This window comes from Daphnia magna, linkage group LG10 (genome assembly GCF_020631705.1).
Source record: "Daphnia magna isolate NIES linkage group LG10, ASM2063170v1.1, whole genome shotgun sequence".
NCBI classification, from domain to species: domain Eukaryota; kingdom Metazoa; phylum Arthropoda; class Branchiopoda; order Diplostraca; family Daphniidae; genus Daphnia; species Daphnia magna.
The window spans coordinates 5,826,353-5,960,326 of NC_059191.1; the positions used below are offsets into that span (position 1 = coordinate 5,826,353).

The 133,974-nt window shown below is 41.3% G+C and overlaps 11 protein-coding genes, 5 long non-coding RNA genes and 1 pseudogene across 16 annotated transcripts; 12 read left to right on the plus strand and 5 right to left on the minus strand.

Moving 5' to 3' along the window:
- The first annotated feature begins 3,051 nt into the window (after positions 1 to 3,051).
- LOC123476905 lies at positions 3,052 to 4,244 on the plus strand. Its single transcript, XM_045179897.1, has 2 exons — positions 3,052 to 3,393; positions 3,460 to 4,244. Exons 1-2 carry the CDS (start codon positions 3,114 to 3,116, stop codon positions 3,825 to 3,827), a joined length of 648 nt encoding a protein of 215 aa, XP_045035832.1. The 5' UTR covers positions 3,052 to 3,113; the 3' UTR covers positions 3,828 to 4,244.
- Positions 4,245 to 19,286: 15,042 nt separating this feature from the next.
- Positions 19,287 to 19,856, plus strand: LOC123477125 (annotated as a pseudogene).
- A 5,627-nt stretch (positions 19,857 to 25,483) lies between these two features.
- Positions 25,484 to 27,162, plus strand: LOC116935873. The gene is made up of 6 exons (XM_045179877.1): positions 25,484 to 25,922; positions 26,016 to 26,050; positions 26,109 to 26,195; positions 26,255 to 26,379; positions 26,453 to 26,615; positions 26,686 to 27,162. Exons 1-6 carry the CDS (start codon positions 25,876 to 25,878, stop codon positions 26,934 to 26,936), a joined length of 708 nt encoding a protein of 235 aa, XP_045035812.1. The 5' UTR covers positions 25,484 to 25,875; the 3' UTR covers positions 26,937 to 27,162.
- A 1,374-nt stretch (positions 27,163 to 28,536) lies between these two features.
- On the plus strand, positions 28,537 to 29,352 carry LOC116932733. The gene is made up of 3 exons (XR_006651615.1): positions 28,537 to 28,923; positions 29,046 to 29,138; positions 29,206 to 29,352. It is a non-coding gene; the product is annotated as an uncharacterized LOC116932733 (long non-coding RNA).
- A 1,934-nt stretch (positions 29,353 to 31,286) lies between these two features.
- LOC116932766 (elongation factor Ts, mitochondrial) lies at positions 31,287 to 33,132 on the plus strand. The gene is given in 7 exon segments (XM_032940595.2): positions 31,287 to 31,645; positions 31,718 to 31,840; positions 31,895 to 31,922; positions 31,925 to 32,019; positions 32,075 to 32,247; positions 32,316 to 32,482; positions 32,558 to 33,132. Coding segments are annotated over 7 exon segments (924 nt in total). The 5' UTR covers positions 31,287 to 31,483; the 3' UTR covers positions 32,734 to 33,132.
- Positions 33,133 to 34,391: 1,259 nt separating this feature from the next.
- On the plus strand, positions 34,392 to 35,675 carry LOC116932768. The gene is made up of 2 exons (XM_045179429.1): positions 34,392 to 34,622; positions 34,705 to 35,675. Exons 1-2 carry the CDS (start codon positions 34,488 to 34,490, stop codon positions 35,122 to 35,124), a joined length of 555 nt encoding a protein of 184 aa, XP_045035364.1. The 5' UTR covers positions 34,392 to 34,487; the 3' UTR covers positions 35,125 to 35,675.
- A 393-nt stretch (positions 35,676 to 36,068) lies between these two features.
- LOC123476776 (alpha-(1,3)-fucosyltransferase C-like) lies at positions 36,069 to 41,451 on the minus strand. Its single transcript, XM_045179428.1, has 8 exons — positions 41,416 to 41,451; positions 38,610 to 38,815; positions 38,286 to 38,542; positions 38,117 to 38,211; positions 37,481 to 37,713; positions 36,563 to 36,931; positions 36,331 to 36,481; positions 36,069 to 36,253 (listed from the first exon to the last, which is right to left on the minus strand). The coding sequence occupies exons 1-8, from the start codon at positions 41,434 to 41,436 to the stop codon at positions 36,182 to 36,184; spliced, it is 1,404 nt and encodes a 467-aa protein (XP_045035363.1). The 5' UTR covers positions 41,437 to 41,451; the 3' UTR covers positions 36,069 to 36,181.
- Positions 41,452 to 42,245: 794 nt separating this feature from the next.
- On the minus strand, positions 42,246 to 44,793 carry LOC123476797 (alpha-(1,3)-fucosyltransferase C-like). The gene is made up of 7 exons (XM_045179510.1): positions 44,166 to 44,793; positions 43,624 to 43,944; positions 43,345 to 43,447; positions 43,040 to 43,251; positions 42,784 to 42,931; positions 42,591 to 42,679; positions 42,246 to 42,507 (listed from the first exon to the last, which is right to left on the minus strand). Exons 1-7 carry the CDS (start codon positions 44,420 to 44,422, stop codon positions 42,381 to 42,383), a joined length of 1,257 nt encoding a protein of 418 aa, XP_045035445.1. The 5' UTR covers positions 44,423 to 44,793; the 3' UTR covers positions 42,246 to 42,380.
- A 13,450-nt stretch (positions 44,794 to 58,243) lies between these two features.
- Positions 58,244 to 58,774, plus strand: LOC123477126. Its single transcript, XM_045180544.1, has one exon. The coding sequence runs from the start codon at positions 58,244 to 58,246 to the stop codon at positions 58,772 to 58,774; it is 531 nt and encodes a 176-aa protein (XP_045036479.1).
- Positions 58,775 to 61,635: 2,861 nt separating this feature from the next.
- LOC116931830 lies at positions 61,636 to 62,100 on the minus strand. The gene is made up of 2 exons (XR_006651661.1): positions 61,918 to 62,100; positions 61,636 to 61,863 (listed from the first exon to the last, which is right to left on the minus strand). It is a non-coding gene; the product is annotated as an uncharacterized LOC116931830 (long non-coding RNA).
- Positions 62,101 to 68,827: 6,727 nt separating this feature from the next.
- LOC123476799 lies at positions 68,828 to 69,881 on the plus strand. Its single transcript, XR_006651660.1, has 2 exons — positions 68,828 to 69,405; positions 69,532 to 69,881. It is a non-coding gene; the product is annotated as an uncharacterized LOC123476799 (long non-coding RNA).
- A 595-nt stretch (positions 69,882 to 70,476) lies between these two features.
- On the plus strand, positions 70,477 to 71,418 carry LOC123476798 (anaphase-promoting complex subunit 10-like). The gene is given in 5 exon segments (XM_045179511.1): positions 70,477 to 70,638; positions 70,641 to 70,715; positions 70,795 to 70,957; positions 71,026 to 71,136; positions 71,209 to 71,418. Coding segments are annotated over 5 exon segments (576 nt in total). The 5' UTR covers positions 70,477 to 70,592; the 3' UTR covers positions 71,390 to 71,418.
- Positions 71,419 to 72,783: 1,365 nt separating this feature from the next.
- LOC116922389 lies at positions 72,784 to 73,291 on the plus strand. The gene is made up of 2 exons (XR_004393995.2): positions 72,784 to 72,842; positions 72,908 to 73,291. It is a non-coding gene; the product is annotated as an uncharacterized LOC116922389 (long non-coding RNA).
- A 1,598-nt stretch (positions 73,292 to 74,889) lies between these two features.
- On the plus strand, positions 74,890 to 77,731 carry LOC123476796 (branched-chain-amino-acid aminotransferase, cytosolic-like). Its single transcript, XM_045179509.1, is given in 9 exon segments — positions 74,890 to 75,003; positions 75,496 to 75,555; positions 75,698 to 75,904; positions 75,965 to 76,052; positions 76,055 to 76,194; positions 76,269 to 76,457; positions 76,580 to 76,694; positions 76,760 to 76,914; positions 76,989 to 77,731. Coding segments are annotated over 9 exon segments (1,182 nt in total). The 5' UTR covers positions 74,890 to 74,955; the 3' UTR covers positions 77,169 to 77,731.
- Positions 77,732 to 78,486: 755 nt separating this feature from the next.
- LOC123476859 lies at positions 78,487 to 80,207 on the plus strand. Its single transcript, XR_006651833.1, has 4 exons — positions 78,487 to 78,639; positions 78,697 to 79,480; positions 79,538 to 79,735; positions 79,823 to 80,207. It is a non-coding gene; the product is annotated as an uncharacterized LOC123476859 (long non-coding RNA).
- On the minus strand, positions 79,234 to 81,004 carry LOC116923585 (syndetin). The gene is made up of 4 exons (XM_045179801.1): positions 80,747 to 81,004; positions 79,759 to 79,880; positions 79,509 to 79,698; positions 79,234 to 79,413 (listed from the first exon to the last, which is right to left on the minus strand). Exons 1-4 carry the CDS (start codon positions 80,747 to 80,749, stop codon positions 79,300 to 79,302), a joined length of 429 nt encoding a protein of 142 aa, XP_045035736.1. The 5' UTR covers positions 80,750 to 81,004; the 3' UTR covers positions 79,234 to 79,299.
- A 735-nt stretch (positions 81,005 to 81,739) lies between these two features.
- Positions 81,740 to 86,563, minus strand: LOC123476858. Its single transcript, XM_045179800.1, has 4 exons — positions 84,883 to 86,563; positions 84,577 to 84,822; positions 84,302 to 84,507; positions 81,740 to 84,241 (listed from the first exon to the last, which is right to left on the minus strand). Exons 1-4 carry the CDS (start codon positions 86,291 to 86,293, stop codon positions 81,986 to 81,988), a joined length of 4,119 nt encoding a protein of 1,372 aa, XP_045035735.1. The 5' UTR covers positions 86,294 to 86,563; the 3' UTR covers positions 81,740 to 81,985.
- Positions 86,564 to 133,974: the final 47,411 nt, after the last annotated feature.

Consider the following 133,974-nt stretch of genomic DNA (forward strand, 5'->3'; position numbering starts at 1 on the left):
CACGATCACACTGCACACTCTACGGGATCATGGTGAGTAATCCTCCAGGTTTAAGAGGAAAAAAAAAAGAGATGGCAAGCGAATCGATGGGGATACAGAATAGTGACGGAAAAAGAGAAAAACAAAAAAGAAAACTAAAGTTGTGAGATATGACGGAGGGGAAATGCTAGGGATGTGATCCCGACAATAAAACCAGAAAAACCCACGCCTCAAGAAGCGGCTCACCCGGAAGAAAGAAAGCGACACTCACGTCGTTCTTCTACCATTTCGAAACAGTTACCGAGTCGCTGGCTGAATCGAAAACACAACACAGACAACAGGTTTACTTTTCGCTATCGGTAGCTACTCACTATTTACTATACCGATAGCGCCCACCACCACTCTACACAAGAACACAACACTTTTACAACACCACTAAACACACACACTTCCTAACTACAAATACCTCCAAAAAGAGACACTCTCCCAACACCGTCATTTTTGTCCCGACGTCTCCCTAACGTCCCCCTTCTCTCTCTTCTCATTCCATGAAGGAACGGAAGATAAACGTAGGACAAACTTAGTTCTCTCTTCACCACAGTCATTTTTACTCCTTACACTTGAAAATATTTAATGTGTGTCGCGCCAGTACCTTCCGCTAGTAAGCTGGTGAAGGTCAACCCATATTTGCATCGGGGCGGAGCACTTTTTTATGCATGGAAAAGGGGTAAAAGAGGAAATATGGCAACATCGATCTAGGGAGAAATCTAGCGATTTTTAGATTTTGATAACGGCAGAGTCATGGAACCCTGGTTGGTTTACGCTGAGAGGAATCCCTATACCGCGTTTCGTTGGTCTGTATGTCTAAAATTTCGATGGTTTTGGGGCGGGGCACAGTGGTGAAAATTAGAATCAGAGTCATCCATCCAGAGAAACTGAGTTATTCAACGGCCATTGTCAGTGTTTCTTTTCGAGCTTCAATTTTTCTGGTGTCGTCTGCTCCGTTCGTTTCCTTTGTAATATTGTGATTGGCTGTTGAAGTTTTCAAACACGATTCCTGATTGGTGCCTTCATCACACACCCGGTGGAGGCTCGGACTACTATTTCCGAAATTAGACACGACGACAGACGATTTTCATATTAAAGGCGCGTTATGGTGTCTACCTGGTTGAGTTGAACTCAACCATAAGGTTGACCCCAAAATGAATTTTAGATCAACTCGGTTGGTCGAAGTCGGACTAACCAAGTTTACATTTCAGTTGACACCAAAATGAAAGTTGAGCCGAAGTCACGCCCACCACTTCATTGTTCGGCGAAAACCACAATTTTCATAAAATGTGGCAGTGGTGTCCCCTCTCCCCTTCTCTCTATCTTAGGTTGTCTGCTATGTGCTGTCAATATTTATTAATTTTATAATTTATACGCTGTCGATTCTCGATTCAGTGTGCCCAACTGATTACTGCATCAGGTTCGAAAGTTATGTAAATTCTTTTATTTTCTTGTTCCTAATTTTCTATTTTTTTCCACCACTCTTCAAGAAAAAATGTGGACAAAGGAATATGAAGAAAAAAATAATAATAATAACATCTGCTAGTTTTTTGAAATTATTCGTGAATGCTTTGTTGCCATATAAAATTTTATTCGGCAAAGAAAAAGGGGTTGGGTCGTCTGCTTCGGTTCTGGTTCTACCATGCTCTAGGACCATGGTAGAACTCGGCCATATAGACTTGCGGTCGAAGTTGAACCTCAACCAAGGGGGGAAATATCAGTTGTCGCCAAAATATTGGTTCAGTTCAACCAGGTTGACACAAAAATGCGGATGATCGCAACTCAACCTCATTCCCGATCAACCAGGTAGACGCCAAAACGCGTCTTAAGAGAATATATGCCACCAAATAGATGAATATGTCTGAGGGGGGGGGGGGGTTTTGGGAACAATTGGGCAACAATCTAATCCGTTTTTTCACATTGTATTAGGGATGGAGTAGGGACACTCACAATTTATCAATCTTAACTTATCTAAACAGCGAGTTTTCGCATCACTTTGCAGTCCACTTGCATAGTTGGTTACCGACATATTTTTATAATAATAAAAAACAAAAAAAAATAACGACACTAAACACTAATTGTTCGACTGTAACATTCAAATTTATTCACATTTCGCACAATACAAAAATACAGTCATAGGGCTCATAGCAGATGAAATCTACCAACGACTGCTGCGTTGCCGCGATGGCAACAAATGTCAAAAAAGATGTCGAACAGCCCTATAGAGTAGTAAAACATCCTAGGTTGCACGTTCTCCACAAATGCGAAAATCTCATTTGTGTCGAAGTTGGTCTGCTGCTGCTGCAGAGTCTTATGGAGAAACCCACTTCTTCACGTTAAAAAATAAGTTTTTATAACTACAGTTAAGATTTTCCCCCTTTTCTTCCTAGCAGTGGGTACCCTATTCCTTTTTTCATTTCCCAATTTTTTTTTCTAGCCCCAGTTCTATCTGGTTTATTTTTATTTAACTATTGTTTGTGAATGGTTTGTTGCTCATCCCCTTGTAGCAGACGAATTTTTGGCAGCAAACGAAATTCTTCGGCTAACAGAGACGAGCCACTTGCAAACAATAATAAAAAAAATAAACTAGATAGAACTGGGGCTAGAAAAAAAAAGGGAAATGAAATAATGAATAGGGCGAGGGGTTGTCGACTCTTAAGAACCATCGTACACCCTCGGAAAAGTAGGCAAGAATCCCCAAGAATCCCAAGAATTCCTCAAAAATCCTTAATAATCCCAAGAATATCTAAAAACTCCCAAGAATCCCAAGAATTTCTCAAAATTCCCCAAAAATCATAAGAATTTCTCGAAATTCCAAAGAATCCTAAGAAATTCTACAACAATTTCCGAATTTTCTCGAAGTTTGACTAAACTTCCGTCAAGCAGACGCAAGCAGACGACTATTTTGCATTCTTCTTATTGCAGTTGGCCGCGTGGTTCATGTAAAAATCAGCAGCGAAGAGAGTAGTGACACTTGGAAAGTGCTTGAAGAAAAACATGTAGCTATTCCAACCCATATAAAAAATATACTTTCTAGTCTTGGTTACGTCGGAATTCGTGTCCTTGCAAAAATTTACGAATTAACCATGAAAGAAATAGAGGAATTTGTGGGAAAAGTGTTAGGTTCGGATAAGATGACAAAAAATATGTCGTTGACAGAAAGACAAGAACAATTCGGCAAAACATTTGCTTCCAACCCAAAAAGTTTTATGTTCTTACCTGGAGACAAAGTTGTTCTTCGCGTCATCAGTGAAGTCTGTAAACAAGTCCTAGAAAGCTACCAAAGTGTGTTATCCCCTCATGAAAAGAAGAACAAGTCTAAATCAACAACGTTCTCTTCTGGAAAGCAGTTTACAGCAATGACTGGTATATCTAATAAGTTTTATGTGTTTTTTTATTTTCGTGATGTAGATAACCGATTTTTTACAACAGGGAAATCTGGAAGTGACCAGCTGACTTCTAAAGTTGATTCTGATATTCTAGTGGATGAAGAGGCAACCACAACTGTGAATAAGTTGACATTAGAAGAATATCTTCTACGTTGGGAAAACCGACTTAAACTTCAGAACATGTCTTCTTTGTTTTCAATTAAAGAAAATATTATCACCTGTTTGATGAAGCAGTGGAACTCTGCCATATGTAAATGTCAGATTAAAGCTCAGAGAGATAGTAATGGACACTGGAAGATTTCTAATTATACAAAGCTTATCCAGCAGATACATCTCAGTAAACCAAATAATATTTCTGCGAAAAGTGCCAGTGATGGAGACCTGAGAAATTTCTTCTCCTCAAGAAATTAGAGCCATTAGAACGAGTGTACCGTCTGTGGTACTGTGTATTTTGTCTCAGATACTGGCGTTGTTGGTTGTCCTGCTATGACGTATATCCTTTAGCGAAGCATTTCATCACGCTGAACGCTTACTTGTGCATCGAAATCAATGCCCATTCATTGGTAATGTTAATTTTAAGATTACAAGAAAGCAGGACCCCTGAACTATTTATGCCATGGCTGTTTTCAAGCCAGCCTTGTGAATCCTATTTCAAAGCAGCACGATCGTTCACTCCTGTTGGCAGTAGTCAATTAACTTTTACTTTACAAGATTTTCTGTACAATCGATGTCGCAAAATTGATTTTCAATTGCGCTTGATTTCATCGTCTAAATCAGATGGAATTAGATTGCCCAGAATTGAAAAAAACCCTTGAACGCTTTGGGGGGAGCGGCGAGAATTATTTTTGTAAATCTCGTCCGTCCATTGAAGAAATAGAGGCGACCATCTTAAGAGCCAAAGAAGATTCTAAATCGACCATGGTTAGCATGGGAGTCATTGTTTCAGATGCTGAGTGTTTCAATTTCGACAATCGGTTAGCTTGGAAAAGGAATCAGGCAGTACGTCAAAACGAACTCAGCAATGAGCTTGATGTTGACGAGGAATGTGAAAGTATTGAAAATCAGGGAAATGACTTTTTGGACGAAGTAGATAGTTTTGATGCAAGTAATCTTACTTTTATCAGTAATGCCGATTTTAAAGACTATAGGGAGATTCTTGAGCGTCACATTGTCTCTAATTGCAACGAACTCGGTAATAAAAATTTTGGTCGTCCTCGATTTGGGCCTTTGTGCAACCCGACCCATTTAATCGAATCTAGTGCATTTGTTGTACTCACCAGCGATGATGGAAGCCAAAAAGTGATTAAAAAATCATCTGTTGTATAGTTCTGTGACAATGGTGTGCGCAAACAAAGTAATGATCGTCTTACAAGGGTAACTCAAAGCTCTAATTTTCTTTTAAGTCGACAGTTACTTGTTCGCTCGGTTTCTAAGCAGAAAGTCAGAATTGGTGATTGGTGCATTTTTAATTGTGAAAAAAAAGTAAATAAAAAAAGTAAAGCAATGTTAGGGCATGTACTGTCATTTCGATTGATGTGCAAGTCTAGTAAAAAAACAGGCAGTGATAGATAAATGGGAGGAAGGGGGAAAAAATGTTGGAGTTCTGTGCGATTGGTATACTATGGATCACTGCAATAAATCGATCACTGGTTTCCTAACTGAACATCCCATGTTTGCACATGGATATCATTCTTGTGATTATTATATTTGTAGCATTCCACCTCCTAAATATAGTGTTACTGATAAAAAAAGATGTGTTCGTTTATGTGAAGAAACATGTCGTACGCTCTTGGAAGAATACAACAATGCATTTTCCGTTTAAATTACTGAACTACTTCTCTTTTTTACCCTGTTGGTGAGGGGAGACCCATTTTTATATTTATATCCATCAAATATTCAAACTTTGAATTTCCAAAATTCAGCAAGAATCCCAAGAATTCCTATGAATTCCCAAAAATTCTTAAGAATCCCAAATAATTCCTAGGAATTCCCAAGAATCCCAAGAATCCCTAAACATTTCCAAGAATGGCGAAATATTCTAAAAATTCCCAAGAATACAAGGAATTCTCAAATATTCTTGGAATTTGGCATACTTCGTACACCCTAAAGTAGAGTCGACAACCCCTCGGAATAGGGTACCCACTGCTAGGAAGAAAAGAGGAAAATCTATATTTTAGTTATGAAAACTTAATTTTTAACGCGAAGAAGATGGTTTCTCCATAAGACAACATGGTCTCGGTTCGAAATAAAACGTTCTCCGTACCACCCTATGTTAAGACCCTAGTGCACAACGAGGCTTGACAAACCTCGCACGATGATTGCAATGATATTAACGGCTGAATCCTCATAAATAGTGTTTTTAAAAACAATATTTCGTTCCATCTAAATGAATAATCGTTTTATCTAAATGAAAGTGCGACGTATTTACTATCGATTCCTAAATATCGAGATCTAAATTGGGTCTCGGTGCAGACGAAATGTTTGTACGTAATAATGTGAGCCTTGACTTCAACCAGGCAAAACCCATAAGCTTTGTTGGGAATATACCTCGTTCCCAACATCCGACAACACGAGCTGGAAGACGGACACGACTTCCATCACGTTTTATTTTATATGATTTGGGTGGCCCTCGCTAGGAGGCCACCATGTTACAATTTATTTTGTGTACCCCGCCCCTCGGCCTACCGGCCGGAAAATGTACAGGGCAAGGGGCAGTTAGTTACTGAATATACCTCACACCGTCAAGACAACAGCCAGTGCTCCCGTGTTTTCTTTCTTTCATCTTTACATTTTCATCTTTATTAAGGTAAGTTCAGTCACGGGCTGAACTAAATCTTACATGGTCCTTCGAACCGGAGACCAAATCTTACATGGTCCTTCGAACTAGTTAAGTAATTTAAATTTCACTTAAAAATTTCGCTGTCGGTGGACTGTGGGGAGACGTAAATCACCCCTAAATTTATTCTTTTTCTTCTTCGGTGAACACCACGTGTTATCCGCAGGGCAAATTTTTCCCTTTTTCATTTTTGCTACTTACGTCGTAGTAACTAAGACGTTCTTGTAGAAAGGGTAAACAATTGTCTTGTAAAAAAAATAATTTTTTTTTTTTGCTTTTTGCATTGCTTTCTTTTTCAAAAAATTTTTTTCTTTTCTTTTTTTTTTCCACCGCGTGGTCAGTGGTGGCCATTACGGTGGGCTCAACCTAGCTCAAGCTAGGGTTTTTTTTGAGAAACCTCCACGAAGGTTACCTCCCTGTAAAATTTTTTTTTGGTTTTTTTTTGTTTTTTGTTTGTTGAAACATTTTTATTTTTCTTTCCCTTTCTCGTTTGCTACTTCCTTTGTCTTCTCTATTTCGATCCAAAGAGTTTGAGTTTACTTTTTTTGCCTCTCCCTCACGTGGTCGGTGGCGGCCATATTGGCTTGAATTTCCTTACTCTTTTCTTTCAAAAAAATTTTTTTTTGGTTTTGTTGGAGGTTCCTCCATTAATTTCCCTTCTTCTCGTTTATCCTCCGCCATAGCGGAGCACCTCGGGTCTCCAAACAAGCCTAAAAAATTAGGGACTCAATAAAAAATAAAAAGGGAAAAAATAAAAAGGGCGCAGAGGCGTAAGGCGGGTCTGGAAAGGCCGTGGACAGGGCCCACACTTCCGAGACGATTCCACAACACCCCGGAAGGTCGGCGCCAAGTTGCAGCCTACAACCACCACGTGGAAGCAACCGCTGCAGCCAATCTGGATGCCCAAACGACAACCACCTCGCCCCTGGAGTCTCTTCTCCCAATTATTGTGCGGCAAATGCCACTCGCGGAGTTGAAGGAGGCCATCACTCTAAAGTATTCTGGAGACATCCGGTACAAACCGAAAATAGAGGAAGGGGCGACAGCATCGTCAACAACAATCGGGCAACCCGAACGAGATCCCGGGCCTTCAACCACGGAAGCCCCGGATAACAACCTGATTGAACTGTCCCCAGAGGAAGAACCGGAGCCCCTCCCACCACCAAATTATATTGAATATAATATATTCAAGTATGGCTCTAAAATCAACGGTGGACGCGGACACCCACTAAACCTTCCACACCTCGACCCAACGCCTTACATTCCACCGTATACCCGAAACAAATTCCACCCCAAAAGCATACTGGACAAACCGCACCGCGACCCGACCCCCGTGATCAAACCCATCACCATCAACGAGATAGAAGGAAAGAAACAAGAGAAAAAGAAAGAAGGAGAAGAAATAGAACAAGAAGAAGAAGACATCATAATCCTTGAAGTTGACCCTGACGATCTGATCGATCTCTACCACGAATTGTGATTGTTCTTCTGTAATAAACAAAACTCAAAATCCATTGTTGCCATTTCCTTCTCTTTTTCTCAACTGGAGAGTAATTTAATAGTTACACTCCACAAAACGAAAAAACTTTCTCACATATTTAGAAATAGGCAACGCCAATCTCTATTTATTTAAATTTCGAACAGCGAACGCCATCTAGCGCTCGAAATTCCAATCATTTTTCTCAACTTTCAAAAACTTTCAAAAATCGCATTCACTGAACGCAAACGCCATCTGGTGTTCAAATTTACAAACCTATCGCTCAATTTTTTCTTTCCCTCTCAAATTCAAAATTTTTTTTTCTTTTCCTCATCTACTGAACGCCTACGTCATCTGGCGCTCAGAATAGCAATCTTTTTTCCTTTTCAAAATATTTAAACATTTTTCTTCATCTACTGAACGCCTTCGCCATCTGGCGCTCAGAATAGCAAACCCTTTCTTTTTTCTAAATTTTCAAACATTTTCTTCAGAGCTGAACGTCTTACGCCATCTAGCGCTCAGATTCGAAACTCTTTCCTCTTTTTGTTGATAATCTCAAAATCAAATTTTTTTTCTTTCTAAGAAACGAACGTCTACGCCACATAGCGTTCAAAATTACAACTTCTTTTGTACACTTCGGGAATTGTGATTTTTTCTTTTATATTGAAGTTGTACGCCACTTGGCGGTCATAAGACCCACTAATTATTATATTCTTTCCAAGAATTCAAAAAATTTCATTTATTTCATAAAAAATTTCAAATTAATGCCACCTAGCCTTTAGAAATAACGCTATGGTGGATCCCTTTTAAAATTTATGATTTCTTCGCTACTCCTGAAACCCGGCTTGGAATTCTTGATGCCATTGGAGGAGCCATATTTTTTGCACTCCGCTTAATGTCCAATAATCTTAGATCGTGCTAAACCATTGTCCAAACCTCGTGACACCTGTATAACTGACAACAAAGTCGGTACAGTGCTCTAAGTTACCGAAAGCTAACTAAGAGCCAAATTTATTCGCCACATCTCACAGTCGCCTGATAAAGGAAGGAAGAACATCCCAGGCCAGTGGAGTTTAAAAAACACGCCCACTGTTTGGAGCACAGCGAAACGCTACTTCCTTCCATTACTCGTAACTGGTGGCAACACGAAAACTAAAAGCTTTCAACTCAATTTTTCGCCCACTTCTTTAAGGGAAATCCAGAAGTAGGACCCAGCTGTTACTAATAAGAATCAAGCAACGAAAAAAGTCAGAAAAACCCGACATCAACTAAAAAAATTTCGGTGATAGGAGCAGGAAAATCCAAGCCCCCCTTTTCTCTTTTTGCCTTAGTTCGTTCCAGCAACCAAAATAAAAATGTCACGAGGGGCATCGGCAACACGTACAGGCCTGAAAGGCCACCTTACTATGACGATGGACAAAATCAAGCAGTACAAAAACCTCTCCATGACAGCAGAACTGGATAACGACCTTGCAACGGAAACCGAACTCCTCAAGCAACGTTACCAGAAATTCATCAAGGCAAGCGACCAAGTTAGATGGACCTTACAATCCACTAACGCCACCGAGGAGCAAATCGAACAAGATTACTCCGCAGTGGCAGAGGTCGAAGAAGACATGAGTGCTGTACTCGCTCTAGCCAAAAACAAACCCGAGGAGTACAAACGTCAACTGGACGCTGAGTTCCAAGACCAGCAAAGAAAAGACGAGCGAAAACGGGAAGAAGATAGAAGCAAGCTGCTACATGATTTGCTCACACAACAACAGCAAGCCTTTGCAGCACAAGTCCTTCAGCAACAACAGGTCTACACGCAACGAATTCAGCAGCTGATAGCTCAAAACCAAGCTACGGCACAAATTGCAGCCGTAGCCGCTTCTGCTCCAGTAGCAGCCATACCTGCACCACAATAAACACGCCTTCCTCAAAGGCAAATCAAACATTTTAAAGGAGATATCCTTGAGTGGACGTCATTCTGGGGAGAGCTTTAACGCCTCCATCCACTCGTCCACAATGTCGGACGTCCAAAAATTCGACTATCTCAAAGAATATCTCAAGGGGGAAGCATACTTGTGCGTGGAAAACTTGGAACTGACTGCAGCAAACTACAACATCGCTATTGCTGAATTGAAAAGGGTCTATTCCAAACCAAAGGCCCTCATTCAAACCCATCTATTCAAATTTGATAACCTGGCTCCTGTTAAGTCTATGACAGACGTATCGGCTCTTCGAAGACTTCAGCTCACCTTCCAGTTGCACATAAACGCCTTGGAGACACTCGGAGTACAAAAAGACACCTTTGGAGGACTCCTTGGCACAAAATTAATGAAATTGCTTCCTGCGTAATTGCAGAAAGAATGGTCGAGTTCCGATGCAAACGACATCACCGACATCACAGCCCTGCTGAATTTCATCAGGGATCAAGTCGACGCTGCTGAAAGGTACAGCCGATGGAAATCGGAAACGGTAAAAACACCACATCAGACGACAACAACCACACCGGCGAAATAGCCACCAGCTGCTACAGCCTCTCAACTGGCGATTGGAGCTAGATCCCAACTAGCTCCACAAACCAGAAGATATTCAAAACAAAGCCCACAGCCATCAAATACACCACCAGGACGACAAGACAACTTCATCGTCCGACAATGCACAAGACCGTGCATTTTATGTGGGGAAATACACTACCCCACGGTTTGTCCAGTAAACCTCAAGGACAAAAAGGCCATCATCACCAGGCAGAAAAGGTGCGTCAGATGTTTCAGCCCTAATCACGAAACTTCGGACTGCCCCACCAACTACTTATGCAAACACTGCCAGGCGACACACCACACCACCCTCTGTGACAAAAAGGTGACAAGATTTCCACACACCGGAAACAATGCCCCAACGAACGTCATGGCATCTGTCTCCAGTGCAAACACTTACGGCGATCTCGTGGTGAAAACGGCAACGGTGATGGTGGTAGGCCCCAATGGTAAAGAAACCAGGGCAATATTATTCATTGATGATTGCAGCCATAGATCCTGGGTCACCAGATCTATTTCGAAATCGCTGAATTTTAAGATAGTGGCCGTGGAAAATATCGGGACGAGAGTCTTCAAACAAAGAAAACCCAATCCAGTAGAGCAAATAAACGCAGTGGAATTGGCAGTTCGGGGCACCTGGAAAGGAGCCCCACTAGTCAAAATAACAGCCCTGGAAACGGACTACATCGGAGACACTGGACCCTACTCCCACACGGCATTCGCAAGACACTTGTGGTTGGAAGACGAAAAAATGGCTGACGACAGGTTTGAAACCGACAGCCAAGAAAAAGAAGTCGGCATTTTAATCGGAGTTGACCAAATGTTTGAGATCACTCCTAACGAACCGGCTATCCAAAGTCCGTTCGGCCTTAGAACATACAACACAAAACTAGGTCGCATGATAGCTGAACCTTCGAAGGAAAAAAGATCGAAAAAAGAAAAGGCGATAATCCAGCAAATGCTACAATGCAGTAGCTTTTCCAATCATCAGACAGTATCATCGTACGCAGCCAGATGTCTCGATTCAGAATTTTGTTTTACGAATCCTTCCGAAGATACGAACGTAATGGAAGCCGGCAAAGAGGCCAAAGAATTTTCGCCCGCCCCACCGAGGCCTATGGAAGAAATTTCCAGCCAGGGGCTCAACCATACCTCCAAAAACAAAAAGGAACTCGGAAAATCGTAAAAGAAGAATTGAAGTGGCAAACGGACTTTGACTTATCTCTGTTCTGGAAGCTGGAACACTTTGCCGTTTTAGACAATTGTGATGCAGTGGAGCCAGACGATGCTCTCAGCTCCCTTGGCGACAAAATCACCCGTCAAAAAGATGGGCGATACTGCACCCCAATCCCGTGGAAGACGGACAAATGGAGGCTAGAAAAGAATTTCCTGATGGCAAAAGGAAGACTGGAGAGTTTATTGAAAAGACTCAAAAGAACCCCAGAGCTTCTATCAACCTACCATAAGAAAAAAGAACAGCTTCACGTCCAAAACTTCGTAGAGGAGGCAGACCAGAACTACGAAGAACTCCACACTTATCTGCCACACCATCCTGTCATCCGACAGGACAAAATCAAATCAAGAAGATTCGACCGGTATTCTATGGGGCGGCAAAAACGAAGTATGGCCCAAGCCTCAACAATGTCTTGGAAACCGGCCCGAACCTAAACCCCGATCTGCTAGCCGTCTTAATGCGATTCCGTTTGAACAAAATCGCATGGATAGCAGACATCGAAAAAGCTTTTTTAAACATCGCCCTGCATCCTGAAGACGCCGAAGCTGTCAGATTCCTGTGGATCACGGAGCCAGAAACGCCAAATTTCCCTCTAGTGGCATACAAGTGGAAACGAGTCTCATTTGGGCTCAGCTCTAGCCCATTTTCGCTGCGAGCTACCCTAAACAAGCACCTAAACGGCATGGAATCAATCTACTCCACCACAGTAAGACAGCTAAAGGAACAAATTTATGTTGACGACTACCTTGGAGGCGCCGACAACATCTCTACAGCTAAAACCAGGATGCAGGAGACAAAATCCATCTTCCAGGAGGCAAAACTCAACATGCGAAGTTGGGTCACCAATGACAAAACAGTTCGCAAATTTCTCAGTGAAAATGGGCTCATCAACCCCATAGTGAAAATTTTCACTCAGAAACCGGAAGAAGGTCAGCCTAAGGTCCTAGGGATTCGATGGGATACCGAATCCGACACCTTCCAATTCTATCCCGCACCTATCATCGAAGCTGCGACGGAATTGGGAGAACTAGTGACCAAAAGAAATATTTTAAGAATATCGGCAAGAGTATTCGATCCCATTGGGTTTTTAGCACCCACAACGCTCCTGCTGAAAATAATCTACCAGAAACTTTGGGAAGCCGAAATTCACTGGGATGTGGAAGCGCCTCCTGAAATACGGAAGACATGGATAGCAGCCATGACTGGGTTGAACGAGTTTGCCAACTTAAAAATCCAACGTTGGATAGGCTACTCGAAAAGGGTCATATAAAATACAGAAATTCATGTCTTCGGAGACGCATCCGAGGCCGCTTATGGAGCCGTTGCCTACGCAAGGCTAAAAACCAAAAACGGCGACACAGTCATCCATTTTCTTGCTAGCAAGACAAAAGTGGCGCCTCTCCCAAAGAAAAAGGTCACCTTACCAAGATTGGAGCTATTAAGCTCACTTCTGGCGGCACGATTGGGAGAAAAACTCAAGAACTTTCTCCACATCGAATCGTGGCGAACAATATTCTGGGCTGACTCTCTAGTGGCACTTGGCTGGATCCGAGGAGTCACCAACAGGTGGAAACCATTCGACAGGAACCAAGTCGAAGCTATTAAGAAACTTTCTGGCCCAAATTGGTGGCGGCACTGTCCAGGCGTCCAAAATCCTGCGGATCTCGCCTCGCGGGGAGCGCCAGCCGTAACGCTGGTACACTCCGAGCTATGGTGGAACGGACCATCATGGCTGAAAGAAGACGAAACCAAATGGCCGGATTCAACGCCCGAGGTAGAAGACCCAGTGTTCATGAAAGAATCGAAGCGGAAGCAAAATCGAAAACCGTCACCATGTCGGTAGCTTCCGTGGAGACAGCCACTTCAGTGGAATGGCATCTGGATCGAATTCCGTCTTGGAATCGACTACTCAGAAGAACTGCTTGGATACTGACATTCGCCTCCAAAAACCGCCCCACAAACGCCACACAAGTGAAGACTCCAATCAAGACAGGAGACGGAAAACAGATAATGGTAGAACATCTAAAAGTAGAGGAACTGACGAAGGTGGAGCTACTTATTTATAGGCAGCTCCAAAAAAAGCTTTTCCCAAGACGTTTCAGGATCTGCAAGAAGGGCGGCAACCGCACCATAAGGAGAAAATTGCCGCACTCCGACCCGTGTGGGACGCAAGAGACAAGTTGATTAGAATAACAGGAAGAGTAGAGCTAGCGCTAAGAGACAGGGAGATTGAACCCGCCATCTTGCTTCCCGCTCAACATCCAGTCGTCAAACTAATCATCCAAGATCGACACGTCTCGCTAAAACACGCTGGAGTTAAAACCACCCTATTTGAACCACCCTAGGATCTAAGAGAACGTTTTTGGATCATCAAAGGACGCCAACAGACCAAATCAGTCTGGCACGCCTGCGTCAAGTGCCAACGGCTATCTTCACCGCCATTCAGAGAAATAGCTGCACCTCTAACGATTAATCGACTGAAACAAGCGAAAGCCTTCGAAATCACGGGTGTTGATTTCGTAGGCCCGCTGTATTACAAACACCCAACATTGCGTAAGAAACGCAAGCAAACGGATCCTACATCCTCCACGGATCCCTCGTCAACGGATGGTTCGGCTTTGGAGCCTACGGTAGAGCCTCCAGCGATGGAGCCCATTGAAGAACCTCCAACCACAGAACCAACGGAGGAAAACGAAGAAAACCTCCAATTGGACGAATCCTCAACCAAAAAGAAAGGCACAATTAAACAGCCAAAGAGCTATGTCTGCCTATTTACTTGTGCTGTAACGAGGGCCGTCCATCTGGAGCTAAGAAAAACGATGTCCGCGCGCGACTTCCTCCTCGCATTTCGAAGATTTTCCGCCAGGAGGAGTAGCGTCTCCATCATGTATTCGGACAATGCCCAAACATTTAGATGCGTCTCGAAACATTTGAAAGTCTTAAGATCCGACCCAGCGATCCACGACCTTCTGGCAATGCGGAAAACCGAATGGATTTTCTCGGCCAGCCTAGCCCCATGGTGGGGAGGGTTCTGGGAGCGCATGGTGCGGACGATGAAGGATTTTTTAGGCGCTCCAATGGTCGTTCATGTTTGGAATACGACGAGCTAGAGGTTAGTCTCATTGAAACCGAGAGCGTGGTGAATGCACGGCCACTCACCTACGTGGCAGAAGGGAGCGACGACCCGCTCCCCATCACCCCGAACCAGTTTCTCAACAATAGGCATTCGAACTGCACTCCGCCGGAGCCAGCCGAAAACCTCATGGCTCCCGACGCAACCAATTTGAAACTGCTGGAAATGGATCGTCAACGTAGGGAGTATGTCAGCGATATCTGTGAACGATTTGTGACGGACTACTTTCTCCAAATCGACAAGTTCCACTGTAAAGGAGGACCCGGCCGCAAGATCCGGGTAGGAGAAGTTTTCATCATTCACGATGACAACACCAAGCGCCTTATGTGGACGATAGGAGTAGTGAAGGAGCTAATCACTAGCAGAGACGGGTTGATCCGTTCGGTAATGGTCAAGACGCTGAACGGGAACCTTATCAACCGCGCCATTCAATCGTTACACCCCTTAGAGCTACGTGAGGATCAGCCGGACGACGTCGAAATTCCACCTACGCCAGAACTGGAATTGGAACCAGAAGAAGTAACTCCACCCGTGGCCGCCGCAGATCCAGTCGAGCAGGAAGAGCCGTGGACCACGGGCTCTAGTGGGGAGTGTGTTGGGATTATACCTCATTCCCAACATACGACAACACGAGCTGGAAGACGGACACGACTTCCATCACGTTTTATTTTATATGATTTGGGTGTAGCCCCGCCCCTCGGCCTACCGGCCGGAAAATGTACAGGGCAAGGGGCAGTTAGTTACTGAATATACCTCACACCGTCAAGACAACAGCCAGTGCTCCCGTGTTTTCTCTCTTTCATCTTTACATTTTCATCTTTACTAAGGTAAGTTCAGTCACGGGCTGAACTAAATCTTACAAGCTTTTTTCAACGATCAGAACGTTTGTTTACGTTTTTAAACGATAACGTCTTTAGACGAAAGAGGTGCAGATACTCTGCAGGCATTAGTTACGCCTGCAACATTCGAAGGGATTGCTACGCAACGAACCTAATTATGCGTAAATAAAATGTGGCGATTCGATAAAAACATCTATTAATATGAGACCTACATCTCGCCTGAAATTCAATAAATTCCCGTCAGGAAAATCAGCCGAACATGAGGCTCAAATGTGATTTTCTTTGAATTTTAGCGAATTTAAGCCGCCAAGAAGCTGGCTTTTATTTAATTGAGTGGTTACTAGCTAATAAAAAATAGTTTTAATTAGGAAAAAAGATAGACAATATAAAGGAAAATAACATACTTAAAATTGAGCAACTTTCTTTGGCTTACAAAATACGAATAGGGGTAAAAACTACGAATTTTCAAGTACCGGAATGTTTAAAACCTTTGAAAATTATTTAAAATTCCAAGTTAAAACAAAAATAAACACATTTCATCCCAAAATGATCACCTTGTCAAGGGCTTTCAAAAAATATTAAATTCAAGATAAAATGTTATTAATTAGGACCATGGGAAAACTTTATAATTTTTTCTTTCGCCGTTGATTACACATGCGTGTGTACATATTATGATGATTCGTACTGCATATTTCGATTCAGCGTGAAAAGTTAAGTCGAGGGTGCAATTTCCATTCATTTTGGCGGTATTCTATCACTCTGACTCTGCCATGAGTAGGGCTGTGGCCCGGGTCATGAAAATGTGTGTCATGTCCCCACCAGAGCCCGTGGTCCACGGCTCTTCCTGCTCGACTGGATCTGCGGCGGCCACGGGTGGAGTTGCTTCTTCTGGTTCCAATTCCAGTTCTGGCGTAGGTGGAATTTCGACGTCGTCCGGCTGATCCTCACGTAGCTCTAAGGGGTGTAACCATTGAATGGCGCGGTTGATGAAAATGAATCCCGGGTCAAGGAAAAAAAACCCCGATAAAAGGCAAACCTTTAAGGAATTTTTTTTTTCGGGACGGGGGTTTCGGTACGGTTCAAGGGGTTCTCGGGCTAACCCGAGATGTGGCGCCATCTAGTAATAAGACAAAGAAGCTTTTAACTCTTACGCTAAATTACGAGTCAACAAAGCAGAATAGCTTAAAAACATAGCAATCTACAGTAACGGCCAGGAATCGGGGTATCTCTCTGCGTACTTAGGAACTTAGGTCCTCCCACCAAGTCACCAACCCACAGGCGCCTCGGGACGTTTGTCTCAATATAATGCTGCGACTGGTGACCAATTTTCAAAACAATTTTTCCACTTTCCACAATTTCTACACAAGTTTTACACAATTCTATGCCAAACAAAACCAAATATAGTTTTGAACTGCTGGAGACTATGCTAAAATGCTATGCTTTCCTACTTCAAGTTCTAGCTCATTGTAAAAAATTTAAAGATATTGTGGATAGTGGAAAAAATCGTTTTGAAAATTGGCCACCATTCGCAGAAAACGTCCAAATGTACCTAAATCCTGTCAATCAGGCGATGCTACTGGCAAAAAAAAGAAGTTTTCCAAATATAAACGTTGTAATGGTTGAGTCTGATGACGAGACTGAAAAGAAGAGAAGAAAAGTGTATTTGACCCGATAATTACGCGGGACATGACCCGACCCGGGTTGTTTTTTTCTGACCCACGGGTCAAGAGGGACGGGACATTTTTTTTTGCATCGTCGACCCGGTTCAAAACCCTTTAAGGAAAAAAACCCGTGAATTTTAACCCCTTAAGAAAAAACCCGTCCCATTTGGTCCGGGCCACAGCCCTAGCAGAGTAATAGAATACTGGTGTAGCCACGGCCATGTTAACTCCCTCTCTCGGATTTTTTCCAAAAAGTTGTTGCCAATTTCGCGTATCGATTGTGAGAAAATGAGGCAGGATATCGATTTAAGTGTCCCATAACCGTAACGCCACCTATGAATTGAGTTTTAAGGGTTATTATTGTTATAACAACCAATATGTTTATACATACATTTTTTCACACTAATTAATTAAGCCACTTTTTGTTTACTTTCTGAAGTACAGACGACGAAAATGAGCGAAAACATAGCGAAAACGTAATACATCACAAGTTCACAACACAGCCGCTGTGGCGCTTTCGTTATGGGACAGAAAGACTTTCAGGCCAAAAAGGCAATGGGAGGGCCCGCCATAAGCGTGGCTACACCAGTATTCTATTACTCCCATGAGTCCATGACCAGAGTAATAGAATACTGGTGTAGTCAGGGCCATGTTAACTCCCCCTCTCGGATTTTTTCCCTAAAGTTGTTGCCAATTTCGCGTATCGATTGTGAGAAAATGAGGCAAGATATCGATTTAAGTGTCCCATAACCGTAACGCCACCTATGAATTGAGTTTTAAGGGTTATTATTGTTATAACAACCAATATGTTTATACATACATTTTTTCACACTAATCAATTAAGCCACTTTTTGTTTACTTTCTGAAATACAGACGACGAAAATGAGCGAAAACATAGCGAAAACGTAATACATCACAAGTTCACAACACAGCCGCTGTGGCGCTTTCGTTGGGGGGGGCCGCCATAAGGGCCCGCCATAAGCGTGGCTACACCAGTATTCTATTACTCTGCCCAAGGCCTACTTAATGGTTAAGGCCTGTAAACATGTATCTACTGCCATGAAGGCGACAGGTGTAGCCAGAATTCCTATCCCTGCCCCTGTGAGAGCCAATAAGACTAAAAAGGGAGGCGAAGACTTCGCCATCTGGCGTTCAGAATCGAACTCGTTGAAAAATAAATATTGAGGCATGAAATGAAAAAATAAACAAAAAATTAAGGGAAATTAGTTATGAAACGGATATATTTTTTACATGCATAACAATCAAATAAATATCATTCGTTCTATTTTCGAACCTGTCGAATGTACAGAAATCTTGTTTCAGCGTGTGTTCACGACTTAAACGGAAATAAAAAAGGCAGGGAACTGTTGTTAGGGGTTGAGAATGGAATCAGGGAACGGTGTTAGAAGCTATTAGATGCACGGTAATTCCTCGATGCGCCTTAAATGTGATGCGGTACCCGACAAGTGGAAAAACAAACTAACGCGTAATTTTGTTATATGTTTAAAGCAGAAAATGTATTGTTCTCATTAAAAATTTTTACATTTAAAAATAAAAAATCAAATGTTAATAAACGTAACAGACATTCTGAACACTGTAAAGCTATATACGATCACCGGGACGTTCTACGATTGATGAGATGTTTTTTATCTCCTTCGGAACAGATCTCTGTACGGGAAAGTAGATCGAATAAAATCCGTGACTTCTTCATCTATCAATCACAATTGACATGGGTAAAAATTGAACGAATTCTAATGTCTGTGTCCAGCAAAGTTTCTGTAAGGCTACAATCTAGGAGAGCGAACATTGCTGAAATTAACGCATGCAACGTACAATTCGATAAAAGATTTGGATTTAATACCTGGCGACAAACGACTTTCCTAGGTCTTTTAATTCTGTACGAGAATCGCATTCCCTTGGCCAGTAAATTGAAATTTTCTCTGTCTTCGTTTACTCTTCCTGATTTTTCCTTGCAATATTCCCGTTCATAACAACCATTTTGGTCCCATTTCTGAAAATAAATTATATTTATAACTCACTATGAATATTTATATTACCGCATCATCTTTTCTTTCTTGCAGATGAAGATCCCGAGCTAAATAACTCAAACAAACGCCGTCTTCTTCCACATATTCAGCAAGCAGCAACGTTCACTCCAAATATGAATGCGGCCAAAGACAGAATCCTCCTGTTACCAATCCGTCGGCTTCTACCATCGGCACCGCATGAAGCAGCTCTTTCGCCAAGAGCACGTCCAGTAGTATGCCGAAGAATAAACTTTTCGGAAGATGAATTAAAGAATGTCGATTGCTTAGACAATTCAGGCATGGACAATCAGGATCAGCCAATTTACAATTCGATGCTTTTGTTATCAACCATTTCGCCGAGTGAAATGGAAACTACAACCATACCGCCGAGTGAAATGGAAGCTAAAACCATACCGCCAAGTGAAATGGAAGCTACAATCATTCCGCCGAGTGAAGTAACTGCAAAGCAAGGTCGTCCAAGGGAAAGGCAAATCCGTCCCTCAATCACAAGACGATATAACTCTCGCAATGACTGGGAAGATTTATCAAGTTGGCAATCAGATGAAGTAGGTGGCCGTGCGGAAGAAAAAACTCTGTCATTTATGAATTCCGAAAAACAAAAATAAATTAAGACATGCAAATTTACTTCAATTGCTGAGAAGAGAGAGGGCACTACTCAATATTATTTCAAAACTTAAAATCTCATAAACAACATTACCTCTATTGTTTTTTACAGACTGTGTTGGCCTTTTCTATCCCACAGTTGAGTTTGTGTCAAGGCTGTGGACGGTGTATCTATTTGTAAAGGAGTGCCTTTGACAGATGTCAAGCTCAACTTTCATGTTGAAGGGCCTTGTTGAATTCCTTCTGCCCCATCTGGAGACATGTAACACTTTTCTCTGTGAAATCGCTCGTCCTGGTGAAAATAACAAAGCATTAATTGAAGTTATTTTGAGAAAATTTTTGAAACCAATTTTGTCTAACAAGAGAAAGTTGCGTTTAAGTTTAAATAAGAAGACCAGTACCTTTGGTCCAGCCAATAAGGAACGTAGGGCCAGAACACTGAAACAATAAATGGAATTTTTTTCCATTTCAATATTTTTTCATGAAATTCACCAAATAGATAGCCCTTTTAAATACCTATCGATTGCTGTAAAATTTATGTAAATCCACTGAAAACTTAGAACGTAATTTATTATTTTATTTTACGACATTTTAGCGGGGGGGGGGGGAAGGGCCAAAAACAGAATTTTTTTTGGTACGTTGTTTGGTTACTAATATATACCAAAATAAACATAAAATTTATTTTTGATATTCTTTATTATCTCTAGCACGTTTTGATATGATATTTTACTTCGATTTTTATAGTTTAAGAACCGCAAATTACAATAAAATGTACCCCCCTTGGCCCCTTCCCGGCATCCACTGCGGCGGCCATTTTGATAACGCGCGTAATTCAAATTTGAATTCTAACTTTTACTTATTATTATTCCAACGTTTTAGATTACCAAGAATGTATGTAAACCCAAGTACATAAAAAAACTCAATGTATTTTAAAGAGTAAGCAGTAAGTGTTTTATTCATAAACAACATAAAGCAAATACAATGAGTGAAGAGTGACATGAACAAATTGTTTTGATTGTTTCATTATTTAATTACATTTGTATATTGAAAAATACATAATTAGCTTTAATGGTATAGTCTTAGTTATTGATGGTAGGCTAAGAAGGTTGCTTTCTAATTTACTATTCAATTGTTGGTTGTTGTCCCGGTCAACCTAGTGGGATTCCGATACCTGGAAAAAGGAAAATAAAAGAGTGATGTCAGGGCTATAACATTAAAATTTTGTGAAATAAGTTACCTGTTTGATAAGTGTGTTAATTTTTTTACAATGCCACAATAGATTACCTTCTTAATCAAAAAGTGTACTTCCCAACGTGGATGGAAAACGCAGCCAACACACTGAATGCAAATTTAAAGCTTTGGCTGAGTAACACTGTAAAAATTTTATACATTTCACTAATCCTAAATAAAATTCGTTAATTGGTAAGAAATTCATTAATATTACCTATCAAATAATAATATATTCTTACTTCTGTTCTAATGTCAAATTTGTTTCGTAGTTCTAAAAGAAATAAAATACAGCAAATTTTTTTTTCACTAAAAAGTTTATTCTTTTTAAACATATACAGTCATGCTTGCAAGTTTCTTTAGCAGGCAAATGGGTCTATATCCTTTCATTTTGTTTGGACGGAAGGGATACTATGGTGCCTACCATACCCTCGTTTTCTTTCCATTCTTCTCTTCCTCTACGTTTCAGTCAATTTTTCTACTTTTAATTTTGCACTTTTTTCGCGGGTTGCAAAGAAAGAGAAATAGGAATAGCATAAAGGGGTACGGTAGGCACCAAAGTATCCCCTCCATCAAAAAGAAATAGAAGGATATAGACCCATTTGCCTGCTAAAGAAACTTCCAAGCATGACTGTATATCGTTTACCCTGGAGTCCTTTTGGTAACTCGCCCAAAAGAGTGCATGCCCCAGTATACAGAATACTGGTGTAGCCACGGCCATGTTAACTCCCCCTCTCGGATTTTTTCCCAAAAGTTGTTGCCAATTTCACGTATCGATTGTGAGAAAATGAGGCAAGATATCGATTTAAGTGTCCCATAACCATAACTGCCAACTATGAATTGAGTTTTAAGGGTTGTAATTGTTATAACAACCCATATGTTTATACATACATTTTTTCACACTAATGAATTAAGCCACTTTTTGTTTACTTTATGAAGTACAGACGACGAAAATGAGCGAAAACATAGCGAAAACGTAATACATCACAAGTTCATAACACAGCCGCTGTGGCGCTTTCGTTATGGGATAGAAAGACTTTCAGGCCAAAAAGGCAATGGGAGGGCCCGCCATAAGCGTGGCTACACCAGTATTCTATTACTCTGCTCTGGCTAGGGCTCGGCCTCGCGACGATCGGGTACAATTTTGGCCGAACCGCGCGGTTCCTTTTTTTAAAAAGGCCAAACCGGTGCGGTTCGGTTTATCAATTTTTGGGAACCGATCGCACCGCGGTTTGTTGGGTCACACCGTGTTACGGTGTGACCCGTAAGAACCGCGGCAGTTTACACAAGTTTACACAACAAGTTTTACACAGTTTATACAACAGTATAAGTCGTAAATTATGTGAAAAACCAGTTGTATTTTTGTCCACATCATTACAACAATTTTCTGAATCATCATTCGTCAATGTTTTCAATATCGAATTCAGTCAGATTGTGGGAACGTGAATCAATTTCGTTGATCAAACCGGCTTTAAACCAGGAGCGCAAGCAGATGAGGGCTTCAACAGTCTCGGGATTAAGGCTCATCCTAGCAATTCCAAAACAATGTTTTCCAGTGCTGAACGCCCTCTCACTGCCTGCACTAGTGGCTGGAATACTTAACATATATCTAGCCATGTTTGATAATTTAGGCCATTACAGCAATGCCTGACAGCCTGACCTGACTCAATTAAGTCAATTAGTCAAAGTTCGAAGTTCAATTCAGGTCCCACCGGGCAACCATTGGTGCCACTTTACGCTCAACGCGATTTGATTGGTTGATTTGAAATTTCCGTCAAATTTTTTTTTTTTTATTTCAAAATGGCGGCGGTTCGCACCGGTTTGACCGAATTCCAAACCGAGAACCGCACCGAAGTAAAAAACGGCTAAACCGAACCGACGGTTTGGTGATTTTTGGCCGGCAAACCGCGGTTCGCCCCGATCGAAAACAATCGGGGCCGAGCCCTAGCTCTGGCTAGGGCTCGGCCCCGTGTCCAATGGGTAGGTATTTGGGCGAATGGGTAGGTCTTCTCGGCAAAAAAATTGGATCCGATGGGTAACGGTTCCTAAGACTTTGTGCCCACTACCTACCCGGGTACCATGTGGGTAACACAATTTCGAAAACCATTTCCATTACCCGGGTTCAAAACCCGGTTATCCCCGATTTCCTACCCGATTACCCGAGTTTTTCCCTGAAATCAAGTGACGCCCTTTGAATTTCCCGCCACAAAAAAATTTTTTTTGCTACCCTCCCTTTTCATTTAACTTGGGGCTTTGCAAGCCACCATTTTCCAAGATGGCGGTGCGTATACCCGGTTTGCCCATCAAATCCGCCCAGCCTACCCACTTTGGCAAATAGACTGCCCGGATTGCTCATGGGTGACTTTTTTTGGCGACGAACCGCGGGTAAACCGGGTTTTCGAGAACCGGGGCCGAGCCCTAGCTCTGGCCATAGGCTTCGTCTAGGCAGAGTAATAGAATACTGGTGTAGCCACGCTTATGGCGGGCCCTCCCATTGCCTTTTTGGCCTGAAAGTCTTTCTGTCCCATAACGAAAGCGCCCCAGCGGCTGTGTTGTGAACTTGTGATGTATTACGTTTTCGCTATGTTTTCGCTCATTTTCGTCGTCTGTACTTCAGAAAGTAAACAAAAAGTGGCTTAATTAATTAGTGTGAAAAAATGTATATATAAACATATGGGTTGTTATAACAATAACAACCCTTAAAACTCAATTTATAGGTGGCAGTTACGGATATGGGACACGTAAATCGATATCTTGCCTCATTTTCTCACAATCGATACGCGAAATTGGCAACAACTTTTGGGGAAAAATCCGAGAGGGGGAGTTAACATGGCCGTGGCTACACCAGTATTCTATTACTGTGGTCAGAGTCATAGAACCCTGGTTGGTTCAGGCGGGATAGGGACTTTTGGGCTAGTTGCCCAAAGGACTCCAGGTTTTCCGACACTTGGACTTCTGGCACTCGACACTTGGACGACCGGTTCGCGACAGGAGGACATCTGTCTAGCGACGTTAGGACTACTGGTTCCCGACGTTTGGGCGCGACAATCAATGTTGCTGAACCCAGCAAGTCCTTTACGAGATTACGACAAGTGAACTCCCGGGCCAGCGACGTTTGGACTCTTTTTCTTTCGGTAAGTATTTTAAATTCGATTGGTCTTCATATTTCATTGTAATTATTGTCTAGCTTATATTTATCTTATATTTATAGCTTGGATTTATCGGCTAGATTATAGATTCTCTTATTACTGTAATGTAAAAAAATTGAATACAATTACGTGAGTTTAGAGCCACTTGCAATAATTGTGTCATTGTTTTATTTACTTTTTGGACATGTCCTTTAACGAAAACCAAAGTGTTGTTTACGAATTAGTCGAGAATTTTGTGAAATCGCAAGAATGTCTGGCCAGCGAAAGCCTGGAGTTCGTGGACGGCAAGCAGTTGTTTAAGGGCTTCTTCCTTGCCTGTGTTATTTTTTAAGCCTTGTGTTATTTTTTTGTTATTATTTTTTTTCCCTTATGTCCTGCCGAAGTGTAACCAAGCACTGTTTAAATTTATGTTTGATCGTGATTGCCATATGTGAATCTACCCAGAAAAATTGTACAACCGTGAACGAAAAATTTTGTATTTATGTTGTTTAATACATTAACATTTGAACTACAATCTGTTTGTGTTCTGAAGTCTGACTGGAACAAACATGGTTACCCATGTTCGTTCCATTTCAGAATACAAGAAGGGTCAGAAGTCTGACTGGAACAAACATGGTTACCCATGTTCGTTCCATTTCAGAATACAAGAAGGGTCAAAAGTCTGACTGGAACAAACATGGTTACCCATGTTCGTTCCATTTCAGAATGCAAGAAGGGAAAGAAGTCTGACTGGAACAAACATGGTTACCCATGTTCGTTCCATTTCAGAGCACAATATTTACATAATTGTAATTAAACTTTTCTTCTATAATAAAAATAAATAAGTTATCCAGCCGATAAATGTAAGCACAAATATCTATACAATAATCATAGTCAATTAAAAATACCTATGTTCTTAACGATCCTTCAGCAGCAACAAATAAGCAAATCCGTGCGTCACTGGATTGGGAGTCCTTTTGTCGCTGGATGAGGAGTTCCTATGTCGTAAAGAACACTCGAAAAAAAGAAAACAAAAACAAAAAGATTCCAAACGTCTATTACCCGGGAGTTCGAACGTCGATTGCCTGGGAGTCCACTCGTCGTTTAACTGGAAGTCTTTTCGTCGCTGAGTACTGGTCGAGTATTCTGCTAATTGGGTTCAGCAACATTTTGTTGTGTGTCCAAATGTCGGGAACCACTAGTCCTAAAGTCGATGGGCAGATGTCCTGGCGTCGTGTGCCAGATGTCCAAGTGTCGGAAACCTGCAACCAAAAGTCGTTTACCCTGGAGTCCTTTTGATAACTCGCCCAAAAGAGTGCATGCCGTTCAGGCTGAGAGGAATCCCTATACCGCGTTTCGTTGGTCTGAATGTCTGAAATTTCGACGATTTTGGGGCGGGGCACAGTGGTGGAAACTAGAATCAGAGTCATCTATCGAGAGAAAACTGAGTTTTCGACGGCCATTTTGGACGCTTTTCCTATTGATGTAAGAAGCTGTAAGATGTAAAGAAGCTCTAGAAATTCGGGATTGGCGCCAAAATGGTTGGCAATTTTGCTGTTCCACATTGTAATTCAACATACTATAAAAGTGCGCAAATAAAAAGTGGAATTGCTTTGTTCTCCGTCCCAAAAACAGCCGTAGGATTATGGCAACAGCAAATACCGTCAATCGTTTTGACGAACAATTCTCGTATTTGGACGCGTCATTTTGATGAGAATGACATAAAAAGTGTTTCATGCGTTTAAACGATGGGTTTTGAAGGAAGGAGCCATTCCGAGATATTTCCTGACACCCAGTAAGTATACAATTCTTTTACAGTATGGAGTGGAATTGCCCAGTTACCAAGTAATTTATATTGAGATGAAACTTACCGACAACCATTACAAAGCATTTGCAATGTGAATAGGAGAAACAATTCAATAGGTAAAAATCAGTTCTGTAGTTGTATTTACACATGCTAAGCAACATTTCAATTATTTAGCAAACCCTACTGTCGATGAAAAGTGCAGGAAGCATCCAAATAAAGAAAGATATGCCTTTGCGAAGAAGAGCAGCCTAAACAAAAAGAGTAATTTTTGAATTTCAAAAATGATGTTATGTTATATTAAGACATTGTTATATAAATAGTTTCTTATGATTTGGCCACCCCCATGGAAGTCGTTCCAGATGAGAACCTTTCAGTTGAAAAGCAGTTACCAGCTATGGCTAAACAACCTGCATCAGTAGTCGTAGAAACAATACCGACACTACCAGTAAGCATCGTTATAAATGTTAAATTAGCTTCTTTTCATATTTATTTATCAAAACCAATACTTGTTTTCATAGACAATGGTGAAATTGACGCCGATGGATGATGTTCAGGATCCGAATACCTCAAATGAGTCAGAATTGAACATTACAACTGAAGAAACCGTTAATGAAAATGCAGAAATAAAACTTTCACAACTAGCACACACCTCAAGTACTTCTCAATCATCTTCAACTACAGGTACGTGCATCCTATAATCGTGATATGTCGTTACTGACATAAATCATCATCTCTTTTCGTTCTTTTTCAGATGAGAGTATATGGATCTTCAAACCAAACTTGATCACGTATTTCACATTGGTGTCCCAAATGGAATTACCTGACGGTTGGATATGGTCATTCAACCAAGCCAAAAACGCCATACTTTGCATTTACACGGACCCATTATCTAACGGGAGGAATTTGTTTGATTCAGACAAATGTTCATCTTTCACGTCCATTTCACGATATTCCATCAATACACAAGTATACCGTACGTTGTCATACAAAAACTTACCGTGAGGTCCATCGCTTGCGTTCGTCACATCTCCCAAAAGGAAATAAATAGAAACCACTTTTTATTCCAGAGCCAACCAGCTTCTGTTCAGTGTCAAAGTTCTCCTACGCACTAAGAGAATCTCACTGAGCAATTGTTTCACCAACAAACCATAATATTAATTATTCACTATACACCAATTATCTGTGTATAAATGTCTGTGAAAACTTAATAACATGTTTGTTTAGTTTGCACAGGTTTAATTTAACTTTCCGAATTTAAAAATCGACATAATGTGTAAACAAACAATTTAAGAATTCGTACTCTTTAAGGAATTCTATATCATGCAAGTTGTTGACAAAAAAAACGATAATATATATGATAAAAAATTAGAGGAAATAAATTGTATGTTATTATTCAATACCCACCGAATTGTTTATTTTTTTTTATTTTTTTATTATTTTTTTTATATATTAGGTGCACTGGTCTGGTGTTGGTTGTTTTCGAACCAGAGATGTGCACAAGCAAATTTTGTTCAAGCAATTTTCGATTAATCAAGTAAATTTTTGCTCGAGTAAATAAATAATTTTTTTTTCTTGCTTGGGTTTGTTTGAACAAAAGTCAAACAATTTCAAACAATTTTTCCATTGTTTGTTTGGTTTTGTTCAAAAATAAAAAAAAACTCAAAAGTTTCCAAGTTTCCAAGGAAATGATGACTAGCGCAACATGTTTCTCAGTGACAGTAACCAGTCAATCAGATGACTGAATCCTGAAGTTCGACACCAACAGAAAACTCAATGCGGACAGCAAATACGACAGCGCCATCATTCATCTAGCAAAAAATCAAAATATCGGCTTTGTACGGCATCGTCTTGGATGCGGAACCTGCTACAAATAGAACCCGAGAAGAGCTTCTGAAGGCTGAAATGCAAAACTTCCTCGCCATTCCAACATTATCTGCCGATGAAATGGACGAGCTAGATATCTTGTCTTGGTGGAAGAGGCGTCAATACGATTTTCCGCTTTTGCAATATACGCCAGACAAATATTAGGGATAGTTGCTACCTCGGCACCGTCTGAAAGAGTCTTTAGTACCGGAAGAAATGTTGTCACTCAACAACGCCAGCGTTTGGATCCACAAAATGTGGACAAATTAATCTTTCTCAGTGCAAATTCTGCCGCAAAAAAAAAGTAAACACCTGTGAATTCTAATCAAAAATCAATGTTAACTGTGATTACTGTTACTATTATTCTAAGTCTTTGACATCCAGTCAATAAGGAAATCAAATGTTTTCGAACCTGTAACGTTTAAAAAAGAAAGTCAAACCTTTTGTTTAATTGTTTCTTGGATCTCTGTTGTTATCCAAGAAAATGTAACCGTTTTTTTTTTATTGGAGCGTTGTCTGCGTTGCCGAAATTTTTTTAAAGGGTTTTTGTTCAAACAATAAATTTTGCTCAAACAAACTGTATTGTTCAAACAATTTTATTTGTTTATGAACAATTTTGGACGAGAAAATTGTTTGGCAAATTGTTCAAATAATTCTCAATTAATCGAGCAAACAAACAAAAATTGGCAATTGCTTTTGTTTGCTTGAGCAAGAAAATCATTGCTCGCGCACATCTCTGTTTCGAACCAGAGGTGTGCACGAACAACGTTATTCGCGAATATTTGCAAATAATTCAAACAATTATTTGTTTGCGGCTATTTTTTACGGAGTAATTATTCGGTAATTATTCGTGAACAATTTCGAACAATTTACAAACAAAATCAAACAATTTTTCGAATTTTGACAGTTGAATTCGGTTGAAATATCGATTGAATTACCGAAATTGGTACAACTTCTTTGTCGTCAGAAATAGTCAAACTTGTTTAATTTTATAGTTTCAGTTCAGAGTTTCAGACTTTCAGTACGTAATGCTCATTGAGACGGCGTGGTCGTGACTACCACACATATTATTCGTGAGACAGCACGAGAAACTAAGTGCTAGAACGCTAGAAGTGTGCTGCTAAAGGTAATTTTATGGAACTTTTTGTGTGTTGATTGATCCATTATTAATTGCTCAAAAATTGCTAAGTTTGCCTTGTTTAATATTGTCAAGTAACTTTAGTTTTCTTTCATGTTCATTTGCTTTAGGTGGCACAATTCATTAGTTGCCTTGACTGAGGCCTATTGTTTGCTAGCAGGTGTTAGTCAAGTGCCATTTACCACCTAATAACCACACTGCAGGTAAAGTTTTGCTTTGTTTTACAAATGTGAAGTAACATAGTACATGACACATGTTCATTTGCTTTAGGTGGCACGATTCACTAGTTGCCTTGACTGAGACCTATTGTTTGCTAGCAGGTGTTAGGCAGGTGCCATTTACCACCTAATAACCACACTGCAGATAAAGTTTTGCTTTGTTTTACAAATGTGAAGTAACATAGTACATGTTCATTTGCTTTAGGTGGCACGATTCACTAGTTGCCTTGACTGAGACCTATTGTTTGCTAGCAGGTGTTAGGCAAGTGCCATTTACCACCTAATAACCACACTGCAGGTAAAGTTTTGCTTTGTTTTACAAATGTGAAGTAACATAGTACATGTTCATTTGCTTTAGGTGGCACGATTCATTAGTTGCCTTCGCTATGGCATCTTGTTGCTCTCCAAACGACGATTTGTGGGAAAATCACCTATCTGATGATACGGAAGAGCGGTTGGAGTGTCCTGATGACACTATATCGGAACAGTTAGTTGACTTGGCTCAATCAAAGGAAGCTTCTTCTACATCTACGGATGCTACTTCTGGAAAGGTGCAACCTAAGGCGAAGTCTTGGGTCTTTAAACACTGCCAAAAAGTGGGAGGGAAAAACGTATGCAACATTTGCAAAAAATCATTCTCTGGAGGATCCACCTCTCCTATAGCCTACCACTTGGAGCACCTTCACAAGATATTTTCGACATCGGTGTCAAACAGTTCAGGTCAGAGCAAACTTGATCAATTTGTTAAGTGCGGCAAAGCAAGAGAATCGAAGATTTCAAAGCTATTGCCAGCTTTTTGACCGTCGATTTGTACCCTCCGCATCTCGTGTCAGGAATGGGGTTCAAAAACTTAATGGCTCTTCTTGCTCCAGGGTATCAAATCCCCAATCGTACAACTTTCGCTAGAAACTTCATTCCCACTGCCTACAGACAGCTTCGTGCTTCTCTTGAGAAGGAACTTGAACAAACCGAGTTTGTCTGTCTTACGTCAGACATGTGGACTGATGACTATCTCCATTGTTCTTATATGACTGTGACTGCCCACTTTCTAACTGACTCTTGGTCAACGCGGAGTGTTGTGCTATCCACCAAACGTTTTTTGCTTCAGCATACCGGTGCTAATATAGCCACTGCCTTAAATGCAATCGTTGTTGAATGGGGTCTTCATGGGGGTCCAAAGTTCGTAATTGTAACTGATGGAGGGGCGAATATTAAGTTAGCCGTTGAGTTACTTGGGTGGTACCATGTTGAATGTTTTGCGCATAAGCTAAATTTGTGCCTTACTACTAATGGGTACAAAACCGTCCCGGAGATTAACGCATTGATAAAAAAATGTAAATAATGTGGGGTTTACTATACAAAAAACCCGGGATGTGGGTCGGGGCGATAGAGGGAACCCGGGTTTTTTGTATAGTAAACCCCGCAAGAGGGTACCCCTTTTCTGATACCCATAGTGAAGGAACCAGGGGTCTATGACCAGGGTTGTGTTTTGCCATGGTTTTGTTGTTTGTGCACCAGTCATTTTTTGCATTTTAATCCAGTTCTGGTCTCAGTTATTATTAATTAACAAACGTTTCTTACAAAGAAAATATATTCAAGAATTTCGAATGAATTCAAAGTTGTTCAACAGTTATTGTCTGTTTATTGACTAATTCACAAATAGTTAATCCAATAATTAAATATCTTTAATAGGAATTTGCTTGGTTGCCAATTGGGGCTTGTGGACAAAAATGTAAAAAAAAGTTGTTGAAAATAATTATTTCAAACAATTATTCGAACAATTTCAAGTTAGGGATTATTTGCCAATTATTCGAACAATTGTTCAAACGAATAAAATAATCATCCCCCATTATTCGGTTTGTTCACAAATAAAAAAAATTGTTCGTGCACACCTCTGTTTCGAACTGCAACAAATTCTCCAATTTTTCAAGTGTCGTCTGCTTCATTCGTTTCCTTATCACTGTTGCAATTGGCTGTTTAAGTTTTCAAAGACATTTCCTTATTGGTGCATTCGATGTAGTGCATTACACACCCGCTGGAGGCTCTGACTGCTATTTCCGAAATTAGGCACAAAGTCAGACGATTCCCTCCCTGTCGTGAATGAACCAGGGTTCTATCTTCTATGACTCTGCTCTGGTCTAGGCGTGCGCGACCATGTTGGTAAAAAGGGAGATCTGGCAACTCGTCCAGGGTTTTTTATTTTTCAGCCGTGGAAGCACTGTCGCTAATCGAGAACCGAAAATCCAGTGCAATTGAAGAAGTCTCGTGCCTAAACAATTGTCACCGGGCTACACTTTTCTTCTAAATAGTCAAATAATAAATCAGTGAATATGTTACGACGACTATTTCACCGTAGTTCCAATATTTCGTTTCGCACCAGTGAAATGATGCCAGCCAGTCAGTCTTTACTTTCAACACTAAGGAAAAAAACTGGGTATGCTATCACAAATTGTAAGAAAGCATTAGAAATGAACGACAATGATATTGAAAAGGTATTACAGCTCGCCAAGTAGACTAAAATTTCATTAGAAATCTCACCATGATAAATCTGTGATCTTTTTAAGGCAGAAAACTGGCTACATGCACAAGCACAATCCCAAGGGTGGGCTAAAGCAGCAAAGCTTCAGAATCGTTCAACTCCAAATGGACTTGTAGGAATTATGTTGAATAAAAAATGTGCTGCAATGGTAATAGAAAATATTACACCTCATGCCTACAGATTAGCAATTAAATTGGTTTAGGTGGAGGTGAACTGTGAAACAGATTTTGTATCAAAAATGAAAAATTCCAGTCGGTAGTAACACAAACTACTGGAGTATGTTTTAAGAAATCACTAGAAACAGTTTTATCCTCAGATGTTCTTCAAGTAAACATTCTTCTAAGTTAACAGATTTCAAAATAACTAATTACTGGTTGTACAGGAAACACCTATAATTAGACTTGGATTTAGTTCTGAACAGTTAGGTGCATTGCAGCTGAATAACAAATCTGATTCCAAACTTTCAGATTTTCTTGCACTTAACATAGGACTAATTGGGGAAAATATGGCTGTTCGGCGAGGAGCGGCACTTTGTTCAACCAACTCAAACATTAAGTAATATATTATATTGTTCTATTGAAAGCCCCAAACAATCCAAACAATTTACTTATGCTTCACTGTAGGTTTGCTTCATCTACCCATCCAGAGCAGGTGCTTGATGGGTCCTCCTTAGGCAAATATGCAGCAGTGATTGCTTATGAAGAAGGCCAGGTTTTATCCGAACAGGCTGAGTTAATAGAAATTATTGAAATTGAAAAACTGCCTAAGCAGTTATGCCAACACATTATTGGTATGTTTTCTTTGACCTAAAGTTGTGACTCAGAATTTTGAAATTGTATTCTAATTGATCATACTAACTTCTAAGGAATGAACCCGCAAAGCCTGGAAAAAGAAGACAATTCCTCAGACGAAGAAGAAACAGCGCTTTACCACCAAGAATTTCTTGCTCATCCTGATTATACTGTGCGAGAAGTTTTGGACCACGTCGGGTGGAAAATCAAAGCTTTCCTGCGTTTTGAATGCGGTGAAACCGTTTGCTGACGTCGGGAAACCAAATCAGAGGAGACAGACCTCTAATTTAGTTTGCTAGATATTAATTCTTAGTTGATAAATTGTATGAAAGCCGCTGAATTTCATTTTGTTTCTCAAATGATACAAAAATTTAGTCAGACATAATAAAATTAATAAATTTTTGTATATTGCCATCATCGAATTGCGGATTCCGATTTTGTTTTGTTTTTTTATTATTATATTGTTTTCTTGTGTTACACAGAAAAAACTTCTAAAGAGTAGTAGCTTATTAGTAGAATCCCGTGCTTTCTCAATCTTTACATTTTGCGTCGTTCAGAGGCCTTTTCAATAATGACTTTCGTTTATGTTCTATGTTAGTGCGTCAAATGTGGTCATCAATAATAAGTTCTAGTGCCGTTATCTAACTTATAATGTTTTTAGTTTCCTTTTTTTCATTCCTATCTTCTTTTATGGAAAGTTGTACTACAATTACTACTGAGAAATGTTCTCCTTACTAAAATTTCCATGAGAATAGGTTGATTCAAAATAATCGAAATTCAGTATTGATTTTCTAATAGGGTACTACGAATCGAGGTTAGACTCGCAGTGAGTAAATTTAAACGTAATCTTGATCATAGCTTGACAACCACCAAAATGTTCCATTCTGTACTAATCTTCGTAAAAAAACTGTAGTAAAAACAAAAATACTGGCTGAAGGAATGGGGAAAATATGTATTTCATTGCCAAATGTTTTTGTTAAGGTAAAATAAAACAACAAAAATGTAAGAATAAACGAAGTGATGTGCAGGGTCGGAAGAAAGAGATGCGTGCTATGCCGGTAACCAAACGCGTTAAGTCATGCTATATAAGTCCATCTCATAATTCAAATTCTTATCCAAGAACAACATATGTATCAAACTGATCAAGAACACAGAATAAAATGTATTTCATATTCTCACTACATTCCGAAATCGATGAATATAAAATTGACGAATCTTTTCCTGACATCAAAATTTATTTGGCGTGACCAATAATATCGAAGCTGGCGAAGAAGCTTCTGCTCTAGATGGTTGGGGTCTTTTGCCAATTGCGACGGTGACTTACTTTTGGCCTGACTATCTTTCTAAATACAAATGTTGTTTGCCTCACCACGAGCTGCAGGCGTGAGCAATTGCGTTAGAATATAACCGTTGCTTTATTAATAACTGTTGGGAAAATGTTATACCAAGACCCAACTTGTATTTTAATGTCGCCATTCTTGTGTATTTACGTAACCCACATGCACCGTCCTCACCAGTTCCGACAACTAACGAGAAGACCTAAAAAAAGAGCTACAGTGTCAGCACATTTTTGAACTATTTTTTGTGCTGCATGTTTCACTGTTGACTAACCACTCGAAAAATCGGAAAAAAAACCTTGCTAAACCATAGTTTCTAGTTTCATGGCAAATCGAAAGAAAAAAATAATTTTTAAATAACGAATTTCTAAAACACTGCAAGATCGCCGAACTATTACGTGTGTAACAAGAAGAAACTCAAGCAAAAGCATGCCAGGTGTTCATATATATAGTCGTGAGAAAATAGCTGCCATCGACGGAGGACAATCAACTGCCCGAAGGCGCATTTTCCGGTGTTCAAAGTCACTGTCCCCCTGGAAAGAGAATTCCAAAAATGCGTTTGTATCAACAAGTAAAATGCCCAGATTCCCGTCGCTAGAACGTGAACGGCAACAGTTCCAAGAAGCCATTTGAACAGAAAGGCTGCAACAAGTTTGACTTCCTTGGAATGTCTCGTCGTTTCAGTAACTTACAGTATGTATCTATAGGAATATTGTTCGGCACATGTGTCTTTTTATGGACTAGAAAATTAAATTTAACAAAGACATTCGACGGAGGATATGCAACTAGTAATCTACGCCAGGTAAGGCGATTGTTGATTCCTCTTTTTGTAAAATTTGCGGTTGGTTGATTTAATAGAAATTCTGTAAATTATTGAAATTTAGACTGCCCGAAGTGAAAATGAAGAACGTTTAATCAATTCTTGGGCTAATAAAATAGAATTCGAAGAATCGCCATCAAATTTCGAAGATAGCGAGGAAATAATTAATGGCCAAGAAGACAATGCCAACGATCATGTGCGTTCAAAAGAAGTCGCTGTTTCTGTTAAAGAGGCCTTTTCGGTAAATAGTCCCAAAGCATCTGAAGAAGAAGAACAGGTTGTGGATATTGATTCCTCCAATGCAACTCCGGATGAGCCAACTGTTAAGCAAAGCACTTCACCAGAACCAGTCGACACCGCGTCGGATGCGCCAACTCCGACTATTGAAAACAGCGAGGAAAGTTCATCAATATCAGTTGGAACGTCAGAAGCTCTAAGCTTACCTGTTTCCACAACAACGATAACAACAATAGTTTCTCCATGATTTTGGGACTGTTGAAGATTAAAATGTGTGAACTTTGTTTTTTCTGTTTCTTGTAAAATGTTTGGCGAGACTTATTTATTTTCACCTACATACTCTCACCTTTACCAGAGTAACCACAATAAATCGGATGTTGCTTGCTTGTTTGTGTTCCCAGCTGATCCATCATGCTAATTTATAAGCAACAGCTGAACGTTTAAAAACATTCGAAATACCGAGTGACTCTTGTGTAATTTTCACTTTGGAAGTTGTAACAACGGCCGCTAAAACCTGTTTCAAAATGTTTTAAATTTATGCCAATAAATCATGCTGCGCTTTTTCTTCAATGAGCAACCGGAGTCTATTGTCTGCATAAGCAGGTAATACAATTTTTCCAAGACAATGGCACTAGGTTGTACGTACTTTATCTCTACTACAAACGTGTCATTTTACATAATTTTGTTTCAGAATGTTACCTATCCCTTGGTTTATGAAAAAAATTTGAAATCTACTGCAAGTTATTTCGCTTCTGCATTTCAAACTATCAGGCTTTCATAAAAACGGTATTTAAATCACCTGCAAACTCTTTTGGATATAGATCTGTTCAGAATGGGAATTTCAACGTGCAGTTTCCATTTCTATCTACGGCTGCAGGCCGCATGACTAACTGCTGTATGAGAAATCACACAAAAATAAAACGAATTCAGATCAATCCGTTTAGTATACCAGATGATCTGGATGTAATGTTTCACGAACGACAATATACTCTTTGTACCCTTGGTAAATCACTTGATGATAAGTTTAGATGTATCACTTTATATAATTGTGATAATCTAACATAGAAGGAGGTATTGACATGAACACAGGTGAAGCTGGAATAAATTCATTTATATACTGTAGGAAATGTAGGAAACGAAGTATTTTCATCTTGTGATCTGTTTTCTTATCTTTTTTTTACACTTTCGTCATGGCTTTTGCTTCTTTTTGTCAGTCTGAAGCGGTTCTTTTATTCAGAGTAATAATTTTGATAAATTTCATGACATAGTATACGGTACAACAATCTGCGCATGCTTTAGGGATGTTACAACGGGATTTTTACAACCGCGTTAGCGGGTATGGTGTAATTATCGAAATCAAACTGCTTGATAGGAACCTTCATAAGAGAACAAATCAAGATTAAATTCGTCAGTAAAACTATAGTTCGTAATGAAACAGTTTGAAATACTATACCTTGAAGCGATTTGGCTTGTGACAGTGGTTTCCACCGTCATACCACGCGTCTATGTCGTGATACCATTGCAAATGTGTCCGCGGCTGATTGAGCTGCTGACAGAGCTGACAAAAGGCAATGTTTGCCATTTCTTTGTAGTCGTAATGTGATCTATTTGAAGAGCAAGAAAAATGGTAGGCAAGGTTTTAGGAGGTACCGGAAACGTTTTGGCTTGTGCAAAGTTCTACTCACTTGTAAAAAGGCTTCCACCAAAAATATTCGTTGTAGAGAGTGTCGTTTTTGTCGAGAATGTCAAGGTATTTTGCTAATTGGACTGGCGTATACTTGAGAGCGTCGATGTAAGAATGTGGTGGAGCAATGGCTTCGTAGTTGCCAGCACCGTACACGATGGGCACAATATTTCGGTCAAGAAGATTGAAGAACTTTTCAGTTATGTAATCGCGACAAAGGGAATTTTCGAAGGAGAGGTAGAACTTGTAGTCCAATTCGATGCGCTGGTAACAGTCGTTTAGTTGATCGAAAGAACAAAATGGTTTTCCGCACTTGCCAAAGATGTCGATGCGGCTGTGTTGCTTCAGCACGTGCACGTAAAATTCTCTCCTTAATTCACAATTTGCATGAAAAATATTTTAGTCAATAATTATAAATAGGATTGTAGCCTATCACTTATAGAACATTCCCATAAAAGAAAATAGGTTAGTCGCCAAATCATTCTGAAACAATTGTACTACACGATCAATCTATTTTAACCCCTAGGGCTCGGCCTAGGCCTACCCATAGGTTACCCGTGACGAGCTTGATACCGGACCGGAAGATACTGGCACGAAGGTAAAAAAAAATATATATATATATACTGTATATATATTTGCGTGTGTCGTACCAGTAACCTTCCGGTATTAAACTGCTCACGGATAACCCATGGGTAAGCCGGGGCCGAGCCCTACTAACCACATATCGATTTGATCTTACGAAATTCCTACGCGCTACAAGGATCTAGGACAACAACAGCAATGCATTAGTATGCATGCCAAAATATACCGATGTGAGATGTACTTCGGTTCTGTGTAATGGATTTCCATAAACCTTTAACTGTTTTATATATGCATTAAACATTCTTCAAATATGATGAAAAACAAGAATTTCTCTTACCGTGAATCAGTTTTGCAGTGAGAAACGAACCAGACGGCTAGTTTGCTCTTTCCTGCGGCGTAGTTACGCGTGACGTTGAGACGAGCAGCACGCACCTCGTCTTCGCCAACAGGAGCGGAAGGCAAAACCTCCACCTGTCCATACGGCCATTCAATGTCAGAATCTCTTCGGTAGGTCATAGTGAGGTTGAAGAAATCTTTGTAAAAGGGCAACTTGTATCCAGAGAAACGCCACTAGTAAAGCGACACATAAAGGGTAATGTTACTATAAATGAAGAAACAAAAATGAATTTTGGTGCTGGGTTCTGGGTTCTGGGTTCTGGTAGCATTCCAAAATGATTGGGGTGTAATGCAAAAGAAATGTAACGTGAGAACGACGCTGTTTTCCGAATTTTATTTCTACTGGACCGTGACTTGATGGTAGATTTGAGGCGATTAGTGGGTCTAAAACGCAACTTTGTTTGTCAAATTAGTCCCTTGCCCGAGAAAAAAACGCTACTATAAATTTCTAGCACAAAACGCTATTTTCAGTGAACTTTCTCACGCCAACCGTTATCAATGAAATAAAGAAAAACTTCTAATAATAATCACAATAATATAAAAAACGCAGAATATACGTATGTATATCAATAGATACCTGCGGCGACTCGTCAGAGACCATAACGAAAAGCTGATGCTCGGAGCGAGAGGCGACATACGGATAATCACAGAGTGAGGGCCAGTGAAACATGACTTCAAAAACCAAAAGAAATATTAAGGACAAGACGAAAAACAAGGGCAGAGGCATATGGGCTGGCAAGACTAACCGGCATCGTACTGGTCCACCGAGTCCAGTAAATAAGGATCGTCTGTTGCGAGGCATGTTGTGACGGGGCACTTGGCATCGATGAAAGGTTGCCGCCCTCGTCCAAAGGCATAGTCCGGATAATAGAACAGGCCGTTCCAAAAGAGGATAGTCTTCAGAGCAGGCTTACCATTTTTCTCATCGCCACGAATCAAGGCAAGATCTACTTCGCGATCAGGCCGTTCCCAATATGCATATTGCGATTGGTTGCCAACTCCCCTGTTGAAGCCAATATAGTTATATAGAAATTTTGTTTATTACAACAAAAATGTAATAACTAACGAACGCGATGATGACGTGATCGTCGACGTAGATTTCGGCCACCTGTCGCGCTGAGAGATCGGTAGATTTTGGTAGATGATTGTCACCGGTCAGGACTATTAGTAAGACTAGCGGTAGGGCATAGAGTAGCACTGTGGTCGACGACTTTCTACTCCAACGACTTAGGGCAGCTGAGGTTGTCATTTGAAGATTACTCTTTGATGGTAAAATCTTTCGAATTTAAGGTTAAACAAACACAAATTAATAAAATACATTTTTGTTGGTATTGCAAAGAAATATACTTTTTTTTACCCAGTTCATTTATGATTTAAAATTATTCTTACAAGAAAGAGAATTAAAGGAAGGGTTTGAACTGTTCACCAGGTGTGCCTACTTGTATCTGCGAAAGCTCGGTCGCCATAACCCAAAAATGGTACATGTACAACTGTACACACTATTTGTTGTATTGTGTGGATTACGATTTACGAGGAAGTTAGGATTTTTGTTAGTTTTTTTTTTTTGTTAGTTTTTTTTTGTTTGTTTGTTTATTTGTTTGTTTGTTTAATTATTTTCGTTTGAATTTCCATTGCAAAGGAGAAAATTGAGGAAACGAATAATTTAAAAGGGCAAGAAAACGAGAAAAGGTATAATTTTCAAAAAGACAGTGGTATTTTTTTTATGTATACATAAACTGGTATATATCTTATCCAATAATAGCCTAATTTGACGAGAGGAAATTCAGAACCAAAAAGAAAATATTTTGTGCGGTTTAGCCAAACATCCGGGGAAGAACTATACTACCCGTGTAGATGTTCAGTCATGCAGTAACCAGTAACACTAAAAGTCACTGTATTAAAAGAAATCCTTATGTTAGCCAACTGATGGCAAAGTTTTTATAGCTTGAGCAAACAATGCAGTCTTTCTAGCAAAGATTCTATCATCCACCTCAATATTTAGCACTTCTAACGTGCATTATTATCTATCTAACGTGCTATTGTTATCTATGGCTAATTTTTTGTTCCACTGCAAAGAATTACTCATCTGCAAAGATGCTAATATGAGCAACAGCAAATTTGTTTCTTAAGCAAACATTGAATTCCGTATTTTCCTTAAACAAACATTAGATTTCTATTTTCGGTTGTAGGAACACTGCAGCACATTCGCGCTGGAAAGCCGGTTGAGTATATCCCAATGAGCCCGCTAGATGGTAGCCTAGGGTTTAAAAAGTAATTTACCTAGATGCCAGAACAACGATTTTCACCATTCCCCCACTAGATTGGGGTTGAGCAGAAAACAGTGTGCTGGTTTTAATTCATATCACCTTTCACGCATGCATAAGTTACCTAGACTTTGGGCTCACAAATCTCGAAGTTCATTTCTACATCGCTAAAAAGGTTTTCAACAGAAGTTTTCAACAACGGAAATTCGCTATCACCAGTTATAAAGTTGCCGTGCACGGCTAATCCCTTTTGTTTTGTTTTTTCTGGTGATGCGGTGATGGGAAGTTGGGAACAAACAAAGAGTAACGACAACTATTTCAATTTCAGTGAAAATCGCGCCACCTATGTTCTTCTTCATGTAAAAGGGTTTATAGCCACTTGTAACAGGAAGGCAATAGTGATTTTTAAATAGTAAACATTGGTGGCACTGGCCTCCAATAACTATCAGCTGATACAATAAGAAAACGCGGTCATCTATGAAATCTGGAGTGTAGCTCCGCCCTTTTCCCCAGAAAACACGAAATGAGAAGTTGTTCTTGTTCCCGCAAATAATAATTAAAATTTTCCATTCATAATTAGTAGTGCTATTAAAATTATAATAATACTATAATTACTAACTATACAGCATCAAAATCTATAATGCCGTTTATAAGATATAGATACAATATGGTAGCAACTCAGAAAAAGGGAGTGGAATAAAGGTCCTGTAGTCCCACCTAGTAAACCCAGAGGGAATTAAGCGGAATTCTTGACGTCACCAACTTCTTTGTAGTAGACGAATACGAGACGAATGCTTGCTACAACTACAACTCACCGCCATTCATGGCAATCCAGGAACTCATGTGGCAGAAAACACCAGCCGAAATATTGCAGAACGTTTAAAATGCATTTAACATCTTTATTTGAAACAACAATATTGCCAAAAACCGGCACTAACGATATTTAATGTCTGCCCTACACACAAGATTAGATAATCCAACACTAATTCGCAGGCCCTAATGGTATCGTTCTTACCCGATAAGTAAATTAATGCAAGGTAACGGTGGAGCTAAATTGAAAACCACGCTAAAACGCATTTTTGTCTCAACTGAAAATTAACAGGATGGCTTATCAAACAGTTTTGTTTTCCTGTCATCCAAGTTCTTAGTTCTGTTGATGGTGGGAAATGGTCGATTGCAAACGAAACGGCTTTATTAGGGAGGCAGATAACTGACTCCAATTCCCATAATACATTTTTCTGCATTTCTCACATTTACTTTTTAATGGAATAAAAATTCGATTCTCGTACATTTCATCTTGAAAGTGCCACCCACGGATTTAGTTGGTATGGACGTGATTGTCACGGCACGAATGTATGACGTTCAGGCACAGAACGCTGCGATGGTTATATCCCTGTCGTTTCCTACAACTTGCTGGCGCATGTGGGAAAACACTTTAGAAATAGCAGTATATTGACTAGTGATTTAGCGCAGATCAACCTGCACCGTCAATTTCACAGAATTTTAATGAGCTTCTGATCAATGGGTCGCTACAGTTAGTTCGAAAATTATCACTTACATTGTTATGCTTTCTCCTAGAGGCTATTCTTCACTAATTCCAGCAAGTGCTCACCTGACGAGCAGAAGTATGCATACTGCGCAGACAACGGTCGTCGTGGAAGTCAAGCTAAACAAAAAAAAATAAGTAAACGAAAAAAGGAAAAAAAGTAAGATGGGGGCGTCGTCAGATGCGTGCATATTTTAAAGTCTGTTTTTGCCTTAGGGCATCCAATGTTTTCCGTAGCTAAAAAAAAAAAAATAATAAAATAAAATACAAGACTAGATGTAAGGATATCCACCAAGCCCTGGAGGAATACCCAATACAGGTGGTCGAGGCCCTCTAGAAAAAAAAGGGAAGACGGATAAAAGTTGCCGAACCCGAAGTCATGTTTCAAACAAAATTTACAAGGATATATGCAAGAACAGTTGTCGCAGCGCTTCTCGCGCCACCAAAAATGTTTAACCTTGAAAGTACATTTAAGCTGGACTCGAAGAGAGAAAGCAACCCGCCACGTATACGAGAAAGTCATCGACCCACCATCCTTCGGGACTAGCCGATCGGGTTGCCAAGAAATGAAAATTCTAAAAAGGGGTTTAAAAAAATGAATACCCTACGAATGGCAAATAGCTTTCGTTGCCTCAAGCCGCGTTTTCAAGGGCGTTTTAATTTTTTTTTGACAGCTTAACTGCCAGATCTAGTATATACCACCGACCAAAAATGAATTGATTTCCACTGTCAACAAAACATCTGAAGTTTAAATTGAGAGAAGGTTGGCTTCACGCAATAGATCTGTAGCTATATCACTTCGCGCGTAATAAGAAAAGCCAAAGAAGCTTAGGTGATACGTTTTTTACAAGCAGAGAATATAACTGGTTAATGACGGAGAAGACAGCAAGAAGATATGAAATAGTATTTTGTGTATTGCTGAACAGAAAATCACGGCGTCATTACATCTAAAACGTAGAAATACAAGCTCATTGTAGATTGAACTATGCGCTTTTGACTTGAGCTGCTACAATTTGCACACTTTGAACAGTTTAGTCATCCAAAGACCATGGGATTTGGATGCTGTGTAAGTCCTCGTTTCCCTTGTTGCGTATCACGATTCCATGGTCTTCCGGGCCGGAGCACTTTGTGCTGTTGTACCACCACGCGTCGATATCACTATTTTTTTCAGATTTTTTTATGTAAATGCATGGAAGTCAGTTATGTATACAATAGCAGTATCAATTACTAGGTATTCTTACCGATAAACTTTGCGAGGTAGATTACTATTGAGCTTTTCGCATAAGTCGCAAAATGGGCGGGTAGATAGTTCCTGGTAGCCTGAATGCACCTTTTTGTTACCGAAAGTGTGTTTGTGTTACAAAGGAGCACGATAAACAAAACACATAAAAAATTTGTACATACAGGGTTAGTTTTAACAATGAGGTAGCATACCTGATAAAAATCTTTCCACCAAAAGTGACGATAGTATTGACGATCACTCTTATCAAGTTCCAATAAGCGATCGGCTAATTGCCTAGGGTTGAATGAAAGCGCATCGATAAACGAATGCGGTGGTGCTATTCGCGCGTAATCAGCGCCTCTGCAAGTTCATCAAATTCACGAGTTAGTATTTCTTATTCTAGTTCTTAAACGGCTTTATTATACTAAAATACATATAGTCTATATATATATATATATATTACTATACCCAAAGACAATAGGCACTGTTTCACGGCTGAGAATATCAAAAAACCTTTTGGTGACAAAATCGTCACAAATAAAACGCTCGAATGCCAGAACGAATTTGTAGTTATCGGCTAACATATCGAGACAGGGTTGAAGGGCTTCACCTGGCGATCCATTGGTTTCAGGACAGCTCATATTGCCACACGGGCCGAAGCTGTCCACTTGTATATATTCCTGGAAGGCAACATGAAAACCAAAAATCAAATTTCAGCCTTTGATTAGCTTATTTTCACGTAAAAACAGAAAAGGTAAAGGATGATACCATACTTTCAACTCATTAATGTATCCTTCGCGCTTGCTCATGGATCCACATCGAGCTACGTACCAACCGACTAGTTTCTTTTTCTTATCATAAGTTCGCAACCGGATTCTGGATGAAAAATAATAATTATAACAAATATTAAAAAACATTTCCATTTTAATCCAACGTCATCGTTTCCGCTGATCTCGAAATCTCCTTAACGAAATAATTTTTTTCTATGTTTAGATAACGAGCAATACGCTATCCACGTCAATACTGAATTACTTTAGCAAACGAATTTTTACTGTGTGAGAGAATTCTTCTTTGTTGGCTTTTCCAGCTTCTCGATCCAGCCCCTCTTCCATGTTACATCGGCATTTTCGCGGTAAGAAATTGTCCAATTGAAGAAACTTCCAAACAGGTTCGTCCTTTCGAAATAATTTCGTGGGTAGCACATTGGGGGGTCATCCGTTAACAAAACGAATCGCTGAAATTCCTGGCGGCCGTGAACTTTTGGTAACTCACACAAGTTCGTGTAGAGGAAGACTATTGCATCTGCCTGTTCCGGCGTAACTATATTTTTGTTTTTTGACAAGATACAGTTGGTAAACTTGCATCCCACACGACTGTAAGCAAAAGAGAAAAAATGTGCTATTAGGCATCAAAGAAAGAAATGCATTATTCAATAATTTTATGTATATTTATGATGAAATCCTTTTGCTATCTAAATACAAAGCTTCACAAATAAACAAACAGTGCAAATGTCGACTGCTTTCTGCTTTATTCTATTCCCCGTGAACCCATTTTTACTAGAATCACTCTGAATAAAATAAGTGTCATCAATTACCTGAAAGCAAAATCGTCGTCTAGCGCGAAGCCAAAGTCACCATACCATGGATTCCACATGAGAATTTTTTTCATGTCAAGTTGCCGAAGGATGGATCGGTCAATGCGCTTGACCATAACCATCTCTTTACTGTCATTGTCATCCTCACTGAGCGTCAGCTGCTTGAAGGTGAAGATGTTAAGCAAGAAGAGAAGCCATAGCACGTAAAACACACGATGGCGATCTAGTCGCGAAAACAGCGTTTGGAACACATGCATGACCGAACTGTGGTCTTGAGTGTGAACACGTAAGCTGGACGGAATATTTTGAACAAACACTTGCGCTGACTTCTGCTCACTGACTGAGGTGTTCAGAAAAGAAGAACACTACGCGATTAAAAGAACTGTGGCTTTCTTCGCTCAGTATTACAGTTCTACGCAACAATGTCTGCATGAAACTCTGATCACTAGTATACTACGGCTATCCCCTGGCGACCAAAAGCAACAAACAAGTTGAGGCAACAGAGGCAGACACAGGTAAATAACCAACGGACGCAGAGCCAACAACGAGCGCCGCAACCGATACCACCGCTTGTTGAACAAAACACTCGGAATTTCAACATAGGAAGATTTTATACTGAGTGGTGTAGGTGTAGTCACTAGTAGGGATCGGCCCGAAAAGTTGGCCATCTGGTGTTATCTGTTTTGGTCCTTTTGAAAAAGATCAGTTTGATTTTTCCAGTGCGAACTGGTGATATCTTCAACAATTTTTAAAAGTGGGGGCTTAAAAAATTACTAGTGAAATTAACTAACTATACGTATGCCTTTAGCCCTTTTATGATTAGAGTTTAGAGTAGTCATTAGTTTTAAAATGCGTGTGGTTACTCTTGGTCTCTAAAAACCAAAAAACAAACAATTTATCAGTCTTATCACAAGAAAAGCTGAAATTTTTGCTTTCTTTCTTAAATTCTGGTCTTCCAAAATGAGAAATTAAAATGGGTTAGGTATTACACGAAATTGGAACAGTAATCTACTTTACGGGTAGAAATTATGATAGAAGCAACCAATTCTCAGCTAGCGACACCAACTGGTACTGCCCCGTCAACACGTAGCCTACTAACTCGGCAGTACGTGTATCAAAGTATTTCGCTAATAGAGCAGTAAAACATCCTGCGTTGCGCGTTTTCCACAAATGCGAAAATCTCATTTGTGTCCAAGTTGGTCTGCTGCGGCTGCAGCGTCTTATGGAGAAACCATCTTCTTCACGTTAAAAATTAAGTTTTCATAACTATAATTTAGATTTCCCCTTTTTCTTCCTAGCAGTGGGTACCCTATTCATCTTTTCATTTCCCAATTTTTTTTTCTAGCCCCAGTTCTATCTACTTTATTTTTATTTTATTTTTGTTTGTAAGTTGCTCGTCTCTTTTAGCCGAAGAATTTCGTTTGCTGCCAGAAATTTGTCTGCTACAAGGGGATGAACAACAAACCATTCACAAACAATCGCTCAATAAAAATAAACCAGATAGAACTAGGGCTAGAAAAAAATTCCACCATTTTCCAAAATGGCGGTGGGTTGACCCATTTACCCGTTTGAACCATCCATTACCTACCCATTTGAGAAATAGTCGAACGGTTCGGGTTGGGTAATTTTTTGCGACGAACCGTGGCTAACCCGGTTTGAGGCAAACTGGGGCCGAGCCCTACCTACCCCTACCGTCTTTCATGGGTACACAGAAAGGCGATAGGGTTCCCTACGACCACACTAGTGAAATTATTTACATCGTGAAGCTGCGCATCTTCCCTCCCCTACACAAAACTCCCGAGACGTATTTTTTTTGTTTTGTGTTTGTTATTATTTATGTTTATTGTTTCCTTTCCGTAATACAATGCTTTTTAACTTTAGAATTTTGTTTTCATTTATTTGAATATTACTTAATTAAGCAATGGTATAATTTTATTAAAATTACTGTAATAATTGTAAATTTTCACTCATGGGCATTCCGGTAGTGGAACCGGTTTCAAAACCCGATATCATTACTGTGAACCCTATTTGACTTGTTTTGTGCAATACATTATAGTTTTATTTATTTTCCTTCACTTGCCCACCCTTTTTTAAGTTAAGGCTGGGTCATATTTTATAAAGTGGGTATTTTGAACGAAAGAAAACCACTTGAAAAGCCCCTACCCGAGTAATGACCGATCAGCTATTTTTCAGGTAGGTAGGTCGGTGCGGTTTAACGTGTCTCGGGTAATCCCTCTATCCCAGAACACAAAATTAAAATAACTTCATAGGTAACAATATAGGAGACGCTTTGTGGTGATTCTGAGCGATGGTGCGCGATGCACTTTTTTGCATAGCGCGATGCACTTTTCTATATGGCGCGATGCGTTTTTCGGTCCACACTCTCCACAGTGGAGTTTTTTGCAGGGATCCCGTTTTTATTAATTTTTTTCTTTTCTGTATTACCCTTATTTAGTTTATTGTTTGCAATTTATTTATTTATGCAAATACAACGTTTCTAATTATTATTTTTTGTTCATTTTATAAAATAGAATTTAATTACGCATTGGTGTGTTTTCATTATTTTACTTTATATTGTCACCCAAGTGCCAATGGGTCACCCGCTTTCATTATATTCAGTACATGAAATTTAAAAAATATATTTAATTATTTATGATATAAACAAATTTTACAGAAATGGATACCTCTTGATGAGACTATCCATTTCTGCTAAATTATTGCTTAAAAAGTGCCTAATCGAGTAGCAAACCTATTGGCTATTTTTTGTCATTTTGGTTTAACGGGTCTCAGAGAATTTCTTGTCCCAACAATACGGGAAATTAATTAGAAACGGGAAAACTAAAAGTCCGAATTTTAAATAATTATAGAAATTGTTATGTTTCGTTAAAATCTTCCCATTTCTTAAAAAAATGGCTTTAAAAATACTTACTGGAGTTGTAAACCGATTCGCCATTTATCGAATAGATAGGTGCGGTTCAGAGGGACTCCCCATCTTCCAGTAAATCATGAAATGTAAATAATTTTTGTGTGGAAACTATATCTCTAAAAAAAAATTTTTACATATACAGTACCCACCAAACGATTAGGTACACCCCCGTTTTTTTAGTGCATTCTTATGGCGCTACGGGTCTCAGGAAAACTTAAATTTCTTTTTACCGGTAAGGACTAATTTTTTTTTCTTTTTTCCTCTATCAGAAGATAAATTGCTCTAAAAGTTATCTTTACATGAAAAAATTGAAGGAGTTACACCCAGGACGCTAAAGTATCGTTTACATGATTAGGTACACCACTTTTCCCCCCATAAATGCCATGTTAATACCGGCGTTTCCAGAAATATAAAAAAGATACTTCAAAACATCCTTAAATAAATTTTTTATGCCGAACGACGCATTTTTCTTTACTCTATTAGAATATAGTGCATGTTTTTGAATTATTTGAACTAAAAAAATGCTTCCCTATACCCCAAAGTTGTTACACTCAAATGTTTTACAGAGAAAATTATGATTTGTGCTTGCGCCACCAGGGGTACTGGGATCAATTTCAAGTGCTCAGATTTTTTTCTTTAAACACAGCTAGATTTTTTGTTTAAAAAAATTATAAATAATTGTTTATTTTTATCATAAGAAGAAGGAATTTTTAACCAATTTTTTTCCCGATTATGACTTTTGTTAATGGTTGCACAAGGGAAGACGGTCAGTTTGGTATTCTTTGTATTAGATCAGATCTTAAGTCACCATCTCTTCTCTATAAGAGGGTTTGGCTCTTAGCCTAAATCCATCTCTTGTGTTCTTAAGAGGGTTTATACCAGTACATACAGTAGGTGCCAAAAGTATCCGAACACTTCGCGTTTTCGGACCATTTTAGCATGGGTTCAAATGACGAAGCGCGCTTAGCGCGATTGAGAAAAAAGGGTTAAAAAATTCATTTAAGTCAATGAAAATAATTTTGTGACCTAATAATAGATAAAGGTATCTAAATAATTTTTTTTTTATTTTATGACTTGTAGCCGCTAGCCGGCATATCAGTGCACAAGTATCCGAACGCGAGTTTTTCCACCGTGCTTCCTTATGGCACTACGTGTCTTCTTTATTATTTTTTACTATTTACCAAATTTAATACTATCAAAGACTAACTAGGCTTTTTATGTGTAAAAATACGTAATCTACTCATTCCGGCCTCTTGTTATGCTTAAACTTAAATCTCTTTTTGGTAATTAATTTTTCCGTGGCAGGCTATGTGTCATTTTCTGATTTTTTCCTGTCAGAAAAATAGTTATACATGCGGCAACTAGGGGCGCGGGTATGCGCCATTCTTTGTGAGATTTGGCGCATTTAGAGACAAAGGCTACCTAAATTGGAATGATTTTCAAGTAGAAAAACCACGCGCCACTAGTTGTCACATGTATAACAATTTTTCTGACGGAAAAAAATCAGAAAATGATACATAGCCTGCCACGGAAAAATTAATTACCAAAAAGGGATTTAAGATTAAGCATAACAAGTGGCCGGAATGAGTAGATTCCCACATAACACAATGCAGTCCATCGGATGTCAAACAGATGTCGGTGTCGGATGTTGAGTACATCTTTTTTATATCCTCCGGACAGCCCGATATCCGATTTGAATGTCCTATGAATGTATTTTTTTTTTGTTTTGACCGCCCTCAACAGCGCCGTCGGACATTCTAAGGATGTCCGAACGTGCTTTCATTTAGATATAAATATGACATGTATTGGACCTCTAATCTTGAAAAATCATTAGGCTATATCAGGATTCGAACTCGGGTCTCTCGCATCACAGTGGAATATTATTCCACTGTGCCAATCTATACATATATTATACGTCATTTTCGAACAATCCAATCGAATGGTTGTAAAATACTTGAGCTTTTTTCGATAACAAATCACATACAGGATTTTTAAGAAGTCAAGATGATGTCGAACTTAGGTTAAACCAGAAGTGTATAAATTGAAATTAAACAATTAATGCTAAATTTTTTTGAATTTTAAACTTCAGCATGATTTATTAAGTTTAAAGTAGTTTTTTATTATTTGAAATTAAAATCCTATCATAAGTATGCTTGCTTTGAATATTATGAAATGCCGAATAATATTTATTTTCTGCAAGTTAATTTCCAATGGCTTGGTTCCCGTAAGCTAAACGGAAAGCCTGTGCAAACAAACTCACGACTTACATACATTTTATTCATTTTTGGTAATAAATTTAAAAATAAACCATCCGGCAAATAGATTTATTTAGATAGAAAAATTTGAACACGGTTAAGTTCTCCCCTTTTGGAAACAAAGAAATTTTGACAATTAATAATGAAACTTAGTGATCGGCCCCAATTAGTTCTAATCGAGTTAACCGCCCCGCCCCGATAAAGTGCATTTGGGGTTGAATTGAGTTGCCACTTTTTCAACCGGAGCGGTGCGGGGAAAAATTTGAGGTTACCTCGAAGCAATAAAAAAAAAATGCCGTTCTTTCGGTTTCAGAGTAAAAAATCGGGGCAAGCGGGTAGAACGAGTTAATATCGGGGTTGTTATCGGATAGATCGGGTGAAACAGTCAATCGATAATGTTTTTTGCATTGATGAATCGATTGATTGCAATCCAATTGATTGCAAACCCCAATTGAATTCGGGGAGAAGAATTTTCCACCCTGAGCCACGCCTCGATGGCCCGAAATGAGAAACCCGATTTTCAAAAAAGCGCCCCGATTGGCTCGAGGCCGATCCTTAAATGAAACAATTGAAAATCTTCTTGGCTGTTGGAAGGAGGTCCGTAGAATATAATTTTCGCACATCCATTGCACTTCCAAGGTGACTAGCCGACGGACATCCCTGGAACTACCCATTGAGTACATAGATATCTAACGGATGTTCGGCCATGATTCGGACATCCGACGGCAGAAATGTGCTATATGGGTTACGTACTTTTACACATAAAAAGTCTAGTTAGTCTTTGATAGAATTAAATTTGGTATATTTTAAAAAATAATAAAGAAGACACGTAGTGCCATAGACCAGTTTCGGATGCTGCGTTGCAAAATTTAAAAAAATCCAGGTGGGTTTCGATTGCAGGGGGAGATAGGAAAAAAGGTGGTTTTTGATTTATTTACCCTAGTAATACTTTTCCAATTCAGGAAATGTTCTAGAATACTACACTTCAAGACATTCAGCGTCTTCTCCAGTCTTTATAAATAATTAATCATCCCTAGTTTATCCATGAAAATTAATTCAAGTAAAAGGCTAGGTAGTAATACTTTTCCAATTCAGGATATGTTCTAGAATACTACACTTTAAGACATTCTGCGTCTTCTCCAGTCTTTATAAATAATGAATCATCCCTAGTTTATCCATGAAAATTAATTCAAGTAAAAGGTTAGGGATGCTGTTTAGTATTTTTTGCGTTTCTAGTGTCAAGAAAATATGTAAACATGGGTGATTCAAATGTGGATATGGGGATAATGGATAAACTGAGATAAAAGAGGCAATTAAATAATTCAACGAAATAGTTATATTTCGTCCCTGCACTTGGGATTCGCACAGTTACGCAAAAAAAAAGGGAACACGCAAATAAGGAATGGAAAATAATCCGCGAGGGGAAGCCAGCGTTAAGCAAAGCGCCCTCCTATGGTCCTGTCGCCCAGACGGTTTACCCTCAATGCCTCTTACAACAGGTAGACAAAGGCGTCTGGCTAATTGACCCGCCATCTGGCAGAGACCAACACATAATTAGGGATGGGGATATTGGCGGGAGATACAATTGTAACATTCGGCCCTTCCTGACTCGAAGTTCGCCATAAAAAAAAACAAAAAAACGAGAACAAACAAAACAAAACACAAAAGGGAACAAGACGAGCACAACTGATTTAAACAAAAGAAAAGCAAAACAAAGAACTTCGAATTTCCACTTTTACCAACCCTCCAGAATACTATACCCTCCCTCCGCTCACGGCTCTAAAATTACCAGTTCCTCCTCCCCCCCCAAAAAAGGGAAAAAAAAAAAAAAAAAAAAAAAAAAAGGACACATACCACTCGTAAATGTATATAAACATAGCGAAAGAAGTGCGTGTACGGTCATGTGTGATATTGCCTCATCCACGCCGGCCGTCTTGTCTGTCGCCCAATCCTCGTAACAGGTAATGGCGTAATTATTGGTGGGGCTTCCGGTGGCTCATTCTCCGATTCTGATGAGCTTACGTCACTTGATGAGGACGATGATGACGAAGATTCTTCTACCGTTATATCTTCCGACTCATCCCACTCAAGATCCGACCGACCATGAAACCGACGAATCTGGCAGACATGAGCGTTAAACCTCCGATGTGAATTTTTCTTCCGGCGCGCGGGCAGATCTTCTACCAAATATGTTGTTGGACACACCTTTTTCACCACTTGGAACGGTCCGATGAATTTAGGCAACAATTTCTTTGTAAGATTCTTCTTATGGAGCTTCCGGCGAACGAGGACAAGATCGCCCAGTAAGAGCTCGGTGTTCACTTTTCTTCGTCTATCGACGCGTTCTTTTGTTTTTCGTTGCTTCCTAAGAATCCGCACCCGCGCTGCCATCCTCAAATCCGCAATACGCGACAAAAATTGCGAGTGCGACTCCTTCTCTTTATACGGCCAGGGAAACATGTTTTCAATAGACAGGACTGGGAGACGACCATGCACTAGTTCAAAAGGAGTTATTTCCGTAGTGGCCTGTCTAGCAGTATTAATGGCAAATGCTGCCGCGGACAGATGCAAATCCCAATCATCATGGGTCGTATTAACGAAAGCACAGAAAGCAAGTGTCAACGTCCTGTTTACCCGTTCAACCAGCCCATTGGTCTCCGGATGCTCTGCGGTCGCAAAAACGTGGTCGATATTCCACCTGCTTGTCCAGTCAGAAAACAACTTCGAGGTGAAAGCCGTGCCCTGATCCGAAATTAGGCGCCGAGGTGTTCCATGCCGGAAGAGGATATTTTGCTCCAAAAAAACAGTGGCAAATTTGGACGACGTATCTGGAACAGGCTGTACCTCGATCCACTTAGTCAAATAGTCGATCGCGACGATGATGTGGCGATATCCTGCAGATGTACTCTTAAATGGACCTAAATGGTCGACACCGATGAGATGGAATGGGGATGACGGTGGCTCGATGGGGAGGAGCTTACCAATCACGTGACCAATAGCATGTTTGTGTTTTTGACAGAAAAGACAAGATTGGACGAACACTTTTACACTCCTACCCAGCCGTGGCCACCAAAATCTACTTTTAATTCTAAATAAAGTTTTCTCTACTCCCTGGTGCCCGGATGAGGGAAAATCATGACAAGATTCAAGGACTTTGCGACGTAGGATGGAGGGAACAACTAAAAGAAATTTTCTACCCGAATGACTATTTTTTTTATACAAGACTTTACCCCGAATAACAAACCGTTTAGACATATTGTTTTGAATTGGGGAACTCAAGGAAACGAAAATTGGTTGGAGTTGGCCGTCTTGTTGTTGCAAGAGGGCGATCTCATGGGATGCTAAGCCAGTTTCAGGCATATTTACGGCAATACAGCATGTTTCCTCTGTCTGAGAATCGTTGGTTTCGACAATCGTCTCCGCCGGATTCCGAGACAGGGCATCTGCTACTTGGTTGTCTACGCCTTTGACATGCTCAATGGTAAAATCAAATTCTTGGAGATCAAGCACCCACCTGGAAAATTTGCCCTTCAACTCCTTTTTTCCCATCATCCATTTTACAGAAGAACTATCCGTTTTCACAATGAAATGTCGACCATAAATGTAAGTGCGGAATTTCTTTAATGCCCAGACAACTGCCAAACACTCCAGCTCGTTTGCGTGATAGCGCGTTTCTGCATCACTCAGCTTCCGGCTAATAAAAGAGACGGGCCGATGTCCCTCACCAGCATCTTGTGACAATACTGCCCCGAGCCCGATTTGACTTGCGTCTGTCTGGATGGTGACTTCCCGAACGTCATCGAAATGAGCCAGAACAGGAGCTGAGGTCAAGCATTCGACGATCCTGTTCTTTGCGCCTTCTTGACGCTCGGTCCATCTCCATCCAGCATTCTTCTTCAAAAGTAAGTGTAAGGGGTGCGCAAGGGCTGCAAAGTCTGGTATGAAACGCCGATAATATGAAGCGAGACCTAAAAACCCGCGTAAGGACTTCAGATTAGTTACCGGCATTGTCGTTAGGGCTCGAACTTTTTCACTCTCTGGGCGAATACCTTCCGCATCAACTACGTGTCCTAAATGAGACACCATGGTTGAGCCAAAAACACATTTATTGACGTTCAGAGTCAAATTTGCTTGTTCTAGGGCTGTTAGAACCAGCTCTAGACGTGCCAAGTGCTCCTCAAACGTCTTCCCAAAAACAAGAACGTCGTCCAGATAGACAAGACACATATGCCATTTCAGGCCAGCCAAAACCTTGTCCATTAAACGCTGGAATGTTGCTGGGGCACAGTTCAAACCGAACGGTAAATGAGAAAATTGATAAAGGCCGTCCGGGGTGACGAAGGCGGTTTTCTCTCGATCTTCTACCGCTACTGGCACCTGCCAATACCCGCTGGCCAAATCAAGACATGAAAAAAACTGGGCGCCTGCTAATCGATCGAAAACGTCGTCGATCCGAGGCAATGGATATACGTCACGTTTTGTCACTGCATTCAAGCGACGGAAATCGACACAAAATCGATATTCTCCCGATTTCGCCTTCCTCACCAACACCACGGGCGAACTCCACGGACTATAAGACTCTTCAATAATCCCGTCTTCCAACATTTCTTCGACCTTGTCGGCAATAATTTGGCGTTCAAAAGCAGACACCCGGTATGGCACAGATTTGATGGGGCGAGCATCCCCCGTGTCGATGTGGTGCACGACGTCTGTCGTGTGTCCGATGGCTCTTTTTGACGCCGGAAAACACTTTTGTCGACGCTCAAGCAACTCGACTATTCTCGCGCGCTCCAAAGGACTGAGTTTCTCCCCCATTCTGATTTGTGGAGCTAACTTAGAGAAATGATCTTCTGAGATCAAGGTTGCGCCAACTTCTGGAATTCCGCCACTTTCTGACACGCCAGACAATTCCACGTCTTCGTCTGCTTCAACAACACAAAAAAATGGCGCCGCTTCAACTTCAACTCCATCGAGGCGTAATTTACAATAGCAATTTTTACAATTCCTTCCCTAATATCTACAATGCTCGACGGTATTACCCATTCTTTCCCCGGTTTCGAACAGGAATTAAATTTAACAAATCCCCTCCCCGAAATACCACTTGGCAATCTCCCATTCACAAACATGAGTGAATTAGGCGGGATGGTTTGGGGTCCGTCCACCTTAACAGGCATCCACCCACGGCGCTTTGACGGTGACTGTTTGGCGAGATACTCGCAAATATCATTCCCGATGATAAATTCTTCATTTCCTTCTACTCCCCCCACAACTAAGTCAACCGCTTCCCGTTTTTGCTCTTCGTCACACACGCAAACCTTTTCTTCTTCCGTTCCTTCATTAATTATAAAAACGTCCTTCGCAAATCGTACCTTCTTCCCCCCCCGTTCCCCTAAGATTTCACCTTCCTTAATTTCCACGATTTTACTCCCTTCCCCTTTGAAAATTTTACTCCCTTCCCCATTCAGAATTTTACTCCCTTCCCCATTTAAAATTTTACTCCCTTCCCCATTCAGAATTTTACTCCCTTCCCCATTTAAAATTTTACTCCCTTCCCCAACTAGTTCAATCCTCCCCCTCTTAACCACTATACTTGTATTACTTTTAACGATCCAATCAACCCCCAAAATTAAGGCAAATGGTGCAGTCCTCAAGACAGTTACATGATTAATTTTTACAAGTTTACCCCCCCATTTAACGTTGAGTGGCAAAGATCCCTCGACGCGCACCGGTTTGTTGTCGACGCCCCTGAGTTTAGCTTTGTTCACCTTGCGGCTTGGATTTAAAAACTTGCGCACGACACTCAGCCGGACTGCGCTAACACTTGCACCAGAGTCGACGAGGGCTATAACTTCGCCTACTTTTTCGATCCAGACTTTGATAAGGGGTAAGGCAGGTCGGTTTTAAAAAAAAACAAAGCCTCTTAAGGGCGCCATTGCCGTTGGCGGGCAGACGCATCGTTTTTTGCTGGGCAGTCCCGGGCAATGTGTCCATTCCTATTGCAGACATAACAAAGTCTCTGTGGTGGGCCTCTCTGGGGCATCGGGCCTCCAGCGTGTGAACCACCGGCTATCAGGTTAACCGCCAGCCGCGACATCGACGTTGAAATCTGATTGACCAATCTGTCACCAAGATTTTGAAAAAGAGCCGCGAAATTTGGGGCAGGTGGGGCGACAACAGGTGGCGCAGGACATGCCGTGCCATTAAAGGGTGCAGTGTATGTTACAGGCGGGGCAGGAATACCCATTTGAACACTCGATAAGCCAAGCTGTTCCAATTCCCGTAGACGAGTTACGAAGTCAGTAAAATTGACAGGTAGCTGAGCCGTAAGCGCCGCGATGTAAATTGGATTAGCTAACCCCCTAAGCAACGCCTTAATGATGTCTGCCTCTGGCAAAGGTACAGGAAAGCGCAGACATAATCTACGCTTGTCCAAAACGTACTCCAAACAAGATTCCCCTGGTTTCTGCACTCTTGCTTCCACCATTAAGCTCCACTCCAAAAACGACAAGGTGTGGGAAAAGTTTGTGACAAGGGCTGTCGACCAAAGTGGCCACGTACCATAGTTCTGCCCGGTTTGCGCGTGCCATTGAGACGCCGTACCTAAAAGACGTGTTACGGCAACCAAAAGACAGTTCTCGGCCGTCCACCCTTTTAACCCTGCTACCCTGTTTACTTGGTCAACAAACCCCTGTGCGTCCTCGTCTGCACTACCTGAAAAATGTGGTAGAGAGTTCACCGCCACTGTGGAGGGCCGAATAACAGGTGCATTGGGTGGTGCAGCAACAATGGCTTGCATAGCGGCTTGGTTTTGCTGTTGGCCCCCGATAACTTGAAATAGCTGCGCCATCTGGTTCTGCCTCGCTGCTGCGTCCGTTGCTACTGCCGTGGTATACCCTTGTAACGCAGCGATGAGAGCTGCATTGTCCGCCATTTCAGTTTTGGTCGACGCTTCCGAAGGAGAAATGTCAAATTCCAGACGTTGTTTAGCAGCGTCGTTAGGTGGATAGCGAGGTTCAGGGCGAACTAAACGGGGTCTAACCGGTTCTGGATCGGTTTGTTGGCTACGGTTCCGTAAGTGATAGTGGTGTTCAAAACCAAAAAAAGGTTCTTTAATTTCGGAATCCGTATCCGACATGCAGGTCCCGACGCCAGCAAAAGCAACCAAAAGGAAAAAGACCCAAAACAGACGTGACTAATCAGTCGGTCAACCACGAGAAAGAAAAAGAGAAAAAAAAAACCCACTTGCAAAAAACAGAATAAACATACATAAACGACGGAACCAGCAAAAGCAAATAAGGCAGGAGACGAACACACAAAAACCAAATTAAATACCCGACAAAAGCTTAGGTACACCAACTGAACTCGCTTAAATTGTTGGCGCTTCAAAAAAAAGAAACAAAAAATTAAACGCCGAAAAATTAACAAAACAACAAAAAAAAAATATTTCCCCTTTGGCTTCAAAGCGAAAAACCACGATCCCACGGGAAACTACTTTGCGGGAGAGTCTGTCGCGTAACACAGATCCAATATGGCCACGCCCACAGTCACGCCTGCCTCGAACACGCGACTGGATCCAATATGGCGGCGCCCCTAAAATGTCACTTACACACAAAACACACAAAATATAAACCAAAAAAAAAATGAAAACTTACGGAGATTCACACACCACTTTACAAATTGACAAGACAAAACCTCAGAGAAGAGAGAGAAAAAAAAATAAATAAATACTTTAAGGCAGTGGCGTTCAGTAAGGCGACTTTTTAAAAGTCGTTCTAAGGCCTTGTAATCCCTCTTCTGACACCAATTGTTACGTTCGTAACGAGTACTCTGGGATTTACTCTAGAAAAGAGGCAATTAAATAATTCAACGAAATAGTTATATTTCGTCCCTGCACTTGGGATTCGCACAGTTACGCAAAAAAAAATGGAACACGCAAATAAGGAATGGAAAATAATCCGCGAGGGGAAGCCAGCGTTAAGCAAAGCGCCCTCCTATGGTCCTGTCGCTCAGACGGTTTACCCTCTACTGCCTCTTACAACAGGTAGACAAAGGCGTCTGGCTAATTGACCCGCCATCTGGCAGAGACCAACACATAATTAGGGATGGGGATATTGGCGGGAGATACAATTGTAACAGCTTGTATAATTCAAATAAAAAAATTATATTACCATTCAAGCTTCCTTTGTCCTTAATATTATTTTTAATTTTTCTTGGTGGCATTTTTTTTTAATCCCTTTTTTTTTTATTTCACTAGAATTGTCGGAAATTGTCGCTTTGAAAACGTATCTTTTACGTTTTCCACTTTTACGATATTTTTCCCTTCTTCTAGCATTGTAGATTTCTCTTCTTTCTTCTTCCATTAAAACAATTTAATCCACAAAAAAAAATTTGACATTTATACCGTCAAAATTCTGAATATGGCAGACGACGGAAGGAAAGAATTCTGAGCGCAAAATAAAACAAACGAAGGTGGTATTCCGTACACAGTGTATGAGCATAGGGAGAAATAGGCTAAATACCGTGATACACGTATTACCTAGTTAGTACGTGTTGCCGCGGCAGCAGTGGTTAGCGTCGCTAACTGAGAATAGGTTGGACCGTTACCCACCCGGATCCAACTTTTGACCCGAAAACACCAAACCGGGTAGCCACAAAACCCACCCATTGGGCTCGGGGCCGGGTACTACAGCCAGTTGCAGGTAGCGTTGCAAATCTAGTTTTGCCGATATCTGGTTTTATCTTGTTATTTGGTTTTATTTGGTTTATTTAGTTTTTTTTAGTTTTATTTAATTTCGTTTTTTTTTTAACCTGATTATTTTTATCGAGTATATTCTTTTTTTATGAGAAACTCGATTGAAAACTCGATAATTTTAGTAAATGGTAAACAACGTTTGAAGATGCATTTGTTGTCGCCATCTACATCTATAACTTCAATCAGAGAGACCCTCAGTTCGTCTACATCTACAGTTACATCCACAGAAGGCAAAACTTCTGTTTCTGATGGATTGCATACTTCAAATAAAAAGGAAGAACAGAAAATGACTGCTCAACAGGCACTTTGTAAAAAAAGACGCATTGTTATGACTGATTCTTCTTCCAAATCTCAACAGCAGTTACTCAAAAAAGAAATCGAAAAAGAACTGGAAGAATACTTTTCGTATTTGGATAACAATTTGAATGCAACTGATCTGACTCTGAACCAGGAAGATCCATCACACTTCTGGGTTCAAAATTCATTGCGATTTCCATACTTAAGCAAAACTGCATTCGACTTTTTAGCCATTCCGGCCACATCGGCCTCAACTGAACGGCTTTTTTCTGGGGCTGGGCTGAGTACCGATGGAAATCGAGGAAACATAGGCCCAAAATTACTCGAATCTGAGGCTTGCGCCAAATATAACTACAGGGAACTATTTAAGGACTTGTAAGTCGAATCAACTTTTCAGTTATCACTACCAATCATTTTACTGTTTTCAAGTTTGGATTATTTTTTTTTGGTTTTTTTTTCAATTGTACTATTGGATTAACTTAAAATACTCAAAATATTGAGAATTAATAACTAAGAACTGTTGCTAAAATGTTTTTTTTTCATAAATAACAGACAAAGAAGTGAAAAAAATTTTTCGAGTTTATTATTCAATTATTATTTAGTTTAAATACCCAATAAAACCCAATAAATAACCAAATATTATCTAGTTAATTATCAATTTTTCAGAAAAAATCCAATATTGATTTAGTTTTATTCCGTTTTTTAAAAAACCCAATTATTTAATTTTGTTTTATTGAGTTAAAAAAAAACTAAATTTGCAACGCTAGTTGCAGGTCCCATTTGGTGGAGCGAGCTGAAAATAAAATGTTTTGAAAAAAAATGGGAAGCGATCGATTTCTAAAGCTTCGATCTCAAAACTAATAATGAACACAACCATTTATTAACCATTAAGAATGATTTTTAAAACTATAATTTATTACATTTTAAAATAGACTCACAACTTGCTCCAAAAATTAAGTCCCAAACTTACCACTCAAAAATTAAGTCCCAAATTTTTTAATAAAAAAAATGGGAAAAGATCGATTGAAACACTTTATAAACAAATTGATCTTTTGCGTTCAACGATAATTTGGGAAATTTCATTGCGGCAAATGTTAACAATCGCATTGATCACGACGATTGACGCTTTCCACTCACCGCCCATGAAACACGCCTCTTTTTCGCCTTTTTTTCAAAACGCGCATTCTTTCCAGGACAAAAAAAATATTGGCAGTATACTAGTATCCCTAACTTTTCGATAGAAACTTATAATTAGCATAGAAAGATTCGTCTTAATTAGACGAATTTAACCATACCTAGTTTATGGGGGTGAAATGATGTATTGAGGTAGTAAATCCACTTTGAAAATATTCATTTACCGTAGCTTCCCCACGCGTCAGGCGAGGAAATACCCTCGTACCCCACGCCAATTTTCCCCTTTCTCCCCTGGGGCGTAGGGGAAATTTTACCTAAAAATTTAAAATATTCCGTGTTCTAGATGTGGATCTACCTGGATTTGAACACGGATCGTCCGGGGAGTGGAAATTCAAAAAATTTTATTTATTTTGGCATTCTCTTTCCCTCCTTCACCTACGACCTACCACCCACCATTCTACCACTCTACTCCAGCAGTTCTTCCATTTCTTCTTCCACTTTCCGTAAAGGTCATCAAGTTTACTCACGGTCAGTCACGTGAAGTAAATGTTACATCAACCACCATTTTCACATTTGAACGCCCACCTTTCCCTGTTTACGGTGTGAATTTATGTCAAGTATTTTAGAGGTAAATTGCAACTAAAAAAAACGAAAAACGGAAAAGGAGGTTGGGAAATAAAGGTGCAGCCAGCTGCAGGTCCCACTTGGTGGAGCGAGCTGGAAACAAAATGTTTTGATCGCCGGGCCCGTCGATCAAAATATTGTCAAAAAATGGCAAGAGATCCATTTTTAAAGCTTCGATCTCAAACCTAATAATGACAACAAGGTCTCTGAGACGGCGTCTTAACGTGCAGGCGATAAATACGCCAATGCTAAAGGATAGGGCCTTCCAAAGAATCGATTCTTTTTCGGTCTTTTAACGATTCAATACTTCACCATCTAGCCAACACATACTTCACATTTAATCCGTAAACAGTTTACGTGTTACTACGTATTATTACTATAAAATATATAATACGTATTATTCCTATATATTACGTCCTATATATTATATATATCCCTATATATTTACTTCCTATATATCCTATATGATACGCATAATATGTATTAATAACTTAACGTTATCCGTAAAAATATAAATATAGAATAGACAAATTAGTAGGTGCCAAAAGTATCCGAACATTTCGCTTTTTCGGACCATTTTAGCATGGGTTCAAATGACGGAGCGCGCTTAGCGCGATTGAGAAAAAGAGGGTTAAAAAATCCACCTAAGTCAATGAAAATAATTTTGTGACCTAATAATAGATAAAGGTATCTAAATATTTTTTTTTTAATTTTTATGACTTGTAGCCGCTGGCCGGCCTATCAGTGCACAAGTATCCGAACGCGAGTTTTTTCGCCGTGCTTCCTTATGGCACTACGTGTCTTCTTAACTATTTTTTTAAATACACCAAATATAACACTATTAAAGGCTAACTAGGCTTTTTATGTGTACAAGTACGTAATCTACTCCTTCCAGCCACTTGTTATGCTTAAACTTTAAACCATTTTTGGTAATTAATTTTTCCGTTGCAGGCTATGTGTCATTTTCTGATTTTTTCCTGTCAGAAAAAATAGTTATACATGCGACAACTAGGGGCGCGGGTATGCGCCATTCTTTGTGAGATTTCGCGCATTTAGAGACAAAGGCTACCTAAATTTGCATGATTTTCAAGTAGAAAAACAACGCGCCCCTAGTTGCCGCATGTATAACTATTTTTTCGTCGAGTTTACCGATGATACAGTCTACACTTTTTTCCAGACATTTAATACCTAGGGCAAAAAAAAAAGTGTCTGGACTGACAGTACCCAACCCCCCTTATGATGATTTTGCGCCAAAACCACCTTACCTCGCCTTAAAAAGGTAAACTATTAATATTTTCTACCCACAGATGGCTTTTTAAAAATAAATTGGTGTTCACCTTTTTGTGCAGGATACTGTACATAATTTATTTATTATATTTTTTTAAAATAATAACTGTTCCAATAACAGTTTAAGTGTATTATATTATTAAATTAGTCCAAATGAAGTTTGTATGAAAGCAAAGTAAATAATACAAAAACACATTGACATAATTTTAAAGTATATTTCTTGATCAAACATAAACGACAAAACATTCGTAATAAAAAATCAATTGGTTTTATCGACTTCACGATCTATTTTTTGCAATTCGTTGAATTTTTTCAGCCAAGCAACGATGTCCTTCGATTTAATGTTGAATTTTTGGCTGATTTTCATCTCGGCCGCTGATTTCGTCTTCGAATCTAGAGCCACATACATCTCAGTTATGGTATCTAAAAAGCACTCATAATTATTATGTTTTATTTCCAATAGAATAAATAACTTACTTCGAATGTAGGATAGCTCCTTTACCCTAATTGGGATTTTCAAATCGAACCCAATCTTCGCATTCGTATTGGTTTTTTTATGGAGCTCCAAAAACTCCCGAGAATACAATTCTCCAACCAACTTGAGAGCAAAGCCCGCTGGATCTTGAGGGTACTGCGCCTTTATCCTCTTAATCAGACTTTTTTTATGGGAAACGCATCCTAGAAATAAAAAGTTTGTTGTACAATCTAATTTTTTCAATGAATTAATGGCAATAAAGCATAAATATTTTTACATCAATGTACATATATAAAATATATAATATATAGGTATATACATTATATATATATAATGTATATATATACAGTAGGTGCCAAAAGTATCCGAACACTTCGCGTTTTATGACCATTTTAGCATGGGTTCAAATGACGGAGCGCGCTTAGCGCGATTGAGAAAAAAAGGGTTAAAAAATCCACCTAAGTCAATGAAAATAATTTTGTGGTCTAATAATAGATAAAGATATCTAAACAATTTTTTTTTTAATTTTTATGACTTGTAGCCGCTGGCCGGCATATCAGTGCACAAGTATCCGAACGCGAGTTTTTCCGCCCTGCTTCCTTATGACACTACGTGTCTTCTTAATTATTTTTTAAAATACACCAAATATAAGACTATCAAAAGCTAACTAAGTTTTTTATGTGTACAAATACGTAATCTACTCCTTCCGGCCACTTGTTCTGCTTAAACTTTAATCCATTTTTGGTAATTAATTTTTCCGTGGCAGGCTATGGGTCATTTTCTGATTTTTTCCTGTCAGAAAAATAGTTATGCATGCGGCAACTAGGGGCGCGAGTATGCGCCATTCTTTGTGAGATTTCGCGCATTTAGAGACAAAGGCTACCTAAATTTGCATGATTTTCAAGTAGAAAAACAACGCGCTCCTAGTTGCCGCATGTGTAACTATTTTTCTGACGGGAAAAAATCAGAAAAAGACACATAGCCAATTATTTTCATTGACTTAGGTGGATTTTTTAACCCTCTTTTTCTCAATCGCGCTAAGCGCGCTCCGTCATTTGAACCCATGCTAAAATGGTCCGAAAACGCGAAGTGTTCGGATACTTTTGGCACCTACTGTATAATGTATACATCAGGCAAGCAATGTATGAAAGATATAAACAATATAAATAATACTCTATATATAATGTATACATATTTTCTTACCTTGTTTGAATAGTACCCTTGTTTCTTGGTTTTCATAATAGAAATCCTTCTTTTCAGTTCTTCCAATTTCGTAACTTTTTCTACTACTCCATCTTCATCTCTTTCTTCATCTTCATCGCTTTTTTCAGCTTCAGTTGCATTTTCATCATCTGTGTCACTCTCTTCGTTGGCACTTTCCGGATATTCAGCCTCCTCCCTCTCGTTTTCAGTATGATCCTTTTCTTTAAGTTGTTGTTTAAGAGCGGCATTTTCTCTTTTCAATTCGTCAAGTACCTAAAGAAATTATTTATGATTACTATGTGTGTATGTAAAGAAAAACTTTGATACCATATTTACAACCTTTTCGAGAATCGCTATTCTATTTCGATCAGACTCCTTCGATACTGGGTCGTCGATCACCAATTTATCCCTATTTAATTTTATATTTAGTAATGCACTACGTATTTAAACATATCAACTATATGAATAATGATGCTTACACTTTCGTCGTCGTCGTCGAAAACGCTGTCGTCGAAAACGTTCTCGCCATCCAGGGACACAAAACCACAGAAATTACCCTGGAAAGAAATAGAGAACTTTTCGGATGTATCATAATAATTTATAGTGTAATTATTAAAATATATATTACATCATCCAGGGAAGTGGGAGAATAGTTACTTCCCTGCATCAAATCATCCTGGAAGTATAGAAAATATTTTGTGGATCAGTTAATATATATAAAATGTAAATATGTAAATATCTAGATTTACTGTTTTATTTTATCCTTTTTTCCTAGAAAGAGATTTCCCCTTTTTTGATTGGTTGGTTTTCGTCAGTCTCTTGTCCACGAGAACTTGCAACTCAGCATCCGCTCAGGGTCTATTCGTGCCTATTATTGTTGAAATAAATTTATAAATACACATAGACTATACATTCTGGAAATACAGGAACGGTGTAATAAGATGTTGAATCCAAACCTAAAAAACATTTATAACTGTGGTCTATTCTGAAATCAACTTTTAACTATTCAATTATCATAATAAAAAATTATCATTCTGGACCGGGCTTGATTTCATTTTCCAAAATTGGAACGTTCCAGAATGATACATTGATTATATTGGTTTATGTATGAGGATGGTGGAACGCTTGGAAGTTGAATCATAACAGGCAAGAATTCTAAATTCTACAAAGTTCTGATTCAGCATACCCACATAACACAATGCAGTCCGTCGGATGTCCGACAGATGTCGGTGTCGGATGTTGAGTACAGTGCCGGTCCAGTTATAGAACCGCCTAGCTAAGGAACCGGCTCGGTTATCGAACCGATTTTTCTTTGCCGTGTTTCAGCGCCACCGTCGGCCGTATTATGAACTATATAGATTTTCTATGGCGGGAATGAATGGGTTTTGCCTTTTAAAACATGCAAAAAAATATTACTGTAATGGGTTTTATCTTTTTAGGCAATGTTGTACATTGATTCAATGACCCAACTAATAATAATAGGCGGTAAATTTATTCATACCAAATACAATAATAATAGGCGGTAAAGTTATTCATACCAAATACAATAGAATACAATAGCTTCCACTATTCATTCTTATCTTCTAGCACCTTGTTCCATTCCAGTCCTTCTACCAACTCTAATTTCTTTTTCCTTTTGTTATGACAACAGTTCTTCTAGATCATCAAACCACTTCCTCTGTGGATGGTCCCCCACTAATGTAGATACACTAGTATCTCACCATTCATAGCCATAGACTATATTACACATATGTTAAAAATCTTTCTAAGTTAGTCATAGCAGCGGTTCGAACACGGGACTCTAGATCCATAGCGAACAGCATTACCACTCTGCTATGTGCCCTTACATTCTAAGACCGTCAAAGTTTTAGGGATGAAAGAACCGACGATAGGTGGTACTATGATCGGGTGCTTGGTTATAGAACCATTCAGTTATAGAACCGCGCACATGCCGGTTCTATAACTGGACCGGCACTGTACATCTTTTTTATATCCTCCGGACAGCCCGATATCCGATTTGGATGTCCTATGGATGTTTTTTTTTTTTGGTTTTGACCGACCTCAACAGTGCCGTCGGACATTCTAAGGATGTCCGAACGGGCTTTCATTTGGCTATAAATATGACATGTATTGGACCTCTAATTTTGAAAAAACATTAGGCTTTATCAGGATTCGAACTCGGGTCTCTCGCACCAAAGTCGAATATTATTCCACTGTGCCAATCTAGAATTTTCGAACTATCCAATCAAATGGTTGTAAAACACTTGAGCTTTTTCGATAACAAATCACATACAGGATTTTTAAGAAGTCAAGATGATGTCGAACTTAGGTTAAACCAGAAGTGTATAAATTGAAATTAAACAATTTATGCTAAATTTTTTTGAATTTTAAACTTCAGCATGATTTATTAAGTTTAAAGTAGTTTTTTATTATTTGAAATTAAAATCCTATCATAAGTATACTTGCTTTGAATATTATGAAATGCCGAATAATATTTATTTTTTGCAAGTTAATTTCCAATGGCTTGGTTCCCGTAAGCTAAACGGAAAGCCTGTGCAAACAAACTCACGACTTACATACATTTTATTCATTTTTTGTAATAAATTTAAAAATAAACCATCCGGCAAATAGATTTATTTAGATAGAAAAATTTGAACACGGTTAAGTTCTCCCCTTTTGGAAACAAAGAAATTTTGACAATTAATAATGAAACTTAGTGATCGGCCCCAATTAGTTCTAATCGAGTTAACCGCCCCGCACCGATAAAGTGCATTCGGGGTTGAATTGAGGTACCACTTTTTCAACCGGGGCGGTGCGGGAAATATTTGAGGTCAACCCGTTGCCCTGAAGCAATGTAAAAAAAAATTTTGTTCTTTCGGTTTCAGAGTAAAAATCGGGGCAAGTGGGTAGAACGATTTTCCAAGATGGTGGTGGGTATACCTGGTTTGCCCATCAAATCCGCCCAGCCTACCCACTTTGGCAAATAGGCTACCCGGATCGCCCATGGGCGACTATTTTTGGTTACGATCCGCGGGTAACCCAGGTTTTCGAGAACCGGGGCCGAGCGCCCGAGCAGAGTAATAGAATACTGGTGTAGCCACGGCAATGTTAACTCCCCCTCTCGGATTTTTTCCCAAAAGTTGTTGCCAATTTCGCGTATCGATTGTGAGAAAATGAGGCAAGATATCGATTTAAGTGTCCCATAACCGTAACGCCACCTATGAATTGAGTTTTAAGGGTTGTTATTGTTATAAAAACCCATATGTTTATACATACTTTTTTTCACACTAATTAATTAAGCCACTTTTTGTTTACTTTCTGAAGTACAGACGACGAAAATGAGCGAAAACATAGCGAAAACGTAATACATCACAAGTTCACAACACAGCCGCTGCGGCGCTTTCGTTATGGGACAGAAAGACTTTCAGGCCAAAAAGGCAATGGGAGGGCCCGCCATAAGCGTGGCTACACCAGTATTCTATTACCAGAGTAATAGAATACTGGTGTAGCCTATTACCAGAGTAATAGAATACTGTTGTAGCCACGCTTATGGCGGGCCCTCCCATTGCCTTTTTGGCCTGAAAGTCTTTCTATCCCATAACGAAAGCGCCACAGCGGCTGTGTTGTGAACTTGTGATGTATTACGTTTTCGCTATGTTTTCGCTCATTTTCGTCGTCTGTACTTCAGAAGGTAAACAAAAAGTGGCTTAATTAATTAGTGTGAAAAAATGTATGTATAAACATATGGGTTGTTATAACAATAACAACCCTTAAAACTCAATTCATAGGTGGCAGTTACGGTTATGGGACACTTAAATCGATATCTTGCCTCATTTTCTCACATTCGATACGCGAAATTGGCAACAACTTTTGGGAAAAAATCCGAGAGGGGGAGTTAACATGGCCGTGGCTACACCAGTATTCTATTACTCTGCTATTACTCTGTACTCTGCCCGAGCCTAGGGCTGTGGCCCGGACCAAATGGGACGGGTTTTTTCTTAAAGGGTTAAAATTAACGGGTTTTTTTCGTTAAAGGGTTTTGAACCGGGTCGACGATCCAAAAAAATGTCCCGTCCCGCTTGACCCGTGGGTCAGAAAAAACAACCCGGGTCGGGTCATGTCCCGCGTAATTATCGGGTCAAATGCACTTTTCTTCTCTTCTTTTCAGTCTCGTCATCAGACTCAACCATTACAACGTTTATATTTGGAAAACTTTTTTTTGCCAGCAGCATCGCCTGATTGACAGGATTTAGGTACAGTTTTCTGCGAATGGTGGCCAATTTTCAAAACGATTTTTTTCACTATCCACAATATCTTTTCATCTTTTTACAATGAGCTAGAACTTGAAGTAGGAAAGCATAGCATTTTAGCATAGTCTCCAGCAGTTCGAAACTATATGTGATTTTGTTGGCATAGAATTTTGTAAAACTTGTGAAGAAATTGTGGAAAATGGAAAAATTGTTTTGAAAATTGGTCACCGTCGCAGCACTATATTGAAACAAACATCCCGAGGCGCCTGTGGGTTGGTGACTTGGTGGGAGGACCTAAGTTCCCAAGTACGCAGAGAGATACCCCGGTTCCTGACCGTAAAGCCTCGCTTACACTAGAGGTTTTTAAGCTTTTAAGCTTTTAATTTTAAGAAGTTAAGGTCTTAAGCTTTTAAGTTTCTGGCTTACACTAATAATTTTTGAAAGTTTAACAGCTTAATAACTCAAAAGCTTAATATCTTAAATATCAAACTGGTTTGATATTTGAGCTTTTAAGTTGCTAAACTTTTAGGAAAGTTTAAGCTCTAGCCAATAGGAATATTCGGCTAGTGCGTACTTCTTCGTAAATTTTTTTGCACTGGTGCCACCACAAAGGTTCTTATATTTGTAGTTTTATTTCGGATATCTTATACGAATAAGATATTTCTTTTTAAGTAGAGTTACCGCAAATAAAAGAGCTGTGAATCCAACAACACATTTCGTTTCCACTGGTACACGTAAAAATCTTAGTTATCCATTTTGATGACGCTCAACATCAACACAAAAATAGCACTTCGTCTGCTTATATTTATTTGCGTTTGCATGAAAACTAACTCCGCCTTCTTTAAAAAAAAAGTCACTTGACAGTGTAAGTTGAAAAATTAAAAACTTAGCTTAACTTCTTAAGAACTTAAAAGATTAAGGAACTAAAAGCTTAAGAAGAACCTCTAGTGTAAGCGAGGCTTTACTGTAGATTGCTATGTTTTTAAGCTATTCTGCTTTGTTGACTCGTAACTTAGCGTAAGAGTTAATAGCTTCTTTGTCTTACTACTAGATGGCGCCACATCTCGGGTTAGCCCGAGAACCCATTGAACCGTCCCGAAGCCCGTCCCGAAAAAAAAAAATTCCTTAAAGGGTTGCCTTTTATCGGGTTTTTTTTCCTTGACCCGGGATCTAACCCGGGTTTTCATGACCCGGGCCACAGCCCTACCCGAGCCCTAGTTGCCCTACGCGCAACAGAAATTCACTTAAACGTGGCAACGTCGCATGAAGGCAAAATAGTTTTAAAAAACAAGGCTAAAGAAGTAGAAAGTTACCAGCATGGTATAATAGGTTAGAAGGTACCTCCACTCTGAGAGGAGTCTCCTATCCCGATGTGGCCCCGATTTCAGGACGTTGGGTGGCGCTAGTTGCCAGAGTAGGCCGACTTTACATGGGAGAGATAGGGAATATGAACGTATTTTCAATTCTGTTAAGTAGGAAATAAAATTTTTACAATAATTTATTTTTTTTATTTTTTGAAATATTTTTAGCCACATAGTTCATTTTTTAATATAAATATATGTTAAATACAATATTTTAAAAAAATTTATATGTGTTCGCTTTGCGGTTTTCCAGCAACAGATGGTTTGCTAGAGTTCGCGGGGGGTTTAAAAAGGATAAAGGGAAAAAAATTCTGTCAACGAGCAGAAACCATGGCAACCAAGCAGACAAATGGCTGTCATTAGAAAAAAAGTGCGCCAAATTTTTTTAAAGTGTTTTTGCTAGTGAAAGACTGTTTTTAAATTTAAAAAAATTTTGTTGATACGCAAAATAAAAAGACACATGGTGTATAACCTATGTGGGTACTTATTGCACTCTAGGAAGTATTTATTGAAATGTGAAGATTGCCTAAATACCCTCGAAACATCTTTGGAATCGCTTCCCCCTGATTTTTCTGAAGCAATTGCGACAAACAGAAAGGATCGCGGTGGTCTGAAGTACTGCACCAAAGAAATGTTCGACTTGTTCATCATAGTTGAAGAAGCTTACCGGGCAGAGGTACTTTTTGTTTTTAGGAAAAAACATTTCAAAACTATTGCATACTAAGTTTATTATTGATGAAATCATAAATTCTTACACACCTTCTCATACAACAGCTAAAATTAACTTTGCTCTATTAAATAGGTTGACTTAGGGAAACTGAACATCCTGGACTGGTTTGAGAGATCGATGGAAACTCTGGGTGTGCTGGTGAAGGAAAATAAATTCAATCCCACCATTTGCTGCGACACACATCGGAAGGAACTTGTCGGTAAATTAGTTTTAGAGTATTTAATCATCAGAAATCATTTGGAAACTAAAAAGTGGGTTAAGGAATTCAATCAACAATCAAAGTCAAAATCACTGCGAAAACAAGCAAAAGTGATTTCTTAGTCTCTTTTCCTTTTTTACTTTTACCGTACTGCCATTCTTACTGACTAATCTAAAGTTGTAACTAAGAAACGATTCAAGCAATAAAACTTGTTCAAAATGTGTTAAAACCTAGTTGTTTGATTAAAATTACCGATATTTCATCGATGTGGTTTTCACAAAATAAAAACAAACGTAAATTGAGAAAATGACGGCCAACATAGTTCTTCTGCTTGGTTGCCATGGTTTCTGCTCGTTGACAGAATTTTTTTCCCCTTTATCCTTTTTATACCCCCCGCGAACTCTAGCAAACCAGCTGTTGCTGGAAAACCGCAAAGCGAACCCATATAAATTTTTTAAAAATATTGTATTTAACATATCTTTTATATTAAAAAGTGAACTATGTGGCTAAAAATATTTCAAAAAATAAAAAAAATAAATTATTGTAAAAATTTTATTTCCTACTTAACAGAATTGAAAATACGATCATATTCCCTATCTCTCCCATGTAAAGTCGGCCTACTCTGGCAACTAGCGCCACCCAACGTCCTGAAATCGGGCCCAACCGGGAAGGGCCCAGTGGAGGTACCTTCTAACCTATTATACCATGGTTACCAGGAATCAGAAAATTTTTAATTTATGGTTTAATGTATGCTAAAAACCTGTTGATAAACGATTTATGAAAGTAAAATGTACGTGGTGCATATTATCAGCAATTCAAGATTTATTGGAGTATAGTCTTAAAAATCTATTCTGCCTAACAGATCTTATGCCTGTGAACACCTCCGCCGTTACAACTAGTTGAACCCGTTTTGCTTTTGGTGGAAAAACTACATATGGCGTTTTCGTCAGTTTCTGACGAACTTGTAGAAGAGTTCAATCCCAAAAAGAAGAAAAAGAAGGAAGTATTCTTGAAGTTGGTGATCAAGCTGTTTGGTCCCTTTCATCATGCAAAGCTGGTATGTTTCAAATACAAAAATCCTTAGAGGATCATGCTGATCAATCCCTTAATATTGCTAATTAAATCTCTTTTACTAGGCTTTGGAATTGATCAACTAAGAGATGACAGCACTGACACATACTGGCAATCTGATGGTCAATTACCACATTTGGTCAACATTCAATTTAGAAAGAAAACCACCATTCAAAACATCTGGATATTTGCAGACTATAAGGCAGATGAGAGTTACACTCCAAGTCGGTATGGAAAAGTCTGAAATTTAAAATAATTATATGTACTCTTTCTACTGGGATTGGAATTTCTAACAGAATATCCATAAGGGCTGGAACAGGTTTCAGTGATTTGCAAGAAGTAGAAGTAGTAGAACTAAATGAGCCAAATGGTTGGATAGCAATCCCACTAAAGGATGCCCAAGACAAGTATGTATATGTTAGTATGAAGGATATGTTTAGTATTTATAAGAAATGTATAATAGAGTCAATGCTTTCTAGGTACATTCGTACATTCATGCTTCAATTAGCTATACTCAGCAATCACCAAAGTGGCCGTGATACTCATCTCCGAAATGTTAGAGTTCATTCCCCAGTTTCACAAACCATGGTTGCAATCAAACCGTTACAGAATTTTCAATTTTTAAGCAGAGAAATGTGCATGTTTAACACACTGAAGTAAAAATACAATACATGAGGTTACTTGCGGTACTATTGTTTTCAATTTTTTTTCGTCTTTTTCTATGCATTGCTGTCTTTTTTCGCTGAATATGATTTGCATTTTATCTTCCATTTTACAATATTTTCAGATATGAACGTAATAGAAATTGCTAGAGCACGGCGTCTCCATTTGGTGCAACCAACCCAGTTTGGTACAACCATTTGTCGAAATCGAAAATCAATTAGTTTTTTCTCAAATTTGCATATTATGATTTTTAAGATAAAATTTCTTTGTGAACTTCTGAAATCTCTTTTTGTCTAATGCTTTTTTTTTGCATTCTATTTATTAAAAGGAAAGCATCTGATGCCTTCCTGGCAAAACATCTATTCAGTTATAGATTAACCCGCCCAATTTTTTGTAAATTTCAGACGTGTTTCATTCTCACGGGAGCCTTATCTTCCTGGTTCTAGTGGCGCCACTTAATTAATTAGTTTCCTTTACTTTAAGTATGCGAAAACTTATTTGATATGGCCTTGAACTCGAAGGTCTTCTCTGAGTTAACAGGAACATATTTGAAGATAATCAAACTTTGCGGCTCTGATTACTTTCAAATATGTGGCGTGGCCGTGGTGCGTAAATTTGGTGCAAATAGCTTGGAAAAAGAGGGGGCGAACAAAAATTGAAAATCGAGTACGGGTAGGTTGTCGACTCGTTATGTGGATGTAACGATTTTTTTTTTTTCATATTTTCTCGTATTTTTTCATATTCTTTCATATTTTTCGTATTTTCTCATATTCTTCATATTTTTTCTTATTCTTTCATATTTTCCAAATTTACTAAATTTTGTTAAACTTTTTAGATCTTTTTTTACATGTTTTTCATGCTTTCTTACAAAAAAAACTCTATTAACCCTTAAATAATTAAAATATACATTTTCATCAGCAAATGAAGCCCAAAATTTTAACTCACTGTAAAATAAAAGCAAATCAGCACCGGGATTTGAACTTCAGAACCCTAGTTTCTCTACCCCATGTCCTAATTAAATTTAGCTACCACTTTCGATAAAATGTAACAGTGGGATAACAGAAAGTGTTAGTCGTTTCAAAAAAAAAAAAATAAAACAAAAAAAAACAAAAAAAAGAAGAAAAAGAATAATGAATTAAAATTTCAAATATTAAAATTTTGGACTCCTAAACCGTCATTGACGGTTCGTCAATAAAAAATTATTGTGGAGCGCCCTGGTTTACCCAAAAAACCGACCCACCCGACCCGAAAAAATAGAGGCAATTCACATCGCGGTTTCGCGTGTCAATTGTTTCGATGTCCGCCATTTTCTCTGGTTGTTTATGTCATGTTTTGCGTTGTTTGTATTGGCTGAAAGTGTTATTTCCCAATACAAAGTGGATTTTGTGAATCAGTGTTTAATTTTTTTAAATTTTTTTTTGTGTCAGTTAATTGCTACGTATCTTAGTTAGTATGTGTAGCAATTTCTGTTTCCAGATCACATTTCTTGTATTTAAAAAAAAATCTTTTCTGTAGGGCTGTCAGAAAATAAACGTAAGTATGCAGCAAAACTATTAATAGTAGGTTGTGATTGCAAATATACAATTCACGAAGAGTATTGGTGCAATGGACTTAGCATCGCAGGAAAAATGCCACTGTTAACCAATCTTGATTTGGTAAATTACCTGCTATGTTCCAAGTCTCCATACACGCATGAAGATTTAAAGGCTTACAAGGGCCTTGAGACCTACAAGAGATTCACGATGGGGGAATTGGATCATTTTGTGCAATCAGTCTTTTAAACAAAAATTTGTTGATGAAAGCGAAGGTTATTACTCTTCATTTGTTTATTTGTAACATTACTATAACATATAACTTTTTGTTGTCATAACGTATGAATAAATTATACTTCATAATTTGTATTACCTCTTGAACATTTAAAATTACTCTTCTTGACTCTCTATCCATGGCTGACTTAGCGTTAACATACACTTTGTCAAGATTCAGGGATGGGGCCCAGTCTGGGTGTGTTTCTCCAGTGTACTAAAAAGGTTTTCCTGTGTGATTTCAAAAGGAAGAATTAGATAGACACATTCACTATTAATAAATTTGTCGAGACTTACCTAGAACAAAATGTGCATTACAAACTCTAATGTTATTTGTTTTTGCAACCCGGGGCACAACAATATTGAAAACCCATGACAGCCCTACAGAAAAGATTTTTTTTTAAATACAAGAAATGTGATCTGGAAACAGAAATTGCTACACATACTAACCAAGATACGTAGCAATTAACTGACACAAAAAAAAATTTTTAAAAATTAAACACTGATTCACAAAATCCACTTTGTATTGGGAAATAACACTTTCAGCCAATACAAACAACGCAAAACATGACATAAACAACCAGAGAAAATGGCGGACATCGAAACAATTGACACGCGAAACCGCGATGTGAATTGCCTCTATAGTCTAATCGTATTCGAACTGTAACTGTATTAGAAATAGAGTTGCAGCGTGAAACGATGGAAGCCATAAGCTTTGATCGTATTACAGTTGTAAGGCATATGTCCCTATAAAAATTTTGTCAAAAAACTAAATTTTTCTGCGTAAATCTTGTTTTACGGTAGGGTTCTTCTATTTTAACTTTTTCCGTTAGGATCATAAAATAATTAACTAACTTAGTTCCTGGAGCCCGTATGAGAATTTCAACATATTCGTATTTTTTGCTTAAAAATATTGGGGTGTACGAATATTTTTTTCGAATTTACAACCCCCGTCGAGTACACTTTTTACTTGTACGTTCATTTATTATGGATAGTTTTGCTACGCGATGGTGGAAACATTTTCTTTTCATCCCTTAGTAAATCGAGTCGTTGTTTTTTTAAGGATTTTGAAATCGCTGACAAACTAGGCTATACTAGAATTTTTCATTAGCTTTGGGCGCTCGCCTTTAAACGGTAACAAGGGTACCAGCTGTTTGCCATGCAACCGTAATGAAAGTTGATATCGATCGAATATAACATATTTTGTAAAAGCATAATATAAAAAACTTTTTCTACCAGATTTAAAGCCTATGGTACCCGCTCGCTTTTCTACGTTAAAGAAAAAAAAGTCTCGGCCATATAAAATATTTTACCTGTTTTTTGTATGTGGATATAAAAAATAGGAAAGTTTTTGAAGAATTATTGCTTCTCTGAATGTGAAAAATAAAAACTCGTTCAAAAGTTTTTGTTGTTGAAAGGTAAATATAATTGAGAAGGAACAATCATTTTCTCGTTATCTTTGGCCACTACATTCCGCTGGCCAGTCGGCGCCCCTAGCGCACTATCGTACAGGCCGTTGAACTCGACTTTCCGGTACCCTATGGCCTATTATATACTCAGGTTATGCGATGTGTGGAGAAAGAGTTGGCGACACATCAAATGCACCCCATAGGGTCACCCATGGGTTATTTAACACAAAGGCCTTGATGCTTAATGCATCAAGATGAGACCGGTTCTCATACTGGGCATGCGCAGGATGGTTTCCGCTTCCCTATTTCCCAATTGACGATCACGACAGTCTCTCTTGTTCTATGCGCTATGGCGGTCCGTGGATTAATCCTGTCTGTTCGTCTCCACTCTCAAAAGGTAATATAATATTTCATATCGTTTGTTATGTTTCGTTATCTCAGATATTTAGTCCATCCCTCGCTTACTTATTATATTACAAGATATTTCTACATTCATCATACACTTCTATTTGAAGAAGAAAGCATTTGTCGGAGTCGAGAGTATGGTGGCTAAGTTTTATTCCACTTCATTACAATGTGTTTCAATTAAATGGTGGTTCCGTAAAAAAAAATTTAATTTTGTTTCTCATGGTTGCACGCGAATCTTATTGATTCTCGTGCAAGCAAAATGGTCTCGCAGTGTAAGCTATTCATACTACGACTTCGAGAGAACTATTTAAGGCCTAGTGAACTAGACTATTATTTCTGATTGGTGGCGTAGTCGTGAGAATCGGCAACACAGAATCAAGGAGTCGACTCCTTCACGACTCGTAGTTGTTTGTTTGAATCGTTAGCTCTCTTTTGTTATTTTCAAGAATGTTTTCCTCTTTTATTCCTCGACCAAGTATAGTTTTTTTTCGGCCAGAATCTACGCCATGTACGTGGCGCAGCAACTCACCAACCTTTCCAGGTAAGAGTGGTGTTTCTTTTCAACCATTAGTATGATTAATTAGAAGAAATGCAATAATACATTTTTATCAGTGTGATCCATTAAGTGAGGTAGTGTATGCTTCCAATAGCCTGATAAATTTAAATTAAACCACTGTTTTCAGTTTTCTGACTTGGAAGAAAAGATCTGCACACTTGACCAGCTCCGTCCTAAGCCTGACAATTCAGCTCTAGTCTTTGGAAAGTACTTCACTGACCACATGCTTGAAGTATCATGGGATTCTAAAAGAGGTTGGGCTAAACCAGTTATTTCACCTATGCATAACCTTCAACTTCATCCTGGAGCCAAAGTACTGCATTATGCAATTGAGGTGACTGATTTTTTATTTGATATTTTTGTAAGAAGTGTGTTAAAATAAATATTGCTTTAGTTGTTTGAAGGAATGAAGGCCTATCGTGGAGAAGATGGTTGCTTACGTTTATTCCGTCCAGACAAAAATATGGCTCGCATGCTGTCCACAGCAAAAGATCATCACTTCCTACATTTGATGCTGAAGAGATGATCAAGTGTGTTAAACGATTAATTCAAATTGACAAGGAATGGGTTCCCTACTCAACTACCTCTAGCCTTTATATAAGACCTACATTTATTGCAACAGATGTAAGCAAACTTTGCCACTCAGATGAAAAGCCAATATTCAAATGCTACCTTTAGATTATGAAATTTTCTTATAGCCATCCTTGGGAGTAGCGAGTCCGAATGAAGCCTTACTTTATGTACTTCTGTGTCCTGTGGGACCCTACTTTACCTCAGGCTTCAAGCCCATTTCACTGATGGCAGACCCCCAATACGTACGATCTTGGCCGGGAGGTTGTGGTGCCATGAAGATGGGTGCGAATTATGCTCCAACCATCTACATCCAAGTAAGCTAGCCGCGTTAATACGGACAATGCCTAAGGAACACAGTTAAATTGTACCTATCAACTTATATATTAAGAGTCACGCCAGGATGGCTGCATTTTCTTAATTCGAATTTTGATTTCAGAAACAATCTGAATTGCTGGGGCATCAGCAAGTTCTCTGGCTGTATGGGGCAGACCATCAGTTGACCGAGGTGGGAACAATGAACATATTTTTATTCATGTTGAATGAAAATGGAGGTACCGTTGATTTAAATGCTACAGTTTCAAGTAATAAGTCTACTTATTCCAATCGAATTTTAAAGAACGTGAACTTGTTACACCACCTCTTGACGGACTAATCTTGCCCGGAGTTACGCGTCTTAGTTTGCTTGAACTAGCTCGTGAGTGGAAGGAATTCCGAGTAGTTGAACGAACTATTACAATGGCTGAAGTAATACAGGCGCACGAAGAAAAAAGAGTACGTTGAGTTGTATTCATTAACCAATTAAGTAGTAACAACCAATTGTTTGTTTAAACTAATTTTTTGTTTAGCTTCTGGAAATTTTTGGAGCTGGAACAGCATGTGTTGTCTGTCCGGTATCAAGTATTTCATATCAAGGTCGGGAGTATAACATACCACGATCTGAGCCTTCCCTCAGCCAGCGATTCTTGAAAACAATGAGTGATATCCACTACGGGCGAGTGCAACATCCTTGGGCCGTAGATATCTAGAAATACTTCTGCAATATCTCAATTTTGAATTCGATTGTGGGATGTTATAAAGGCTACCAATATTATCTTTTCGAGTTGGCCATTGAGTACGTTAAATTAGAGCTTTTTTTAGAAGATCTATATTTGACACTTATGTTGACGTTGCCCAAGGTTATATCCGTGTTCAAAAGTCGCCTGACCTAGTGAAATTGCAATCCAGTACAATGTTTCCTAAACATTTATTGCCTTTGATGTATATCTGCCACATGCGGTGACTCTTAATGAACGTAGACGAAGTTTTGATTTATATCGTTTTGTGTGCATCATTTTCATTCACTGACATAAACGGACGTCAGGCTGTCTCGTCTAATGTTGGATTTGTAATCGTTGGAAGTACTGTAGTGTGTATTCGTATTCTGGCCAACTCTAGTCAGACGTCATTTGACGATTTGTAAATCTTTCCCAAAGAAAAACGCAGGCGCTCGTACATCTCTAGAAGAAGATGCTGAAGTACGCGATTGTTAAACTTGAACTATGTCCTGGTGAGAATCTTTTATCCGTGAAATAAACGTGAGTTAGGTGTACATCTTGATTATTTATGAAGAAAAGCTAATAGCACTGGAGCAAATTTTGTTTGAAAAAGTACGTGAATGTTGGGCATTCCGACGATTCCCATCTGGGTAGGTACAGTATCAACACGAAACTCCATCCGAGAATGGACTATGCAACTTGGGGTGCGTTTTATCGTCAACTTGTAGTTGAGCTGCTCAACTTTTTGGTTGACCATAAATGCTTTTTCGGTTGGTCGAGTTGAACTTTTTAGTTGAACCACGATATAATAGGAAAGGTACACTCTCGGCTATCCCCAAGACCGGCGGGTGTTCAGTAAATGGTCCCAAGATTCCCCGCCAGGTTCGCTAGTATAGGAGGCCCCTCGCCTCTCGGGGGTATAGTAAAAATTGGGGTTTTTCGTTCGTTATCTATAAAATTACCAATCAATGTGTCCAGAAATTGATTTCGTTTGAGCTTAATTTAATTCCCTATCCTTAAATACCTAATTCATCTAGATTAGGCAATTATTTATATGTTAAATTTGTGATTGAAATTCGCAATTTTTTGAAATTTGCGCCTTTCGCAACATTGCCTCTTTCATTATATTAAACACGTTTGTCTTCTCTCTAGTGCAGAATTCATTAGAAATAGAATTCGTCAATATTTATTAAATATATCCATTTTTAACAAAGGTGTAAAAGTTGCTGCACTATGTTGCTAAGCTTAATGAAGTACAGTGTGACTGTCCTTACGTCATAGAGAATGAATATAGGGCTGTTCGACATCTTTTTTAAGTTTTGTTGAAATCGTGAAACGCAGCAACTCATGTATTTTTTCGTCTGCTACGAGTGACTTGTGTAGTTCTGCGAAATATTTATTTTTTAAAAAAACAGTGATAGAAAAGGGGGTTAAGACCTCTTTTGAACTCAGATACTTCAATGTAAGTAACAATACTGTTTTTAATGTCGGCTTCATTACTAATTATGAAACTTATTAGATCAACAATGAGGAAGAGGATGATGATGATGACAAGGAATAAGTTCGTCTCCCCGTTGTTTCGTTTTTGCTGTAAAGTAATAAACGATGACCATTATATTTGTACAATTGTTACTGCATTAAACTTGACACCATTCCTTGACGCATACTTTCAGGGTTATTTTTACATTAAAAAATTGTCAGTATTAAGATTATTTGTATGGAACTTTAGTAGGCTGTGTACGAAGGGAATTTTAATTTTGCATTAAGAAGATTCCAGGTTATGAAGGAACTTGGTCTAAGCATTTGCTAGTAAGATGTCGGATCCATTCATGTGGTTGCATGTTTCGATTTGACCAATAATTCGTATCATACATGAAGGCTGGGAAGACAGTGAAAGTGAAGTAAATGCATTCTGCGTAAAGCAATCGACCTTCAATACAACTGTTTTCAAATTGCAAGTAAAATATAATTAAGTGAAACTAAGCTAATTTTCTAGATCTCGAGTAATATTTTGTAAATATTTATCTAAACTCAAAATTGAAAGCCAGACAACAAGTAATGGAATGTCATGTATATTTCTCAATTTACAAAAATTTCATCACTTGAATCATAACAAAGATCTTTATCGACGATTCAAATCTAAATCTTCCATGAAGGAAGTTAAGTTCAGCCGAATCTTTTTACTGCCTTGACTTACGTATTGAAGAAGATTCATCATCTGCCTAGGAGTATATTCCTTCAACAAAGGCATAAACAAAATTATTAGCTGCTGACGACGCGAATTTCTTAAATTAATGACAACGGTATTAATACTAAATTTGATTGAGTTACCGTTTGTTCTTGAATCCATTTTTCGAAAGAATTTTCAGGTAAATAATATGCCTTTATGTATGTTTCGACAATATGTGGGTCAGGAAGAGGTCTTAGACGTGTCAAGCTTTCCACTTTGACTTGAAAATGCCTGAAGTCTAACTGCATTAGTGCACGACCTTCGTTCGTGCATTTTCTTACAGCGGAAAATCTAAAGAATTTCAAATCAGATACGGTCTTACATAAAGGTGCGTAAAATAAGGCTGAATACCCGTCAAGTAGAGTATGGTAACAGGCACGAAGAATTTGATCCCATAAAATGTTGTAAATTTCAGGAGGCAGAATCTGAGGGTAACAGACACAAAGGACACTCGAGTCGTAGTCACTGAGAACCTGCAAAAGAAATAAGAATTACATCATAGATGGAATATGATTTTGATAGCTTTTTGTTTCAACAAGATATATGAAGATATCTGAGGGAGCAATTTTTGGAACAATTGGACAACAGTCTAAACCATGTTTCCACAGAGAATTAGGAATACAATATGGACAATCACTGTTAAACATTTGTAACTTTTCCAAATAACGTGTTTTGGCCTCAATACTAAGTCCACTGGCATAATTAGACAGTGACATAGTTAAACACTAACACTATAACGAACTAATATATAAAGAAAACACATCAGAACTTCAAAACAACCCCCTTTTCTATCACTGTTTTTTAAAAAAATTTATATTTCGCAGAACTACACAAGTCACTCGTAGCAGACGAAAAAATACATGAGTTGCTGCGTTTCACGATTTCAACAAATCTTAAAAAAGATGTCGAACAGCCCTATTGGACTTCCAGTACACAAGAGCTAGAAACAATATTACCGTCAGTTGAATTTGGAGATGTTTGGAACTATCTAGTCTACAGAAAACAGTTTTATACAGCTAACGATATGAATAATTATAAGAGCTGCAAGTCTTATGAGATAATTTTTGGAGATGGGCTGTTTTTTTAGTTCAAGGCATTCAAACTTACAAATAATACTCATTTTCTATGACGTAAGGACAGTCACACTGTACTTCATTAAGCTTAGCAACATATCTTTCTTTAGCATCGTTTGGCAAAGTTGAAGAATAATCAGATAAGTCAAATAATTCAATAACTGAATCATGTAAAAGATCTTCTGCATCCTCAGAAGACATTTACATTCCTAATTATACCAAGAAATTTAAGTTTTATAAGAAAATTACACATTTTTTAAAGTTACCATTTGCTGTTGACTGTTTGTTATTGTTTCAAATGTTGATAGCCCTTCACTGTAACGACGATTTCAAGTACTAGTTGTAGCGAATTCTTGAAAATTTGGCACTTGAAATGTTGGCAATATCCTGACGTACAACGTGCCACAATAATTTTGCTCCTGGTAGCAAAATTAATGGGAGAAATCAGTCCTCAAAGTCGTTAGCCTATGTTAAATCCACCTAAACAAGGCTAAGTAAGACTACAAATGGTGGCTTGCAGGATTGCCGGAGTACATGAATACTGCTTTTCGCAACGTGAAAATGGTCTATTGACAATTGGAATACACTAAAATGATTAAAAATATTTGGAATTGTGTTGCAGTAGCAGACGTAAAATATCAACGCAAAACGTAATAAAACAAATAACAAATTTATAAATATTTCTTGAATCGTCTTCGTTGTTTCGTCTCTAATCTCTCATTTCGAGAATTGTAATAAATTTATTTCATAATACTTTCACACTTATTATTTTAACTCATATATCCATGTAAAGTATTACTACGTATCAGTGTATCGTATTTGGGTATTAAAATAAAAATATTTAAAAATAAAATACTTAAAATACGTATTTTATTCGGTATTTGTATTTGGGCTGTTTCTTATTTGAAGTTTTTGTATTTGTATTGGTCGTTTACGCTGAAAGTGAATAAAATACAAATACAAATACAAAATACTTTTTTTTCAAAGATTTGAAGTTTGTAAATTGGCAACAGTGTATGAATCGAAAGTAACTTCATTTTGACAGCGTTATTGCACCTGCAAAACGTTTTGCAATAGCTTTTTCTAGTTTCAAAACTTTCAATTGCATTTTTCGTCGTCTGTTTGTCTCGTGTGTGTTTTCATTAAAGCACAAGTTTCTTTAACGTATATCTCTAGTTCTCTACAAATCGGATTGTTTCTTATTACTGTGCGTTCTGAAGAACTTGTATAACACCCACTGTTGTAACGTCTAGTGTGTGTGTAAGACTGTCTATTGGAAGCTCTGCATAGCGGGGATATACACCACTCTGAGTGGAGTGGCATCTAGCGGTCAGCACTAGACACTCTAACATCTCCCCCCTCGCATAATGACTACAAACAGATCACATCATTAAAACAACATTCACCCATAGACAGGACAATTGATTAATGACAGGGACAGGACAGAAACGAACAGTTAACATAAGAGACTGACAGCAACAGACAATACACAGATCAGAACTCTATCAGAAACGGCGCAAATAAGGGCGGCCAGAACGAGTAGCACTAGGGCTATGAATTACGCCGGCTGGCAGCGCGACGCCAGATGAAGGCAGCGGGGCCGGCATCGCTCGACGGGGTGGATCCAGAGACAAGCGGGACCCTGGTGTAGTAGGCACACTAGAGGGTGGAGCCACCCCGGCAGGAGGAAGTGAAGGCTGATGAACGGACGGACGTGCAGTGACTGGACCCAACCGATTGCGCACCGCTGGCGCTGGAGGAATAGGCAGTGGCAACGACAAAACCGGAAGCAGACCGCCAGCAAAAGCGGGGCGATGGATGGGCACTGCCTGTCGAGTTCCACGTGCCACAGAGTTGGGGTTAGTAGCCACTCCACCAAATCCGGCCGACTGCGCGTTGTCAATATTAATGTCACGACGCGTGCGACGAAAAACCCTGCCATCTCTCAAGCGGACAACATAGGAGTCAGGTTCGGGGCAAACAGTCTCAATCCAGCCTGGCAGCCATAAGCCCGAGATGAAAACGCGAACATGTTGGCCGACGATCAGCGCCGACCCACGAACATCAGGACGTCCTCCGCCATAGAAACAAGCGGACGCCTGACGGCGCTGAAGCTGTTCACGAACAAAGGGGGCTGGCACAAACTGAGGCACTAGACGGTTGTGGAGATACGGCAGCTTTCCGCGGAGATGACGACCCTGTAGCAGCACCGACGGAGACGGAAGATCAGATGAAATAGGCGTCGACCGAATGGCCGCCAAAGACTCCCAAAGGGAAGGCCCGCCTTCAAACATTTTAACGAGAGTCATTTTCACCGTTTGAATATGGCGCTCCACCAGGCCATTCGATTGAGCATAGGTTGGGCTGGACGTGACGGAGCGAACGTTGCGGCTGTCACAGAATGCCCTAAACTCAGCACAGTCGAATTGCGAACCATTATCCGATTTGATGATTTCAGGAGTCCCAAAGTCGCTAAAAATGCGCTCTACTTCCGCGATGACCGACGAGGACGATAAGGTGCGCAACGGCACACATGTTGGCCACTTGCTGTAAGCGTCGACGACGAGAAGATAGTTTACTCCATCGTGAAGAAAAATGTCCGCCGACACCCACTGAAAGGGATGAACTGGCAACGGCACCGGACGAACAGGTGTAGCTGGATTGCGATGACGATGAGCCTGGCAGGTGGGGCAGCTGGCCACCACATTCCGAATTTGGTCCTCGCACCCAGGCCAATATACTGCCGACCTGGCGCGGAGGACGCACTTAACCTCACCAAAATGGCCGTCATGAATTCCGGCCAAGACCTCTTGGCGAAGAGAAGCCGGAACCACCAGACGACTGCCGTTGAGCAAAAGACCATCCACCTCAGCTAGGTGATGACGAACTGACCAGAATGGCTTCGCGGCCACTGGACACTGGGCTTTGTGTTCTGGCCATCCACGAATGACGATTTCCTTGATGAGGAGAAGAGTCGGGTCCGCCGCTGTTGCCGCCGCGAACTTAACACGAGTGGAATCTTCAGGTATGACCAGATTAAGAACAGCATGTACTTGTTCCTCGCAGTCTTGAGTGACATCATCACAAAAAAGGAGGGGCGACGGGGCTCGGCTGAGTGTGTCAGCGATGAACAGCTCCTTGCCTGGCTTGTAGACAAGCTGGAAGTCGAACCGCTGGAGTTGGAGACGCATCCGCTGGATCCGAGGAGAGCAAGACGCGATTGGCTTGTCCAGAAGACCCACCAGTGGCTTGTGGTCAGACTCCACCACAACCATTTGCCCATAAATGTATTGCCGGAAGCGTAGGAGCCCAAACTGGACCGCCAACAGCTCTTTTTCAATCTGGAAATACCGCTTTTGCGTCACAGTGAGGGATGTTGATGAGTATGCGATCGGCTGGCCACCTTGAAGCAGTACCGCACCAATGCCGACAGGAGAGGCATCGACCGACACGACCAGCGGAAGTGAGTGGTCAAACAGGCGCAGTACAGGAAGCGATGTCAAGGCCGTCTTAAGCTGGGCAAGGATCAACCGTTGAGGCTCCTCCCAAACCCATGCAGCATCCGCTTTAAGCAGGTCTCGTAGTGGCCTTGTCAGACCAGCAAGGTTTTGGCAAAACTTGTCCAGGTACGTCACCATGCCCAGGAGGCGGATTAGATCTGCTGGACAGGTAGGATCAGGCATATCAACTATGGCAGTGATCTTGTTGGGATCCGGCTTTAGGGTTCCTTGGCCGATGACGTGACCCAGCCACGGAAGCTCCTGGAGAAAGAATCGACACTTTTTCAATTGAAGTTTTAAATTGTGCCGCCTGCAACGTACAAACACTTGACGGAGGTTGGTGAGAAGCTCTTCCTTTGTTTCACCCGTCACGAGAAAGTCGTCAAAGTAGATAAGCACGCCAGGCAGATCACCGAAGAGGTCGTTCATCGTTTGCAGATAAATCTCGGGAGCTGACTTCAATCCGAATGGCAGTCGAAGGAAACGATATCGTCCTTTTGGTGTCGCCATAGTACACAGGTAGGATGCTGCGTCAGACAACGGAATTTGGTAAAAACCGGAAGCAGCATCAAGGCTACAAAAATAACGAGCCTTACTCAACTTGCTGAAGAGTTGCTCGACTGTGGGCACAGCAAAGTGCTGACGTTGTATGGCCTTGTTGAGCTCGGATGGGTCAAGACAGATTCGGACATCTCCATTTGGCTTTCCCACCACCATCATCCGACTGACCCAGTCGGTTGGCTCGTGCACTGGTACGATGATTCCGTCACCAACCATTTCTTCCAGTTTCTTGAAAACTTTGTCCTCTAGCCGAAACGGAAGACGGCTGGCAGCACAGACAACTGGATCAACATAATTAGCACCTGACTGTAACCGAATGTCATGTTCAACAGGCAGTTTACCTAAACCCCTGAAGACGTCCATGAATTCCACCACCACCGGGGGAAGCGTAGTGTCGGCTGTCGACTGTAGAGAGTCAATCCGACCAATCAGGTTGAGCGTTTGACAAGACGGGAGACCAAAAAGGGGCGGCTGGCCTGGCTCATCAACGATGACAAAATCCACAACGAAGACAGCGCCTTTGTGGACGACTTTTGCAGTGTGCACTCCCAGCACATTTAGTAGGCCATCCTTTGAGCGATAGCTGCGCACTACAGGTCCAGGCCGGAGATGTCGGCGGTTGGTAGGTAGACGCTCGAATGACTCGTACGGAAGAATGTTACAAGTTGCACCAGAATCCAGTTTGAACTTTACTAGAACGCCATCTACCGATAACTGCTGATACCACTCGGATCCACCGCTAGACGACGTTATCTCATGTGAGACATAATAATCTTCACCAACTGAACGTGGGAGAGTCATCGCTGTACCGCCATTTTGAATATTGCCAATCCACTGCGATCCATCTTCTACTTCTTCTACTGTATGAACTGAAGCCGCGGGATTAGTCGCTTGACGTGGTGGCATCTGGCGGGGGTTTGAAAAATTACCGCAGCAACTAGAAACGTGGCCAACTACCCCGCACGTATGACACGTGACATGGGTGACACGACACTGATTTTTCTTATGAGAGCGACCACAACTGTTGCACCTGATGTATTGATGGCCGTCTATCGGATTGTTCACCTGGGCTGCGCGTTGACTTGTTGTTGGCTGCTTACCGACAGGTGCTCTGAATGATGAATTTGACGACTCCGGCTTTTTGTCGAACTTTCGGCTACCATACCGACTCTGCATGGCGTGAGCAGTTTCTGTCGTCGAAGCTGTGTTGATTTGGCTGAGCTGGGCTTTAGACGACTCACATGCACGCACAATTTCACACGCCGTGTTCAGTAACAAATCTTTTTCAAACAGTAGCTTCTCACGGACCAAAGGATCAGCAACACCTAGCACTATTTGGTCTCGTAAGACCGAATCAACACCAGTTCCATAGCCACATGTTTTTACCAGACCGCGGAGATCAATTAGCCACGCGTCTAAAGTTTCCCCAGGAAGTTGATGACGGCGCAAGAATTTGAAACGTTCGAACACTTCACTACGCCGGGGCTCAAAATGTGCTGTAAACTTGTCTAAAACTGGTTCAATTTTTCTGGCATCGGCAGCATCGGTGAATACAAAAGAATCATAAATTTTGAGGCCCTCACTGCCAAGAAGAGTGATTAGCACACCCACCATTTGCTCTTCATCCACGTTAAGGCCGCTATTCGTGGCCACCAAGTACCATGAAAACTGTTTACGCCAAATTCCCCACTGGGCAGCCAAATCACTGGCCCCAAAAGAAAAGGGTTCCGGAGCTCTCAATGAAGACGACATTTTAAAAAAATAGTGCAAGACAAAAGGATGCACGAGATAGAGACGGATGCAGTTCCAAAACACTTAGGATGCCGTCGATAAAGAAGGATGCAGTTCAATACTCACAGGCCACGCGGTTGTGATTCAATACCGTCGAGCTGTGAGAGCACACTTCTGACACCATGTTGTAACGTCTAGTGTGTGTGTAAGACTGTCTATTGGAAGCTCTGCATAGCGGGGATATACACCACTCTGAGTGGAGTGGCATCTAGCGGTCAGCACTAGACACTCTAACACCCACGGTAAGTGTTTAAGTTATTGAACATTCTTAAAATACGTAATGGCATAAACTAATAACTTGGCATATCCTCTGATTCAGTGACAAGAATGTCGGCAAGACAGAACCTTGGACAGACAGTTAAAAATAAAGAAGTAAGAGGCAAATAAGAATGGAGCAGTTGGACATCCTACGTTGCGCATTCTCTGCAAATGCGAAAAACAAATTTGTGTCCAATCTGTGGTACGCTGTCTACAGCTTCTTATGGGAAAACCAACCAGTTCACTTTAAAAATATTGTTTTCTTCTCTATAACTATGTTTTACCTCACTGTTGTACCTAACAGTGGATTCGCTATTCATTATCGTTATATATCATTTTCGAACAATACAATCGAATTGTTGTAAAACACTTGAGCTTTTTCGATAACAAATCACATACAGGATTTTTAAGAAGTCAAGATGATGTCGAACTTAGGTTAAACCAGAAGAGTATAAATTGAAATTAAACAATTTAGGCTAAATATTTTTTGAATTTTAAACTTCAGCATGATTTATTAAGTTTAAAGTAGTTTTTTATTATTTGAAATTAAAATCCTATCACAAGTATACTTGCTTTGAATATTATTAGATGCCGAATAATATTTATTTTCTGTAAGTTAATTTCCAATGGCTTGGTTCCCGTAAGCTAAATGGAAAGCTTGTGCAAACAAACTCACGACTTACATACAATTTATTCATTTTTTGTAATAAATTTAAAAATAAACCATCCGGCAAATAGATAATTACTCCTTTATTTTTTCAATTTTTCGTATTAAATGCTGGACTTAAAATAAAAATATGTTCAAGGGTAAAATTTGAACACGGTTAAGTTTTCCGCTTTTGGAAACAAAGAAATTTTGACAATTAATAATGAAACTTAGTGATCGGCCCCAATTAGTTCTAATCGAGTTAACCGCCCCGCACCGATAAAGTGCATTCGGGGTTGAATTGAGGTGCCACTTTTTCAACCGGGACGGTGCGGGGAAAAATTTGAGGTTAACCCGTTGTCCCGAAGCAATAAAAAAAAACGCTGTTCTTTCGGTTTCAGAGTAAAAATGGGGGCAAGCGGGTAGAACGAGCTATTATCGGGGTTTTTATCGGATAGATCGGTTGAAACAGTCAATTGATAATGTTTTTTGCATTGATGAATCGATTGATTGCAATCCAATTAATTGCAAACCCCAATTGAATTCGGGGAGAAGAATTTTCCACCCTGAGCCACGCCTCGATGGCCCGAAATGAGAAACCCGATTTGCAAAAAAGCACCCCGATTGGATCGAGGCTGATCCTTAAATGAAACAATTGAAAAGCTTCTTGGCTGTTGGAAGGAGGTCCGTAGAATATAATTTTCGCACATCCATTGCACTTCCAAAGTGACTAGCCGACGGACATCCCTGGAACTACCCATTGAGTACATAGATATCTAACGGATGTTCGGCCATGATTTGGACATCCGACGGCAGAAATGTGCTATATGGGCCCTTTCCGATCGAGTACGCCCCTATTTAAGGAAACGGAAGTCTAGGGGACGCGGGAAGTATGGTACCGAGATGGTCACGTAGATAACTTCTAGGTGACCTTCGGGGGTAAAGGGGTAAAAGGGAAAACTAGACACGCTTATGCGTGGGTTTACAGATGGTCAACTAGATAGTTCTACTTGACCTTAACAGAGTGAAAAGCGGAAGAGTAAGGCTCGGTGGGGCCGTTCCACGAGGATGTCGTTAACACGTGAATGCCCTTTCCATCCTCGTGACAGATCCTCCCCGTTTGAAGGGAATCGTCCTCGATTGTTACGTTCTAGCTTTCGTATAAGCGCACAACAAGGGAGATAATTAAGTACTGCATTATTGTTGATTTTGTTATTTTATTAAATTTTTTTTTAAAGTTTCACATCTTGGGAATGGATGAAGTTTTCTCCACCCGGGTCAGGTTTTCGGCCTCGTGTGTGATAATCGGCTGTTTCGTATATTCCCATGTTGTTCTTTAGGTGATTATTCAACCGTTGAGCGAGGCGTAGCGTGAATCCCGCTAGGCCACATATAGCCAGGATCGTGAAAACGAACGCTACTATCCATTCAAACGGATAAGTAGTGTTGCTGCAATTCGTTGAAAGAGGAGAGTCTAGGAGTTTTAGTATTTAATTGTGTGTCATAGCGGCTGTTGATTGCAGTTTTTCCTGTTGGAGCAAGTATTTGCTCACCTGATTGAAATGATAAGTATTTAATGAAGGGAATTGGACGACTTATGCCGTTTTTTGACTTGTAATGTTTTGCCGGAATTGGTACGGCGGCTGCCGTGGTGCTACCCTCCAGACTTGCAGGGAATATCCAGTCCTCCGTGCGTGCTGTACAGCCCGGTGGTACCTCAAAGTAGCCTATGGCTGGTAGTTGGAGGCGTTGTGGTGGTAAGTGTTTACTATCAGGTGGGCACGAAAAAACGACGTCATGTGGACCTGACGTCGAAAATGCCCAACGATTTTGTCCTAGGTTCGCTATCTCCTGGCCATTCCATTGTGTGAATTGTGTTTGGCAGCAGACGTTCACTTGTTTTTCGTCGTTTGTAAATAAAGCAATGGCACATAACTTCTTTTTGCCTCTTTTGGAGAATCCACTGTGAAATTTGCAAAGTTGGTTATCTAATTGGCGACAGGTAAGCATTTCGAGGTCTGATAGTTCGAAAAATGTATTGTTACACTTGGGGGTGATGTGTAACACGAGTGTATTAGGACGTCCACACTTTAGGACGTCAAGTAAGAACATTACATTCAAAAGACACTACATGGCCTATTTATGGTAGGTGAACAGCAAGGTTGAATCATCGAGTGCTTTTGCCCTTGTTGTTTCTACGAACAATCGAGATAACCCGTATGACTTATTACTGAGCCAGACCGGTTGTACAAATACATCCGACCTTGCTTGTTTCTACGAAAGAAGAAGATACCCTTAACCATTTACTACAAAGCAAGGCCGAACGTTTGAGTACAGTATCCTGCACAAAAATCCGAACACCGATTTAATTTTTTAAAGCCACCTATTGGCGGGGTAAAGGGTTTTTGGTTTGTTTTTCTTTAAGAGGGAGGGTAGACGGGGTATGGACACATAGGGCAGGGTTGGGTAAGTCTAGACATTTTTTTTATGCCTTAAGGTATTACGCTTTAAGGCAAGTAACAGGTTGGGACATTTTTGCAACCCCCAGGGTGGTGTGTTTTTTTAAACGACAGTTGGAAATGTTGGACTTAGGCTGTGTTATATTCTATACCCAAATGAATTAGATAGCTGCCTGTGCACAATGTTGTCAATACCGATGGCATATGTGTAGAGGCTCTGATTGCGACGCTGTAGATCAGTGTTCGATTCCCGATACGGAATTGCGAAAATATTTGGTATCGTTATAACATTCTTCATTCGAATTTGCTGGTAATATTAATTACTTTAAAACGAAGGAGTTTATTATTTTTTTAATTATTAAATATAAAAAAAAGCACATATTGCTCGATAAAAATTTGTTTCATATATAATTGATAATTTCTCTTAAGGTAACCACAATTATTTAACACCTCATCTGGAATCGAACACCGATCTCCAGCATCACACTCAGAAACGCTACACCTACGCCATTGACAACGACGAAAATGTTAACAGGCAGTTGAAACATAAGCTTAATTGTTTCGGTAAGAAACATTACTAAGCCCAAGCCCTAAATTTCCAACTGTCGTTAAAAAAAAAACACCACCCTGGGGGTTGCAAAAATGTCCCGACCTGTAACTTGCCTTAAAGCGTAATACCTTAAGGCACTTTTTTTAAATGTCTAGACTTACCCAACCCTGCCCTGACGTGTCCATCACCCCGTCTAACCTCCCCCTTAAAGAAATACAAACAAAAAACCCACTACCTTGCCAATAGATGGCTTTAAAAAATTAAATCGGTGTTCGGATTTTTGTGCAGGATACTGTACATTCTCCCTTGCTTGTTTCCCCGAAACGTTAGAGAAGGTGTAAGCGTTGCAATAATTAATCAGCCACGTCTGACGTGACTGATTTGATTGCACGCAAACAGAGTGATAAATGCATAAAATAGTATTAGTACAATAAAAAATAGGATTTCGGATTGTGTGGGTGGTTTACGGTCATGTTTGTTAAGATCCGTCAGCCAGTCACGTCGGCTGCCCGGATATGAAAAGAACAACAGGTAGGACAGCTAGCAAGGTTAGATTGAAGGTTACTTACGCTGGAGTTGATGACATGTTGACGCCTTGTTGGTGACGGTGAGTGCCGCGACGTCGGGTCTGGAAGCACGGGTCGGACTGGCAGTGCGGAGCGGCGATGTATAAGAGGACACAGTGAGTACGGTGAGTTTTGGCACGAATCTTTTATTTCTCCAACACTTGTTATTAGGGTTCTACATGATAGTAGGGAACACAAAGTGCAACAACTACACACGACTGCTAAAAGGGGAACTAACTCGAACGTCTAAGGAACGGTGGGTTTTATACCACACCCAAGATGCGGACGCTATAAGGTTAGGGTGGGCAATAAAGATGAAGGAATGTGCCACCAGTTCGCAGGTCATGCGAACTGGTGTGAAAGAAAGAACAAGGTCAATGATAAGACTGGGTGTCATCGACACCTCGGTCAAGCGGAAGAGATAGCGAGGGAAAGGAGGTCAATGGTGGGGAAAAGGAGTATAAGATTGTCGGTCTTTTCCCCCAAAATTGCGAGAAAAGACCGCCCATTTAGCTTCGTTACCGCGTGCATAACACCCTTGTAAAATAGTGATGGTTAAGGACGAGAGCAGCGCGGGAAAGAAGATTCCGCTTCTTAAGCGTTGGGGGAGGTCCTTCCGTCAATCCTTCCCATCATTCAGGACGGGCCCAGGACCAAACCAAGCCGCAGCAAGCCAAAAATACATCGACGAACAATTAGAGAAGTTTGTAGACAGCTGTAAGGGGAGCCAAGGGGCAGGAGAAGGATATTTCACGCCACAGGAAGTACGGGAACACGCAAACGAAGACGAGTGGGCACACCTGGGCGCCCGACCAAAAAACCTATACCCCCAACCAACAGCCCCCCTAGTAAATTTCGATATCTCCAACAACACAGACCGAAGGGGAACACAATTGGCCCAGCAAACGAACATACTCCGGAACCACGCACAGTCCTTATTTAAAGACAGTGACACAGAGGAGGAGAGAAGAGAGCTGTTACGCCAGGCAAGCACTCTCCTACACGAAGCAGACCCGTCCCTCACACCTAGTAACCAAAAAAGGACCTCCTTCCACGGCCAATACTGGCACTCCCGCATCCACGATATTCCGGAAGACGAACTCATTTTCGAGCTCCAGCATAATCTGGAAGCTAACGGCCGATTCCGCCTAAGTGACAAGCACACCAGGGTCTCGTTACTTTCCCTTCTAGCGCTTTACCCCTCCCTCGATACTCCAGCCATACTTTTCGAATTTTTAAATCTACGGACGGGGTACACGTCAGTTCTACCTCGTTCGTACGACAGCAGTGATTCCGCCCCATCTATCGACGCCCCAACCCCACCGCTGAGAACCGACACAAGACAGAGCACCGAGGAGCGGCTTATCGACCTACCCACCCCAGACCTTGCCAGACCCGACCCGAACTTACCCGATCCAACCGAGTTCAGCCCCGTGACGACCTCGGATCCCGATACAATCGAGGAAACACCCGGAAGCCCACCAAGAGACAGATAAATTCACACCTCCGACTTCGACGAGTTCACCAATCACCTCGCCAACGATGTCCCACCAACAAACCCTACATCCAAAACCAGTGTCCGGCCCCCCGTGCCCTACGTCGATAAAGTCACCGTCAAACAGAAAGGTGTCATTTACGCCAGTGCCCACCGTGTATGGGGTGGGTGCGAGCAAACCGTCTCAAGTACAGACGAGCACGTTCTTTGAGACGTACGAAAAAGAGTTGACCCGCCTCGGAGTTGACCCGCCCCCCCCCCCAACGGATTGGTGGGGGGCGTGTTGGGGTACGCCCCAACATGCCCCCACTGTGGTAAGGGTAATGGGATGACCCCCTGTAGTGTTGAAGTCGGGTACGGGTTGGTGGTTCCTTGTAGGGTGTCTGCGGTTGCCGTTGGTTGGTTCTGCTCTGCTTGGGCAAGGGTTCTCGTGGTACTAACCGCTGTCTTCGTGTCGTCGCCAGCTTCTAGGAGGTGGGTCAACTCTTTTTCGTACGTCTCAAAGAACGTGCTCACCTGTACTTGAGACCGTTTGCTTGCACCCGCCCCATGCACGGTGAGCACTGGTGTAAATGACACCTTCCTGTTTGACGGTGTCTTTATCGACGTAGGGCACGGGGGACCGGACACTGGTGTTGGATGTGGGGTGTGGTGGTGGGACATCGTTGGCGAGGTGATTGGCAAACTAGTCGAAGTCGGAGGTGTGAATTTATCTGTCTCTTGGCGGGATGTGGGCTTCCCGGGTGTGCAAAGTCTGGGGTGGGTAGGTCGATAAGCCGCTCCTCGTTGCTCTGTCCTGTGTCGGTTTTCAGCGGTGGGGTTGGGGCGTCGATAGATGTGGCGGAATCACTGCTGTCGTACGAACGAGGTAGAACTGGTGTATACCCCGTCCGTAGGTTTAAAAATTCAAAAAGTCTGGCTGGAGTATCGAGGGAGGGGTAAAGCGCTAGAAGGGAAAGTAACGAGATCCTGGTTTGCTCGTCACTTAGGCGGAATCGGCCGTTAGCTTCCAGATGATGCTGGAGCTCGAAGATAAGCTCGTCTTCCGGAATATCGTGGATGCGGGAGTGCCAGTATTGGCTGTGGAAGGAGGTCCTTTTTTGGTCACTAGGTGTGAGGGAGGGGTCTGCTTCGTGTAGGAGAGTGCTTGCCTGGCGTAACAGCTCTCTTCTCTCCTCCTCTGTGTCACTGTCTTTAAATAAGGACTGTGCGTGGTTCCGGAGTACGTTCGTTTACTGGGCCAATTGTGTTTCCCTTCGGTCTTTGTTGTTGGGGATATCGAAATTTACTAGAGGGGCTGTTGGTTGGGGGTATAGGTTTTTTGGTCGGGCGCCCAGGTGTGCCCACTCGTCTTCGTTTGCGTGTTCCCGTACTTCCTGTGGCGTGAAATATCCTCCTCCTGACCCTTGGCTACCCTTGCAGCTGTGTACAAACTTTTCTAATTGTTCGTCGATGTATTTTTGGTTCGCGGTGGCTTGGTTTGGTCCTGCGCCCGTCCTGAAGGATGGGAAGGATTGACGGAAGGACCTCCCCCAACGCTTAACAAGCGGAATCTTCTTTCCTGCGCTATTCTCGTCCTTAACCATTACTATTTTACAAGGATTTTATGCACGTGGTAACGAAGCTAAATGGGTGAGGCGGTCTTTTCTTCCAATTTTGGCTCTGCGAGAGTCGGCGTGAGTCGGCGTGACTTAGCGTGAATGCGTTGTGGAACAGTAGTAATGGGATTAAGGTTCTCCTGGCTTGAGAGCACGCAAAAAATCCCTCTTCTTGAATTTCTACTTTCGCGTGAGCGATCACGGTAACCAACTCTCTTTGGGTAGTCTATGCACGAGTATGAGTGACATAACAATGATCAGAAAAACGGTATATTTTTTTTACGATTTCCGGGTTTCGGGAGTCAGCGTGATTCAGCGTGACTTAGCGTGAGGACATTGTGGAACAGTATTACAGGCTCAAAATATCTTCTGGCTTGAAAATACGCAAAAATCCATCTTCGTGAGTTCCTACTCACGCGTGAGCAATTACGGTTCCCAACCTTCCCTGGGTAGTCTATGCACAAGCATGAGTGAGGTAACAAAGATTAGAAAGAACGGTTGTTTCTGGCAATTTGAGGGTTTGGGGAGTCGGCGTGAGTCTGCGTGAGTTAGCGTGACTTAGCGTGAGGGCATCGTGGAACAGTATTATCAGCTGAAATATCTTCTGGCTTGAAAATACACAAAAATCCCTATTCGTGAATTCCTACTCCCGCGTGAGCTATCACGGTTCCCAACCTTCCCTTGGTAGTCTATGCACAAGCATGAGTGACGTAACAAAGAACAACAAAGAAATTTGACGGTTTCGGGAGTCGGCGTGAGTTAGCGTGACTTAGCGTGAGGGCATTGTGGAACAGTATTATCGGTTCCAATATCTTTTGGCTTGAAAATACCAAAAAATCCCTCTTCGTGAATTCCTACTCCCGCGTGATCAATCGCGGTTCACTGCACAACAGCATAAGGGAGTGGTGTTTAAACAAAAAAAGGGGGGTTTCTGAATCTTAAATCCGTCGCTGGACGAACTCGACAAAAAAGAAAGATGGCGTTCGTCAACCAAGTGGGACATAAATAAGCTAGGACGACCCACACGTTCAATCCCGCTACGCAGAAAACTACCCGACGCATGTCCGTTCATTGAATGTGCATGCGACGCATAGTGTCAGCACCACGGAGCCTGAACGAGTGAATCATCTGTTTGTAGCGGCGCCAGGCGGTAAAAAAAAGGAACGAGGTCACGGTTCGACTTCGCTGCCACTAGATGCAATAATTAATCAGCCACGTCTTTGTTAAGATCCGTCAGCCAGTCACGTCGGCTGCCCGGATATGAAAAGAACAAAAGGTAGGACAGCTAGCAAGGTTAGATTGAAGGTTACTTACGCTGGAGTTGATGACATGTTGACGCCTTGTTGGTGACGGTGAGTGCCGCGACGTCGGGTCTGGAAGCACGGGTCGGACTGGCAGTGGGGAGCGGCGATGTATAAGAGGACACAGTGCGTACGATGAGTCTTGGCACGAATCGTTTATTTCTCCAACACTTGTTATTAGGGTTCTACACGATAGTAGGGAACACAAAGTGCAACAACTACACATGACTGCTAAAAAGGGGAACTAACTCGAACGTCTAAGGAACGGTGGGTTTTATACCAGACCCAAGAGGCGGACGCTATAAGGTTAGCGTAGGCAATAAAGAGGAAGGAATGTGCCACCAGTTCGCAGGCCATGCGAACTGGTGTGAAAGAAAGAACAAGGTCAATGATAAGACTGGGTGTCATCGACACCTCGGTCAAGCGGAAGACAGTCATAAAAGAGATAGCGAGGGAAAGGAGGTCAATGGTGGGGAAAAGGAGTATAAGATTGTACAAACACTTAACTAAATGCAGTTAACTTAAATTTACTTAAAGTCTTAACTCTAGTGGGAGTCCTTACAACGTCCTGTGTTGCTAACGCAACATTCAGACAAAGCAAGGTCGAATGTACTCGTACGTTCGCCCTTGCTTGTTTCCAAGAAGGAGATTAGTGCGGGGTGTGTCTCACGCGTATGTCACGTGATCTCCACGTGACAGATCCCCCCTCGTGAAGGCGGTCGCCCCCGACTACTTGATAACTAAAATAAAACCCCCAGAACGGTAACCCCAAAAGCCCCAAAACCCTAAATCAGAAAACCCAACACACCAAATTTAAAGAACAAAAAAAAAATCCATTAAACAAAAATTCCAAAAGAACACCATAAAGAAACATTCAAAAAGAAATGTCGTGTCAAACCTCAGTCACCTGTTCGAGGTGCGGTAGGAAGTGATTGTCTTGAATATCTAATTGTTCGTGGGCCCTCTAACGGCCTCTCAGCCAAACAGTTTGGTAACTGAGATAGGTTGTTGCAAGCACCAGTAATAGTAACATGATCAAAAGTTAAATCGGATATCTTGACTCCGACAGCTGCAATTCTTCTGTCGTCTTTTTCATTAATTCTTGAATCTGGAATCCTGTTATTTCAGACGACGCATTAGCGCCGTCGTTTCGGCGCAGTAAGATGCTGATGAAGTTAATTGATGTGGCATTCGCCTTCGGGAACTCAATGATGGCGACCGATTTGAACATTGCTACATTAAATCCCACTACGGCCAGAGTGGGTGCCACCAGAGGATCTAACGAGGCCTGCAATCGTCCGTCTAAACTGGCGGGGAAGACCCAGTCTTCCGTTCGAGCCGTACATCCAGAAGGGACATAAAAAATCCCAAACGGAGGCAGCAACAGTGATTGTGGGGGCTCTTGGCTGCTACCGATCGGACATGAGAACACCACCTCATGAGCTGTAATGGCTGAGAACATCCAGCGGTTCCCTCCAAGATAAGCTACTTCGGATCCTTTCCATTCTTTAAATGGTTGTCTGCGTTGTGTTAGCTTACGGTTGGTGTCATTGGTGAATAAGGAAATCGCACAGGATTTCCGTGCTCCCCGTTTTCCTAAACCTGTATGAAAATTACAAATTAATCGTTCCAATTGTTTGCAACCCCGAACGTCGGCAGTCGAAAGATCAATAAAAGTCTCCAAGTCTGTGGAAACGGCCAGAAAATTGGGTAGGTCCCCGATCGCCACTCCATGGGTGCCATCGTTTGTTGCTCGTGGTAAACTGAAAATTTCAAAAAGGGTTTACTGCTGTGCGTGATCATAGATCGGAATTTTGATAAAAAGACGAAAACGTCCCTCCACCGCCGCCACCGTCACCATGGCTTCACGATAGGTCACCCATAATTCTTCACTCGATACTGCCCAACCCAAGGGTAGTTGTCGATTAACTGCTTTCAACACCGAAGCCATTTGAGCAGGTGGAAATATCTGAGGCGCTAATCGGCCGTTTGCCAACAGGGCCAACCCTTCGTCAAGAGCGTCTGCCATGTCTCGAAGCCACTGCAGGCTAGCTTCCACCGACTCGAATGCTGTGTCTAGATTGATGAAAAAATCGAAATACTCGATCATGTAAGCTTGACGCTCTGCCATTCGTCCAAGCAAATTTTTGTAATTCTTTGTTAGTTCCGCCGTTTGTCCTTCCAACTCCTGGATCAACTTGGTATTTGTCCGGATCTCCCAAAGTGATTCGTTCACCACGGTTGCCTGCTGGTACATCAAATGGTCTATTTCATTTTCCCGGTGTGTAAGGCCGGTGATCTTTTTATTCAATCCAGCGAGATCAGCCTGAGCGACTACTCCGAACAGCCACTTTAACGCTGATCCCCCGCCATCGATCAACGCTCGACGTTGTTTGGAAGGAGAACCAATGGCGTCTCGAAAAATTGCTAGTCGATGTTTGGATTGATTTAATTAATGTTCAAACCAACGACACTTGACATCAAGTTTTTTGGCAGCCGATGCACCTTGTTGATTTCCTGTTTTACGGCATTTAACGGCCATGTCCGAGTACTCCTTCAGCCTCACTTTCAATGTCTGAACCACTGCCTCTGCCAGTCGTATATCGAGGTCTGTTATGACTGTTCAGAACGGTTCTCCGAACGTGACACCCGGCTTTTCATTGAAAATCACGGTGTCTCGGACAAGCAACGCATCTACCTTGACTGACCCGAGGAAGGCCAATACACAAATTGTGTACGGCAGTAACAAAGCGAGGTAACGATCCGGTCGACCAGCTCGACGAGCCGGCTGTATCCTTGTGGGGAGGCGGGCCAGCCTGCTTGCTGTCTTCGGCTGACGAACTCCCCCAGGGGAAGGTACTGGACGGACGCTGTTGTAGGGTAAAACTGCAGCCTTCTCACTGTGGTTTCCATTATCCGTACCCGTCTCCCGATGAATCTCCACACGTGGTTGAGGGGCATTGGGTAGAGGGTTATCACGTACCACCTCTGTGGATTCCGTGTTCAAATTTGGACCTCGTTCGACCAAGTCGTGGAAAAGTTTCATCTTTATGACGTGCACAATCTCCGATTTTCTTGATCCGGAACTAAACTTCACTTCGTAGTTCACAGGAGTTGTCTGTCGGATCACTTTGAACGGTCCTTGCCAGCGATGAAGCAATTTTTCTGCTCGTTTTACTTTTCGAAAGGGTTTGTACACCAGGACTTGGTCTCCTACTTTAAATTGAAGCTCTCTGTGGCGACTGTCGTACTCTCGTCGCTGGTTGTCCTGGGCGACTCCCAATCGCATGTGCACCAATGCTCGAGCCTTCGACAATTCGGTCACAATCTGGGTGGCATAATCTGGAGCCGTTCCCGACGTAACCAGCCGAGGGTTGGCATCAGCACCTAATTCCAAATCAATAGGTAACATTGGTTCACGCCCGTAAAGAAAAAAAAATGGTGAATACCCTATAGATTCCTGCCGAACCGTGTTGTAAGCAAAACACACGTAAGGTAACGTCTCGTCCCAATCTTTATGGTCCGCGCTGACATACATTGACAGCATAGCCGCCAAGGTATTATTCATCCGCTCAACCAATCCGTTTGCCTGCGGATGGTAACTTGACGTTGTCTTGTGGTTGGATCCAAGATTCTTCATGACTTCTTGGGTAAGCGCAGCTATAAAACATTTCCCTTGATCCGAAATGATGGACTCCGGTGCTCCGTGACGCAGCACAATTTGTTCGACAAAAAATGATGCCACCATATTCGCCTTTCCGTTGGGCATGGCCCGTAGTTCCACCCACTTCGTTAAGTAGTCAACAGCAACGATGATCATCTTATTTCTGGTGTTGGACATGGGAAACGGACCTAAGAGGTCGATTCCCACCTTTTGAAATGGGCGTGCCACCTGAATACACTGCAGGAAACCGGCTTGCCGTTTGTTCACTCCTTTTCGACCCTGCCAATTAGGACATGATTTCACATAATTCGTAACATCAATCGCCAAACGCTCCCAATAGAATCGATTATAAATTTTCGTTAGGGTGCGTCGAACTCCCATATGCCCTGACATCAAGTCATCATGGTATGCCTTTACGACGCGTTTCCGAAAGGAACGCGGGACGCACAGGCGACGATACTGTTTACAGTTTTTAATGGTCTGTAAGCATAGTCGCCCATTGAATAGACAAAACTTTTTAACGTTGCACGACCTGCTTCCAACTGGTTTCATCAGACGACGCTACCGCGGGACCCGACGCTGCTCCGCAACGAATTCTTCCTCCGGTCCAAAATCCACCGATCTGCCACTCCCCACCAGTTCAATGGCCCCACAGCGATCTTCTTCTTGGTCTTCGGTCACGGTTAAAGGGCATCGCGAGAGGCAATCTGCGTTGTCATGGAGTTTTCCGCTTCTATACCGGATTTCAATGTCATACTCCTGAATCGACAAGCTCCAACGGGCTAGTCGTCCAGCGAAATCTCGTTTGGTTAACAACCAACACAGCGCCTGGTGGTCTGTAACTACCACGATCTTGCATCCCCATAAATAACCTTTAAATTTTTTAAAGGCCCAAACCAAGGCCAGGCATTCTTTCTCGATGATGCTGTAATTTATTTCGGAGCTGCTTAACAGGCGGCTGGCATAGGCCAACGGATGTTCTTGCCCTTCCACTCGTTGTGCCAATACCGCACCAATACCGTAGCCACAGGCATCGGGAATGATTTCCATCGATAGGTCATAATTCAGATGAGCCACGACTGGGGCTGCAAGCAGCGCTTGCTTCAGTGTGTTGAAGCTGGACTCCTGGTCAGGACCCCAATCAAACACTGCATTCTTTTTGGTTAACAAAATCAAAGGGCGTGCAATTATTGAAAAATCTTTTATGTGTGGACGAAAATAAGAGCCCAGGCCAAGATAACTCTGTACTTTCTTCACTTTAAGGGCCACCGTCTTTCCTTCGTTTCACGGTGGGAACTCCCTTACCGCTTCTAATTTGTCCGGGTCTGGACGAATACCATCCGCATCCACTATGTGACCTAACACTTTCAAACTGTTTTCCGCAAAATGACATTTGGACACCTTCAACTTAAGGCCCGCTTTCTTTAAACACTCCAATACCAACCTTGGTCGTTCAACATGGAGGTCGATTGTTGACGAGTACACTATGACATCATCGAAGTAGACGAGGCACGCTGTCCATCGAAGTCCGGCCAGTATAATATCCATGTGCCCCGTTCCGTTACAACAGTAACATTTGAGTACTCCGTTATTGTTTCTGTAGATTCTCTCCGAATCTCCCCACATAACTGTCTTCTCGTTTCCTGATCTCTTCGGAGGTGGAGTTGCTTGAATCTTCAAACTCTCTACCGCACCTTGCGGTAGAAAGTGCACAATTACTTTCCATAATTCCGTATCAGCCGCAATTGGAGCTGGTTTTGGAAGGGTCCGAATGAAATCAATTGGAACATCCGCCGCTCTGGTCGCCGCCACCCCGAGCACCGCGTCCAGCCAGTTTCGTCTATTGGCCAAGAGCTTGGCATCAGTAAACCGTTTCGCCGCCTCTAAAAATTCTTCGCCTTTTTTGGGTTGTAACGGGTAAAATTTTTCTACCAACGAGGACCGTAATCCCCCAAAAAGGTAGAAGACTTTGGTGGTCTCCGCTATTGTTGGATCCACCACCCTACAAAGATCAATAACATCGTAATAGTAGTTAGTTGTCGCTTCTTCGATACCTTGAATCCGGTTACGCAAGCGTGTTTCCTGGAACAGCTTGTAGTTTTGTTGCTGAAATTCTTTCAAAAACAGAGTTCTGACTCTGGTTACTGCCGGAAGATCAGCTGCGTTGAGGCCAACTCCCGGTCGTATGGGTAAATCACGCCACTCCGTTGGAAGTGTGAAGCACAGGTACCACTTCCTTGCCGCTCCATCCAGATACATGCTGAAATTCACCCGTAGCACCGTATCGCCCCATTGATTGTACGCTCTTGTTGACTCGTAACGCTCAAGCCAGTCGAAGGCGTCATGTTCCGGCATTGCCTTAAAGACCTTGGGACTCAAAAACTTTATCTGAGGAGGAATAATGCCAGTACCTGAATCACTATCAGTATCTGCAAATAACTGCTCCTCGTCAGTGCTGTCAACGTTTTCCTCTTCTTCACTTTCGTCGCTACTTTCGTGGGCGTCGTCAATACTCTCTTCTACGTCAGATTCTTCAAGATCGTTCGTAGTAATTTCCAACTCGGCTCCTTTGCTTTTTTCGCTACTGTCTTGTGCTGCCTCAATACTCTTGTCTACGTTAGATTCTTAAAGATCTTTCGCAATACTCTTCAACTCGTCGTCTTCGCTTTTTTCGCTACCTTCTTTAGCTGCCTCAATAGTCTTGTCTACGTAAGATTCTTCAAGATCTTTCGCAGTGCTTTCCAACCTTTTCTCAGCCTGGATTACCCGCTGCCTACTTCCCACTACGTCCTCTCTGCTGTCCGGCTCAACAATTTTTTTTCCAGCTGCTGTTCCGGTATCGGGCGCGTAGATGGAGGCAAAGGGTGTAAACGTCTGCTCGGATCCCTTGGACAACTAGGCCAACGTGGAATTGATGACTTTCTCATTTACCTCCGGCAAAATAAAAATCATTAATGTCTTGCTGCATTAGAATACCTCAAAATCTTGTCACAGTAATAAACGATTTCCTTGAGAGAAAGCTAATAGAAACCAAATATTCCTACCCACTGTCAGCCGAAAACGTGGCTCCGTATCCAACAATATAAGATTTGGCACAACCCGTTGGTTAAACCACTTGTGGTAGAGCCCATAAACGATTTTCTTCTCTGACAATGAATAATACTATAAGATAAACTTCCTTGCCTTGTCTCGTTAGTAATGCTGCATCTCCACCATTTGTTACACTTGGGGGTGATGTGTAACACGAGTGTATTAGGACGTCCACACTTTAGGACGCCAAGTAAGAACATAACATTAAAGAGACACTACATCGCCAATTTATGGTAGGCGAACAACAAGGTTGAATCATCGAGTGCTTTCGCTGACGGAAATTCCGACGGACGAAGCTCACAGCCCTCGTCCGGGTGACAGCCCTTTGACCGAAGCAGGCTAGACTCAGACGAGTCATCCTCGGTGGAGTGCCGTGCCACCGAGGATAAAGAAGTCCATTAGCGGAAGCAAGTAACTTGAGACGGCCTACGGCTCGCAAGAGCCGTAGATAAGAGGCTGGAGCGCGAGACTGTGTTATTGGAACTGCCTGAGTGCTTTTCCATATATATGGAGACACCTGTTGAGGGTGAAAGGAACGACGTGAGGGTTGAACTCATTGAGGCGGAGCCTGCAGAGTTCATCCCGCCAGAATGTAGGTTTAGTTCCCGCAGGGTTATCGGGAAGTTTACTGATCGATAACCGGCAATCATCAGCAGCGGTGCCCTCTATTCCAGGATCGGACACTCGGATAAATCAGACAACGGTGTAGTTTTCTGTGTATATAAGGGGCCGTCGAGTCATGCTAATACACTCACTTTTCTTCACCGACTTGTCGTGTCAGCGTCCACTTACAGTAGGTGCCAAAAGTATCCGAACACTTCGCGTTTTCGGACCATTTTAGCATGGGTTAAAATGACGGAGCGCGCTTAGCGCGATTGAGAAAAAGAGGGTTAAAAAATCCCCCTAAGTCAATGAAAATAATTTTGTGACCTAATAATAGATAAAGGTATCTAAAAATTTATTTTTTTATTTTTATGACTTGTAGCCGCTGGTCGGCATATCAGTGCACAAGTATCCGAACGCCAGGTTTTCCGCCATGCTTTCTTATGACACTACGTGTCTTCTTTATTATTTTTTAAAATATACCAAATATAAGACTATCAAAGGCTAACTAGGCTTTTTATGTGTACAAATACGTAATCTACTCCTTCCGGCCACTTGTTATGCTTAAACTTAAATCCCTTTTTAGTAATTAATTTTTCCGTGACAGGCTATGTGTCATTTTCTGTTTGTGTGTTAGTATCGTTTTGCCATTTTTCGATCTCTTTAAAAGGTTTCATGCTAGCTACATGAACGATGTCGGACTTGGTTTTTTCGTTAATCAACTTTACTTCGTAGTTTACCGGAGTTTTCTGGCGTACCACAATAAATGGGTCAACCCATCTATGGAGGAGTTTGTCTGACTTCCCTTTTTTCCTTGTGGGATTGTAGACAAATACTTTGTTTTCTTTTTGGAATGTGACGTCTCGATGGTTTACGTCGTAATCTCGTTTTTGTTTCTCCTGAACTTGACTCAGCCGTGTTCTCACAATGCTTCTGGCTGCCGTTAGGTTTTCCATCATTTTGTTGGCGTATGACATCTCTGTATCCCCTTGAGAATCTGATAGTGAGCCCAGAATTAGATTTATCGGCAAGATTGGGTCCCGACCATATAGCAGAAAAAAGGGTGAAAACCCAGTTGATTCCAGACGCGAAGTATTATATGCGAAGCATATATGTGCTTTAGCATTTCAACCCAGTTTTTCTGGTCGCTAGAAATGTACATTGACATCATCGTGGCCAATGTATGATTCATCCTTTCTACTAGTCCGTTTGCTTGTGGGTGATAACTCGCTGCGGTTTTGTGTTTTGTTTCTAGCTTGTCGAACACACTTTGGGTGATGTCTGCTAAGAAGCACTTGCCACGATGTGATATTATTGATTCTGGCACGCCATGGCGAAGTGCGATTTGTTCCACGATTAATGATGCTACTACGTCTGTTTTACCCGACGGTAGGGCTTTTAGCTCTACCCATTTTGTTAGATAGTCCACCGCTACAATCAGCATCCTGTTGCCCGTATTAGACAAGGTGATTGGTTCCAGTAGGTCTATTCCTATTTTTTGAAACGGTCGTGTCACTTTGATGCATTGTAATGTTCCAGCTGGAGCCATTTTCGGAGTTTTTCCTGTTTGACATTGTCTGCATGCTCGTACGTAGTTCGTGACGTCCTGAGCCATATCGTGCCAGAAGAAGCGTTTCGCGATCTTTTGAAGTGTTCGTTGAAGTGTCCTGAAGTTACGTCGTCATGGCATGATCGCAGAATCAACGTTTTGTACTCATCTGGGATGCACAGGCGTACATCCGACTTTGTGCCTACTGTCTTTAATTTGAACAGTCTTCCTTCTTTTAAGCAAAAGTGCCGTCCAGCTGAATTACCCGACTCCAGTTTTTCAATGATCTCTCTCCACTTCGTGACTTTGCGTTGTTTACTGGCAATGTCCCGTACTGTATCTGGTGCCAAGAAATCTGATTGATGGTACTGCAGAGCTCCGATTGATATGCAGCGATCGTCTTCTTCCGTTTCGTTGATGGGGATTGGATACCGTGAAAGACAATTTGAGTTTGTGTGCAATTTCCCGTTCCTGTTCCGGATTTCGACATCGTATTCTAGTAGGCATAAACTCCAACGGGCCAGTCTACCCGCTAGCTCTTTTTTTGTACGAAGCCAAAAGAGAGCCTCGTGATCAGTCATAATGATTATCTTGCAACCCCACACGAATCCACGAAATTTCTGTAGACCCCAAATGAGGGCTAAACATTCTTTTCTGTGATGGAGTAATTCATCTCTGATTTCGATAGCAGTCGACTGGGATAGGCTAGTGGGAATTCTTTCCCTTCTTTTGATTGTGATAGCACTTCTCCGATGCCGTAACCGCATGCGTCCATCATGATAATCATAGGTGCTTGAGAATCTGGATGGGCCAATATTGGTGCCGTCGTTAAAGCTTCCTTTAGTGTATTAAAGCTTTCCTGCTGGGATTCTCCCCATATAAACTGAACTCCGTTTTTTGTTGACATCGTTAATGGTTGTGCTATTTTGGCGAAATTCTTTATGTGTCTCCTTTAATATGAGCACAGTCCTACAAAACTTTGAAGCCGCCTGATGTTTTCTGTTGTTCTCCGACCTTTGTTGCATTCCTCAAAGACTGTAATTGCCGCGATTTTTTCCGAATCTGGTGCTATCCCTTTTTTGGATACCACGTGCCCTAGCACTTTTAATGTAGTCATTGCAAACTGAGATTTCGTTGCCTTCAGTTTGAGGCCTGCTTTTGCCAAATAGGATAATACGAGTTGAAGTCGGTGTAGGTGGGTTTTGAAGGTTGGCGCATAAACTACTACATCGTCTAAGAATACTAAGCACGAAGTCCAACGTAGTCCTCCCAAAATCACGTCCATTGCTCGTTGGAAGGAACTGGGGCCATTGGTTAAACCGAACGGCAGTACTGTAAAATGGTATAATCCATCCGCTGTGATGAACGCTGTTCTTTCTCTATCTTCTTTTCGTAGGGGCAACTGATGATAGCCACATTGTAGATCCATGATGGAAAAATATTCCGCTCCTTCCAGTTTTCCCAAGATGTCATTAATTTGCGGTAGGGGTAGACATCTTTAATTGTAAGATCGTTGAGACCGCTGTAATCCACGCAGAATCGCCATGACCCGTCTTTCTTTTTAATTAGAACTACTGGGGCTCCCCAAGGGCTATCTGACACTTCAATAATACATGATTCCAATATGTCATCGGCTAGATTTTGGATGATCTTTCGAGCTTTCCAGGTACTGGCATATGGTCGTTGGAATACTGGCGTTGCTCCTTCTTTTAGGTTGATTCTTTGTTCTGCCGTCGTGCAGTATCCGATGTCTTTTTCGTTTAACGCAAAGCATTGGCTGTGTTCTCCTAAGAGCGTCAGTAGAGTCTCTCTGTCCTCTTCCTTTAACTCGTAGTTGATTTGTTTGCCCAGCGTGAGAAAAATTTCTTGGTTTTCAGGTGAACATTTGATTTTTTCCGTAGCCGTGTATTTCAGTGGTGTTTTGTTCCAATCGAACTGTACTATTTCGTTCCTGTAAGGCTGTATTGTTCCCAATGTTTTCCCTTCCTCCAACCACACCGGTGCTAGGGACTAATTGGCAACCGGTATGGTTTGCTATTTTCCCGGGAGAATGGCGTGTCCTACTGACAATGTTTTCTTTGTTAATAACCCAGCAGACGGGGTGAACAGGACAGCCGCTGGAAATGATATGCATGGTTTGGTTGCACTGGGATGACTGATAAGGCCGGAATCATGTGACTGGTATCCGCGACTACGTTACACTTGTGAAGAAGGGGGTCATCTTGTGGGTGTATTCCCTTGAAGGGTAATTCACCCAGAGCTACTAAGGTGGCATCTCCGGTGTACTCGATTTGTAGTTTCCAAAATTGTTTTTAAAAGTAATTTCCCAACAGTAAATCGATACCTTCCATTGCCATGATAACTGCTGTTCCTGATGCCCATCTCCCTTTATGAGTAATGGTTATGAGTGCTGCCCCCAACGGAGATGCCCTGGTTCCGTTAGCTAATATTATAGCTGGCCCTGACCATTGCTCTAAGCAGAATGGGGTTTGTTTTAATAAGTCTGGTGATAGGACACTTATTGCTGCCCCTTTGTCAACGACCGCCATTGTTGGGACATTCCCACAGAACACTGGTTCCCTTATCAGTCGAGACACCTCCGACAACAAGATAGGTGTAACCTTGTCAGTCCCGCTCTTGATCGACATGGTTTCCCAGTCATTGTTTCGCAGTCCCAATTTCGTTTCTTGCTTTCCGGTTTGATTCTCTGTGAGATCTGGTAGGTTTACATTATTTACTTGTACTGAATGCGAATCTGTCGTGGTTGTCTCGCCCATGGCTGCTTCCGTTGAAATATGATTTACAGGCCATTGTCGGTCTTGCGTTCCTTGCCTGCCAAACTCCGGACGCCCGCCTGGATATTGCTGTGGGGGGCTCCGTTGTTCTTTTTGGGGTTGCGTAGCACCCCTAAACAGTGAGGATGCCGGATTCTGGAAGCATCTGTAGTCCAAGTGCCCTACTTTGGAACAATATCCGCAAATGTATCTTCCTTCGGTTGTTCTTCCATTCCTTCCTGAGCCGTTCCAGTTGCCCTGGCGCTGTCCCAACGGCGCTGAGTGGTTAGTCGGCCCTGAAGATAACTGTAGCTGCTTGATGGTGTGATTCAGTTGTGGGAGTATGCTCACAATTTCAGGTGTCATCGCCGTTGGTTGTGGGTTATTACCCGCGTTAACGAATGTCGGCTCTTTGGAGACTGCTAGTAGGGACTGTAACCAGACTTTCTGGTTGGCCAACATAGTGGCTTCCATGTGTAATTTTGCAAGATCCAGAAAATCCGCTTTGGAAACTGGTTTTTGGGGGTATATTTTTTGTAGCAAGGAAGGTTTCAATCCCCGGTATAGGTATTCTAGCTGCTGTTCTTGAGACATGTTTGGATTTACTAGTCGGCACATATTTACGATGTCGTAAAAGTATGACACCACGTCTTCTTCATTTTCTTGCATTCGCTGTCGTAGCTTAGTTTCTTGTAACAGGGAAAATTTCGCTTGTCGAAAAGCTGCCGAAAATTGTGTTTTGATCCCTGATTCTGCTGGTAAATTCGGTAATGTGGGGTCAGTTGGGTCGGGTCGAATTGGTAAGTCTTCCCAATGATTGGAATGTGTATGCACTAAGAACCACTTCCTAGTGCCCCTTCCAGATACATGGCGAAATTTCTCGCCTTATCGGCATTCGACCATCTATTGTAAGTGGCCGCCAATTCTAAACGTTCCAGCCAATCCATGGCATCTTCGTTCGGGGTGGCCGAAAACATTGGTGGCACAATAACTAATTTTAATTAATCAATAAATTTTTGCACACTTACTGCCATGGCAACTGGTTGTGTGCCTCTGCAACATAAGACTACTGTCGATGCTGGTTTGTGTGTTGCGTTAGCGACTGCTGGTTCTGGGTTCACGTTTACTTGTGTGCTTGATGACTCCGTTACACTGTCCGTTAGTTGAAGGTATATGTTTTTACTTCCGGGTGATGGGTCCGCCTTTTGGGCCGTTGAAGTTTTCTCTGCTATTGCGGTTAACCGAAAGGGATTCGCAGTTTCGCCTTCTGTAGGTCCCGAAATACTAAATAGTTCTGGATGTAATCGACGACTTGGTGCACGGCCACACGTAGGATATCTTGCTGAACGTTTTTGTTGTATGCTCATCAATGTCGATGTCAACCGCACACCCGAATCCGTTCACAACTATGTTATGGAAGCCCGAATCCGTTCACAACTATGTTATGGAAGTGTTCCAACAAAGGAGAAAAATGAATGGTGCAACGAAGAGACAAGGCGACGAAAGAGAACGAGAGAGAGAGAGTAAGAATGTTTTTCTGGGGTCTGAAGTACCACAGAAAAGAAAATAGAAAAGTGATAATCGGCCAGGAGGAAGCTTATACTACTGCTAGACTGGATGAGCAACTATACTAAAAAATAACATATATATATGGCGTAAGGTAAAACGAATTATGGAGCGGGAAGAGAGGAAGAGAAAAAAAATACCGACTCCAAACGAACGAAAATAAATCGACGAAAACTATTAATCGAACGAACAACAAAAAAAAGCTGAAGAAAAAAATGATAATATGAATCAAAATACGACGAAAACGTTGAAAGAATTCTCACTAGTTGCTTCCGAAATTTAATTTATAAGTGCAAAAAAGAAAAAATGAGAAAAAAGGGAAAAGAAACAACAAACAAAACAAAAAAAAAATTAAAAAAAATAAAATTTTTTTGTGTCGTGAAAAAAATGTAAAAACTGACGCTGGCACTGTTCCCCTATAGTAAAAGTAAGGAGGCAAAAGAACTGATGTGAAGCTAAGAGAGTTTCGTAAATAGATATGAGGCACGCGAAAAGAACAAATTGAAGAAAAAAAATTATTTAGCTATAACTTGAAGAAGAGGAAAGAGTGAGAAAACGAAAAGAGAAAAAATAATAATAATAATAATAATTTTTTAATAGAAAGGTAAATGAAAGTTTGGGGAACGACCTTCTTCTCCTCCCCGTGTGACGAAGGGAACCAACGTTGAATTGGAGAGAGAAACGGAGTTGTGTATTTAGAACTGTCAACGCGAACGAACTCAGGACAACTGCGAGGGGAACCCCCTTTCCGATCGAGTACGCGCCTATTTAAGGAAACGGAAGTCTAGGGGACGCGGGAAGTATGGTACCGAGATGGTCACGTAGATAACTTCTAAGTGACCTCCGGGGGTAAAGGGGTAAAAGGAGAAACTAGACACGTATATGCGTGTGTCTACAGATGGTCAAGTAGATAGTTCTACTTTACCTTAACAGAAGGAAAAGTGGAAGAGTAAGGCTCAGCGGGGCCGTTCCACGAGGATGTCGTTAACTCGTGAATGCCCTTTCCATCCTCGTGACAATATTTTCAAGCGTCGATACCTTTACGGGGCCGTCGATTGATAATTACCTTTTGGTCCGTCTCGTTCATTCTCAATCGTCGATATTTTTACAGTGCCGTCGATTGATTTGCCTTTTCGTCCGTCTCGTACATCCGCAATCGTCGATACCTTTACAGGGCCGTCGATTGATAATACACTTCATCCGTTTTGTGTACTGTTTATCGTCGATACCTTGTCAGGGCCGTCGATTAGTGGTGATTGGAAACTTTAAGGTACCAGAAACTTATTTACCTAGTGAAATGGCTCAACCAAGGACATGTGACGGCAGCACAACTAGTATGCCAGATATTGGTATTCCGGGTCAGCGTAACAGAAATGATACTGGAGTTGGCAGTCAAAGTGGATCATCAGATTACAGAAGTCAAAAGTCCCGTACACCAGAAGAAAGAATTCAAGCAATCGAAGCGGCACGTGTCAAAAGAGATACATTGGTCGCTATTCTTGAGGAACAGTGTCGCGAAATTGAACAACTGGTGAACAACCGTGGTCGTCGTTCCATATTAAAACACCTGAAGACACAAATCTATAGCCGCTTGGAGCAAGTGCAAGATGCCCATTTCTTGTACAATCAACGATTATGGGGAGCTAAAAAGCCGATGATAATTGCCTATATTTTTATTATAGGCATAGAAATTCATGTCCGAGGAGCATCACAACAGGTGAATCAGTACCTTTGTGATCGACGTGACTCGCCAGTTTCTACTGTCAGTCGTGCTACTCTCAGCCAAGCTGATGAAAACTCTTTCGTTACGGCTGATGAATATCGTTACAATCAGCAACCGCAAACGCATGATCCGGTGGCAAGTCGTCCAATGGATAGGACTATCAATCGATATAGATTCGATACCTCTCGACCTGTATCAACGATTGGGAGCCCGTCCCCGTCTGAGTATGATCCTAGACCATTAGAGCAATCGGGGAGAGGTGGTCCACCATCTCCCTTAATGCCATCGTTCAGCAGAGGCGTACACCTCCACCAAGGGAAGCTTCAGCGGGGTTCAGCCCAAATTGGCTAATGAATGCGTTACCACAGATAAAGATAGCGCCATTCAATGGCGATCCAAAGGAATGGCCAACCTTTATCTCTTCGTTTAGGGAAATGATCCATGATGTGGTACCACCGGACGCTCAACGCCATGCTTTCTTAAAGCAGTTGCTCACTACAGAAGTCCGTTCTTACATAGCCGAATACTTGGACAATCCGTCCACTTATTATGATGCCTTAGTATAACTGAAAAAGCGATATGGTCAATCACAAGTGGGTGCTCGGAGCCATTTGATGGCTCTGATGAATCTGTCATTGATCCGAGATGATGATTCAGAGGCACTAGCCAAGCTCAACCGAACTCTTCATGGAGCCATGCATGCCCTGAAGACCGGCAGATATGAGCAAGACTTGGAATCGGGAATGACTCTAGAACACGTCGTCTCTCGTTTAACTCCGCGAATGAGAAGTACCTGGGGCGTGAAAGTGTATCGGATGACTCCAACACGAGCTACTCTCAAGGATGTAGCAAAATGGATAGACGATATGGTGATGGGTGAATTGATGACCAGGCCTTCTACTCATAGATCACCAGCTCCACCGAAGGAAAAGAAGGCGGGAGGTGCTAAGCCTTCCACCAAACCAACTCCTCTCTTTGGTAAAGGTCCTGTTGTCTTTCACACCTCCACATCTTTACCAGTCAAGAAACCGCAGCCAAGTAACCCCTCTGAAAGTCATTCGTCATTTCCATCGCTAAAGAAAAGTGTTCTCAAGAAATGCCTTTATTGTGATAACGCGCATTAATAAAAACCTGTTCCACATTTAGGGATCTAGATGTGACAGTTAGAGTGGAGTGGGTGAAAGAGAAACGACTATGTTTAAGGTGTCTGATCGGAACACATCGGGAAACTGAGTGTCCCACCGAAATCGTCTGCAATATTGGGAACTGTAATCAGCGACACCATATCTTATTGCACGGAGCGCCTCGAGTTTATCCCATGAATATTTCAGCAACTAAAAACACAGTCCAGTCATCAGCAAAGTCATCTGATGGTCGCGCAATGACCATTAAAAACAGGAATACGGCCATCAACACTTCCCTAGCTATCGTTCCCGTGTTACTTCAAGCTAACGGAGTGGAAATAGAAACTTTTGCTTTTCTAGATCCAGGAGCAATCGTTAACTTAATTCGAGAGGATGTAGCTAAACAGCTTTAATGCAAAGGGAAGGCAAAAAGTGTATCCTTTGGGTCGTTTCATGGCCAAGACCGTCAATTTCAATCCACTACGGTTAGTCTGACCGTTAAGGCTCATGAGCTGATTTAAAGCAGGTTTCTACTGTACCAATTCAGTACTTCAAGTTACCATGCCCACCGAAGGAGTTAATGGAGATCTGAAGTCGTTACCCTCATCTCAAAGATGTGAAACTGGTTGATGTTGGAGAAACAACCATCCTAATTGGAGCGAGAAACCAATGGCTGCACCTACGTCTCGATGAAAAACTACCTCCTGTCGGAACCGACGCCCCCTTCGGTTTATTAATGCCATTTGGTTGGACTTGCGTTGGGGATTTAACAGTAGGAACGCAGCAACATGCTTCATCGGTTTGTCGTTCAAACAAACCATTGCTAGCTCTACAAACTCTGCTACAATGTACAAGAATAGCCGACGGAAGCGCTACTTTTGCGTAAAATTGAGAAATTGTGGGAAAAAAAAAGTTTTCCAATAGCAACTCCAGCTCAACCGTTAGAATCAGCCGAGGAAAACCTGGCAAGAAAGAAATTGGAAGCGACTATTAAATTTGACGGAACCAAGTATGAAGTGGGGCTACCATGGATTTCAGATGATATCGCACTACCCGATAATTACAACAGTGCACTGCTTCGACTTTTTTCTATTGAAACCAAATTTGCACACAATTCTAACTTTGCTGAGAGATACAAGGCCGTGATCGATGACTATGTGGCAAAGGGATTCGCTCGGCCTCTCAAAGAAAGTGAATTGAAGGGCACCTTTGGAAGAAATTGGTACCTTCCACATCATGGAGTCGTAAATCCTCGGAAACCAGAAAAGGTTAGAGTGGTCTTCGATGCTTCGCGCAAGTATCAAGGAAGTTGCACTCAACGAAGTACTGTTAAAGGGTCCTAACCTTATCAACGACATAGGTGCTACCCTTCTACTCTTTAGAGAAGGGCCGGTGTCCCTATCTGGGGATATTCAACAAATGTTTCTTGAAGTTGGCGTGAAGAAAGAAGATCGCTCCGCCCTACGACTTCTATTGTGTCCACCTGGCTCTCGAAAAAGACCCACCGTATATGATATGCAGCGACCTTTGGATCAGTCTCATCCCCTTTCATCTGCTCACAAGTGATCCGACATATTGCTGACCTACATCGTGAAGAATTTCCTGAAGCTTCTGAAAAGGTCTACAAGAACTTCTATGTGGATAACCTTCTGGATTCTTTTTACACCAAAGATAAGGCTAGTCGAGCAGTAAAAAATTCTACGGCATTGCTAAAAAAGGGAGGATTTTATCTAAATCAATGGCTCTCTTCATCTCGACGGGTATTGTCTCGCATTCCAGAAGGTGATCGTAATCAACCTCGCCTGAATTTAGATATAGAAGATTTACCTACGGAGAGAACCTTAGGCGTTTTATATGACAGCGAAAGTGACAGCTTCGTCTTGATGTTAAAACTGACGTTGAAGCAAGGACTAAGCATCGGATCTTGAGTGCAGTGTCTACCTGGTATGACCAACTGGGTTTTTTATCACCAGTGATCCTTAGCGCTAAAAGAATTCTACAAGAATTGTGGCTTGTCGGGGTTGACTGGGATGACCCAATTCCCGAAGTAATTTAACACCAGTGGAACAAGTGGACTACCAATCTTAACCATCTCGAAGCGTTCAAGATCCCACGAGCTCTAACTTCTTCCAGTGCCATCAAAGACATTCAGCTGCACGCTTTTTGCGATGCATCCACCTTTGGGTTTGGCTATGTGGTGTATCTTCGAGTAACCTATCGAAAAAATATCGCCGCCGTAAATTTCGTAACGTCAAAGTTCTGCGTGGCACCACTTCGTCCGCTTACCGTTCCGAAATTAGAACTCCAAGGAGCAATTGTGGCACTACGCCTTGTGAAGATCGTTCAATCGACCCTTCGTATTGCAATTAACCAAACTGTTTATTGGTCTGACTCTAAAACTGTCCTTCAGTGGATAGCATCAAAGACTTGTCGCTTTCAGACGTTCGTCACAAATTGAATATCGAAATCGAGAGCATTCTCAACCAACTGAATGGAGACATGTCCCAGGTATCGAAAATCCAGCTGATGAGTGCAGCAGAGGACTTTTTCCTGATGAGATGAGGGAAAATGTTCGTTGGGTGCACGGCCCAGCCTTCTTGCAACAAGAAGAAAACGCTTGGCCGATAACCATCAAAATTCCCGAACCTTCTGTCGAAGACCCAGAGGTATCAGCCACCAACTGGGTTGGGCTCGTTTACGGCCCCGCTCCAGAAAATAGACTCCACTCACTTTTGGAACGAAATTCCAACTATGATTTAGTGATGCGAGTTGTGTCCTGGATTCTTCGTTTTATTTCCAACCCAAAATTGAAATTACCGGATCGTGACAAATCACGCATTTTTGTTAAATATATTCAGTGCGCTGCTGATCATTGCATCAAATCTGCACAATTTGAGATATATTCCGAGGAAATCGAAACCTTAAAGGATAAAAGGCCATTAAAATTGAGTTCGACGCTGATTACTTTATCACCATTTCTGGATCAGGAAGGAATACTGCGAGTAGGAGGTCGCTTGAATTACGACCCCATTTCGTTCGATGTCAAGAACCCAAAAATCCTTCCTCATGATTATCCAATCACGCGTTTAATCGTCATGAGAGAGCATGACCTACTGTTTCATCCATCTCCAGAAGACTACTCAGCTCAATAAGGTCACAATATTGGATCATTAAAGGACGAGTGGCTATTGTTACACTTGAGGGTGATGTGTAACACGAGTGTATTAGGACGTCCACACTGTAAGACGTCCAGTAAGAACATTACATTCAAGAGACACTACACCGCCTATTTATGGTAGGTGAACCGCAAGGTTGAATCATCGAGTGCTTTCGCCCTTGCTGTTTCTACGAACAATCGAAATAACCCGTATGACTTATTACTGAGCAAGGTCGGTTGTACGAGTACATCCGCCCTTGCTTGTTTCTACAAAAGAAGAAGATACCCTTAACCATTTACTACAAAGCAAGGCCGAACGTTCGAGTACATTCGCCCTTGCTTGTTTCCCCGAAGCGTTAGAGAAGGTGCAAGCGTCCTGTGATGCTACCGCAACATTCAGACAAAACAAGGTCGAATGTACTCGTACATTCGCCCTTGCTTGTTTCCAAGAAGGAGGTGAGTGTGGGGTGTGTCTCACGCGTATGTCACGTGATCTCCACGTGACAGATCCCCCCTCGTGAAGGCGGTCGCCCCCGACTGCTTGATAAAAATAAAACCCCCAGAACGGTAACCCCCAAAAAGTATTAAAACCCTAAATCAGAAAACCCAACACACCAAAATAAAGAACAAACAAAAAATCCCGAAAACAAAAAATTCCAAACGAACACCCCAAAAGAAGCATTCAAAAAAAAAAAAAAAAAAAAGGAAATGTCGTGTCAAACCTCCGCCACCTGTTCGAGGTGCGGTAGGAAGTGATCGTCTTGAACATCTAATTGTTCGTGGGCCCTCATACGGCCTCTCAGCCAAACAGTTTGGTAACTGAGATAAGTTGTTGCCACCACTAGTAATAGTAACATGATCAGAAGTTCAAACGGATATCTTGGCTCCGACAGCTGAAATTCTTAGGTCGTCTTCTTCATTATCTCTTGAATCTGGAATCCTGTCATTTCAGACGACGCACGAGCGCCGTTGTTTCGGCGCAGTAGGTCGCTGATGAAATTAATTGATGTGGCATTCGCCTTCGGGAGCTCAATGATGGCGACCGATTTGAACGTTGTTACATTAAACCCCACTGCGGCCAGCGTGGGTGCCACCAGAGGATCTAACGAGGCCTCCAATCGTCCGTCTAAACTGGCGGGGAAGACCCAGTCTTCCGTTCGAGCCGTACATCCAGGAGGGACATCAAAAATCCCAAACGGAGGCAGCAACAGTGATTGCGGGGGCCCTTGGCTGCTACCGATCGGACATGAGAACACCACCTCATGAGCTGTAACGGCTGAGAACACCCAGCGATTCTCTCCAAGATAAGCTACTTCGGATCCTTTCCATTCTTTAAATTGTTGTCTGCATCGCGTTAGCTTACGGTTGGCGTCATTGGTGAATAACGAAATCGCACAGGATTTCCGTGCTCCCCGTTTTCCTAAACCTGTATGAAAATTACAAATTAATCGTTCCAATTGTTTGCAACCCCGAACGTCGGCAGTCGAAAGTTCAATAAAAGTCTCCAAATCTGTGGAAACGGCCAGAAAATTCGGTAGGTCCCCGATCGCCACTCCATGGGTGCCATTGTCTGTTGCTCGTGGTAAACTAAAAATTTCGAACAGGGTATACTGCTGTGCGTGATCGTAGATCGGAATTTTGATAAAGAGACGAAAACGTCCCTCCACCGCTGCCACCGTCACCATAGCTTCACGATAGGTCACCCATAATTCTTCACTCGATACTGCCCAACCCAAGGGTAGTTGTCGATTAACTGCTTTCAACACCGAAGCCATTTGAGCAGGTGGAAATATCTGAGGCGCTAATCGGCCGTTTGCCAAGAGGGCCAACCCTTCGTCAAGAGCGTCTGCCAAGTCTCGAAGCCACTGCAGGCTCGCTTCCATCGACTCGAATGCTGTGTCTAGATTGATGAAAAAATCGAAATACTCGATCATGTAAGCTTGACGCTCTGCCATTCGTCCAAGCAAATTTTTGTAATTCTTTGTTAGTTCCGCCGTTTGCCCTTCCAACTCCTGGATCAACTTGGTATTTGTCCGGATCTCCCAAAGTGATTCGTTCACTACAGTTGCCTGCTGGTCCATCAAATGGACTATTTCATTTTCCCGGTGTGTAAGGCCGGTGATCTTCTTATTCAATCCAGCGAGATCAGCCTGGGTGGCTACTCCGAACAGCCACTTTAACGCTGATCCGCCGCCATCGATCACCGCTCGACGTTGTTTGGAAGGAGAACCAATGGCGTCCCGAAAAGTTGCTAGTCGATGTTCGGATTGATTTAATTCACGTTCAAACCATTGACACTTGACATCAAGTTTTTTGGCCGCCGATGCACCTTGTTGATTTCCTGTTTTACGGCATTTAACGGCCATGTCCGCGTACTCCTTCAGCCTCACTTTCAATGTCTGAACCACTGCCTCTGCCGGTCGTATATCGAGGTCTGTTATGACTGTCCAGAATGATTCTCCGAACGCGACACCCGGCTTTTCATTGAAAATCACGGTGTCTCGGACAAGCAACGCATCTACCTTGACTGACCCGAGAAAGGCCAATACACAAATTGTGTAAGGCAGCAACAAAGCGAGGTAACGATTCGGTCGACCAGCTCGACGAGCCGGCTGTATCCTTGTGGGGAGGCGGGCCGGCCTGCTTGCTGTCTCTGGCTGACGAACTCCCCCAGCTGACGGTACTGGATGGACGCTGTTGTCGGATAAAACTGCAGCCCTCTCACCGTGGTTTTCATTATCCGTACCCGTCTCCCGATGAATCCTCACAGGTGGTTGAGGGGCGTTTGGTAGATGTGTCTCACATGTCGCCTCTGTGGATTCCGTATTCAAATTTGGACCTCGTTCGACCAAGTCGTGAAAAAGTTTCATCTTTATGACGTGCACAATCTCCGATTTTCTTGATCCGGAACTTAACTTCACTTCGTAGTTCACGGGAGTTGTCTGTCGGATCACTTTGAACGGTCCTTGCCAGCGATGAAGCAATTTTTCTGCTCGTTTTACTTTTCGAAAGGGTTTGTACACCAGGACTTGGTCTCCTACTTGAAATTGAAGCTCTCTGTGGCGACTGTCATACTCTCGTCGCTGGTTGTCCTGGGCGACTCCCAATCGCGTGTGCACCAATGCTCGAGCCTTCGCCAATTCGGTCACAACCTGGGTTGCATAATCCGGAGCCGTTCCCGACGTAACCAGCCGAGGGTTGGCATCCGCACCTAATTCCAAATCAATAGGTAACATTGGTTCACGCCCGTAAAGCAAAAAAATTGTGAATATCCCGTAGATTCCTGCCGCGCCGTATTGTAAGCAAAACACACGTAAGGTAATGCCTCGTCCCAGTCTCTATGGTCCGCGCTGACATACATTGAGAGCATAGCCGCCAAGGTGTGATTCATTCGCTCAACCAATCCGTTTGCCTGTGGATGGTAACTTGACGTTGTCTTGTGGTTGGTTCCAAGATTCTTCATGACTTCTTGGGTAAGCTCAGCTATAAAACATTTCCCTTGATCCGAAATGATGGATTCCGGTGCTCCATGACGCAGCACAATTTGTTCAACGAAAAATGTTGCCACCATATCCGCCTTTCCGTTGGGCATGGCCCGTAGTTCCACCCACTTCGTTAAGTAGTCAACAGCAACGATGATCATCTTATTTCCGGTGTTGGACATAGGAAACGGACCTAAGAGGTCGATTCCCACCTTTTGAAATGGACGTTCCACCTGAATACACTGCAGGGAACCGGCTGGCCGTTTGTTCACTTCTTTTCGACCCTGGCAATTAGGACATGATTGCACATAATTCGTAACATCAATCGCCAAACGCTCCCAAAAGAATCGATTAGCAATTTTCGTTAGGGTGCGTCGAACTCCCATATGCCCTGATATCAAGTCGTCATGGTATGCCTTTACGACGCGTTCCCGAAAGGAACGTGGGACGCCCAGGCGACGATACTGTTTACCGTTTTTAATGGTCTGTAAGCATAGTCGCCTATTGAATAGACAGAAGTTTTTTAACGTTGCACGACCTGCTTCCAACTGGTCCATCAGACGACGCCACCGCGGGACCCGACGCTGCTCCGCAACGAATTCTTCCTCCGGTCCAAAATCCACCGATCTGCCACTCCCCACAAGTCCAATGGCCACACAGCGATCTTCTTCTTGGTCTTCGGTCACGGGTAAAGGGCATCGCGAGAGGCAATCTGCGTTGTCATGGAGTTTTCCGCTTCTATACCGGATTTCGATGTCATACTCCTGTATCGACAAGCTCCAACGGGCTAGCCGTCCAGCGAGATCTCGTTTGGTTAGCAACCAACACAGCGCCTGGTGGTCTGTAACTACCACGATCTTGCATCCGCATACATAACCTTTAAATTTTTTTAAGGCCCAAACCAAGGCCAGGCATTCTTTCTCGGTGATGCTGTAGTTTATTTCGGAGCTGCTTAACAGGCGGCTGGCTTAGGCCAACGGATGTTCTTGCCCTTCCACTCGTTGTGCCAATACCGCACCAGTGCCGTAGCCACAGGCATCGGGAATGATTTCCATTGGTAGGTCATAATTCGGATGAGCCAGGACTGGGGCTGCAAGCAGCGCTTGCTTCAGTGTGTTGAAGCTGGACTCCTGGTCAGGACCCCAATCAAACACTGCATCCTTTTTGGTTAACAAAATTAACGGGCGTGCAATTATAGAAAAATCTTTGATGTGTGGACGATAATAAGAGCACAGGCCAAGATAGCTCTGTACTTTCTTCACTTTAAGAGCCACCGTCTTTCCTTCGTTGCACGGTGGGAACTCCTTTACCGCTGCTAATTTGTCCGGGTCTGGAAGAATACCATCCGCATCCACTACATGACCTAATACTTTCAAACTGGTTTCCGCAAAATGACATTTGGACACCTTCAACTTAAGGCCCGCTTTCTTTAAACTCTCCAATACCAACCTTAGTCGTTCGACATGGAGGTCGATTGTTGACGAGTACACTATAACATCATCCAAGTAGACGAGGCACGCTGTCCATCGAAGTCCGGCCAGTATAATATCCGTGGACCGCTGGAATGAACTGGGACCGTTCGATAGGCCAAATGGGAGTACTTTGAACTGGTACAACCCATCAGCCGTAATGAAGGCAGTCTTGTGACGGTCCTCGTCTCTCACCGGAATCTGATGATATCCGGCTTGTAAGTCGAGGATGGAAAAAAATTCTGCTCCTTCCAATCGACTCAGCACATCCGCAATTCTTGGTAGAGGATAAACATCCCGTACCGTGACTGAATTCAGCTTTCTGTAATCGACACAGAATCTCCATGTTCCATCCTTCTTTCTGATTAGCACCACCGGTGCGGACCACGAGCTGTCCGAAATTTCGATAATTCCCGCCTTTTCCAAACTTTTTACTTGTTCGTTCACGATGGTTCTAGCCTTCCACGCGCTGGCATACGGGGCCTGATGGATTGGCGGGGAATCTCCCGTTTCAATGTTATGTTCGGATATGTTGCAGTGGCCTACTTCCGAAGCGTTTGCCGCAAAACATTCCAAATTTTCTTCTAGCAATTGGAACATTTTTTCACGTTTGTCTTTCGGAATGCCATGATTGACTTGTTTTTTGAGGTCGTCTATGAGTGTCCTCCGCTGATTCACTTCTTCCTTTGTTGGTGGTCTGGTCATTGGGGAGTTCTCTTCTTTTGTCGTTAGGCCACAGCTCAGCACTTCTCCGTCGTAGCCACTGATGACTCCCAATGTCGTCCCCTTTGGAATCCATACGCTAGTCGACGTTAAATTGGCCAACGGGGTGAAATCCACTTTGGCTGCCAGTAACGCGTGTCCCACCGACACTCCCTTGGTTTGTAGAAGTTTTCCTGATGGTTCGAAACAAAAGTTCTCCGCCTGTAAAGCTGGCGCTACTGTCATCACATTGGCCACTGAGAAAGAAGGGATTGTTACATCAGCGTTGGTAATCAAATTAACCGACCGTGTTTGGTGATCTGTCCGCTGCGATGTAATGGCTGCAAGAGGCTGATCTCCAAAAGTAATTGAGGCCTTCGGCTCTCGATAATCGATTTGTACTTTGCCATACTGTTTCAGGAAATCATTGCCCAAAATCAAATCAATTCCGTCCATCCCAAATACCACCGCTTCGCCAGTTGCTGTTCCCATTTTGTGGTTGACCGAAATGGTGGCTGCTCCCATCAACGTTGCTTGTTCTCCATTAGCCATCACCACCCGCGGTCCGTCCCATGGACGCAGCACGAACTGGGATGCACGTAGCAGCTCCGGTGATATAACTGTCAGTGCTGCCCCTGTGTCGACGACTGCCATTACTTGCCGTGTTCTACAAGTGACTTCTTCTCTGATCAGCTTGCTGAAATCTAGTCTAAGGATAGGTTGCTCCTTTATCTCCTCCTGTGTTGATGAATCTGCAGTCGTCTCGGCTAGCTGGGACACGATGTTGATTGGCGCGGGAGGACCCAACGGCCCTCTCTGTGGGCCAGGAGGACCTGAGTAGGATCGTTGTCGGAAACGAGCAGATTGCGGATTTTCCCAACAATTCCGGGCCATGTGCCCCGTTCCGTTACAACAGTAACATTTGAGTAATCCGTTATTGTTTCTGTAGATTCTCTCCGACTCTGCCCACGTAACTGTCTTCTCGTTTCCTGGTCTCTTCGGAGGTGGAGTTGCTTGAATCTTCAAACTTTCTACCGCACCTTGCAGTTCTTTAATTACTTTCCATAATTCCGTATCAGCCACAGTTGGAGCTGGTTTTGGAAGGGTCCGAATGAAATCAATTGGAACATCCGCCACTCTGGTTACTGCCACCCCGAGCACCACGTCCAGCCAGTTTCGTCTATTGGCCAAGAGCTTGGCATCAGTAAACCATTTCGCCGCCTCTAAAAATTCTTCGCCTGTTTTGGGTTGTAACGGGTACAATTTTTCGACCAACGAGGGCCGTAATCCCCCAAAAAGATAGTCGACTTTGGTGGCTTCCGCCATTGTTGGATCCACCACCCTACAAAGATCAATAACATCGTAATAGTAGTTAGTTGTCGCTTCTTCGATACCTTGAACCCGGTTCCGCAAGCGTGTTTCCTGGAACAGCTTGTAGTTTTGTTGCTGAAATTCTTTCAAAAACAGTGTTCTGACTCCAGTTACTGCCGGAAGATCAGCTGCGTTGAGGCCAACCCCCGGTCGTATGGGTAAATCACGCCACTCCGTCGGAAGTGTGGAGCACAGGTACCATTTTCTTGCCGCTCCATCCAGATACATGCTGAAATTCGCCCTTAGCTCCGTATCGCCCCATTGATTGTACGCTCCCGTTGACTCGTAACGCTCAAGCCAGTCGAAGGCGTCATCTTCCGGCGTTGCCTTAAAGACCTTGGGACTCAAAAACTTTATCTGAGGAGGCATAATGCCAGTACCTGAATCACTATCGGTATCTGCAAATAACTGCTCCTCGTCAGTGCTATCCCCGTTTTCCTCTTCTTCGCTTTCTTCGCTACTTTCGTGTGCGTCGTCAATACTCTTGTCTACGTTAGATTCTTCAAGATCTTTCGCAGTACTCTCCAACTCGTCGTCTTCACTTTTTTCGCTACCTTCTTTAACTGCCTCAATACTCTTGTCTACGTAAGATTCTTCAAGATCTTTCGCAGTACTCTCCAACCTTTTTTCAGCTTGGATTATCCGCTGCCCACTTCCCACTACGTCCTCTGTGCTGTCCGGCTCAACAGTTTTTTCTTCCAGATGCTGTTCCGGTACCGGGCGCGTAGATGGAGGCAAAGGGTGTAAACTTCTGCTCGGATCCCTTGGACAACTAGGCCAACGTCGATTCGATGACTTTCTCATTTACCTCCGGCAAAAAAAAATGATTAATGTCTTTCTGCATTACAATACCTCAAAATCTTGTCACAGCAATAAACGATTTCCTTGAGAGAAAGCTAATAGAAACCAAATAGTCTTACCCACTGTCAGCCGAAAACGTGGCTCCGTATCCAACAATTTAAGATTTGGCACAACCCGTTGGTTAAACTGCTTGTGGTAGAGCCCCTAAACGATTTTCGCCTCTGACAATGAATAATACTATAAGATAAACTTCCTTGCCTTGTCTCCTTAGTAATGCTGCATCTCCACCATTTGTTACACTTGGGGGTGATGTGTAACACGAGTGTATTAGGACGTCCACACTGTAAGACGTCAAGTAAGAACATTACATTCAAGAGACACTACACCGCCTATTTATGGTAGGTGAACAGCAAGGTTGAATCATCGAGTGCTTTCGCCCTTGCTGTTTCTACGAACAATCGAAATAACCCGTATGACTTATTACTGAGCAAGGTCGGTTGTACGAGTACATCCGCCCTTGCTTGTTTCTACAAAAGAAGAAGATACCCTTAACCATTTACTACAAAGCAAGGCCGAACGTTCGAGTACATTCGCCCTTGCTTGTTTCCCCGAAGCGTTAGAGAAGGTGCAAGCGTCCTGTGATGCTACCGCAACATTCAGACAAAACAAGGTCGAATGTACTCGTACATTCGCCCTTGCTTGTTTCCAAGAAGGAGGTGAGTGTGGGGTGTGTCTCACGCGTATGTCACTATAGCGTATCTCCACGTGACACTATTAAGAAGTATCTGCACAAGTGCTTCACTTGCAAACGTCATAGAGCTACTCCCTGCATTCCTTTAATGGCCCCGCTTCTGCGTCATCGACTTATTCCGTTCCAGCGTCCCTTTACTCATGTGGGATTGGACTATTTCGTCCCATGCAACATCACCATTTATCGCCGCAAAGTAAAACGATATGTTTTGCTGTTAACATGTCTCAATACTAGAGCGGTACACTTGGAAGTTGCAGCCTCACTTGACTTATCGTCTTTTTTGATCGCCTTTGCTTCGTTCACCGCCCGTAGAGGTCGCCCGTCAGTCGTGTATAGCGACAATGGAACTCAAATTGTTGCTGGGGACAAGGCAATCCAACAAGGCATCGAGCGTCTCAAGGAGCAGAATATAGTTGGTCAAACGGTGAAACAAGAAATCGAATGGCATATCTCACCACCATTAGCGCCGCACTTCGGCGGAGTTTGGGAAAGTCTTGTGAAATCGGCAAAGGTGGCTCTGGAAGCCATCGGAGAATCGCGTCCGCTTACTGAAGAATTACTGCGTGGTTTTGTGATTCAAGCCGAATCACTACTGAATGGGCGCCCACTGACTTACTTCAGCGTGGACCCTCGAGATCCAGAACCACTTACCCCTAATCATTTCTTGTTAGCGCAGAGCTCGCAAAATTCCGAAGACGACTTCATTGAGGACAAAAAATTATGTTCTCGGAATCACTGGGAAGCTATGCAAGTGATGACGACACACTTATGGCGCCGATGGCTTCAAGAGTATCTTCCCACACTCACTGACCGTCGAAAATGGCTTTTCGATAAGAAAAATTTGGCTGTGGAAGTACCGTGCTCGTGGTGGCCCGAATTCTCACTAGAGGACATTGGCCTGTTGGTCGCGTAACTCGAATCATCTTCAGTTCAGATGGAATCGTCCGATCGGTGTTCGTCATGACTTCTACTGGAGAATCCCACCGCTCGGTGTCCAAACTATGTTTATTAGAATCTGATGTTACTGATGAATGATTGTGTGCTCTCTTTATAATCAGTAACAGGCCCCGCTGTTAACGACAGAAGTCTTTAGGGTATATTGTTATTTTGATTTACGTTTTGCCTTTATGTGTCTGTGTGTGTGTGTGTGTGTGTGATCGTGCCATTGCCGAGGGGCAGACAAGTCTGAACTTGTCTGACATTGGCTGAACTAATATCTCTTGGTTTTGCTAATAGGTTATCCTCCCTTACATTTACGCCACCTCATTCACCCCCTTTCACACCTAAAGATAATTTTCGCATAATCACCATTCTTTTGTTTTTTCCCCCTCATGTATTTCCGCCTTTAGTCGAAATCGGAGGGAGAAGCAGCAACGAGGGCAGTCTCATTCGTTTTCGTTGTGGTGGACAGTCGCAACCTGTCGCTCCCTTTTTTCGTGTTTGTAACCTCGTGGTGTGTAATACATCGCAACGTGGCCTTCTGCCACTGACTTAACCACATTTGAACTTCATTTATTTCGGTGGTTAACAGCGCCAGTACCTTCCGGTAGTAAGATGGTACTCGGAGACGAGCTCTACACTGTGTGGGGCGTGTGTAGAGTTTTTTGTCGGGCTGCCGCCCTCATTGTTTTTTTTTCTTGTTTATTTGTACTATTTATGTTTACGTTTATTGTTTGTAATTTATCTATTTATGCTATTACACTATTTATACATTCAATAAATCGCTTTTCAATTTATAAAACAGGAATTAATTAAACATCGGTATGTTTTCATTAGAATTATTGTGAATGATCACTCAAGGGCAACTGGGTTGGTGCGGACCGGAGCAAAATGGTTTCAACGCCCGATTTTGGGAGAATCGGGAGACCTATAAGTCTAAAAATTTTAAAAATTATAGGATTGGATATACCTTGATAAGATCTATCCATTTGTTTAAAAATATAACATTAAAAGTATTTATTGGAGAAGTGACCCGATTTGCTATTTTTCCGGTAGGTCGGTGCGGTTTAGCGAGTTTCCGGTAATCCCCACCTCCCAATAATACGTATTATTTAAAGAATTTTTTGCGGGAAAACTATAAGACCAAAATTAATACATTTTACAGAAATGCATAGCTCTTAATAAGGGCTATCCATTTCTGTAAAATAATTAAGATAATTTTCATCAACAAACAAATTTTGGACAAGAAGTTTTTTGTAGTTTTTGCGCTCTAGAGATATACTCGATCCTATAGACTTAAGTAGCAATTTTCATTGTTTTTGAAACTTTTTAGTGTATTTATATTTTTTCATAAATTAAAAAATTTCTAAAATTTCTGACAGACCTTTGTCTTTAACAGCGAAAAAAGGCCTTTTATAAAACGACAAGACTCGGGAAGCTTTTTTAAGGCTTCGACGATAGCCCTTATCAAGAGCTATCCATTCATATAAAATTTATTTATTTTGATCTTATAGTTTCCCCACAAAATATTATTTAAATTTCACGTATTACTGGGAGATGAGGGTTAACTTAGGCCTGGTAAACTGCACCGACCTACCTGAAAAATGGTGAAGCGGTTTACTTCTCCAATAAGTACTTTTAAAGCAATATTTTTACAGAAATTGATAAATTTTATCAAGTTATATCCATTCCTATAATTGTTAAAACTTTTGGACTAATAGTTTTCAAGATTCTACCAAAATCGGGTGTTGAAACCGTTTTTCTCCAGTCCGCACCAAGCCAGTAGACCTCTTGCAGAATGCGGATAGCAGGATTGCTGTAGTCCGGCAACGTTTGTATCCGCCATCTTAGGAAAACCACATCCTTTTTTAACACAGCCTCTTATAGGATTATTGTTTATAGTGGAACTATTTCTAAAGTGGTTAGTAACAGAAAATAACTAGACACCAGATAATAAACTAGATTATTCGGGTTAAATTTAGAATTAAAATTTTTTACCGTAAGTGTGTTTGAAGTAATTGTAATTTAACGTTTTGTAGATGTCGTCTGCTGTTGTTTATAGTGTTAACAACAAAAACCATATTGGTAATCTTCTTATTTTTCCTATTATTTCACTAAAACCATCACTAATTGATGTTTGGCTTTTGCCAGAATGTGTAATGTCTAAAGTAATTAGTTGAAAATGGTACTATGATTATATTTAGATTTCAAGTGTTTGAAATTGACCAACACAAATGGTATTAGTGTTGCAAAAGTTCGTCATTCTATGGCATTTTTTCTACCCTGACTAAGACCATGGTTGATTTACCCAAGCAGGCAGTATATGGTGGCAAGGCATTTATCCTCTTTGAGTTACCAGGAGATGCAATAATACCATATGTGGCATTGACTTTTAACCTACCCCAATCGTGTCCAATTGCAGCTCGCATTACTAAACTGTCCTGTTTTACGTAGGTCCTCAAGTGGGCAAGACATTCTTTTGATTGCAACTCGAGTAATTGTATTCAATTTTTTACAGTAAGAATATCTAAAATCTAGTTGTTTTGTTTAGCCGATAAATTGAAGCACTATAATCTATACAATAATTACATTCAAATATGAATACCTATCTATTTTGGAATACTTTATATGAAAAAGAAATCGCTGCACCACCGGATTGAGAGTCCATTTGTCGCTGAATCACGAGTCCCTTTGTCGTTGAAAATAAAAAAATATATATATAGTCCAAAGGTCGCTGCCACAGAAGTCCATTTTTCGCTTGCCCAGGAGTTCACTTGTCGTAAAGTATAGTACTTGCTGGGTTCAGCAACATTTCATTGTCACGCCCAAACGTCGGGAACCAATAGTCCAAACGTCGCTTGACAGATGTCTTCATTGCGCGAACCGCTCGTCCAAGTGTCGAGGGACAAAATTCCAAGTGTCCGAAAACCAAGAGTCCTTTTGGGAACTAGCCCAAATGTCGCTATCCTCACCACAAGCAGAAGGGGTGGAGGGGGTTTAGGGTGAGGAGAGGGAGAGAGCCAATCAGAGAGCCGGGATTCCCTGAATGCGATTGAGAAATTTCAAAAGAAGCTTTACTCAATGGAGGTGCATTCAGTTCTCATTACAATCTCTGAAAACTCCAAGAAGATACCCACTCGCAAAAGGTTTTCTCAAGGGGGTCTAACTGAAATATGCCACAATACCGCTGTTGGAAAAGCATTTGCTTTGGAATGCTTAAAGTATAACCCAAAGTGGGAGTATTACCCTTCACATTTAAATTTTAAAAATTTTCTTATTGATTTTCTTATTTTCTTTTAGGATTTAATCCAGTGTTTCGGATCTTTTTTTTTTTTTTTGGCCTGAAGATCAGATACCGATAGGTGGTCAACTATAAACCTAAAGATCAGATCAGATGGTCGAAATAAATTCTGAAAAAAAAGATAGGAGATACTATCTACAAAAATACCGATCAGATACTTTTTTTCAAATTTTTTTCTCCCTGAAGATCCCATAAGATCAGATAAGATACTTTCACGTTCTCTGCCACCAACCATGTTAATATCCTAGAAAATATTGGATATTACTCACAAGTCGTAATACAATACAACCAAGGGCATCAACAAATATATACCGTCACCAGGTGTGACTTAAACAGTCATAAATGCAGAAATGAAATGAAGTTCCTGGATGAAAAGAGGAATAGATATAGCAAATAAATAATAAGCATACTACAGAGCGAAAAATACCTGTTTGAACAGACAAATGCTTTTCCTAGACAGGACACTTGAACAATTAGGCTGCGAATGCCCAACAAATCCTGAAACCAACAGATTAGTAAAACATGAGCATTAAGCAACCACCTTCATAAACAGTTATGAAAGTTAGAGACGAAAATCAAATAGAAATTACCCAAGATCACAGATTAGAAATTACTAGTAGGGGAGAGTGTGGTCAATTGAGACACTTTTTTGTTTTTTCTTTCTCTTAAAAACAAAACTGAAAAATTTTACATAAAAACTATATAGGATTGTAGCCTACTATCTCAGCTACTAAACAGTATTTTCTTGAAAAAATTAAGTTTAATTGTAGTAAATTGTAAAAAACTAAGGTAACTTTTTGTGTTTCAATTGCAATGGTAGCAGGGCAATTAAAACGGTGTGTCGACGCAATTGCAACGTGGGTTTCTCCATAAGGAAGCTTCTTTATAGAGCAAGTGACTGACGCGTACCCCCTACTGTTTGACGAACGCACCTTACTATTTTAAGAGAGAAGTTGCGGCTGGCGCCCAAGTTTATCTCGAAACAAACATGGCTTCAAGCCGCAAAAGCTAATCTTAAAACCCCAAGGTGCGTTCGTAAAACAATGGGGGTACGCGTTAATCACTTGCTCTATACCCCACATAAAATCAAAATCACGATATCTCAGCAGCCACAACTGCTAGTGTGATCAAATTTTACCATTAGGTACGTTGCAATTTAAAGATTTTTAAAATATGCTTATGGTATATCGTACTTAAGTTTAAAATATTTAAATAATTAAATTTAAAAAAATTACACTAAGCTACATGCTTTTTCAAATAAATCCTAAACAGCTAATGCAAGAATTATAGTTGTGTTAATATGATGATTTACATTTGTTGAAAGGAATTACATGAAATACTTGCAAAAAAATGCATCCACTCACGGACAGAGAATATTAACAAAGTGTTTCAATTGCCCCACAATAGGGTCATCGTTACATTTAATTATTTAAAATTATTTAAGAATGCAGGAAAAAAATAAATGACATTAAGTTATCGAAAAATGAATTGCAAACCGTTTCAAACTAATTTTGTTATTAAAGCGTACTATAGACCTCTTGCAGAATGCGGATAGCAGGATTCCTGTAGACCGGCAATGTCTCTATCTGCCATCTTAGGAAAACCACACCCTTTTTTAACAGGGTCTTTTATGGGATTATTTTTTCTAGTTGAATTATTTCTAAAGTGGTTAGTGATAGAAAATAGTTAGACACAAGGTAATAAACTAGATTATTCAGGTTAAATTTAGAATACAAATTTTTTACCGTAAATGTTTTTGAAGTTATTTTAATTTAACTTTTTGTAGATGTCGTCTGCTGTTGTTTAGAGTGTTAACAACAAAAACAATATTGGTAATCTTCTTATTTTTCCTATTATTTAACTAAAACCATCACTAATTGAAAATAACTTCAAAAACAGTTACGGTAAAAAATTTGTATTCTAAATTTATCCATAGATCCATAGATCTAATCATCCAAATTATGTTCTTAAGAAAAGGAACATAAACACAAATGCCTCTGATCTCCAAATAATGGATATCGCGATTGCTTCTACACAAGACCAAAACATGGCTTCTGCAGGAGAAATCAACAACGATTCTGATGTGAATCGTGATGACGATAGTGAAGAGGAAGAACGGGAGGAATATGAAGAATTTGAAGAAGATGAACAATATATCAACGTTGATGTAAATGTAAAGAATCGAGATCTCTGACAACAGAGAAACGATGTCTTTCGACTTTCTAAAAAGTCACCCCTCTGGCGCCCCAAGCAATACGGGGAGATGACCGTTGCGGAAAAAGCCCCCTTGTTCTCGAACAAAGAAGAAGGTCAAGTTGACCGTTGGAAAGGACGCTACCACGACCCCCACTCCAACCAAGGAATAAATGCTTCCTCAAGACCTAATAAATAGAACTAGATTTAGCTCGCCCCTTCAGTCTTCTGTTAACTTTCTCGCTAGTTGTTCCGATCTGTCCCGGCCTATTCCAGCCTTACAAATACAATGCGGTAAAGTCAAAGATTCTTTATTACTTTAAATTCTTGTGATAGTTTGCCCGCTCCACGCGCGTGTAAACCATTACATTGGTGGCAGCGATCTATCATACTCGTGTGTCTTATCCTTCAATTGCTGCATGATTTATTTTGGCTCCAGGACCCCCGTGTGGTCATTTCCGGATGAGTTTTACATTATACGTTTAACGTCATTCCGAAGCGGCTGTCGAAAGATTTAGCGATCGTATGTACACGGCGTGGATCTTGTCAGTCGGGTTAGGGATTTATTCTTAGTATATTGCTGGCTTTCAGTGACATATGCAAGAGTAAATCAAAAACTTTCTTAATGGCTATGCCGGCAAGAAAGCAACTTTAACCACCCTCCAATCGTGAAAAGGGGTATAATGCGCCACGCACACACGTTGTATAGCAGTTCTGTTGGTCTTCAGCTAACTCTGCCATTTTTTGTATAATCTGTATAGCAGTTCTGTTGGTCTTCAGCCAACTCTGCCATTTTTTGTATAACTTAGATAGCAGTTTTGTTGGTCTTCAGCCAACTCTGCCATTTTTTTTCTCCATCCATTTTTTTCTCTCTCTGCAAAGCATCGCCGCCATTTTTTTTCGGTGATGCGCTTTACGACCAACGAAAACCCCTCGTCAACGAATAACCAATGCAAAGCCAGTAATTCTAAGGCGAAATCAGACAAGCCGGGGATTATTTTTTTTCAACTCACCGAGAAGGTCTATTTTAATTGTTCTCCCAAAACAGCTGGCTCTGCCAATTGTTAGGTTGAATTTGATTTCCTCCTTACGTTAACTGTTTTTTTTTCCCATCCATTTTTTTTCTCTCTCTGCAAAGCATCGCCGCCATTTTCTTTTTTTTCGGTGATGCGCTTTACGACCACCGAAAACCCCTCGTCAACGAATGACCAATGCAAAGCCAGTAATTCTAAGGTGAAATTAGACAAGCCGGGAATTCTTTTTTTTTTCAACTCACTGAGAAGGTCAATTTTAATTGTTCTCCCAAAACAGCTGGCTCTGCCAATTGTTAGGTCGAGTTTGATTCCGCCTTACGTTAACTAATTTTTTCCTCCATCCATATTTTTTTTCTTCTTCTCTGCAAGCATCATCACCACCGTTCTATTTTTACGGGATGCGATTTACGACCTCAGAAAACCCCTCGGCAACAAATGCCAATGCAGCGTCAGTAACTTTAAACCGAAGTCAGACAAGCCGGTTTCTTTTTTGAAACCCACTTGGAAAGCCCAATTGAATTTTCTCCCCAAATCAGCTGGCCCCGCCAATTTTTAGTGCACAGTTTCATTACCTTCTTATCTTATCGTCACCCCCACAGTTTTACAGCCTTGTTCAGTATCACGGTAATTTTTTTTCCCCTCTACGATATTTTTTGGGGTGATACAATTTGCACCATCTGGATCGAATGCGTGCACCGTCCCGACCGCAGAAAACCACTCGCCAACGAATGACCAATGCAACGCCAGTAGCCCCTAAAGCAAAATTAGGCAAGCCTAGCTTTTTCAACACACTCGGGAAGTCTATCTTGACCACTTTTTCTCCGAAATCAGCGGAACGACGCCAGCCCGCCGTTGACGACGACTATTACGAAGACGAGAACGACTACCTTGTCGAGCCTAAACCTCTGCCCAGAAATTCCTCGTTCGAAGAAGACCGTGCAGCATTTTTAAGTAGGGGAGACCGGGGTTATGTTGGACGTTTCCAAGGTTGGACAAATCAATTTGTCGTTAAACTAGTAGGAGTTAATGATTCAAAAAAATATTAGTATGTGTAGAATTGAAATCCATATTTAGGGATGTAATTTAGGAATTCTACGTTATTTAGTTTTGAAGCTATGAGAAAAAAAAATATATGGATTTCTTTTGTAAATTTTTTTTTACACACTTTTTGGGTTGTACGTTAAACAAATGGTTAAAAGATTATAAGCAATACACGATGAAATGAAAAGTGCATTTTTCTATCCACAGCCACAAATTTTTTATCATTTCCGTTTAAAATAAAAACATAATTTATCGTTTTTCTTGAGAACCATGGTCTTTTGTAAAATTGGACATGCGAAGTGGGGGAAAATCGGACACTATCGGGGAGGAGCGTTGCTGTCAAGCAATTTTCTTTTGTCTGCTTTCTTCAAAAAATTTTCCACAGTTTAGTTCCACGGTCACTGTTGTAGTCTGCTCTTCCTTTTGACATTTCTTATTCTATTGTTTTATATTTCATTTGTTATTCTATTTCTCATTCCATTTTTTAAATTGTATTATTATTTTATATAAATAAAAAAATGTTCATTTGAATGATTCTGTATTGACAATTCTTTATTGACATAAGGAAATGAATCAGAGTCGGGCAACGCACGAGCGCGCTCGAGCGTGCTCGTTTTTTTACACAAAGTTTAGAAAGGATAGTAAAACAGCTTACAGCTTCTTCTTCTACCCCCTGGACTTTACCTTTGTCTGTAAGCTGTTTTACTATCCTTTCAAAACTTTGTGTAAGAAAAAAAAAAACGAGCACGCTCGAGCGCGCTCGCGTGATGCCCGACTCTGAAATGAATGGATATATTACTCGTTGTGTTTCAAAATTCTTCACATGTTGTGTTTCAGGGTAGGCTTGATAACACGACCGAATCTTGAACGAGTTGATGAAGGTCCTTCCTCGGTAACGGAATGGTCTTGGATGTTTTCTTTGTCTGCCTTATCCTCGTTGATCTTGTTTTCACGTTGGATCCTGCGTTTAACTGTAGGGCGTGTAGCAGGAATGTTACTTTGGTGTTGGTTGTTTTCCTTCAATGGAAGTAAACGTCGTTTATTTGCATCTTTCTTGTTCTCCTTCTCTTTTTTCCTCATGTAATCTTCTTCAATCTTGTTGGTTTCGGGTGAATCTGTCAAGATCCGTGTACTTCCGAATCTACTAGACGGCCTGCGTGAACCCGTGGATGGTATCACCTTTGGAAAAGGTCGAATGCTCTCCAGTGTCACATCATCACCTTAAAAAAACAAAATGTTTAATGATGAAACGGAATTGAAATTGGTGAAGTTTATGATTAGCCTACTGTTTTCTTTATCATACCGATTGTGGAATTTACGTTGTTGCTCTCAATTGATGAACCAGCGAAAGCCTCATCTGTGACGTCTTCAGTGGTGTTTGTATGCTGAGTTGCATCTAAGAAACAAAAAAAATATTTACGGATGCTAAGAAACACTAAGCGTCAAATACAACATGCATGATTTAACTACCTGGTCTATCCGTTACTCGACTAGGAGTGAATTGAGACGAAGGAATCGCATTTCTATTAAACGGCCAAATTCCTGATTTCTTAAATCCTGCAATGATGTTTTCGGCGACAATTTTGGTGACAAACGGAACTTGTGTAAGACCAGCAATATCTTTTATTCCAATGCGTTTACCAGGATTAGATTGTAACCACTCATTGTGGCTGTGTCTCAATGCCCGCTTGAATGGGAAATAAACTGCAACGTCAAGAGGTTGGAGTTTGTGCGAACAATGCGGGGGAAATGTTAGCAAAATAATCGAGTTTTCTTTTGCAAATTTCACACATGGAAATTCAAGGTGACTGGAATGATTATCCATTAGAAGTGATACTGGATTCTTCTTTGTGGCCTTCACGTGGTATTGAAAATGAATTAAGCTTTCGAGAAAATTTCCCCAGTCATCCAACCAGATTCGTGATATAATCCTAACGATCCAACGGGAGAGCCAAGTAACAGATTGGGATTTGGTTTCTTACGAGGAAAAACGAATATTGGTGGAATCGTAGAACCACTAGCACTAACAAAGGCTAGCATAGTTACATTTTCCCCTCTCTCCGCAGAAACTGTTTGCTGGACCTAATAAAGAATTAACGTTAAAGTAACTTTTCTGCAATCAATTATCTTCTTATTCATTACCTGTTTCATTCCTTTTGGTGCTATGACTTCTATCGGTGGAAGAACTGTCGGGTTTCCGGTTTCATCTCCATTCCAAACCCTATGTGCTGGAAATTTGTGCTTGACGTATACTTCGTCTAATTTATCGTAAAATAGTTGCACAACAGGCTCATTAAATCCAGCAGCACGGGCTTGACTGGTGGCTTCTGGTTTCCTTATTGACAACGACTGATTACGTTTTAAAAAACCTCCCAGCCACTCTGATGACGCCTCTTCTTTTTCTTTCCAACTTTCAGGAATATTAAGATTATTTG

Coding starts and splice junctions, on each gene's coding strand:
- LOC123476905 (XM_045179897.1), top strand. CDS start 3,114: ATGAAAGAAATAGAGGAATTTGTGGGAAAAGTGTTAGGTTCGGATAAG. Junction 3,394..3,459: donor GCAGTTTACAGCAATGACTG/GTATATCTAATA, acceptor TTTTTACAACAG/GGAAATCTGGAAGTGACCAG.
- LOC116935873 (XM_045179877.1), top strand. CDS start 25,876: ATGGGTTTTGAAGGAAGGAGCCATTCCGAGATATTTCCTGACACCCA. Junction 26,051..26,108: donor TAGGAGAAACAATTCAATAG/GTAAAAATCAGT, acceptor TCAATTATTTAG/CAAACCCTACTGTCGATGAA. Junction 26,196..26,254: donor GAGCAGCCTAAACAAAAAGA/GTAATTTTTGAA, acceptor TTATATAAATAG/TTTCTTATGATTTGGCCACC.
- LOC116932768 (XM_045179429.1), top strand. CDS start 34,488: ATGTCTCGTCGTTTCAGTAACTTACAGTATGTATCTATAGGAATATTG. Junction 34,623..34,704: donor CAACTAGTAATCTACGCCAG/GTAAGGCGATTG, acceptor ATTGAAATTTAG/ACTGCCCGAAGTGAAAATGA.
- LOC123476776 (XM_045179428.1), bottom strand. CDS start 41,436: ATGCATACTTCTGCTCGTCAG. Junction 38,212..38,285: donor GGTGGACCAGTACGATGCCG/GTTAGTCTTGCC, acceptor TGGTTTTTGAAG/TCATGTTTCACTGGCCCTCA. Junction 37,714..38,116: donor TCTCTGACGAGTCGCCGCAG/GTATCTATTGAT, acceptor TCGCTTTACTAG/TGGCGTTTCTCTGGATACAA.
- LOC123476797 (XM_045179510.1), bottom strand. CDS start 44,422: ATGCATGTGTTCCAAACGCTGTTTTCGCGACTAGATCGCCATCGTGTG. Junction 43,448..43,623: donor AAGAAGAATTCTCTCACACA/GTAAAAATTCGT, acceptor TTTTTCATCCAG/AATCCGGTTGCGAACTTATG. Junction 42,932..43,039: donor ACAGTGCCTATTGTCTTTGG/GTATAGTAATAT, acceptor ATGAACTTGCAG/AGGCGCTGATTACGCGCGAA.
- LOC123477126 (XM_045180544.1), top strand. CDS start 58,244: ATGCATTTGTTGTCGCCATCTACATCTATAACTTCAATCAGAGAGACC.
- LOC116923585 (XM_045179801.1), bottom strand. Junction 79,699..79,758: donor TACCATACTCTACTTGACGG/GTATTCAGCCTT, acceptor GAAATTCTTTAG/ATTTTCCGCTGTAAGAAAAT. Junction 79,414..79,508: donor AATGGATTCAAGAACAAACG/GTAACTCAATCA, acceptor CCTTTGTTGAAG/GAATATACTCCTAGGCAGAT.
- LOC123476858 (XM_045179800.1), bottom strand. CDS start 86,293: ATGTCGTCTTCATTGAGAGCTCCGGAACCCTTTTCTTTTGGGGCCAGT. Junction 84,508..84,576: donor GCAACTCTTCAGCAAGTTGA/GTAAGGCTCGTT, acceptor TGTCTGACGCAG/CATCCTACCTGTGTACTATG. Junction 84,242..84,301: donor CCAACCTCCGTCAAGTGTTT/GTACGTTGCAGG, acceptor TTCTTTCTCCAG/GAGCTTCCGTGGCTGGGTCA.